Source organism: Harpia harpyja, chromosome 12 (genome assembly GCF_026419915.1).
Source record: "Harpia harpyja isolate bHarHar1 chromosome 12, bHarHar1 primary haplotype, whole genome shotgun sequence".
NCBI lineage: Eukaryota > Metazoa > Chordata > Aves > Accipitriformes > Accipitridae > Harpia > Harpia harpyja.
In genome coordinates this window covers 40,955,696-41,099,874 of record NC_068951.1, presented here as the reverse complement: position 1 = coordinate 41,099,874, position 144,179 = coordinate 40,955,696, and the positions used below count along the sequence as shown (strand labels likewise).

General features: G+C 39.3%; 1 protein-coding gene across 4 annotated transcripts; it reads right to left on the bottom strand.

Moving 5' to 3' along the window:
• Positions 1-30,890: 30,890 nt before the first annotated feature.
• Positions 30,891-76,847, bottom strand: BCHE (butyrylcholinesterase). Of its 4 annotated transcripts, none has more exons than XM_052803890.1 (5): positions 74,366-74,590; positions 69,681-71,202; positions 49,193-49,359; positions 42,227-42,371; positions 30,891-31,981 (listed from the first exon to the last, which is right to left on the bottom strand). In XM_052803890.1, the coding sequence occupies exons 2-4, from the start codon at positions 71,195-71,197 to the stop codon at positions 42,244-42,246; spliced, it is 1,812 nt and encodes a 603-aa protein (XP_052659850.1). In that variant the 5' UTR covers positions 71,198-71,202; positions 74,366-74,590; the 3' UTR covers positions 30,891-31,981; positions 42,227-42,243. The 4 variants fall into 4 exon arrangements, with proteins under 4 accessions (XP_052659850.1, XP_052659849.1, XP_052659853.1 ...); XM_052803893.1 differs by lacking the exon at positions 30,891-31,981 and adding an exon at positions 46,277-46,354 and having other exon boundaries at positions 42,280-42,371; positions 74,366-74,603; XM_052803889.1 differs by lacking the exons at positions 30,891-31,981; positions 74,366-74,590 and adding an exon at positions 76,753-76,847 and having other exon boundaries at positions 42,126-42,371.
• Positions 76,848-144,179: the final 67,332 nt, after the last annotated feature.

Sequence of the window (144,179 nt, the reverse complement as noted above, 5' to 3'; positions counted from 1 at the left end):
AATTGGTGCTTAGATTCCAGGGGAAAATTCCTCAGCAGATTACGGCACTATCAAGAGGGGTCAGAGCCAGAGCCTAATCTATCTGACAGTGTCTTGCTACCGTCTACCTGTCGCTGTTGCGTGGCAGGGGGCAATGCCTCGCTCCTGCCCCTGCCCAAGTGGCGCGGACTGTTTTAATGCTGAAATATTGTGCCAGCCCTCTCCTATAAACATTTTAGTACATTTTTAGTGCTTTTCCTGTATGTGTGGTAGGTAGGGAAAAGAAGTAAAGAGGAATCCTATCACACATGAAGTTGTTTGTGCTGTTCCCACCAGCTATTTGCTATACCACAGGCCAAGACCAATAAAAAGGGAAATAGCTATTTTATCTTGTCTAGGCAAGACGCAAATTGTCAGAGCAGCCATCCTGATGAAAAACAAATCCACCGAGGACATCCAGTCTTGCAACAGATTCACTGGCAAGACCAGGATCTGAAGACTTTTAACTGGCAAAGGGCTCCTACAGATGCTAATGGATAATTTGTGGTATAGTGAGGAATAGAGTGAATTATTGGAAAGCTTGCCTTTGTGGTACATACATCTGGGGCGCTGAGCCAAGATCTGCCTACCCCCTGCCCCATGTGTTCTTTGAAATAGTGCCAGTCCACGCACAACTTTCTGATACAAATGTAAGTAATGAGTTGGCCATCACCAAAAATCTTCCAGACCTTAATCCAAAAAGCATGAGAGATTAAAGAAGGCATGTGGAAATTCATGGATTAAGTGAAGGTATTGCCTGTACCTAGGACAGAGATAGTTGTTTGTCTCTGCTAAAAAAATAAATCTGCCATCAATGAAAACACAAAATGTACTATTGCCAAGTTATAACAGCAAAATTAGACCGCATTTACTTTTATTTCTGTAGAGCAGAGAGCACTGACAGTTGCTATACTTAAGGTATAGTTATCCATGCTATTCAACTTCACTGCAGCAAACAAATAAACAAAACAAACCTAAAACTGAATGCTGGAGAAACTGAGATGATCATGAGATTGGGGCTCCGCTGACGTTGTCTGTCCCATCACTCAACACGGAGAACATCTGCTTTCAGGTGATGTGTGCTCCACAGTGCTCCCAGGGACACAAAAAGTGACTGCTGAGAAAAAAATTGCTCTCAAGGGCAGGGAGAAAACATCTTTTCTTGCAGGGTTTGGAATGTATCATTAAATAAGACATTCCCCAAATTTGTATTTTTTAACCTGTTTGTGATGACTCCCATCTACTTTGATGTGAAACCGCTGTAAGCATGCAACAGAAATTACATGCTGGTTGCAAAGGGAGTTAGCACTGTTGACCACCCTGTTACTGTTAAGTTGTTGTAGACTAATACAGTATCCTTCAGCTGCCCATCTATTTAATCAGATGTACTGTTATTTGCTGTCATTTCTACAGGTCTAAATTAGAGGCTGGATCTCTTCCCCTTGTCATTAAGGAACTATGAAAGAGCAATGGCCATGGTAGATGGTGATTATTTTGACAAGGGGATCATATTAAACCTCTGCACTCTCCCAGAGCAAATCATACTTGATCATTATAATTGAGAGGCACATTTCTTTAGACTGATGACTTCTATCTTTGTAGCATTGCTTTTCAGCCTAGAATATTACTTGTTTCCTTCCTTCGCTGCCACTAAGCACTACATGAGCAGGTGTAGATTTTTATTCTTTGCCATCCCTATAATCTGCTGTTATTTCTGCAAGATAGCCCTTTGAATAAGGTATTTCAATTGCAGTGATTTGATTCCTTTACCAATGTTTACATAAATAAAACAAGGCATAACAATCCAATTTGGAGCTTATGTGATTGCATTCACTTCCTTTGATCCCCAAACATTTGAAATGTGATTCCTTTCCTCAGCACAGATACTGTCAAATAGAAACATCTCTCAGCCGTATTCAGTCCAGGCCTATCACTTTTAACAACCTTCACTTGAAAAAAAAAAAATTAATAACCTTACTCCTAGCAAAGTGATGAGTGGAACCATTTTTTGTGGCTTAAATTATTGATTGCCCTTAAGCATCTCATTTCAAACATTTTCAAAGGGGAAGCAAACAAGAATGTATTTTATAAATAAAAATCAGTTTAATGAAAAAATCCATAAGACAAATTAATTATGATTCTTGCTTGGTTTTGATTAAGAATGTTTTAAAATTATTCTGGAAACTATTTTTCTAGTTACATTCCCGAACTCATTATTTACTGAACTTCGTAACGTACATATGGATGAAAACTAAAAAGAGAAAGTTGATCAGAGAATGACAGAGATTTTCTAAAAGGGGGATTTACTGAAACGGATCCTTACTTGCTAAGACTGCAGAATGTATTTATATAAGTGATTCACCATACGGATGTGGGAAAATGTTCAAATATTTGTGTATCAAGTTTCAGACTTTCATAAATGTTTGCTACAGAAAGTAACACTGACTATAAAATATCTTTTTGCTATAGAAAGTAACACTGACTATAAAATATCTTTTGGCTTCAAATCATACATTTAATTCAGGAAACCCAAACTGACAGAACGAACCAAATGCATAAGCAAGACATTACTACCTGGGTAGTAAGTCCCCATCGTGAAACCGAATCCATGATGTGACCCTTACTGCCATGTCCACATTTACATAGCAATTGCTAAATCCATCTACGCCGTTCTACGTGTTTTTCAGATCTTGGAATTACATATCCTACTAGGACTTGGCCCAAAAGATAGTATCAACAACAGCAGCTTGTGATTGCTAGCATCTGCCACAAGCTATCCCTGTAGGTTCTCTGGCAGTTCCCCATCCCACCCTTCCTGGGTAGAGAAGAAGAAGAATCCCCCCATGGTCCTGTGGGATTAGTGGTGCAGAATCAGTGCAGAGAGTTGCTCCATCACATTACCGGTTAATACAGTCCGGGTTACTGAGGTTGGAGGAGCTCCTAATGAAAAGATAGACCTTAAAAATATGTGTTTTAACAACAGCTGACAAAAAGTGGTCTGTAGGGTGACATACTACAGCTGAAATCTCTCCGGGCAGTTGGAATAGCAATGTAGTGCTACCATTCTTCTCCCCCAAGATAAAAAACCAGAGCTGCCTCCCCAGACCCCAGGTGAAACAGAGCTTGAACGAAGGAAAGACTGACAGACCATGACCAAGATTGTATTTACATTGATGAGCAAATCTTAGCCATGGCAAAAACGTGCATATTTTAGTAAAGTTATTTATTGTGAGATTTACTCTTTTGTTCTGTTTTTATTTCCATTCTCCCTACAATATAATGGATTGTTTTTCTCAGCATAATGAGGTTCAATGAAAAGGAAGAAAATTCATAGCTGTTACTATTTTTTGTATTTTGAAAAACAAGAACTCAAAGAGAAAATACAGTATGACATACCCATTGCTGCAGACGCTGTATGCTAATTCAGATAATTGAAAAATGCAAGACAACATAATTATCTGACATAGTTCATAAAAATTGCTGCTACTGCAGTGTTAACTTAAAAAGTGAGTAAATGCAGGAATACCTTCTTGCCCACAGAGGTCAGGGAAGGGTACTATTAGCTGAAAATACTGTCATTATTCATAGGGCTGCAGTTCAGCTGGTGTAAAATATGATGCACTGTCATTTAACAGGCCCACAAAAAACATAAAAATCTGTTTGAATCATGTAATCACAGGTACCTCTGGGACAGCCTCTTTGTCCTAAAGAAGAACTGAAGATATTTTGGAAAGCACATCCACTTTATGTCTTCATCCAAGGAAACAATCACAAATCAATTAGATTAGAGCAGTGACTGGGTGATACAGGAGTTAAGGTTGTGCATGTCAGCATTTCTATTAGGTTGATAAGTAACCTGCTGTGAAAAATCTAAACAGTAGCATAGATGGCCTCTGCAAATAAGTTGTCTTATTATTTTCTCTAAATTTTAAATCATTGGTCATTTTGATCTCATGTCAGCTTCATTTTGCTGCTGTGTGCCTGCCAACTTCAAGAACATCCTTGTGCAGATATTAATACCTGAAATACCTGTGTGAATTTAATTTATCTGGTAAGGTTTTGAAAATGAATGCTCAGTTAGTCCCTGTTGGTGGTAGTGGAGGAGTTAAGGCTCCCAGCAATTTCGTGGAATGTAGGCTTTAAAAATTTATTAATAAAAAATGATCCAACAAGTTTAGTCGTCTTGGGTTTCTTTAATGAAAAGATGTTTAAATATATAAACACATAAAGTAAATATTCAACTAAAAATTATTCACAGATGCATTTTTAAAGCTTCTGTGACAGATTTTAATATAAAGTTTAAACAAAATTGCTGGAATAAAGCTTGCGGATATTGAATTCTTGGCTTTGTTATTCTTTTAAGAATATATGATATGTTCAGTAACAGAGATCCACCCATAGAGAAGTCTTGCAAAATAGACAAGATCTTAAATAGGCCAAATTAACCTGGAAGGAAGAAAAAGGCAAAGCTACACATACTACCAGTGGAAACCGAGAAAGCTTAAGAAGTCACAATGCCATTGCTTCATTGCAAGGACTATGTGTGATGCCATTAGACATGGAGGTACAAAGTGAAAACGCCACGCCCCAAGGTAGACTTCACACAAAACATTTTTCCAGCCACTCACCTGGAAGTCAGGACACTCAAGGGGTTCGTTTTCTTTGTCACATCAGAGTCCCAGAGGGGCTGAGGTTGGAGGCACCTCTAGAGCCCATCTAACCCAATCCTTGCTTGAGCAAAGGCAGCCAGAGCAGGCTGGGCTTTGAATATCTCCAAGGATGGAGACTCTACAACCTCTCCGGGCAACCTGATCCTGTGCTTGACCACCTTCTCTTATGTTTAAACAGAATCTCCTGTATTTCACTTTGTGCTTGTTGACTCTTGGCCATTCACTGGGCACTACTGAGAAGAACTTTTGTCTGAACAACCCCAGCTCACTCAGCCTCTTGCTCCGATCCCTTAATCATCTTCATGGCCCTTTGCTGGACGCGCTCCAGTGTGTCCTTGTCTTTCTTATGCTGGGGAGATCAGCACCGGACACAACATTCCAGCTGTGTCTCCCGAGTGCTGAGCAGAGGGGAAGGATCACCTCCCTTGACCTGCTGGCAACGCTCTGCTCAGCCCAGGGTACCATTGTCCGCCTTTGCTGCAAAGGCACGTTGCTGCCTTATGGTCAGCTTGAGCTCCACCAGGACCCCCAGGGCTTTCTCTGCCAAGCAGCTTTCCAGCTGTTTGTTCCCAGTATGTACCGGTGCGTGGGGTTGTTCCTCCCCGGGTGCAGGATTTTGCACTTTCCTTTGATGAACTTCATGAGGTTCCTGTCAGCCCATTTCTCCAGCGTGACCAGGTCCCGCTGGATGGCAGCAGGACCATCTGGTGTGTCTGCCACTCCTCCCAGTTTTCTGTCATCCACAGACTTGCTGAAGTTGCACTCTGTCCCATCCGAGGTCATTAGTGAAGAGGTTAAACCGTGTCTGTACCAAGGGAAGTAAATCCTATACCCTCAACAGTAATAAATTAGTTTTCTACATAAGATAAATGCTCATTGAATGAAAAGGGTGCATACAGTTTTTTCCATTTTCCCCCTCACTAGCAGTACGGAATAGAACACAAGCGCACCTTGGGGAACAAAATTAATATCTTCAAATAAGGTTTTTTTGCATCTTGAAAACAATCTGTAAATATCTTTTGTAATACATTCAATCTATTTTTAAACTTTATGGGTGTATCATGAAGGAACATTCAATTTGTTAGCCAACCAACGAAGAAAAAAAGAATTTACATATCAAGTTTTAACAATGTGTTTTGAAATTAAATCTTAGTTGCGTTGACCTCTGTGTGCTAAACCTAGGGACTAGCTCTATTTTTCAATGGGCCTGTAACACATTGAATAGCACTACCAAGAACAAAGGTGTTTTTGACAAACTGTCTTTGGAAATACCTTTCAAAACTGCAGGTTTATGTTAAAAAATAAAAATTTAATTGCTTGGTTTTCAGTTAACCCTGCAAAATATTGATAATAATATTTTATCTAAGATAGTTATAATTGTTTTTTTTCAGGAAGCCACATTATAATCACATTAAGACACTTCAGGGTGTCTACCCTAACAATAGCATGTCCTGCTGTGTCTTATTACTTAAATCTGCTTGCAATTTGCTCTCCCTGCTGACTATTCATTTGTCTTTTCTAGGCATAGATTGATAGCAACTTTTACCAAGTTGTATTTATTTTACTAAGAAGAGTGTTGATCAATACCGTATGAGCTGAGACAACCAAACGCATTTTTCTAATGATACCATTTTTCCAGAAAGCCTGATGAGATGTATTTATTTGTACCATACCTTACAATCAATTACTCTGTACAGATGGTTAGCAAGATAAAAACCAAATGATCAAACAATGATAATTGTTTCCGCATTTAGCAAGACTAGTTACTCTCAGGAAAATTTAAGCAATCATGGGAAGTTAATGCAAATCCAGACTCATGGACCTGTACTGCTCATCCCAGAAAGCCAGACACTTCCAGTTTGGCTGTTTTGAGACTGTTGTAAGACACGTTGACTTGCTGGGAACAAGGTATTTGGGAATACAGCACTAAACACCACGGATAGAGACCAGCTGCTTATTTCTGTGGCAGCCGTATATCATGAGTAGATATGAACGTGTTAATGTGAAAAGGGGCATTAAACACTTTTTTTGTACTGAAATATAGACAGAGTCTATATTCTTCACTGTAAAGGCATGTGGAAAAGTGACCAACAGCCTCAGAAGTGCTCAAGCCAGATTTTTGACATCATTTTAGTACTGAAATGACATTAATTTAGTCAGTTCACTTAAGATTATTCACATGAAGGCAGTGAGTAGCCAAACCTGATAAAGTGTGCAGAAGAGCTTTAAAGTTGCTTTCAGATACTTCAGTTTAAACAAATTCCTCAGTAAACCAAAGCCACTCTGAGTCACGTTCGACATCCCTCCTGAGTGGAAATCTCCCTGGGGGGAAAGCCCAAGGTCTGCAGCAATACCCCAGGGGGGACTGCCACTTAGTTCTGGCCACGGGTGAGCAGCGTGCAGGCTCTGCACATCGCCTCTGCAGGTGTACAAGTGCTGAATTAGCTAAAGCCAGAGATTTATTCCCCTCATTGAATATTAATTTGACTGTAACAAGGTCAGGCTAAAATGTGTACTTCCTGACGTCAGTGAAAAGGGCATGAGGAGCAGCTGAGCTCATGAGGGTGGTTTTTTACACCCATCTGGATTCTCTGATGTCTAATAAAGGATGAACTTTTCTTCATTCTCAGTGCCGGCACTAATATCTTCCCTCCCCTCCAGCTTCTGGTTATTATGAAATCGGAAGGAATTAATATCTCTGTGATCTCCATCTCTTTGTTAAATTTCATTATAAATACTTAATGGTTTAAAAAGACATTAGTACAGGTAGCTGGACAGGTAAACAGACACATGAGTATGCAAGCTTATATATGTAGCCCATACATATCTAAAAATAAATTTCTCCTTGGTCATGTTAGCAATCTTTTCCTACTTCTCCAGTAATATTAGAAAGAAAAAGCCTTACTAGCAGCAAATATAGTTAAAGCTAATTTTGTCTTAGACTCATTCTCCAAAATGACAAAGCATAAAGACTACATTTTATACAGGTGAGCTACCAACAGTTTGGAAATTGCATGTTTAAGTAATGAATGAATTCCCGTTAGGTTTGTTAACTCAGCGTGGCCTAAATTAGTTATATACCTCTCTTGTATCCCAGGCTAGGACCTTATGCATCAAATACACAGTAGTATGTAGAAACCTATAGAAAACTATGCAACAAGCGGTAGAAATTAATTCCTTATGTTACACTGAAGTGGTACCGCTCTTCTGAGGTTGTAATCCAATACAAACTGCATTGCTTTTAAAGCTGAAAAGAGGAAAAAGGCATACTAATACCAGGATAAACAGTATCGCTTCTGAGACTCTTCTACAGAGAAAGTAAAACGGAAGCCACACCTAATTAATGGCACTTTATCCGAGAGTTTTCTTAATATTGCAAGATCCAGAGACCCAAGTTCCACATTAATATCTGGTTTATGGTTCCCCCTGCCCTAGAATGAACCATAATTTCATTATCAATTCCAGACATCTATGTCTGAGATGTATTTTCAGTGTTTACAATGCTTTTCAAAACAGAACTAATGAACTGTGTGTTTTAAAGGATTCTGTGGGTTTTGTAGGCAGGCCTGTTATTAGAGATAGAAAGCAAATGGGAGCAATAAAGTTGAAATGATGCCTGGTGTACAAATAAAAGTCGTAAGCAGCAGGTTCAATATCTTTGCATAATCGTGACTCATCTAGCTGAGTTATCTGCAAGCAGAGATCTCGGGATGTGAAATCATGAAATGCTGTTTCATGAGAGAAAGGAAGAAGTTCTCCATGCTGGGAGCATGCCCATGACAAATTCATGTATATATATATATATAACCTAACATCAGAAGGAGACAAAGAGTCCCACTATGGAAAAGTCAGCATGTTCAGCTTGTGAAGTCACCCAGCAACTATATCCTCAAATTCAAAATGTATATTAAAAACAAAGAAAATGTTACAAGTCTTTGTAACTATTCTAAAGATTTTTTCCTAGAAATTTTACTTTAGTCTGATTTCTTCCATCTCTGGTTGTTTTTTTTCTTTACTCGTCCTCCTTGTTTGGCTGAGCCAGCTCCTGCAGACTTAGCTTCTTGTCTGTTGCTCCTTTGCCCAGACATATTACCCAGATTTGATCACAGCTAATAACAGAGATCCTACTTACGTTTCCACTTCTGATCACTCTCAAGTCTCTATCTACATCAGTTTTTCACATCTCCGCAGTCTGATATCTACATGTGCCTCTCTGATATTTCATGCTTGGAATTATTTTGTTTTCTGGTAATGCAAGAACCTATTCTTTCCTCATCTTCTCCAGAACATCCAAACATATCTTCTCTTAACATTTTACTGATAGATCTTACTGCACTGACATCCTTCTGCATATCTAGTTATTTTTTAGATGGAGAAATATTGTGCACAGCTTCATAATAACCTATTTTCATATTTAACATACACAACAGTGTTTGGGCAGTTTAGATTTTTATGGGAGCAAAATGATCTGTGGCGCCCAGATGCATAATGTAAATGCATATTAGTGAAGACCATGTACATTCAAACCAACCAAATAAAAGAAACCTACAGACAGTCTGGGAAAATCCTGACCTTGAACTGTCTATGATTGGTAAGCCTTGCAACAAGGTTGTAAAGCTGCGGCATGTGGCGTATCACAGCACGTCCTGTTGTAAGCACCTTTGGAGATGACAGAAAGAAACCTATTTTTTGGGATCAATTCAGTCATTCTAAGCCAGACATTTAAAATAGGTCAAAGAATTGTAAGAATGACACTGCTTACTAGCCATTAGCCTCGTTTCAGCTCACCCACTGAATTTGTGCTAATAAGCATTTGTCCTTGGCTTTATGGTAGAAATCCTTACCAAGACAGACAAAGATTGCTATTTCTGCACCCAAATAGGAAGAGAGATTGCAAGTGTAGTGGGATACCACATAGACTTTGGAGAAATAAACCTTCTGTGCATAACCCCTTTTTCTTCTTTCAAGTTTTTTCCTAGGTCCTACACCTGGGCAGAGGGTATATAAGGCTTGTCAAACTACTCTGTGCTTCAGTCAATTTTATCATCTTCAAAGCAGATTTAATTTTGCCTGTACAGTAATACCACTCTCTTCCTGATGGAGATCAGTCTCACATTTTGTTTTAATGTATGGCAGGCTGATTTTTAACTTAGCTAGAAACTGTGAACATGGTCAGAATAATGTTCTGAAACGTGGTGGGTCTATTTTGCCAGTAATGTATTAGCTATTTCCAGAGGAAATAATTCTTCAGGTTCATATGTTTTCCCTACTTGCTTAGCTACATAACTTCTCCCTGGTGGGTAAAGTCTTTAAAGGTCATCGTGTGTGTGTATATAACATAAAATTGCTCCAAGATCTCACTGCTTGTTACTCTGACATCTTTGCAGTGGGGCATTCTCCTCCAGGTGAGGCAAGGTCTCATTATCACTATCATTATTCTAAGTAAGCCAATTTAGCGATGCTTTGCCATCTGGAGCACTCTTTACTAGCTAAAATGCAAAATCAAGTCTGAGGCAGGATCATTTTATCAGATTAGGGAGCAGTCTGGAAGTGTTTGTGGTACTTTTATCCTCAGGGAGAATTTAACATGAGGAATGGATCTTCTAGTGTGGCTGGGATAGATTCTCTAAGATTAAAAGCCTATCTGCTGTCTATTAAATAACTTATATTTTGTATACCTAGGGGTCCATCCAAATAGGAATTCTATAAGAAGTCATGGAGTCTACAGAGGGAACACAAGCAGGAAAAGCTGTGCCTGAAAAGGGTTGGTTACCAATGTCCAGGCCTGAAACACTGCTGAGGGAGAGCTCGTCAGGAGTCCACGCATGGATCGCTCCGCAGAAAGAGGTCTGCTAGAGAGGTATTGACTTGCAAGAAGTATTTTGGAGCTGGTATCTACATATTTTTCTTAATCCTCTTTCTTCAAAGGAGATTGCTAGTGAATTGTATCGCAATGTTCCCAATCCAGCTAGGTCCATGCTGACACCAAACCCAGAGCAAGACTCTCTCCACCTGCGTACACCAGGTACGTTAGAGGTGAGAGGAGAAACAAATAGACAGAGCAGGGTCTGAGCCCATCGGGGTCCTGAATGAATCTGGGATCCAGACAGAATCCAGAATAACTAATTACCCTGTACCGCTCCATTAGTTTCTGTTCACTTTCAGCACTTAAGGCCTTTTAAAATTCTCGCCCAAAGCATGTTTTGAGCATGTTTTCTTAATGCTTTCTTTTTCCTGTTGAAAATATTACCATTCAGTTTGTATTGTGACCTCTGCATTGAATAAAACCTACAGGAGAAAAAAAAAGTTGCTGGCAAAAAATCCCTTCATTTTGAAAGAGCTTACCCTGAATTTAGCAAGGTTTCTGCTCGCAGCTCTGCCTTCCTCTTTTCAGAGGTGATAGGGACTGGCCTCCACTTCACGGGAGACTGTGGAAAGTATTTTCCTTGCAGTGCCTTTAGCTAGGAAAACTCTTGTTGGATATCGCCCTGAGGGCAGACATATGAAATCCTCATAACCACTAATTTATAAACTAAAATAAGCAAACTGGGACAACTAGCTTAAAGAAAGACTTTGAACTTACATGCATATGTGATTGCATATGGTGATACAATTTCTATCACCATTTTTAAACAACAGTCTGAGTGGCTTCAGAAGGCATTTCTGGACTCAGGATATTCTAAGTCCCTCCTGTTTACATCATGATTGGGTTATTTCTTCTGCCAGACATTCAAGAATATGATTTTTATAGAGAGATATTTCATGTATTAAAATTCTCAAAAGGAGGAGTAAATATCTCATTATCTTGCTCCAAAAAAAAAAAAGCCTGAAAACAAAACAAACAAACAAAAATAAACGGCTGGATCCATAGAGATACCTGAAGGAAGGGAGCAGTAATAGAAAAATGAAGATGTCCAGTGTGATAAATAGCATTCTATATTATCCATCTTGTTCTCCATGCACACATGACTTAGAGTGCATTTTGATTTTGATGTTTTATTACAGATGTTTGTTTGTTATTATTGCCAGTTTCTCAGTAAATTCCACTGTCTACACTTGGTCTTTATGTGATATTGCTGGCTTAGGTCATTTACTGTCCTCAATTCAGAAAACAGTCACACACAGTGCTGAAGGGAGGTATATAGCCCTGAGACAGAAGTCTGGCAGAACTAAAAGATAGCTTGTTAGGGTTTTTTCCAAAACAGACGTGTCTGACCTATTGCAGATTACAAAGGGACCCTTAATGGAAGCTGGTTGCTGTGTTTACTTGAGGAATACATCTGATAATGTTGTGATTATAAAAATAGATACTTTAGTTTAGTTGACCTGTCCTAATTTAATTATTTTACTTTCCAGAGTCTTTCCTATGCAGCCAGGCGTCCTTAGCAATCAATGTCAAGGCAGGCAGCTATCGTTGTCCTGGTGGCCTCCCCTGGCATTAAATGTGCCTCCAGGTTGAAGTGACCTCCGTGCCTCCATCCACACCTTCTGCCAAGGATGTGCAGGCAGGAGGGGAGAGTCTGGGATGTTGTGCCTGCTCTCCCCATAGCTGTCCCCAGGACGTGGGACGTGCCAGGGCTGCCCCTGCTCCATGCGCTGCTGAAAATTGCCTAGAAGTTTGTATAAATGGCAGGATAAAGCAAAACTTCATGCTTTTGTGCAAGCTTGGGGCGTGCCTGGGCTGAAACTCGTTTGGAGGAGAGCTGGACGTGATGGGAGGGGTGGACAAGGCCAGCTTTGCTGGGTGCTGCTCTTCGTGGAGCGCTGCATTAACCTGGTCGCATGAGGGAGAGCCAGAGTCAACAGGTCCTCGCTGAGTGCTGGCACCCAAACTCACGCAGAACCGAGGCAAATCAACAGCTGAGTCCCCTCCTGCCCCAGGACTCAAACTCAGCTTCAAGATAGTCAACTCAGCTTCTCTCTTACCACCTTCAAATGTCTGTTAAATAGGGATGGTCATTATTGGTGGCAAAATTTATTGGCACCGTATTTCTATTTGCAAGGTAAAGGTGGCCTTTAAGGGAATGAGTCCCCAGGAGATTTGGAGATATATTTTTTTTCCCCTGCTTGATTTGAAGCTTATGTCATTTCGCATGAGGTCTGAGTGGCATCCCAACATTCTTAATCTACTGACTGCAGGTCCTTTGAAACTGAGGGGCTTAAATCTAGTCATTTAATTTAGTCCAAATTTGAAAGTTTTTGTATGATCTCCTTTTAATTCATTTTTAATTCCTTTATACATTTTTAATTACATTATTAGAGTGCTTGTGTTGAAATTCACCTAGAGTGCTGCGCAGAGATAATTAGTTAATGTATAACGAGAAAGCCTATTGTATTTGGTACAGTTGAGGATTACTGGAATTCAAAATATTCTGGCTTTTTAACTTTAAGATTGTACACTAATATGGTCCAAATGAAAATTTACATACACAATATTAACCTGGCAAATATGAATAGGAAAGAACAAAAACGCAACCAAACACCCACTTTCCCTGGTAGTGATATAATGCTCATTATTAGACCTGAACCAGTAATGACACTGAATCTTGATTAAAAAATTAATTGCTGGCTAACTATAAAAAAAAAAAAAGAAAAGAATACAGCAAACAAGGAAAAGGGCTTTTATAGAGGTGGAATTAATTGTAACACAATGAATTCACAAATCCAGCAGTGTAGTACATATTCTAACAGCCTTAAAATGTCATTTCCCACTCCAACTCCAGAGTACAGGGCAATAAACTCTGGTAATGGCAACAATACCAAGGAGCATTCCTACTTCAAACAGTAAGTGCTAATTTGTTCTTTATTTACATATGCAATTGAAAACAATAGTGTTACATTTATGCTGTGGAACTGTAAATGTTAGCTTTGCTGGTTTGCCTCTTTGCGTTTTAGGTCATCTCTTATTGAGCGGTGGAAGACAAGTTTGGCTTCTTCTGCTTCACCCAAGAATAATTTATTGCTTGGAAAAGTTCAATTCATTTTTAATTCTTTTCTATCCTGATAGCAATGCCTCATAATTACATTTGAGATCATGGTCCTGTTATGCTATGAATTGTGCAGATACATTGAAGAGCCGGCAGTCAAAACAGGCACAGTAGAGAAAGAACAGAAGGGGAAGTGGGCAAAGGGGTGGTGTAACCTGCTCTGTGGCAGAACTAGAAAATAAAAGCCAGTTCCAATTAGTATTAGCTCAGAGCACTGTTCACAAGAGAGGAGTAAAGTACAAATCATATTATAGAACGGACTTCAGAGAAAGGCTGGAGATTATCTTGCTGAAAGGTGATATTGTGCCCAGTTAGAAATTTTAATACCACTTTGCTTCCCTGGGAAAGCAATTGATTTCACTGCAGTGTGGAGCGTGTGCTGCTCCAAACCTGGAAGGATGCAACTCTGCTCAATTCATGGTCAGCTGCATATGTGATAAATTCAAGAAAGTGTATGTCAGAAACTCCCCTGACATCCTGGTCTCCTTAAGAAAAAAAAAAAAAAAAAAAAGAGAGAGAGACAGAGAATTGTATTTGCCTGTATTCTTTACAAACCTCTTCAAATGCTGCAGGGAGGATAGAATTTCCATTTGGGAGCAAACCAGCAATACCTGGAATGGAAGATATGAAAATTTTAAAATCCCATGTAGCTAGTTACTTATTTATACCATAAGACATTTTCACAAAATTAAAAGGAAGCGAAATCCAAACAGCAACTCGAAAGATTTTTGGAAGAGAAGATCTGTACATGTGGAAATTTGGGCTTTTCACAAAAATATAGAAACCTGACATTTTGTAATCAGAATCTAACCACTGCGATTTAAAGATACAGAGATACTGCTTCAGAATTACAGTTGAAGCATTCATTGGACCCTCCATCTGCAGTGAGGCTTCAGTGTAGACCTCGTTTTTGGTACAATATTGGAGATGAGGTGTGTATGAGGAAACTTAGCAACAGAGTGCCTCAGAATTGAATCCAAAATCCTAATTTTCCACTGAAAAAGCAGCTTCACTCATAAATTTGAGACTGCCCATTGCCTTCCTGCATATATTTCACTTGAACCTGGGTTTCTTTTCTCCTGGTCTTATCCAGCCAGGTGAAATGGTTCTGGTGGAGAACTTAAGAGAAAGATATCCCTCCTCTCTGGTACCAAGCACTTGCCAAGGATAAAGATCAAAACTGGCAGAGGAGGAATTTGATTTCTCTTCAGAGGATGTCGCTAGCTGTATCCCACACAAGGATCTCAAAACTGAATCCTCCTTTGGGCAGTAAGGTATCAAGGTATCCTCAGAGAATACCTTTATTCCAGATTCAGTATTTGTTTTATGTAACAGTGAAAAAAAGGCCAAAGGTCCACCTTGAGATGAGCAGTACTCCAAGCCACCATGATTAAACCCATCAGTTTCTAAATCAAAAGCATACTAGGAAATTATGTGGGTAGCATCAAATCTCTTTGTCTTTTGATCACACCACCCATGGGGCTCTTAATCCCATATATTTTTAGATTAAGTGAAGATTTCATTCAGCCCATGGCTGCAACGTGGAATTCACAGAATGAAACTTAAAAGGTACTTCACGGTTCCTCCTGCGTGGGGAGGTTGGCTGGTCTTCATTTTCCAGGCTTTCTGCTGGACCGTCCGGCTATGACTCCAACCACCGTGATGGACTTGCACAAGGAAAAGAAAATTAAGCCACTTTTTCTTTCTTCATTTTTCCTTGAGGTAGTTTGCTTCAGCTGTACAGTAAAATGTCTTTTACAAGGACATTACATATTTGCAGAACGGAAAAAAAACTCCTTCGGGGGGGTGAAGGAACACATCTGAGATGGGGGCAAATCGCCAATTCCTGAAGGAGCTTATTAGTTTCTAATAGGTTCGTCTTTCTGAAGGGAAGGAATAGACGGTGTTACTTCTGTGGCAGCTGAGAAATTTCAGGGACATTTTTCAGCATGAAAAATGCTGAAAGATGGTAAAACCAACCTGTATTTGTTGTTGATGCAGTAATAACTACTAGTAAATTTGAATTGCTGACTTGGGCCTGATTCAGAACCTTTTAATGCCTTTACAAGGCTTGCTCTTACAGATAGCTGGAAAACGGGATTGCTTTTCTTTTTTGCATATGTTCTTTTTGAACATGCTGGGTTTAGTTTTTATATTTGTGGCAAACTGAAATTTCAGAAAGTCTCCATCAGCCAGGGCATCAATAAGTTACAACAATCTAATATGCTCATGGGTATGCTTGTAAAAACTTCTAACCCAAATAACTCATGCACATCGCGTGTTTAAAATATTTTAATCCTTTGGTAGTAAGTGGAAATAATTTCTGTAAAAGTGTGATTATAGCTCAAGTCTCTAAGCAGTCTTTCCTCAAAAGACCTGTGTAAATGAAGCTTCTCTAGGCATTTCTACACGATCAGTCCACTCCTTTTATTTTGCATACAGGTATTTCATTTAAAATATCATTCCCATCTCCTTAGCTGAATACATGGTACTTTCTTAGATCATTCTTCACCTTATTTTGACACTGACCTGCCTGAAGCACTGCTCTAACCTCATGTTAGATGTCTGCCGCGTACGTGTGGATCAGCTACAGAGCATTACAGCTTCCCGAGCCTCAGCTCCCAACTTCAAACAACTTCCAACTCAGAAGTTTGTAGCTTTGGGTGCTGGCCAAAAACGATGCTGTCAAGCTGATATAAACCATCTGCTATTGTATTTACCATTTTTTCGGCTCTATATAACTCTCTGGTTTGGAGGCAAGTCCTTCAGCATAGTCCTTGAATACCAAGTCTTTGATGGAAGGGACAATATGGTCATAAGCCATCAATTTAAATGAGCTCAGAAAAAGTGCCATTAATATAACAAAATACCTCCACAGCCACCTGTGAGATCATGGGCCTGTTACAGACAGAGAAGGTGGCTGCACAATCTTGGTTACCAGGGTCTTGGAACGGAAATTGTTTTTGTGATGACAACAAAGACACAAGCACAGATTTAGAGCTTTATCTTTTCCTTATTGAAATTTATGTCAAAGCTTCCTTAACCAGATAAAAACATTTCAAATGTTTATCCATTTTGTTGAAAACTATTTCCTCAGTGGGAGGATTTAATCAGAATGCTAACATTTCCACCAAAGAGAAGATAGGAAAAAGTTTTATCATAGTATTTTGGCATGATTGTTTCTCTTCTCAAGTGGAATCAGAAAGGACAAACACAAGCAAAACACAATAATGATGCTACTTGCAAAACTAGCTTTCTCAAAGGGAGCCTGTCTCTGCCTAAGTATGCAGGTTTTCAAAAAATGTCTGTGGATAAATGGATTATCATATCTGACCTGCCTCTGAAAGGGCAAATAATACTAGTTTGTAACAACTACTTTTTTTTTTTTTTAATATCCAAGATGACTTGATAAAGAGTAGGAGTCAAGCCATGTTGCAATTTCATTCAGTTCATGAAAATACAGCAAGAAATTATCTCTCCGTTGTGTTGCTGTGCAGTGGTCGCAGAACAGTGTCAATGGCCCAAAGGCATGACCCAAACTCCTCTGGTTTTCATAAGCATGAAGTTGGAGTGAAATGGTAGCCTAGGAAGTGAAAAACTTATTTTATTCAGACAAGTCACCTGGCTATCAGTTTTTGCCAGAGTTGACAGAAGGGAAAGGACAGCAGATGCAAGATGATGATTCTGGAAAATCCAAATAATAATAAAAATCCACTAGAAGTAATAGTGGTTTAAGTAATCTACTTCACCAGACTTTAGAGCATGCCACTCTATAATCTCCACGAAAATAAAACATCAGTATTTATCTGTCAACATTGCTTAATATATAGTCAGCAAAATCAGAAATAGGCCTACATAAAATAAAATCTGGCAAAAGCACAGAGACTGCTTCCCATCCGGCACTTTTCAAAATGTCACCGAATGACATATTATTGTATTTTGCAGCAGAAACCACTGCTGTCCAAGTACTGAGATTTAAACAGGCATATTTATGTGGTATTCCTGATCTTGCCCATCAGCTAATTCATTTTCTTTTTTTTTTTTTTTTTAGAAGTATGTTACAAAACTTTGGAGAATATCGATGAATTTGTTATGGTGTTTTTATCCACAGACTCTACTATGCTTTAAGGAATCTTTTGGCTCAACAAAATTTCTGGCCTGTAATAAAAGCGATGAAAGAGAATACAGGCTTTTGAACTTCCAATCCTCTCCATGTCATGAGATTATGCATGAAGCACAGAAATTATTTCAAAACCAAACATTGTCTCTGTGTGTAATAGATGCAAAGCCAGAGCCCTTTGGCATTTTTAGCACTCATCAGCATTGCGGCCGGAGACTGCAAATCCTTCCACAAAATTCTGACAAACCTGATTACTAAAAAACTGTCAAATCTTCCCATGTCACGTGTAACCCAGCAATCAAATATGAGCCTACAACAGCTTATCTGATAAATCCTATTTCTTAACCTTATTACCAAAGGATAAACTGCTAAAACAAAACCCACCCTTTCTTTTTTTTTCACTATTGCTCTGAGATTTTAGAATATGCAGTTTATCTATATTTATCTGAAAAGAAGTCATAAGCATGACTGGGGAGAAAAAGGCAATGGAGCAATTTTAAATATGAGGTTTAAAGAAACTACTCAGCAAACAAAACCCAATCCCTTAGAACTGGCTAAGTATAAAGTTCAGTGTCTGCTATTTCCACCTTAGGTGCCTGCCTTCTCCTCTCTTTTCAGCCCCACCTGTGGCTCTTCTTGAATCTGTGGATTTGGTTAAGGGCCCATGCTTAAACTAAAGCTTCAACATGATTTAATATCATTAAATCACACATGGTAATGATGAGTCAAGGCAGTGTCATGGAACCAAGACCCTTGAAAACAGTGTTAAATGAATGGCAAATGTTCTGCTAAGTGTTGTATAAGCTTGCTTTCGTATTGCTTATGCCTCAGCACTTGTTTTTTAGGACTGGGCCTATTGGTGTTTGACTAATGTTTTACTAAGACAAATGTCCATGGAAACAATTTTGAAATGATAGGTGTTCAGGAAACCTGCTTGTAGATAAAAAGCGTGAGTCTCCAGGGACTGGAAGTATTTGTATACTCAGGCTAATCAGGGAGAAGAATATAGCTGCTGGAGAAAGGCAGAGATAAAGGTAAACAAACTCAAATAGTAATTTTATTCAGGATCTTCCTTATAAACAGTCCTAGGTAAATTTTTAAAGTTATGAGAAATATTGCATTATTGTACAGTAAAGACACATGATACAGTTGCACTATTTCTTATTGCTAATCATCCATTAATACTTCTACCAAAGCTGAATCTTTGTTCCTTGTACATAGAGCCTCTTGTTTTTTGAAAGAAGGTGAAGGACAATGCTGAAAATCTCATCTCAGGAAAACATTTTCCATTCTCTAATCATGTTAGGTTTATCCCCAAACAGTGTGCTGTATGCATGAATTGGTAAATCATATTCATTGCTTATGCAAGGCACAATATATTCACCACATTACATTTAATAGATCAACGTTACAGTGATTGTTTTATTAACATTAACATCATATTATTAATGTACAATATCAGTAGCTTCTTTATGCTAATAATGATTAATTGTACTTCTGTTTTGGAAAACAGCCTACCTCCAGTGATGTATTAGAATAACATTTGGTGCTAGCATACCTTCTGCAAATCTTACAAATAATTTGGTATAACAGATAAGTATATGACAAAGTTAGCCAGTCTTCTTAATCTCTTATCAGATTTCATAAGACCATTCTTTTATAGAAGTCAATCATTATACATTTTTTTGCTGTTTTTCACTGAACAGTCAAATGTTAAATCAGGGTCTCTCCTAGGTCTACTCCACATTAACTCCACTGGAGTTGCGCCATGGTTTATTTAATCCAAATATTTCTGAAGTTCTGAAGTTCTGTGACTATATCTTGTTTAAAAGGAAGAGTGTGCAGAAATTTGTTGTAAAAATAATATATGTAATATGGAAATATTTTTAATAAGAATTTAATACTTAGTACATAATCAAGCAGGTTTCAGCCCTAGAAGAAGCCCAAACACCAGAAATTTAGTTTGGATTCTGTAAGATATGCAGAGTCAAAATAAGAATTATTAAACGCTCATCATAGAATTGGTCCATGAAATGGTGGGGAAAGGTTCATAAAACCTGTTCCTATTCTCAGAAGAACACTTCCATATTAATTTTATTTCCAAAATAGGTCACTCTTTGTTATTAAATAACTATTGCTCACTTGATTTCTTTTTTTAGAGGAAAACTACAAGGCTGACATGAAACTTTTGACTGGAATGTGCTTTTAAATGAGACCTACTTCTAGCTCTTTTCTACATCTTGTACTAGTTCCTCTTGTTGAATGTTCAAATTCAGGATGAGATTATGCCCTAATTTATTTCATCTAGCTCTGGGTTGGTTGCAGAGCCTTTTTTTTTTCCCCACTATTTTCACTCTCATCACTTTTTCAAAAGGAGGTGGGATGAAAGGGTTGCAGTCCTTTGTGATTTATGTTATATTTTTTAAACTGTGTTGTAAGCTGGACCAGATCCATGGGTCCACACCTACAGACAAATTCAGGAACAAGAGAAGTGAAACGATGTTGGCAAATGGACAACAACTACATTTGGTAGCATCTCAAGGGCAGGGGCTATTGTTTACCTAGGTTATTCACAAGTGATATAATAGAGATGCAAGAAATATTCAAAATACGGAGTAGAATGCAATGAGACCTAAAAACCTCACTGAGTTTATATCTGAAAACATCAAAAGAGACTCGGATGGAGATTATCCAGATTGTGGAAAGAGTCGAGTCAATTCCTAAGGGACCCGCATGAGATGCCCGACCCATCAGTCCCTACGCAGTCCCCACTCCGCAGCTACCCAACTGGCTACAGGCACTGTGACCCACCGGCACTGTCCCTTCACCCCTTTCCCCACCACCTGCACCCCGAGAGGTGAAGATGTGTCTGCTCCGTCATGGGTGCTTGGAGAGAGGCAGCCTCTCGTTAGGTTTCCTGATGAGGAGGGAATTTATTGCAACGGGCAACTTGTCCCTCTTCTGCTTGCCACAGCACAAGAGCATCCACTGTGAAGATGGCAACCATGGTAACTGTGGCTATATAGTTATATAGCTTACATTTCTGACAAATTGGCGGCAAAGTGCTTCCCATATCTCTCTTAAAAGTAGCAATTATGGTATCTCCTGCATTTTATCTTGCAATAAAACACCTGATTTTAGAAGTTTTTAGGAAATATCAATACACAGTAGTTGCCACTTGGTGTTTGTTGGCCTCATAAACCCTGTTATTATTCATTTTTGTTTTGCATAACTGCATGCCAATTAATTTTCTGTTAAACTAACTTACCTATGCAGGAACACACAGTCCCCAACTGAGTAATACATGTTTGCTTCCCCTTCTCATATTCTTCCCCAAATGAGCTGCAGGCATTTAAATACCCACTATAACTGTAAATCTCCAAAGCTGCCTAGGAGAGGTGGTCTGTAGATATGAGGATGCAATCCGAAATTTCTCCTAAATGCACTGGGATTGAGTCATGAAGATGAATTCTTGCAAAGCACTCGTGTTTGAAAGGGAAGCTCAACTATACTGCTTTTAATGTACTGGGTTTAATCCTCCAGGTTTTGTCTTATTTCCTAGTGTTATCAGGTCAACTTTAGAAATAGGTGACATATCAAGATATGAACAAGGACCTATTTTCTTAGACTTCTGCCAGCTAGAGGTGATTGCAGGGTATACATATGGTAGCTCTTCTGTGCTTGGTATAGCCTATACCTAGACCAAAGTATTTATTGTATGCGGTATCTTAGGAAGTATATGGCCCTTGAGACAACTGAACTGGCGTTACTGCTAGAATAAGTTATGTTACAGCTAAATAATGTTACAACCCAAAGAAGATCATTGTGGTACAAGAAGCGGTGGGAAAAGGTTTAAAAGGAACTTTTCTTTCCCAAAGGCTCTATGTTTCTTCACCTTCCATCCTTACAATCTAAAAATGTTATCTCTATTACCTCAACAATCTTTTTTTAAGACTTTACAGGTTATTTCTGTGTGCATGTACATTTTGGTGGCTTTTTTCCTTTTTGCTTTTATGTGTGTGTGAAAAAAGAATAAAAGCTAGGTGATAAAAGAAAAGATATTTCATTAATAAAAGCTTTTCAGATCTTTACTTTATTAACCACTAGTACCACTAGTCAGGGAAAAAAAAATAATCCTTCACAGTCAGAATTCCCAAGTGGATTCTCTTAGACAGCAAAAAAGGGTAAAAAACAGCTGCATTAAAAAAATATGGAAAGTAGCAATCTACTGCCTTCATTGCCTCATGATTATGTTACTTACATTTATCTGACGAAAACAAATACTTGCTATAAATGTAAAACAACATGATCTGAAGCAAAAGTACTGGTAGCCTGGCACACAATCGAACCATTTACATCAAATAGATTGCAGTTATTGCTAACATACCCTGTTTTCCCATCATATTTTGTATCTTTGTGACTAACCATGCACTAAAGAACTGTACACAAATGCTTCATTTAGGAACTTCTGATTTGTCATGAATGCTCTACAGCCATCAAGTGAATTGCTGAATATTAAAAACTTCTGCTGTTTCATCTAAGTATGAAGAAGAATGACATATTTTATAGGATCAAATAATCACGTCCTTCTTCCTATATTCCTCTTTTTGGAACCTAAAAGCCAATTTCACAGTAAGAAATATTCGTCTGTTTCCTACTCTGCATTTGTCAGATAAATTTTTATTATCATCTTCATTTACATATACATGATATTTGGCACTAACACACAGGAAGACAAGAAGCCATCTTTCAACTTGTGAACCCTGCAGTCAATTCTATTTTTGGACAATTCCTGAGCTCACCTGAAGCCCTGTCGAGGCTGTTTAGCAGAACATTCTCATACACACTTGGCAACTCTCCTGCAAAATCAGTCTTCTCTTTGCATCTACAGGGGAGCTCTTTAAGGGTGTAGGGGGAACTCCTAAAAATACTCATTAAGTATTCTTAAAAGGAAGAAAGATCCCAAAGGTTTGATGGTTCCATGAGCCAAAGGATATGTTTCGCAGGAGATGGTTAAAGTGGCAGGGTGACATGGTGTCTATAGTTAATCAAATATAGGCATGAATGGCCATGGTATTTTGGGGATACTGTTTCTGAAGAAAATGACCCCAAGCTGGCTAGGACTCAGACTTGGACTTCAACTGGTGCTCCGTCCTGGAGCATAGGATTTGATTTTAGATGGACTGGGAATGTTATGATGACAGTTCTGGTCATGGTAGTTGGTAATTTCTATTTCTGGTCCAGGCTGGAAGTCTGAAGTGAAGATCCACGGGAAAAATATCATGAGGAAAAGATTTTGGTGCTTCAAAAGTGAAGATTATGTTGAGGCTCAAAAGGATGAAGATAAGTGTTTGCACCAGAATGGATAAATTAGTCTAAATGCTTCAAGTATCCCTGATTTATAAACAATGATTAAATTATAGTAAGGAATTAAAACCAGTACTGTTTGATTTCTCTTGCTAGTTAGTTTTTCTTAATAGAGGACATTAGACATCTATGATGATGCTCTCTGACCCTTTGTACCAAACATAAAGAAAAAAAAACGTTACAATGTTTGCTTCAATAGTGTTACTGAAGTTTAACACGTACATTCTAGACACCTCATTTCGCCAAAAAAAGGAGTTGATTTTCCACTAACTGAGATAATTTTCTAGGTCTCAGTGGAGACACTCCTTATTCATATAGCTGTGAAAAAGGAAGGTCCATAATGTTTGCAATGAACTTTGCTTCTTCCTTGAAGATAAAACAACCAGAATTACATTTGCAGCAGGAATAACCATGGCCTCTATTCTATTGATTTTCTATGCTATTGCAGATCTGGAATATTGTCTGTTCCTGCCCAGCTGGAGGTGTTCTGTGAATTTCTGAGATTTAACTATTCATTGTTTTTTCAGTAATTTCTCAATGTTTCTCTGAGTTTTTCAACTTGCCTAATCCTTAGACAATCTACACCTATGGGAAATAAAATTTTTAAAGCTGCCAAAAGCCAAAGTATTTTTAGAGAGGGCATTATGTATTGATTATTGCCAAATCTCAGTGGACTAAGACACTATGCTATTGTCAGCAATTTTATTGCTGCCATTGCTTTTTCTTTTTTTTTTTCCTTTAATAGTTATGAATGTCTCTAATCTATTTTAGACAAAACTGTTCCACCAGCTAGAAGACACTGAGAACTTTTCATAAGAACCATATCTAGCTTTAAGAGACAGAAAAATGAATATACTTGCTGCATTTCTGTTTCTATCACACATTGTCAGTCCATAAGCAAATAAAAAAGAAATGCTGTTTCTGTTTGTTTTGACGAGCAAAGAGAATAATCTCATTCTTTTCTTGATCTAGCTATCCCTTTGCAGACTATGGATATCTTATATATAATGTAAAAATGTTATAGAAATTGAAATGTGTGAAGGGTAGACAGAAACAAATCTGTTGGGGTGCATAGAAACAGGAATTCATCAGGGGAATTGGGCCCAGAACGCACACGGATAATTTGTGAATGACGAAGATTCTGCCCATCTGGAAAATTTTATAAAAAGTTCAGCTTGATGCATTGTCTGAGAGGCAAAGCCCTCCTTGCTTCTGTTATCCTCTCTCTGCAGCTTGGTAAATATTTACCCTCTTAAAACAACCTTGCACATAGCACAAAGTCGAAAAGAGAGGCTTCGGCTCTTGGACCCAAACTGTTTATGGTCATGTTGGAGCCAACAGGAGTGATGCAGGACTGGTGATAACCACAGACCACAGAATAAATAAATTAAAAATTCTGAGAATAATCTACCTGTTCTGCACATAGTGATGCATCTTAGTGGCTAGCAGAATTTTATTTCTGTATTTGTCTTTGATAAACAGCTTTTTATCTCTCTTGCTTTAGCTTATTCAAAAAAGAAAATAACGTCAAGAGATTTTCCCCTTTTCTCGTGACATAATTTGGCATACTCCCTGACATTAAGCAGACCTTTTTTTCAGATACCGATAGCACATTTCTGTTCCCAAACAGACCCAGATAACCAAGGCCACTGCTGGCGAGAGGCTTATCTGTGGTGTTTCTGTCAGAAAATGGGCAGTGTAACACAGGTCAAGTAAACTGGGGCTTGAGCGAGAGAAAGTGAAAATTATCTGAAAAGCCCAACTTACAAGACCTCAAATAATGAACTTGTGCAACTTTCTGTTCTCTCTGATGTTAATATTCAGGAGGCTCAGGCTAGCCTGAACCTGCTGTATTTAAGCTGTGCATACGGTACTCCTCCCTGCAGGCATGCTAAATAATATTTTTATTTCTTCCGCTCCTCTCTTATGGGTCAGACTGAAGTAGGGGCAGTGTCAGTGGGGATGGTGTGACAGTTCAGACAGGAAGCTCAGGATCCCCAGATTTCCTCCTGCATTTTGAGACGTGCCATTCCTGTGTCTTGATGTCCCTTGTAAAACACTGGGATGGAGGGAGGGCACTGAAGGAGTCCCCGGGAGAGACGGAGCGGAGCAGGAACGCTGCAGCTGCTTTCCATCGGCACGTGGAGGGAGCAGAAACCACTCCAGAAATAAGGTGTGGAGATAACTGATCTCCACTTGAAAGGACTTTAAGAAAACATGCAACTGCTCAAGTTACTGGGATCAGTGGGTGACAGTAGAACAGCCCCTCAGCTCCGCATCTGCACGAAGCAAACTCTCTGGAAAACACGCTGGGCTGTCACCCAGGTACACCCATTATCGACATCAGGGGTCTTTTCTCAGAAAGTGTTTCTTCTTCTCCTCTTCTTTGGTGTTTCCTATTGCTTAAGTAAGAGGAAGCATAGAATGGGAGTTGGAGCTATACAAACTCCAGGGATGTTTTTGCATTTTATCAGCCTGTTTGCTTATCTTCACTTGCTCTGGAGAGCACCTTTTGAATGATCTCTGCAAAGTCAAAACCTAACATTGTCATCATGCTCATCCTTTAAAATAATGCAGATTTTTTTAGCAAACTTCTAAGCAAAATCTAAAGTCTTTCATAAATTCTACATACCCAGAGAGCAGTTATGGAGCAAACAATATGGATCGCACTGTGAGTAACATAGCTAAACTCCTCCTAACATACAGCACAGGTCAGCAGAACAAATCTGCAGTTAATTTAATAAGCAGAATTCTCCTTTCTGCATTTGTTACACAAAAACTCTTCTTTGTACAAATAACATTTTTTTTTTTTTGCCTTTGCTTGTGTTATTCCCAGTGGCTATCTTTTTGGTGTCATTTTGCCATTTCTTACAGGTTTCTTTGTACTGTAATTATGCCAGTCTGTTTCCCAAATATACATTTTTGGTACTGAAATACAAAGGTTCGACTGCATGAAGAAAGGTAGAATAATTTTCACAGAATTATTTCAGTTACTTCAGAGACTGCACATAATGCTTTTACAACTTTCCATAGATTTTCCTTCTCCCTATACTTGCACATATCTGATAGTCACTCAGACAGTAAGACATCCTGACTATCGCAGTGTAGGAAAAGAAACTGCTGCACCTATATCTATTATGAGCACATAGTGCAGTCTACATAGATATTTTACATGAGACAAATGGTTATTGTCAAAGAGACTGGTAATATCTTGCTTGAACATTTTCAAGCTGGCTCTAGGACTGTATATGCAATGCTAGCAGTGATGGAGTGGGTACAATATTCCTACAGTAGCATAGCTCCCTGCAGACGTCAGTAGGTTTTATCAGGCTCAGAGGGAATGTCTGACTGTTTATTGCACTGGTGAAGTTCTCCTGCTTTGAAGAGCTCAGCGCAGATTAGGCTTTTAAAAAGCACTGACTCTTTAATTTTATATTTTAATGCTTTTTGACTAGGAGTGGGTCTGAACTTTTTGCAAATTTTTATCAGAAACAAACAAACATGCAAAATATTTCCCAGAGATTGCTCTACGGTCTATAATCTTGTATAATTTCAGGTTTGGAACATGTAAATAACACGACTAGGCAACATGTCAATTGCCATAGAAGATAAAACTCCAAGAACTAAGTTTCTAAAATTCCAAGCAGGCTTTGGGACGGGGTGGTAATAGTTAAACATACAAACTCCAGCTCTCTTAAGGTAAAAAACAGAAATCCACTGAGGCTGGCTGCATCAAGGTACTGGATGGATATTCAGAGATATCTACTTTAAAATATTTGTTCATCAGTATGGGAGGCCAGCTTTCTTGCATTAGCTCGAAACTCTCCCTCCAGCAAGGTTATAGAGTGGCATTATAATTTCATAATAAGATGTAGTGAGGCATAGGATGAGCACAGTCTTCCTGATGATATGTATAAGACTATTCTGAACTAAAGGCACAAGGAGGTGCCTCACATTAAACGATGGGAAATTACACAGCCCGGTTAAAATATTGACTCAGAACTTTATGCAGCAAAGTGCTTCAGCTTAAGTCTATCCTTTTTCAGCAAAGCACTTATTTTTGTGGGTAGCTTTAAGCACCAACATAAGTCAGTTGATTTTAATAGGGCTTTGCTGCATAGACACAGCTTGTTGAAACTAAACCCAGAAAAACAGTTTAGCAAGGGCCATCCAGTTTTCCTGGCAGAGGCCAGGAGACATTAGCTCTTAGATTAGCTCCCCTCTCTTGACACCCTGAAGCAGAGACGAGATTTTGCTCCCTGCCAGCACAGCACCTTTGCCTTTCTCCGAACCCTCGGCTCATTTGCTGGCCGAGGGACTGCTCTGTCACTGTGCCAGGCTGGGGAGGAGATGCTTCTACCAGAGCAGCTTCGCTCTGGTACGTGACCCAGGGCAATGGCATTTCTGCTATTCCCTTCCGTTTCCCGCTTGCATCTACCCCAGCATAACTCTTCTCACCACTCCTCAGAGCACGACAGAGACAGTAATCAGCTATCTGACTCCATTTCCTTCCAGGCACCTGCTTGCTTGAAAATTATCAAGGGCGGCAAGCACTGCGACAGGATTAGAAGGATAACAAGCTAAAAGCTTACCCTGCCAGATCTGCAAGGATGGTTATGAAGGAACTAGAGGGACTTAAAGTCCAAAAATTCCGTACCACATACGATCCAGGATTGCAGTAATCCTGTTGATGGCAATTTACTTACATACATGCAAAGATAAAAAAGAAGAACGAAATCCATATTCTTAAGTCTACTGTTACGCAACTGTGATTTCCCATCTCTGTATTTATCACAGTGTTGAAGCCATAGCAAAGCAGGTAACGTCCACAGGATCACCAGCTAACACACTGGACTTCGCAGTGTCACACATCGCCATTCGTGAGATTGGAAGAAGTACGGAGGAGAGGGTGTATCATCCTGCGATCAGGTTTTCTACCAAACCGCTGCTCCTAACACAGACCCTGCAGGAGCAAGCTGAAGCTGCTGAGATCTCTCTGGTTTATAAGGCCCTTGTGCAGCAGTTAATCTTGTCTTATAATATATTATTGCTATTTTCCTAAAGGAGGGGGATTCACCATTTCTAATTATAAGAAGCTGCTAGAAAATAAATGAAACCAATAAGTAATAAAAGACAGATCTCAAGAGCATTGAATCCAGATTATCCATCGCAGATGTGAACTGGAGGCAGCTAATGGCAAAAGACTTTGGTCTCTAACTTCTCAATTGAAATACTATGGCTGAGTTGGTGGCTGTATTATAACACTATTTACAGACACTGTGTGAAATCACAGGCATAATAAACCCAGAGAAAGTGCTAGCGAAATTGAGAGGGAAATTTGCACTTCATTGAATTCAGTGTCAACTTCCATTAAATTCAAAGGGACATGAGAGTCTTCACGGGGTTACTGAGCATCTGTAAACATTTCCAAGTATGCCCCAAGTTACAGGTTTATTTTTCGGTTCAAAGAAATTGGCCAGGCAAAGTTACGTTTATTTCTTATTCTAGAAATAGGAGAGCAAAGAAGAATGAGACGAGAGGCTTGATAAGAGAGCAAAGACATTTAAAAAATTGATCCAAATCTTATGATATTTGGGGTGCTACACAGTTTGGGAACCCCACTGGATATGGGGAACCTAATCTGATACGACATGCTCGAGCAGGGCCACCTGGAGCCAGTTGCTGAGGACTGTGTCCAGACAGCTTTTGAATATGTCCAAGGATGGAGACTCCCCAGCCTCCCTGGGCAACCAGTTCCAGTGCTCGGTCACCCTCACAGTAAAAAAGCGTTTCCTGATGTTCCTGTGTTTCAGTTTTTGCCCATCGCTTCTTGTCCTGTCACTGGGCACCACTGGAAAGAGCCTCGCTCCGTACTCTTTGCACCCTCCCTTCAGGTATTTATATACATTAATAAGATCCCACTTCAGCCTTCTCTTCTCCAGTCCAAGCTCTGTTTGGAGAATGCTTCCTCCTTAGCTGTCTTCATCAGAAGGCAAAATATCAGCTAATCTCAAGGTAGGGACAGCAAGATCGCTGGATCTTATATTAATGAATAAGAAGGTTGAAATGAGAAAAAAACCCACAGTGATGAGTTTAGAGAGCTCTTGTTCAAATAAAGCTTCTTGCTTAAATAGCACAGGAAGAAAAGAAGAGCGGAAGGATATCTAAACATTTCAGTGATAAACAATATTTAAAGTCTGTGCCTCTCCCAGCAGTAATAGGAGAGGCAATCCTGTATGCTACAAAAGTGAAGTTGGCATCTCACTCTTTTATAAATCTTCCTGTGCTGAAGGTTACAGTCAACAAAGTATTGCAATTCTTGGGCATGTGTGACGTGCTATTACTTGTGCATTCATCTTAGTTATAAATACATGCTTAATTGTTTTGGAGTTTTTGTGTTTGTGTGTGTCAAAGCATAACCTGTACATTGACTTCTGCTGAAAGGGTCACTGACTTCTGTTGAAAACGTGGGGGCTGGCTCAGTTCCTAAATTAGGGTTCACTTTAAAGCCTGCAAACTTCAACTGAAAGGCTTTTATTGACTTCAATCACCTTTAGATGAGGTTTCTAGTGCAAAAAATTTAACCTATTTGCAGCAAAAAATCTTAGAGAATTAAATCAAAGGATGACTGAAAATCAAATCATAAAGTTTTCTTGAAATCTTGGCTTTTAATTGCTATTCAGAGCTAAAAGGGCAAACACGAAAGCTGGGATAAGATCTACTAGCCTGAAGATTTAATAGTTATAACCAACTTGGAGTGGTAGGAAAGGCAAAATGATATTTGTTAAGAAATGGACTGCAGCTGAATTCTGTGTATGGGAACACCTTAGTTGGCAACCACTATCAAAAATCACCTTGTCTTTTTTTTAATGATAAAGCAAAACAATATAGAGGAATTCTGCAGATTACTTAACGTTCCACAGCACTGAATAACAGTCTAGGCAACATGGAGAGGAAAAGCAAGAAACAGAAAGGAAAGGGGAAAAAATACACGAGTAACTGAAAACTACCTGTTTTTCTATGCAATTTTCTAGAGGGATACAAGAGGAAAATAGAGAGATTACTTAGTTATTAGTGAGAGATATTAATTAACGACAAAGGAAAATGACCTAAGTGTTTTGGTTACGTGAATTTGAATTGAAACTGGAGATTAAAAAGTATCACAATCAGGTGAACTGTGGATTCTGCTGTAGAAAAAAAATGTATGTGTTCATATTATGTAGCTTGCTGGATTTTAATAATCTAAATATTGACTGGGATAAGTATTACACACACACATAAAAAGAGAGGCTATTTGACTAGAGGAAATGGTACTTCTCTTTGAAGACTTTCTTGATTAATGAGTTTCTTCCCTTACTACTGCACATTTCAGGTTAGTCACAAATCCGGGTCTGAAGTTCAGCAGCTGTTTAATCTGGTTGTCGGCGATGTTGCTTCTCTGGTTGGAATACTTGATGAGACTGAGTTCCACCAAAGGAAGCAGCAAAAAGTTTTCCTTCATAATGCAGGTGGTAGTGAAGAAAAACTACATTGTCAGCAGTTCTGAGCACCTTTCTGGCTATGTTTGGCAAATCTGAGATCTACAATCAATCAATGAACTGAGCTTCTCCATATAGTATGGAATTATAGTGTGTCTCAGAAGAAGCTAAGATATCTGGCTAGGGGACTATAAAGTGAAGTCAAGCAGATAAGTCCTGATTCCCAAACAATGAATGAGAACTTCCATAATTCAAACAGAAATACCCTTGGAGCAGTACACGTATTTATTGCAATTCATTTCTTTACATTTTATTTTACAAATCCTCCATTACTTGCTTCAGTTACAGTGAAATGGCCTACTGTATTTCAAGATATTTCAAGCTGATCTTGTACTTCACTTTTCTATGTCAAGAAATATTCAGACAATTGAACAATCAGATTACTGAAAAGCTGTTAAGTGCTTTGTGATGCAAGGAAGTGTGAGCTATTTAAGAACTAATGTGAAAAATGGCAACTTATATGCTATCAGGTAGGTCTGAAAGGGAAAAAAGGAAGAATAAGTCAACATGATTAGACAGGACTGTATTCAATAAGCACACTTTTGTTTTGAAATTGTGAGAGAAGAATGCTATTTCTTAGGAGATTTTCTTTTGGATTGTAGAGGAAGATACTTCTACTCTGTAACATGTATTTTGCCCCTGCAATCCCCATAGTTTGTAAGAGTAATCTGATTGAAAACAATTGGATGCACAGAAATGAGAAATTTCTTTTTACACTGGAGAAGCTAAAATGAATCCCCTATATTAAAAATTGCAAAGATTATTTGTGCAAGAAAAGAGGTGTTCAATCAATCATTTTAAAAGCAGAAGCCAGGTCAAAAAGAAAAATGTTCCATTAATGATAACTATTTGGCAACTCTGCAGAGGTTTCTCTGGAACGAGAAGTTGTGAGTTCATTTGAGTGGACGCACCACAAAACCAATACTTTAAATGACTAGTAACTTTGGCCAAAGGACTAAGTGAGCATTTGCAACTAAGTGCCACATAATTGAATAAAACTTAGAATCATAGAGTCTGTGTTTTGCTGTGCTTTATCGATTGAGATTTCCCAAGCCCTCAGTACTGAACTAAAACTGCTCACTCTGAGGTTAAAAAGCTAGGCAAATATTAACGGATGAATTCCCATACCACCAATAGGCAAACTGAGATGCAGGAGGTTTAAAGGAGCGTGTCCTTCTTTTGCACAAACTTTGAAGAGACCCAGCTTGCACTTGGTTTCTTTCTTGCATGAAGCAGGAAGGAAGAACCACTGCCAACCATTCTGAGTTTGCATGCTTTTATCTGCAAGGTTTGCAAAATGGATAATTTAAGTGGGGGGAGAAAAAAAAGCAACCTCACTGTAAAACCACAGCACTGCACTGCACAAGGTGTATGTGAGTGAGCAGCTTCTAAACTGACCCATGGCATGTCCCAGTGGGAATAGTGGGTCTGGGTCAGCCAGGAGGAGGAGGAAGGACTCTGACATGAGCCCGCTCCTCTTTGCTCCCAGACCCCGGGTTGGCCCAATTGCCTGACCTGCCCAGAGGGAAACCGTCCACCACTGATCCCCAAAGGGCACCCAGCGGCACTGGTTTGTATCCCAAACTGGTGCGTGTTGAGTGTAAATCCCTTTTTCATGCGGCCCCACTTTCCCTTACAAGCAGATACTGCAGTGCTGCCTCAAACACAGTTATATAGCTGCCTTTAGTGCAGTGTCAGAGAATGCCTGGTAGAATAAGTGACTGGTTTTAATTCTTATAGGATATCCTGATCACAGTAAATGAATGAAATCTGGCTTTCGAACACCGAGGCTGTGTTCCAGCTGCCAAACTTTCACTTCCCAGTCTCAGAGATGACCCCCTCCCATAGCACCATCATTTCTGCACTGTACGAGTTAACAGCCTGAGGTTATCTTCCCCAAATTCTACCATTCTAAAACATATTTAGGTTGCACTGAAAGTCTACATCTGTCTTCGAAAGGACTAGGAAATTGGCAATGCAGAAAATTCAGTAATTCATGAGTCATGTGCTCATAAAGCGAGAAAAGCCTTATATCAGAAATACTTTTTTAATAATACATATCAAAACCATAGCAGAAACTGTGTTTTTAATAGAGACTCCAGGATGGAAATACAATCAATGTTTATTGACATTTGAAAAAAATCTAAGAGTTTATGGTAATTGACGATGGAGTGCCAAAGAATTTAGCAGAGATGAGTGCCCATTTCCATCAAAATCTAAGTCAATGACAAACTATTGAGACATTTTCATGAAGTCCAAGGATTGAAAGAAAAGTGTAATGATACTTTTAATTATAGCATTTTCTATCAATATATATATTTACAGAAGTAGATATACCCTACAGAAATATGGTAAGTATTTGTACGAAGAAAGGTGAAGAGGTTCAGAAAAAATGCACATTCTACAGAAAATAGGGAATATGGGCACTGTAATTAATGGATCAAATTGCCAAGGAATTGCAAAGAGGATCAGAGGGTAAAAAGATAATTAGCAGATCAAAGGGTAAGAAGCCAAGTGTTGAAATAAAGTGGTAGTAATACAGAGAGCTAAAGAGGAATTATTGACCAATAATTGTATTGCTTTAGGCAATGTATGCTTTGCTAGAACCGTTATTAACAAGGTTTTTAATGGACTAGTCTATTTTCATAAATGCGGGGTTATGAATGTCAAATGCCATGAATTCATTGTAGAGCCAGAGTGCACTACCAGTAACCTAGATTTTAGGAGTTTGTAACAGTAATACCAACGGGAAATAGAAGGAATTCAGGCTGCAGTGGCTGATTACATGGTCAAGGGAGCTTCCTTTGAATATAGATATAACACAGAGTGTGATTTTCAGAGATTTGGCATAAAGCTTGTTCTTATATCAACATAAATTGCGTAGTTTATTCTGGAGTGGGTGACATCCTGGGCTAAAGCCTCTGTGAATCCTCTCCATTGCTCTGAGTGAGTTTTAATCCCTCGGTTATTCAAAAGGGTTCAAAAGTCTGCCAACAGAAGACCATTTATTTTCATGCTACAGCACACCTGCCTCACCAGTAACGAGGCTAGATTGAATGAGTGAAAAGCTAATGGGGATCCAGGGGGTTCCAATTGTCCCCTGAAGTACTGTCTCACCAAAAAAGCGAGACCTCGGCCTAAGTGGAGATTTCAGTTTTCATCAGCCCCCTGGGCTACAGACATCGGGTCCTGCTATGGCCAACACCATGGAATGTGGTTAGCCAGAGGTTAACTAGGTGGAGAGAGCAGGTAAGACCTTGTTTGTGTTCTGTGTTTACTGACTTCAGCACAAAGCTTTGTAAGAAACCTCATGCATTACCACTGTTTGAGGTAGCTAAAGTCATTAATCTGGCATTTTTGTGCCCAGGGATAGGAAAGAAAATTCAATGAGATTTTCCTTATTGCTTTCTTTGCTCCAAAACGTTGTCAAATTGCATTGCTCAGACCCAATCCAGCTGTTTCTTGGAGTAAGAGTAGAGACCTGAAGGCTGAGTTTTGACTAAGATCCCTCTTTGCAGTTCTAGACCCACAGAGGATAGTCACAGGCTTGGGAGCTCCTGTAGTGGTTAGTTGTCAATACTCCTCTCTAGAAAGGAGTTCTTGGCTATACCGATCTTTGTATTTTTAGTAATACATCACTATCTGAGTGTGGATAAGGACAGGAACTGCTACAGTGGATCCTATTTATGGTACAATTAAAGTAATCTCTTGAGAGCCTTGATGAAGGAGCAGAGGACCCTCAAGTGAGCTGAAAGCACACTGCCAGTTTTGCCAGGGATTGGCAGAGGATAATTTTGGTTTCTGCTTCCATTTTTCAGAGTCCATCCATTAGTAAAATAATAGAAACATGTAAAACATAAAGTAAATGAATTGGTGGCATTTTAGTTAGCATCTAATGGATTTTCCTCTGCAAAGAGGAGTACATAAATACAGTTTGTCCACAGTTTTACTCTCCCATTTAGCTTGTCATTAAGAGAAGAAAAAAAAAAGTATGTTCTGAGGTGTGGAATTTTTTTCTTAAATAGTAAACATCTCCTAGATTACTAAGCGATAGGGAAGATTGAAAATGTCAGTCAAAGGAGCTCTTGTGCTTCTGCTGAAGGCAATGACAAAGCTTTAATTAACTGAAAGTTACCCAATGATCTAAAAGAGTGCTGAGGTCATTCCCAAAGACAGATGCAATATAAAAGTCTTGAATGGAGGCAACCATGTGTACATAAGTATATACTTGCAGTTTTGGTTTGTAATAATCATTCCTGGAACCAGAATTGTACCTGCAGTGAGAGCTACAAGATCAAGCTCTTTTAGAGAGCAGAGGTGGGGAAAACTCGAACTATCCAAATCACTGTAGCACTGAAAACAAAACATGAAATGGGATGAACATCTAGATAAAAAAAAAAAAAAGTTGAAAGATAACAAAGCAATATTTTTCTGCAATTCTAACTCCTAATTTAAAAAAAAGTTAAATATACTTGCTTTAACTCAGCAAAAATGAGGCAGGGTTAATGTTATTTAATGACTGATGTAACTTCAGCTAGCACTATCTATAAAATTTGTAGCTCTGTAATTACCGAGTGGGAAAAGTTTAATATTTCAGAAGTATCACTTTGGATGTGTAATTCCAGCTGGTTCTCACAGTCCTAAATAAGGTCCATGTGAATTACTTTCTAAACAATTGTTGATAAATGATCAGTCACATCTCTTGCTGCTTTTTCTGGGTTAATACCCTAATTGTCTCACACATGAGACAATAAAATAAGATTAATCTAAAACCTCAGTTGAAATGTATCTATTTTATAAGAAATGGTGCTGCATAGCCTGTAATAGGGAGAGGATGATGAGGTACCCTGAAGTGATTAGACATGCTGCAAGAGTGAATTTAATTTGGAAGATTGAGAGGTATGGAGATAACTGCTTTCTGCCTACACACTTTTACCACTGCTCAGTATAACTGAGGACTTATAAATACTTTATAAATTAAAGAAATTAACCACAGCACTCCCAAACCGTGAGAACCACCTACACCATTTGTACGTTGTTCTATTAATAGTGGCTAAAACATTAGCTCCTGCAACCATGGCATATATTAAAATGGAGCAGAATTGAAAAGATCAGAAGCTGGTGTTCTTTTCCAGGCAAATACGTGGATTTGGAGGGCCTAGATAATTTTCAGTTTTAAAAAAATGATAATTTCCTGGCTACCTCCAGATCCCTGACCAGAATGACAGTATTCTTAAAAAGTTGGTGATATATGTAATGACCAGATTCAGTAAATTCCAAAAGACAGACCCCCACAGCCTCTGTACATGTCCTCAAGCTACTGTGGTGCTATCAGGAAGGAAACTTTTTCATTGTTCACTTTTGTGTAACAGATCCTGTGCTGGAATTAAGCTTCATTTTTCCTCCCTAATTCTCCCCCAAATAATTGAAATAATTATGTGTCTAACCCCCCTTCACCCCCCCAGCCCAGCACTTCTGATTGCAACATGCCTAGAAGCCTTATTTAATCTCACCTGCAATCCAATTAAAAGCCTCTCAAAAATTCACACCTGCCCTAATTGTAGATTCACATCACTGCTTTGTAGTCATTAAGTCTATGAGTTAACGTTTTTATGAGTGCAACTAATCTAGTTTATCAACAAAATGCTGGAAGGTTTACGTGCTAAAACAAGATAATCAGTATTCATGCTTCAAGATTTCAGCAGGGGTCAGGAAGGAATTATCTTGTCTTATGAAGCATTTCAAAATGGCTAATTACGTTTGTTCATAAAATTTGGTCCTAAAACAATTGAAATCAGAGTAAAAGCTTTTGAACTTTTAACTGTGAATGACTAATTTGGCTGAGGTGTTGATTTATATCAGAAAGTCCTGTGATCATTTTATTCTTCAGTAAAGACCAAAAAGATACACTTTGAAAGCATACAAAACCAATAACATATAAGCCTCCATCTCCATGTTGCTTGCACAGGTTGGAAATATACTGTTGAGAGGCAATTGCTGATGAAACTATATTTCTATGTATCTATGTGTGCATGGATGCATATTCTCTAAGACACATGATTTTAAAGCAGTGGTCCTCTTGGCTCACAGAACCGGGTCAAGGTTGTTAAATATTAACCATGTGCACACAGTTTCCAAGTACCTCTTATAGATCCCAAATATACAGTATTCAAATAGTCTAAAATTTTCTATTTTGCTAGAGATTTTTTTTTAAAAAAGAAGTTTTTTCACCCTCATACTGCAGCAATCATCTAGCAATAGAAAACCCATCTAGAACCTTAGACAGATGAGGACAAATAAAAACAGAGCAATGAGAAAGAGAGAAATACTTGTAATTCAGCCAGGAACTTTTTTTTTTTCCTAATGGATTCTTGCTCCCAATCCACCCAGAGTAAATCAACAGGCGTGTGGCATGTACTACAGATGGATCAGCCATGGTAAACACATACAGCTGCACAAATCTGTTACACAGGTGCTTGGTTTTAGACCCTGTGGCTAGCCAAGAGCAGTCAGAATTTTTGGCAAATGCCCGTAGTTCCATGGATTGGAAGAGAAAAGACAGTGAGAAAGTAGTCAGCTGGCACTAGCACTTTCCATAGCAGCCCCCAAGCCTGAGCCAAACCTGCCTGTCTCATTCCTCACCCCGTATTCTGAATCACTGTCAAATTCCTAAACCTATTTTGCCAATTCAGTGGGAGGGTTTTTTGGCTGGAGTTACTGGAACAGAGGCACTGGGATACTTAGTACCTCTGTGTACAGTATTAAGCCCTTCAATTGTTGATTATTCTGGGGCAAAAGTGTTTGTGTGGGAGTTTTATGGGGTTTTTAGGGTTTTTTTTGTTTTTTTTCCCCTTTGTCCTTGTCTCTGTTTTTTTTTTTTTTTTCTTTTTTCAACTCCTTCCTCCTTGTCTCTCTGGGGTGTAGTCCCCCCTTCGGCCTTGTCTCTTTGTTTTGTCTTTTTTCTCCCCTTCAGCCTTGTCTCTTTGGTTACCCCCACCCTTCGGCCTAGTCTCCTTGGGGGTGTTTTATTTCCCTTCGGCGTTGTCTCTTTGGTTTTTTTTTTTTTTCCCCCCCTTTTGGCCTTGTGTCTCTGTTTTGTGTGTGGGGGGGGTTGTGTTTTTTTTTTCCCTTTGGCCTTGTCTCCTTGCAGGGGGGCGTCCCCCTTCGGCCTTGTCTCTTTGGGTGGTTTTTCCCCCTTCGGCCTTGTCTCTTTGGGTGGTTTTTCCCCCTTCGGCCTTGTCTCTTTGGATTTTTTCGTTGTTTTTTAGTTCCCTTCGGCCTAGTCTCCTTGGGTTTCTTTCCCCCCCCTTTGGCCTAGTCTCCTTAGGGGTATTTTTTTTTCCCTTCGACCTTGTCTCCTTGGGGTTTTTTTTCCTCTTTGGCCTCATCTCTTCCCCGCCCCCCATTTTATCCCTGCAACTGGAGGGGAAGGACGGGCGAGAGCCCTGCGCGGACAGGCTGGCATTCGGCAGTGGCAGCCCCGGCTGCTCTTTGCTAGCTGGGTACGCTGCAGGTGGAACTGAAGTACAGTGACGTTTTTTATGTCCCTCTAAATAGCTGCTGCTGATGTTGCAGAACTGGTGCTGAGCCAGTAGAAATGCATGAACCATAATCAAGCCTGAGAAGACAACGTTATGATGTTGACAGAGACAAATATATATCTCTCCGCTGTTAACGTTACGTTCAGATTAATCTATGTGATATCTGCATATGGCAATGGGCCAAATCGCTTGCTGATGACCTGTTGTGATAGGAACATTAGAGAGGCCTACAGAGGTCATATTAAGCGTATATATCATGAAATATATATACATTTTCCTGAAAGTTCCATCAGTTTTTCATAATCTAAGATAATTTTCTCTCCAACACTCTACTTAATAATAAAAAAAGGACTTATATTCCTTATGTTGCAAGGATAACTTCCCAGCTATAAGCTGACGGAGATTTGCCTCTGCTCCTTGCTATTAAGAGATGCGTATGAGTTGTCTATTCATGAAGATCTAAACTGGGCATGTATAGCCATGTGTTTATAGAGCAGTAATCTCTGCTCTATAAATAGCCTGAGCCTGTAGTGATCAAAGAGGGCCAAAAAGCCAGGCTTCCACTTAAACAGAAATTTGGCTTTAACAGTCTGATAAACCCAGAGTGATGGCCAGGGCAGAGGACAGCAAGCACCCGTCCCAAAAATCCGAGCTATGAGTGTAAAATCTGCAATTGGGAGGAAGCCTGGAAACCTTGGGGGTGTCTTAGTTCTGCTAGAGACAACTTTTGGGGTCTGAGGGCTCCTGTTCAAAGCCAGAAAGTTTCATCCTTGGTTGGTCCAGCTATGCAGACCAGGGTGCCCTAGACAGGTATTCTGAACATCCCAGCTGCTTCAGTTTTTGATACTCCAGCAGGAGCACAGATAGGATTTCACTTAAATAATGCTTAACTTTACTGAAAGCTTATCTAACCCAAATTCCTTTAGACAAAACATTTTAAATGCAGAAACTGTTGGTTTTAATTAAACAGAGTTTTGCTGGGAAATTTCTGACATCAGTCCTCTTAAGACTATCTCTAAAATATGTGTGAAATGTCTGTAATTTAATCAGTGTGCTGTTAGCTTATAAACCTAATGACAACTGGTTTAATGCCAACATTTTTGTTGGCACTGCAGTTCATTTTATTATAATCTTTCAGCAACTCTGGGACTAAATTCAGAATCCTTGCTTTGGATATCAAGAATGGTAAGAAAGAATCAACACATTTTCTCTGGTTTCACAGAGAAACCTTGGTTTCTTGCCTCTTTTGAGCCAAAAGAAAACATTAATTAACAACATTACATCTTCAGTGAGGTCTGGGCAAGATATCCCTCTAATATGTAATCATCATTCTAAGCAATGACACAGTATCCTCAAACAATTTCCAACATAAGTTTGTTTGACCTTTAGTTTGAAGATACCCGCAATGGGGACTGGTCTTTTTTCACTCTTCATTACCTTAGCCACTTACATCCAAGTACTTAAGGCTTTCCTATTTTTGCATAAGTGAGGGATATGAATATATGACTACATGATATATTGATTTCATATGAATAATAAATGGAGATATTATTTCCCAGCATATGAAAAAATACAAAGCTAGCAATATATTCACACCAAGAAAATCAGAAAAAACATAATTCAAAAAGTGGTTTAAGCTTTATTTTATTCTGCTTTTCCTTCCTTTTCCCTCCATCCTTATTCCTTCTTAAGAACATCATAGGCGTCGTATGCATACTGTGGGAAGGATATTAGTCTTCAAGTAGACCTTATCCAGCCTAGCTCACAGCACATACAAAAGACACCTTCCCACAAAATATTTTATAAACTGCTTTGCAACCTGCCCTTCCCAAAGGTTATTTGTGCATTTTAATTAGCTCAGATTTTTTTTCCCATTGATTAGGCTGATTAGACAGATAGATAGTGAAATATAGCTAAGAGAAGGATATCAAAAGAGACAAATGCTGCTTTTAAACGTGCTTAGGCATTGCTGGTGCTGCCAAGGCTCACCGCAGCAGATCAGCACCCAACACGTCTATGAAGCACACCACATAAATAAAATGGGGAGTGCCAGAACTGGCTTGATGACGAACAGAAAATTCATCCTTCTGTGGTTTTTTTTCAGTAGCTCATCACTGTCATGAGGAGTAGCTGATAAATACCCAATACACTGTAGACTGACACAGCTCTCCATGCAACTATTAATAGCACTAACTATGCTAATGTATGTAATGAGCTAATTACCTGTGGTATAAACATGAAGTGCTGCATAAAGAGGGCTTTTTAATCCCAGATAATTTCAAGTTTTAATCAGCTTGCTCAAAAATGACCAGGTTTTTTGATTGCACAGGTTTGATTGTGGTCTTTGGAAATACTGTGCTAAAAGGTGTTTTCCATAATTTAGTCAGGAAATAATTGTATTCTCTTAGAAATAACTGAAAAGATGATAAGCCATCATCTCTTGCAGAATTTGGCCTTTCTGCAAAAATAAATCCCTTCGGTGTAGGGATCCTGTGTGGTCAAACTGATTGCCAGAAAGAGCACACTCTCTGTTCATTATCTAGATCTCTTCAGCCTACTCAATTCAAGAAGGAATTTTGCAAGAGCTCACAATCACTAAAACAGAAAATAGATGCACTGAAATGCTGTTACATTTACAGAAAGCTTCAGGATAATTTATTTATGAGATGAGTTGTTGCTTTTACGTACTCCTTATGTTTATCAAATTTTTGGCATTTATTCTGCCCAGTTGGGCCAGTGAAAAGCAGCCAATTAAGGTGTTATTCAGGCATACAACTTCCAACCCCATCCAGAAGCAGAGAAGTAGGAAGAAGAATTATCCAAGGGATTTTTAGAAGCTTCTAATACATTCAGCTGAAGTAGGCAGAAAGGGGTACAGGAGATGCCTACTTGCATGGCAACTAGAGCTCGCTTGACCATGTCAAAGACCTGGGTCCTTCCCACCAAGGTCACAATGTCCCTCGGCAGTGATATCCTCTGCAGCCTTCCCCAAGAGGAGCAAGGGCTTTGTGGCCATGTCCCGCTCCCCTGCTGAGAGCTGGCTGGCTGAGCAGGGCTTTCATGGCTGATTTCTGATAAACCTGCTGACACGCAGATCGACGCTCTTCTGCAGGTATAAAAACTTGTCCATCATGTTCCAGTAAATGTGGGGTTGTCCCTCAACTTGGAGGTAACTCATGGACAAAAAAAAAAACCCACCGTAATTGGAGCTTACTTCCATAGCAGGGGTTTTACCAGTTGAAGAGAGTGGGTGCCTGAGCAGGGAAAGCTGTGAGTTCATACCTTTGTGAATCTGTACATCTTTACTCCTTGAGAAATGAGGATAGCAGAAGCAGAGGTGTCAGGTTTTCTGGCTTGTTTCACCATTGCACTTGCACACAGAGTGCTGATGATTTAGGCCTTCAAGACATAGTTTGAATACTCTCCTACTATGGCTTTGTCCTACAGATTTGGCCATAAAGAAGCAATGATTCGGGCTTTAATGGCGGTCTTAAAACTTTTTGGTCTAACAAGCAAATATCATTTGGAGTGTCCAGCAAAGTTGTTATCTCTTTATGTTTATGTCAATTAAATTATGTCTGAAGCAAGGTTTAAGTGCAGTGCCATTGCTGTTAAAGATCAAACCCGACTGTGTATTGCATGGCAATACTGTAAAACAGTGCTATTTCTACTAAAAAAAAATCAATTTTTCTATAACAGATTACATTGTTTCTTTGAAGTGTGAATTTAAACAGCTAGTGTTTATAATAATATGTACATCATTAATCTTCAGACTTTAATCTCTGTAGTCCTATTTAACACAGTGAAGCTTCAAAGGGTATGGATGACATATTGTTTATTGAGATATGAGGTAAAATAGAAATGAAAGATCTGGGGAATCAAAATTATATCCATAACATTTCTTTAATCTGCATAACATATTTAATGCTAGATGTGTTAGAAAGCTACCTGTATATTTGCTTGATGAACAGTAATACGGACATACCGGAAAGGGTAAATATATTAATTGGAGCCTGCACATCTCTCCTTCTTGCTAGTGTAATCATTAAATTGATTTTTCCAGTCTGACATGTAATTGTTCCAGCGATGGAATCCTGCTTTCCACTCTCGTTCTGCTTCATCAATATTTCCTGTAAAACATGAAATGGGTTACATTAATCTAAATTTGAATCTCTTTATATGTTAATTGAAAAATAATTTTGATTATCAATGTCATTTGCTCCAAATACATTATAGGGTGGTCTTTTGTCTCTTTTCTTAAACCTGGAATGACTGAAAATTCAGTTATTAACACTTTATCTTTAAATCAGGAAGAAAGTACTGCAAAGCTATCATTCTGGCACACCGCAGGGTAATAAATATACTTATGTACGGGCTTGTTGCTTCTGGATAATGCTTCTGTCCAAGTTCTTCATTTTAAAGCTACCTTTTTTTTTAAAGCCTCAAAATATTAGTTTGGTTCAGTATACGCTACAGTGAAACTTACACACCCTGAAGACTACGATATGCAAACTGAGATAGGTGCTTGTAAAGATACAGTGAAATCATAGCTTTGTTCAAGGCAACAAGGGTATTGCCATTAGTTTCAATGGATTTCAATGGATGGCCAGGATTTCACCCTACTGAGGAATAAATCCACAGGTTTAATGTGTAAGGGGAACAAGTTTGGAGGAAGATACTGTAAAATGTGCACTATGTCAACATGAAACCATCTCCTCTTTTCTTTTTCATTCTAGCCTATAAAGAATTTGCCGACTAATCCTGTGTCCCAAGGCAATATTTATAGCCAAATTTGTTATAGACATCAGAGCAGAGGGTGAGGATGACACTAGTAATAAAAATGTATCATTTTACAAGGTTCCCAGAGTATTTTACGGACAGGGATTACTTCCTCCAGTCCCAAAAGGTAATTAACACTAGGGAGAAATGCAGTGACCTTGCAGGAACAACCCATACAACAACTAAAGGAAAGATAATGTATGTAGGCTGTATCGCATACTGTGGCTTATTATTTTGGATCCGTTGTAGACTTCTTCTTAAAGTTTAGAAACCATTTGTGATCTATGGATGCCTTTATTCATTCTGGACCTAATTATCTCAGTGTCCCATATTGACGTAGCTTGCTTCCAAAAAAATTTGGTAACTGTGTTCATGAGATAACAGTTCCATGGTTTCTTTATGCTCTTTTGGCTTTATGTTCTTCTGCTGCAGTAGAGCATAGGCCCTTTCCCTCCATAAATACACCCTTTTCCCCTTTTTTATGATCTGTCAGCACTGCAAGTTTAACTGGTTATGTGAAAATGAAATACTTTTGTGTTTTACACATCAGTAGAGAAAATATTCTGGAAAGAGAGTTAACAGATTCGGAGATTTACTTTGGAGAAGCATCCAGTAATTTGGTTGCTTATCTGCAGTTTAGCTCAACGTTTCCAAACCTTTTTGGTCTGGAAATCCAGATGGCAATTTAATGATACTTTGAAATGAGATTTACATTACTTCTTGGTTTCAGTGACACCAGAAATAAAACCAAGATACTTTTTTCTTGAGGAGATTCTGTACTTCTGCTTGTAGTCAAAAGGGAAATTGTGAAGAACAAATATAGGAAAAAATATTACAAAAAATTAACCATACTCCTCTCCCTCAGTTAAAGATGCAAATAAGCTTGGTTACACTGAGATCAAGAAAAGTTCAGATCATTTTAAAATTTTATTTTGCAGGCCGCAATTGTCATTAACTCAAAGAGGATTTGTAAATACTGGTAACAATAAAACCATGTTTTGATTACAAAGCTATGCAGATATGTCTCACAGAACTATGGGGAGAAAACATGCACAACACTTTACTTTCCTGACTTGCCTTTGCGTGTTTCTTAATTTAAAGATGTAGCCAGGGTCTCGGGTAAAGCCAAATTTTCCACATATGTCAAATGGATTGGTAATTTAGTGTATGAACCAGTACTAGTATTATTTGGAGAAAAATGTCTTAACTGTATTTCTTGTCTTATTCTTGATTATGAGTATCCAGTTTTATTTATCCAAGCAAAGCCTCCACTTATGAATTAAAAAACCCCCGTTCCTTCATTAATTATTCAGGTTTAGATGTGTTTGAAGTCTGCCCAAAGACTTTAGAAAATGGAATACCTCTACCATACACACAACTTCAATTAAAAGTCACTGTTCTAGAGTATAAATTATGAGGCATTTCAGTGCTTCTTCAAGATTACGGTGAAGTGAGTCAGCTAGAGAAAGCAGACAACAAGAAATTCAGAATAGCCACCATTATGAATCTAAAAGACAAAAGGGGGAAGGAAAACACTGAAATAAGAACTTGGATTCCCATTTGTTTGCTTTTTTCAGTGATAAGATCCAAATTGAAGTCACAAGTCAATGCATCCCATTATCAGCAACATCATCAATCTCTTTGAAGCAACCACCCATGACTTAGATGAGCTGACAGCTAGAAGGCAAAAAAAAAAAAGAAGATTAGAGAATTCCACTTGACCGATAATTACAGCTCAGAGCGCTGGGTTACTACAACGTGCTGCAATACTATGGAAGTCAGCTAATAATACAGTGAGGTTATTTTGCTGTATGCAGTCATTTAGGCAATCCCAAACTTTACCAGTTAACCTAATGCAAAGCCCAGTGATGTTTACAAGGAGAAAAGGGGAGATTTCAGTAGGCAATGCATCATACCTCAGTGATCAGAAAGGTGCCCAGTTTAACAGAGAAAAAAAAAAAAGTTTTTTTTTTTATTTCTTTTTCAGCAGTTTCAACACAGGCAGCTGGCATTTCTTTCCTTTCCATACAGGCATACAGCCCTTACATTAATAGCATTACAGCAAAGTTAAATTTATCTCCATACCATCTTTTGTTGAACTTCTAGATGTGCCAATAAAGTGCTAATTTTAAATGTATTTTTGTGGTATTAACATTAAGATTAGGACAAACGCCATATAGCTGTTATGATATAGTATAATTAATAAGGGATGACAAGTTGGAATTAGTTTTTCTGTCCTCAACAGCTTATAAATGCAAGTACCCGCAAACTTCTTGATTCATTAGTCTGATAAATGCTACAAGTTATCTATGCTGTAGATTCTCATGGTGATAGCTTCTACACAAATGTTCAGAAAGGAGAAAACAAATAGTATCTATACTTCAGTATCTCTAATGTTCTTTAATCACACGCTCTGAATATCAGTGCTTTTTCTACCCACAACAGTATATTTGGTTTTGTATGTGTTTTTAAGGACTTCAGATTTTTAATTTTTTTTTTTTTTTTTAAATGTTCTTCTTCCAAAAGTCAATAGAGCTCTCTGAGAGATGAAATATTGTAAGGGCTGTTATCTCTCCTGTGACCTGGGATTCAAGGTACTGGAGTTAGAATGAAATCAGGTTGTTAAGGCACATAACTTATTGCCTATAGGTACACTAAGTACCATCTTACTCTGTCAGTAGGTGCAGTGGTATTGGTGAGGTTACTTTTGACTCGCTCACTTTTCTGCATGCATAATGAGTGCAGCATCTAACTCTATGGAAATTGAAAACTAATTCTGATGATAAATTTTCTAATTGGTCACATTTTTAATAGTCTTACTACCCTGAGTATTTAGCTCTATAGAATCCAGAAACTGTTTGGAGGATCACAGAAAATACAATTATTTTGGTTATTCACTGGTCAAGAGGTTGGCTGAGCTTCTCTCTGTCTCCACATTCAAAATCTTTTTAGGGTTGTTTTAAAATGGAATGTATTTATATTAGCTACTTTGATGTTTGATTTCTCTATAGATAATACATGATGCAGTGATATTAAATAAAATAGAAAAATATGTATCAGGCACACTAAAATAGTAATGGAACGATAAATGGAAAGGTTGACTGCTTGCAGCTTTCTATAACCAAGAGGAAATAGGCATATATATATAGTTAGGGCTCTAGATGCCTTAAAGGTTGTGTTAAGGAGGTGGAGTCTAACATAGATGCTTTTATAATTAACATACGATTGCTCTAAAAGCTACTTAAGAGTCATTTACTGTTTACTGTCCCTCTGGTGTGTTTCTTTTAGAAGCAGTCATCAGAAAAAGTTCTGGTGATTGTCCCAGTGCTCATGCCTTCAAATAAAATATGAAATGCTGAATGCTCCCAGCTTGTCTTGGGGTAAGTGGGAATGGAGGGTATTCTTGGTGCCTTTGCAATAGAGTTGAGATCTGTACAGAAATTGTGTCTAGTTGGAACTGAGACCCCACGTAAGGCATGTCTAGGTCTAGTTTACCTGGCTAGTGATTATTACCAAGCTAGACACAAAATTACATATTTTGACTCATGTCTTCAATTATACTTTTGTATATTGAAATTGAAAGGGAAGACATGAGAAATCTTCCAAAATCATACAAACTTATGCTTATTTTTTTTCTTATTAGTTTTCTCCATCCATAACCATGATTTATTTTTTTTTGGAACATATCAGATTTTGTTGCTTGAGGAAAATGGAAAATATCTAACCATAATTATGACAGGGACTAAATATTTCCCTCTTGTATATTTAACTGCCTCAGGGAACCTGTATTACCCAGCCTGTTGTGGGAACAGGCTTGCTCAGATGCTGAACACATTTGGAGCTGGCCATTACATACTGAGAAGACCTCAAGGGGGTAGCAAGGCTTGTGCTAGCAGTGGATCAGTAACTAAATAAGTGGTTCGTTACCAAGCACATCCATGCCAAATTCTGACCACTTGGCACAATGAGAAATCCCCTTGCAATTTCTGCAAAATAAATCGGTTTGATTGTGCTCTTCAGGTTCTAAGTGATGTAATTCCACTTTGTCTATCTGAATCCTACTTGAACTATAACTTGCAATAATGATAACATAAAATTTCTTTCTTGTTCTCTGTCATCTTATATCATATCATATTAAAGCAACCTTCTTTTTATAAGAATATTTCAGTGGAAGAAATAATAGAAAAGATACAGCCTCAGAAAATGAGGAAATACATGTATTTATGGCGTGCACTGTCCTTTGAGCCTAAAAGGAGATAGGAATGCAAAATAATATTTTCAGTGAAGAGAGTTATTACAATATAAAGTATTATATCATGTTTATAAGCAGAATCTTAAAGGTTTCTTTGTCGGAATTGTATGAGACTGTATAGGGAACATAAATATAAACCCATAGTATTCCTGTTACAATATTTCAAGGACTGATAGATGTAGATGCATGACAAAGCAATACTCTAGATGTGGATGCATGACAAAGCAGCACTCCTTGACAGTATTCTTGTCTCATTTCTATATTAGGATCCAGGCACAATGATTCTTTCTTTTTTGCTAAGGATATGCTCAGGAATTTCTTTTAATTAAATTATGTAAATTTATGTTTTAAATTACTGAATATGGCAGAGTGGTGTATTTATGTCTCCTGGCAGATCCAGAGTGTTGCTTTGTCATCCCTCACACCACAGGACCGTGCAAAGCAACTCTGCTGTCCTGCCAAGATATGTTGAACTCTGTCTGGTGATGTGCTCTCTTCTGCTCCGCCACAGATCATTTGGTTATGCGCAGTCCAATTGTAAGATGCACGGTACTCAATGGGGGTTCACAGCCAGGTTAAAGAAATATGTAAAATAGTTCAGTTCTTCTGGCACAGCATAAAGGACTTGCCAGAATTTGAGAAACCTCCCTAAAATCTATCCATAATTTGGTATACTATGATTTTAAAAACAGAGTATGCTTTATAAATTATTCATTTTACCTACTGATTTTTTCTTGTCTTGATTTAATTGAAAAACATCTATTGAATTGAGAGGGGATGAAAGTTGAGCCATAATACACTTATAGGCTCAAATGAGGAAGGAATAAATTATTTCAGAAAGAATCATCTGTGCACCATGAAGGTTTACGTATTTTTAAGACTAACATTCAAACTGAATCTTACAGAAAGCTGGTAAATTACTAATTAACATTTAAAAAGTGTATCTTATTTTTGAAATGTGACTTCCCCCCCATCAAACTGCAGAATGCTGTTCCAGAGCTGCAAAATCACTTCATAAAACCAATTCCTTTCAAACTCCAGAAGCACAGAGGCTTGGTTTGTTTGGTGGGCTTTGCAAAAACAGTGGCATCGGGCTTCTAAAGGAAATCTGAGTCCTTTGTGTTCAACTGAGCCTGTTATACTTTTCTAGGTAGTGAAATCTCATAAACTTATTGTATACAGGGTCAGGCACAAATCAGTTCTAATTTGCATAGGCAAATCCTGAAGTCTCTGGCTTGTCATCAATGACTGGCACTCTAGAAATAAAACAGAAGGTGCTCTCATGTGAGATGTAGAACAGAATCCCCTCTTGGCAGCAGCGATGCACTTACTTAATATCCTCTGTGGATTAGTTGCATAATAATATAAATCCCATAAATAATAGATAATATAATCCCAATATAACATCCCACAATGCACCTTAGGTACATAAAGTTTAGACAGAACATCTAAAGCCTCCAGAAACCCCAGCGCAAGCTTCCCCTTTAGCAATGTCTTTCCTGCTCTCGCCGGTACCCCAGGAACGCAGAGCCAGGCAGTGCCGAGACCCTCGCCGGGGGTAGCTCGAGAGCAGAGATTTGCAGCACTCTAAAACGTCTCGTGTTGTGGCTGCATCTGCGCTTTGGGGCAGAGAAGCTCCGTATTGCGTAAATCCTGAGCCTTGGCCTGTCCCCGGGCTTTTGTCCTCGTACATAACAGGGTGCTACAGGGTGGTGAGCCCATGGCCAGAAGCACAGGGCACGTTACAGGGTACAGCCTCACCACAGCATGGACGGTCTTGTCCAACATCTGAACATCTCATGGAAATTCAAATAAGAATGTAAGATAAATGTAAAGATTTAAACTCAAGTATTACGTTAATATCAAAGAAATGGTCCTTGTATAAAAGTTACATAAAAGCCTCTATAAAAGCATTTTTACCTGTCATTTCCAGGACTTTGGGAAAAAAAATATTCCAGAATCGACACTGCTGAGCACGTAATTTTGTCAGTATCTCTGATGTGTTGGTATTTAATGTCAAATATTTTTGTTCAGTACTAGTGAAGACTGGCCATCTTGTTCCATTAATCAGGGTCCCATTTGGAGTTCTAAATGAGAAAAGAAACATTTCATTTGGAATGAGAAATTACCTCAGCACATCAGTAAAGCTTTATTTGTTTTTTATTTAACGGTTATTTCAGCTTAAGCATGTTAGTTTGGAATTACTGAAGTATACTTTTGTAAGTAATGGGAAAAAAGGAAGGTAAATTTGATTTAACTTCATTTGAAAAAAAAGGAAATTATTTATATTCCCCTTTTGGGGTGTTGTGCGTTCAGCTAAGAGAAAAAAGTTAATAAACAACCATACACAAACTACACTTGTTGAATTTGGAGATTCTCACAGCTGTAAATTATTATGGATGACTTAAGAACAAACCAACCAGCTTGGGAGGTTGCGTCGTTTATGTTTTAGTTTGAATATTGCTGATCCCTTCAGAGACACAAATAGATTGGACTAAATAGCTCAGATAAAAATGCAATTGGAGGTACAAATAATGTCTAAACTTTGGTTGAGAGCTGTATTGGGAAAGAAAACAACTATTCCTCATTAGGAAGGAACCGTTCTTCCATGAAGTATGTTGAGCCCTGTTAGCAGAGTGCCAAACAGGAACAATCTCAAATCTTTTGGAAACTGGGAAGAGGTACAGAGCGCTTGGCTCTTTATAAAATAAGCTCTGCACATTAAAGGATCACAGCTGTTAGTATTAAAATAGTAGCGGTAAATATTTATAATACAACAGAATTCATAAGGTTCTAGGGACAGGCATCCAGGTTTTTGCCTCCGAAAAGGACAATATGTAGTATCTATATGACTAGAGAAAAAAATAATTGGTTTAAGAGTGTAGAAAAACAACAAAATGCGGAGCATTGCATTAAGGAACAAATGAGACTGAATATGATTCTTAGAAAAAAAAGTAGATTTATACTTTAAACAGTCACAAATCACCATTCGCTCAGAAGAGGTTAAGCATACAAATTAAACATCTTATTGCAGTGCAAGCAGAAGGACTCATTTTCTTTTCTAGAAGCTGATATCAAGGAATCCGGGGTTTAGGGGCAGAACAACAGTATTTGATGATACTTGATGGGATAAATTAAGAACACTATTAGCTGACTTAATTTGGTTATCTCTACTTTTCGCCAGGACTCTTCCCAGAAAGCAGCGGTTAGAGAGGAGTCTGGGGTGTGTGAAGCCCACCTGAGTTCTGCTTGCCAAGAGTGGGAACAAGGTACCGGGTGTAGGTGGGAGCAGTCAGACCGCAAGATTCAGCTGCTGAAATAATACCGATATCTTTTAGTTCGTTCAGAATGAATCAAGTTTTCGGCCCATGTTTTAGTATTCTGGAGTCTTTGGCATTGGCTGCCTACAGAAACGGTGTTAGAGTAAGAGATTCAGCATGTCATTTCCTGAATTGCTCACTTCTTTACTAATTTTTCTTTACTAATTCAGCTCTGATTAACCTATGGCACCCTTTTTAACTGCACGTTTATTTGTGGCTCATGAGAATGATGACTTAAGCAGAGCTGACTTGCACTTCAGTTCAAGATCAGAAAGCTAATGGTGCTGTCAGTATTCATTTAACAGCTTTTATGCTATGAAATAAATCATGACATTCCACATTATAATTTACAGGTGTGTGGGGGGGATTACACAATGGCTACAGATGTATTTTACTAAAAATGATTGAAAGAACTGTCAGACGAGCACAGCATTTTGAAATACATGAACCTGCTGATTATGACATTCTCTCTGCATTTCTAGGAAGCTTACTGTTCAAAGAAATGTCCAGTAATTTCCTTCTTAGCTCCATTATTGAAAATTTCCCAAATTAAAAAGTAGCTCCCAGTTACAGCAAAACAGGGAGATTACAGGAGTATAACTTTTAACTGGGAAGAACAAGTTATGAATATAACCTCGTTGTTCTGTCACAATTACTGTTCATTCCTTCTTGCTAATAACTTCATGATGAGAATTGCAGTGCCCAGAATAAGCTGTAAAATTCCTTGTTCTTTGCACCAAACTCAAAGTTCAATAATATTCATACAGAAAATTAAAAGCATTGTGAGAATATATTTACTGAACAGAAAGGAATCCAATACACTGCACAACCTTGTCTCTGTCCATCTATGTTTGGATGGACAATCTTTGCTGATAGATTGTAGGAACTTGCTTCTACTGAAACAAAGCTCAAAATTTCCATGGAAACCTCCATCCTATCATCTTTTATCAATTCCTCAAACGTCTGTTCTTTCATCTTCTAGTATTACTCAGTCGTGTCTTCTTCAGCAGATTCCAGTTTTGCCCACCTCGGTGCTGTCAGTGGGGCCCAAAGGCATGTCCTGAAAGGGCTTGGGCCACACATCTTCAGGATGGACCTTTATCTTGTGCATCTACCTTGTCAAACTCTAATCACCCTTCTTAGACCTCTCTCCATATCTATAAGCTCTAGTCAGGGAAGACCTTCATTTTGTTTGGAGAAAAAGTGAGCTACTTCACTGAATATTTTAGAAAGAAGCTAGCTCCTTTTCTACACACTTTTTAATGTTTGCAGGAACAAGTCCTGTGGCGATTAAGAAATACAATTATTTGAATTGGTCCCAGAGGAGAAATGCAAGAAGGGGAAAAAAAAAAACCAAACCAGAAAACCAAACAAACCACCTGTGTTTAAACTTTGGTGTAAACAGAATTTTATTTCATTATTTCAGCTATTTTTTAAATTGCATATGCCCTGAAGTTATAGGCTGGACTCTTGCTGCACCCTGATAGTGGTACAGCAGCTCATTTATAGTTAATTATTTCATTAAGGCATGTCTTTAAGGCAGCCAAACTTATTTTCTCATTAACTCGAAAAGAGAGTATCTTTGTGGGCTCAATCTCCAGTAAAGCTGCTCTCTTGTTCTACCTCTATACATATATGTGCTCTCATTGAAGTTTGTGAGCCTTATTTAATCTTGTGCTCAGTGGAAGTTGCTTGGTATTACTCATTGTTACTAAGATCAGGTTCTTCCCCCTTTGGGTATTGTATGTCCAAAACCAGCAATAACATTTAATTCTCAAGTCTCATTTATAGTAAACATACTAGGTTTGACATAGGAGTGAAGACGGTTTTGGAGGAGCTTCTTCACTAATCATTTCTGTATATTTAATATTCATCTTCAACAACTTTAGAAAGAAAGTTAATTTGGTTAAGATGGAAAATGCAACAACCTGAACACAGTTCTGTTAAATATAATAAACATACATACATTACCATTCTCATTAATATGATCAATATAGCCTGAGGTACTATACTAGTTCACCGCATATTTATTAATATTCACATAGCATTACTTTTACAGATAGTTTATCATAGACATACACAAAAAAGTCATTCATCTCCTAACTGGTTTTTGTGGTAAGCATTCATGATATAAAGTACCTGTAAAATATTCACTTTATTTTTGTGAGTGAGCTCTGAATAGTTTTCACTCTGCTGTGGTATCACCATTTAACAGGGAGGTTCTTTTGTAGTGTTAAGTCATATTTTGATATAGTCCACAAAGAAAAACTTTCTCTGCTATGTCTCCTGAAAATGGTTTTAGGCATCATTTACTTTCCTAATGAGTGTTGTAAACACTAACTGTACCACATGCCAGCTTAGATTGTCCCAAGCTTTCACTATGTTCCTATTTAGCTGCTCTATTTGTAAATGGATCAGGTTAACATGTTGTGTGTTTCTCTAGAGGAAAAGAAAAACAAAAGCCACATCATTTTAGCTGTCTAACACAGATGGATTGTACCAACCCAAACTCACTGAGAGATTCACAGGCTGAAACACAATTTTACCTCCAGTCCCTGGTAGCCCCTTCCTCCAGACAGACAAACATTTGTTCTGCCTGGCTGAAGCTGTTCATAGAGATATTGCTCCCTGAGAGGAAGCATACACTAATTCCACCTGAGCAGTGTGTTATTGCTCTTGATTGTCTCTTTAGTTGCAGCTGGCTTCCCTCCGACCTGCTCCGAGAAGAGCTCGGCAAGCTCATTTGCCTACGGTTCACCCCGTAGAGGGTTTCCCGTTGCTCCCAGTTGTGCGGAGCAGCGGGAAGGTGGCCTCTCCGTGCACAGCCTTCCTCCCTCCTGCTCTCATCAGGGTAGCAGCAACCCCACCAGTGGCAGACACTAAGTACGCAGTAAGGCAATTTCTTCCTCGGTGCCTCCTGCAGGTTATCGCCAGACTGGCGTTCTGCTGGCATGGGTCTCGTTAGCTGAACGGGTTGCCCACTGAGATTAATGAAAAGTTATGATAATGCCGCTGCACCCTCTGCTTCCCCTGTGCAGTAAGAATTGAAATCAAATGGAGAGCTGTTCCTCCTAGGTGCGACTTTATTGACTTCACCCGGGGTTGTAACCGCCGATGCTCATTTTCAATTTGGCCCTCTTTTCCTTTAAACAGCTGGTTTAAAGGGAGGAGAGACTGAATGTGAATCATTTTTATTAGCTTTCGTGATTTCTTGTAGCTGTCAGGCAGTACTGGCAATCAGCTGTTTTTCATGGGATGGCATTTTACAGTGTGTTACCATGGGCACAAGATAAGGAGAGGGGGAATGGCCTCAGAGCGAATGCAACAGCAACAATAACCCGTCTCTTGCACATTTTCTACAGTTGCGTTACAAAGCCTTTAAGAATTATGGAAATAGTCAGCTCGGCATCAAATAAGAAGCATGCTGTAAATGTTTCACCCCAGGGGTAGCTCTGGCAGCGAGGGACGGTTCTGCAATTGTCCCCGAGGTGGCTTCGGAGCAGCCACGCGAAGGCTACCAGCAGCACGGTGTGGTTTGCAGCCCTGCAAACACTTTTGCAGCAGCCCAGCACAGGTATAAGACCCGATAGGAGTGAATGTAGTTATCAACGTGCTTTGAGTTTGTGATTGTAGAAATACGTAATGAACTGCTTTTTCTGTGGCGTTGTAAATTTTGGTTGTGTTGTATCCTATCTACGTTTTCTGCCAGGTGAAAGGGAGTAAGATAGCACGGGGCAGAGAAATCCAAGATTAAGGAAAAATGAACAAAAGGATGAGAAGGCATCAACTGGGCTATAGTATCAACAGTTGATCTTGGCGAATAAGGGGTTGGAAGCAGAGTTATGTAGTTTACAACAGAAACAAAGATGCCAAACTAATAACCGATAGCACAGACTAAGCTGTCACTGCACCACAAGTAAACATGCCTGCTTGCTTTAATGAAACTACAGGTAGGTTTAAAAAATGACAGGATGGTAAAGGCTCCTGAGTAACATCATCATGTGAAGGGTCCCCATCAAAGCTCTGCCCTCCAACTCTTTGCTCCTCCAAGGGATGGGCTATGTCAGCCTTTTGTGCTTCTTTCTGCAGTTCGGCCGAAGCCTGAGTCCCTCTTGCTGATGCCTCAACCTACGAGCGATCCCGTTGACTTCAGAGGAGGCACAACAGGGATAGCGTATGTTTTGAGGAAAGGCCACAAGATTTGTATCTTAAAAATTTATCTCAATTTTACAATTGCTTTATTAGTGGTTGTGTCGTGTAGAACACCATTAATCATGCTGGCACTGAACAACATGCCCAATCAAAATATATTTATTTATCTAATCCAAATGGATGAACTTTTTTTTTTTTTTCCCCTCCCTCCCCCCCCCGGAAGAAAACATTTTGTTTTCTCTCTTTTCCACTTGGACAGAAGGGCGCTCCTAATTAGCAGGAGAGCTGATGAGGAGCATCAGCCCTCTGGAGCACCACTCGCTGCAGAGGGGCGGGAAGTGTTTGCGGCATTAGTCAGGCAAACGTATCCAGATGTCTCACATAATTTCTAAAGGCCACGATGCATGATATTTATACCTATGTTCGTTTTCTCGTCACAACACAACAACTGCCAGGTTAATATCAATTTTGGGCGGTGGCATGGTCCCCAGGGGGATGACGGTGTGGTGACAGTGCATGTTTGTGTAAGGCTTTGCTTGGATGGTACGACTGGGAGCTTAACAGATACTTTCCAGCCCAGTCCTATTAAAAAGAAGAGCAGATTTTACTGTTAACTACTGGTTGAATCTTCTCAAACCCTCAAACAATTTGGCTTAATGCCAGTTTCTTCATACCAGGCTATTAGTTTCAGATGACTCACTGTTAAGTAGACACCGGAGAGGGCTGTGAGGTTGAAGACTCAAAGTCCTTAACCTGAGGAGCAGTCCTAGCTATTGGAACAACGAAAATGAACCTGTTCTGGAAACTTTCCTTAGAAAAGTTAGCAAGGGAAAGATCGAAGAAATACCTGTAATACCTGTAAAAAAAAATGTTAACTGTAAAAACATCCCCAGAAGCTATAATTACTGTATAATCTTTCCGTTCAGAGACTGAGAGCTGTATAAATCTGAAAGGCTCTTGCTGCGTAGATTGCATCTGATGCAATATCACCATTAATTGGGTCCACCTATGTAAGATTCAGTATAAAGAACTTATTTATTTATTTATTTTTAATTCAGACAGTTAACCAGAACACTTTTGCAAGTCAACTAATTGTCTACCGCCTACTAAAATGATTTGATGTACTTCCTGGATAAAATCTTTACATTATGGCAAAATGTTTTACATTAAACTGCACACTCTGAGGTTTTTTGTTATTAGAAACTGCAAAAGCAAAGACAGGATGACAAGGGCACTTTTCTGTCCATTATCCAAAGTTTATGAGTTGGTCCATTTGGAATAACAAGCAAGGGGGGGAAGTGCCACCCCTAAATAAGTGAATTGGAAAGCTGACACGCTATCACTTCACAAATACATGTATTACTTTTGATATCACTACTGCTACCGGTTGGTGCTCTTTATACGTGATACTGCATAACAAGTTACCTTACTAGTGTTTATTTAATTGATAGAGCTCTTCGGAGTATTCCTTACTATCAGCTGATCACTAACCATCAATATCTATTGAACTGATGGGCCCTCCGTACAAATGCACTGCCACACTTAATATTTTATTTTAAAATATTCTCTTAAGGTTTTCATCTTCTTAGCCTAATGGGAAAAACAGCAGCTATCTAATCTATTAGCTGAAAAGGGTGAATGGTGCCATTTATAATACCCAAGCTCTAAAAACTGCCATACTGAAAGGTGACAACACAGACAGGGGTATTGTCAGCCTGTGCAATACTGGGTGACTGGAAAGCACCCATGATTATCTGTTTCACACACTAAGCTTCCTTGCAGCCTTGTGGCATCAGCATTCTCGAGGTATCAGGCCTGTGCTTCTGTGGCACTATGAAGAACTGGTGAACTTAGAAAAAAAAAATTGGTTGTGTTTGAAAACATTGTTTTATTTATTAGAATTTAATTCTCGCAAGAAAATAGTAACCAGTTTCTGAAAATCTGTTGTAATTAAACCTTTCTTATTTACTTGTTCTTTAATAAGATGCAAAAATAGTTGGTCCTGATTCTGTGACATTTGAGCCTTACTCAGATTCCCACTGTAATAAATGAAAGGACTCATATGATTGAGTACTACAAGTCTGAGAGAGGTTGCAGATTTGAATCCTTCAAATCACTTTTCTTAAGCAGCTGTTTACGGGAAGTTCATTGTATTCTGTGGTGCTCAGTTCTCACAGATCACACGTGCGACTTTAGTGACTATAAAGTGCCCCTGAGCCACAGCAAAAGGAAACTGCTTTGCAAGTTATATCGTAGGTAAATATTATTTCTTCTGCTGATCCTTGAAGAAACCTGTAGGATCCAGCTGGCATACTTTTTAACTGACAGAAACTGGAGAAGGACCTTTGCAGCTAGGCTTTCTTACACCTTCACAGGCTAAATATAGCTCAGGATATTCCTTCCAGATTCCAGCTCGGTGACAGCAATTGCGTGTTTAAATGTCTTAAACTATAAATTATCATGGTATGCACTATTACAACCGATATCAGTTTCAGGAAATGAAACAACAAGCTGTTGCTTCTTTTTTGGTCTTATTGTGTTCTGCTCAAAACAGCCTCATGAAGCACCGATCAATTTGAAATGATTCTTGCTTGTGCATGTTTTGGTACTTATTTGTGAATTCCTGCTATATATAAGGTACTGACAAGGTAGATCTTAAGGTATTGGCCATAAATAATAGAGTATTTGAGAAATTTAGATCCAGGATGTTCTGCCTTAGCTCTTTCGGCATGCTTGCAATGCATTTAGGAACTCAGTGCCTCAAATCCCTGGCTCATGGATTGGAGTTTGCTCTGGTATCAGGAGTAATAAGGAACCAGGTCAGCCGAGCCAGAGCTAATGAGCCCTTCAGACCCTGGCTGTGTATTTCTAACCTCCTGGGCCCACGCTGGCACTCCTGCACGTAGGTCTCTTCTACTGTGAAAATGTTCCAGCAAAGCTTGGTGCTATTTCAGGAACCCCTGCCCCAAACTCCACTATCTTTATAGGATATGAGGAGATGCGATCATCATACAAGGTCTGGAACAGCAGTCCCACCATTCTGTCTAAGAGTCACTAGCCCTAGAAACTTGAAAGTGAGTTAAAATGTCCTTTCCTGAGCAACTGGTAAAGTTAGACATGACCAGACCTTTCTCTAAATTTAGCTCTAATTAATAAAGAAGATCCACATTGATTTAAATGAGAACAGCGTTGTCCCAATATCCTCTGGGTCCCTCTGACTGAGGACTATCAGACCTGTGTCTCCTGTTGTCTCAGCAAGTCTATACTACAGTCCTAAAGTCCTGACAGTCACAGAACCCTCAGTATCTCAGACAGTACATCCCAAATACATGCATGATCTGCACAGTTTTGAAGAAAGTGTAAAGAAGAGACTGAGACCATGCTGAATCTCACAGCTTTCTCATTACACACCATTATTTCTGGCCAAAGAAAAGAAAGCAGGCTCTGAAAATGAATAGAACCTGTGATGGTGGAGGCTGCCACAGTGAGAAGAGTGATTGGCAAGAGGAAAAGAAAAAAAAAAACAAAACCAAACAACCCCAAACCAGTGAATAATCTTTAGCTTAATGGTATGATTTCAAGACGACAAAAGATTTGAAGTTAAATTGAGTTCAGGGAAATGGGTGACACTTTGACATTTATCTGGAGATAATTTTAAACCACCAAAAATATGTTTTATCCTGTCTTAAGAAATACTCATCACTCAGTGTGATGCTCAGTCACACTAAGCTGAATGTGACAAGTGTCTAATATAACATACCTACAACATATAATTGTAGTCATTTACATGTTTGGATTATGTATTGTGATAAAGCAGTAAAGAATTTTCAAACGTATTACATTCCTTCTGCTTAACATGCCTTGCATCTGATGCGTTATTTTGCATGGTGTTTCAAGACCAGTCCAGCACTTTTTGAGGTGAATCACATTACTAGTTAGGGGCTGATCCAAACCCAAACAAATGGAACAGATTGGTTGACTTCAAAAGCTTTGGATCAGGTCCCAGCTGGAGAAATACCTGTAGCTGTTTACAAAAGAAGCTTCTCTCCTGTGGACAGCATTCACAATGATGATTTCACACCTTCTCCAGGACTCCAGGTTCTGGTGTGAATATTCACAGTTTGTATTTACATCACTTTTGAATAGACATGAGAGAGGCAACACTATGGCTTAGTCCTTCTTTATTCTAAAGGAATATTTTTGCCTTTTTTTTTTTTTTTTAATGTTCCTGTAAAGTATTTTGTAAGATCCTTATGCCCTTTCATATGGCATCAATTTTAGCTTTCAAGGACCACTTTTCAAAGCTGTTATTCTTTTTACACTCTTGGCTGCAGCAAGAAATCAAATGAAACTATAGTTTTTAGTCTTACTTGTAGAGGTTGAAGAGGGCTATTTGGAAATGGAAGGAGGTGCTGAACTCTATTGAGACCTTGGAGGAGGAAGTAACTTCCATAGAAGGTAAGTAAAAGAATAAGTAGACAGGAAGGCACATGGCACTTGCCCTTTTACTCATCCTCTGAAACTGTCTTATCTCCTCTACAACCTCACTTCTCCTTCTCATGACCTGGAAAAACACAAACTTACATAGTACCTTAACCAGAATTGCTCCCTGGGACAAACCTAAAGAGAGTGTGTAAAGGGAGAGAAAAATGTTTTCATTGCCATGGAACTATTAATACCATGATTTAAATTCTCAGTGGCTTTGGTAAAATTTGTCAGCCCAGTTGGTTGTGAGAAAGAGTGAATACTGTACTCATGTTTATATGACTGCTGTTTCCATCTCTTGCTTTCTCTTCCATTAATAGAGTTCATCCCAGACACTCAGAAATTGTTAGATAAATGGATTCAATGCTTTCCTTATCTCTAGAGACCGAATTTTCAATACAGACTGTGTAGTAGATACTATACTAGGATATAGTATTTAAGAATTGTTTTCAATTGTAGTTGCCCTAATCATGATTTCTTTTCAAGATGGATTCTCTACATAGCCCTGCACCAAATAAAATCATCTAGATTCATTGTGTCCTGATGGACTTCATCACAGTAGCATTTTTCTTGATGTTTTCCATTACTGCTACTGTTTTATTTCTGTGAATGGTAGGAAGAGCATGAGTCACAAACTTCACCTACCAGGTAATCTAGGTCAATTTGAGCAGTCCTATAAATGAAACCGTTAGGTAGCTTTCAGTAGCATGTATATGTGTTATTACTTCATCTGAAACCGCTGATACTTCATTATGGGAATTGTAAATGAGAAGCTATAGTGTTCATAACGCCCCCAAAAGATATTTAAAAATAGATAATAATAAAAAAGATTCTTTTCTTATCTCTGTTATAAATTCATTGTAGGTTTGACATTTACAAGTGGAAGTTACATGTAACTTTCTTTGATAAACACATTCAAATATGTCCCAGCATTATAACGTCCTCTGAGTCTGATTTGAAGTACACCAAGAGGGAGATCTCCAAATACCAACATTTGGACTGAGAGTCATGAAAGGCATGCTCTCGAGAAGAAATAGTATGTAAAAAGGAGAGGATATCTGAGCCTATTCAAAGTCCTTCTCTTTCAAAACTGAGAGGGCTTTTGTGGAAATTATAGTATTCAGACTACTTCATAACTAGGAAAAAACAACTGTTAAACCTCTAAGCATACCCGGTTGTACAGAAAATTCACTTGGAGGTTACTCCTTGAGAACACCATGGTGAATAACATTCATGAGAGGCAGATATTTAAAACTTCATTAGTTAAAATAAAAACCACAGTATTTGAACAGCAGTTCCAGTAGAAAAAGGATCTCTCTGGTGTAAATTTGAGGCAACACTCTAGAGTTTGTATTTTATGAAATTAGGAAGTTGTCTTATGTTCCCTCAAGGAAAGGTAGAGAACACAGATGGCGGCCAGAGATGTCTGAGAAAGCAGACGATGGCAGCTTTTAATTTTACATCTGCGCTAGCATATAATTGTGTAACATCACTAACTGTAAGCATGAAATGCCTGATTTCTACTTATGCAGCTTCTACGTTTGTGGGGGCAGAATCTCACAAATCCTGTGACTAAATTGCTAACTACATTTACCCACAACTGACTTCTCTTGCAGCTGATTGAAAAAAAAATTAAACACCATATTGAGCTACCTTCAAAAATATGGTGTTAGGTAACCTCTGCTGCTCCTCATTTCCTCTTTTCTCCCCTTTGCCACCTCCCTGAAACAAGCCAATCGCTTGCATTGGGGAGTAAATTAAAATGCGTACCGAAAGGTTTCCGTTCCTCGTGTGAAATTTCTCAGTAGGACTTCAGATTAGTGTTCCAGAACCACCCAGAAAAAATGGGGTTTGCAGACCTTTTAAACTTCAATTTCTGCCTTTTGATGATGAAACAAGGACTAAGCTGCAGAAAAGCAGCACAGAAGAAGAGTGTCCCTAAAAAGAGAATTAACTGTGGGTGAACAGTAACTAGAATTTCACAGTGACTTTTGCAACCGTGTGTTTACATGCCTGTGAAAGTTATGATATAGGGAAAGCAACCCCGATCCTAGATTGTCTCTGAAGTGTTTTGCTCTTATACTTGAACCTGCCTTACACATAACTCATAATAAGTTCACGGATGCATTTCCTTCATTTCACTGTTCACAGACTCTTTCACTCCACAAAATGGTTAGCAAGCCTCTCAGACATTTTCTTCTTTTATCTTTCCATTTCTTTTTGTTCTTTCTCTCTTCTTTATGTCTTTTCTTGTTCACCTAGCATCGTGCATCAGTTAGCATTTCCCTGTCTTGTTTTCCCATCTTTCTTACTCATGTACTTTCCATCAAACCCTAGACTATTTCCATCCAAGCTTCTTATTCCCACTCCCAAATTTGAGGTAGCAATCATACCACGATTTTATTTCAACTCTTGGAACAGCTGTATCTCTTTATTTCTCTCCTTTCCCCAAAATGTATCAGTGTAGGCTCTTTGCTGGGTTCTTGGCACAGCAGGGAACTGTGTCCAGTACAGGCTCTGTCATGAGAATAGGTAGAGCCACATCCCAGATATTTCCCTCTCTTCTTTTACAGGGTCAGCCAAAGACAGCATAGCTCTACAAAAGCCCTCCTCAAAGAGAGCCACTTTACCATTTCTTTTCTTGTGCCTGTGCGTGCGTGTTTTTGTGTGTCTCTGTCTCCGACTGCAGACACGCGGAGTTCACCTCGCTCAGTCGCAGGACAGTGCGTTATCACTGGTGGTTTTAATCCCGCAGCCTTTGACGACTGTATTAGAGCTTACCCTTTTCTAGAAAGCATTCCCACTGTTATATTCAAGGTAAAACTTTGCATTACAGTTAGGTTTTAGTTTTATGTCTCACTCAATTAATCTTAAAATATTTAGACATTTCCTTAATAGATGTTCTCAGCTCATGTTTGAAAATAATAGTTTGACTCATCTGTTGTAGAGAATAAAATCTGTATGGATGGAATTGCATTTGCTGTACATAGGGAAAGTAACAAGAAGACTTCTTGTAATTTTGCAATATTTGTAATAATATTAAACCAATCTAAACAATTTGTAACCCAGACCTATTTTCAAAAGATGACTGAATCAAATACTCCTGTTTTCAATTTTGAAATTCAATGACAGCTTATCGGCTTGCAAGCCAGAAAGAGAGAGATGACTGCCAAATGCACGTCTCTAGTTACTGATTTTTTCCATGATGCACTATTTCCAAGTAGATTACTAAAAAGATGTTTCCATTACTGCTTCTGAGTATAACAATATGTGTGGATCCTGGAAAGATGACGAGTCATTTTTAAGAACCTAAAAACCAAAAGTAAAGGTGGAGAAATAGGAGTAAGTTTCCTAAAATTTGACCTTATTTTTGTTCATGGCTATGATTTCCACAATATCGTTCATGGCTCAGAGGTGATTCCAATGAAAGACAGTGAGTGTGAGAATGCATGTGCCCTTTTGGGTCAAAATTAAAGCTTTGTTTTTCCCTAACATGGGAAGGGAAGACCTTCCTTTCCATATATGTGTTTGTATTTTTAGAAACCTCTCATGCTTCATTTATACTCCTTCAGTTTTTACCTCACACCCAGAAATCTGTTCTGGATTCTTGACCTGCTCCAGTCAAATCACTAGTTAAGATGACAAACAACTTATTCTAGATAAATGTGAGGTGCCAGAAGCAGCAGCCTCAGGGAAAGCCTCCCTTGGTCCCGCTGAGCGACAGCTCTGGTGTGTTTGAAGACCCACTGGGGACCAGCACCACGTCTCGGCTGAGTGGCTCCAACCCAGGCACCTGCCTCTGTCCCTGTGAACATGGGCTCATCTCAGGAAGAAATACAACCCACAGGAAATTTCTTACCATGAAATGGCTTAGTGGTACGTAAAACTTCCTAGTTTCTGAAGTATTAGAAAATTAAAAGTGGTTGGAGTTTTTTACTTTCTTTTTTTTTCCCCGGTATAGTCATTCCTTTCCATACATAGAGTATATAGGTCCCCAGTTCAATCTGCTGTCTGGACTCTATATGAGGCTGTTGTTTTTGTTCTCACAGTTCTGAAACGACTCTCTATAAACATGTTGTGATAAGTTGGTAACAAAAGCACTGAAATTTATTATATGTCTACCAGTGGAACATCAGGGAAAGGCAATAATAACCAGGCAAAGTGCTTCAGAGCTTTAGTGGGACAATCAAAGCCTCACAAATTCCCCTAAAACATAGGAGGAAATATTTCAAAGACTTCACTTTATAGAAAAAGCTGCAAAGATTTGTTTCAGCGGTTGTAAAACTGGCAGCGAGACAAGTTTTGCCAGTTTCCTTTTATCCGAAACATTTTTCACAAAGCCTTAAAAATATTATCTTTGTATGTTCCACTACATTCTTGTTTGAGTTTTCATCTCATCTGATTTGTCTGTCTCCTTGTCACTTTACGTCACTCATGTCTAAAGAATACAGTTACCAAATCTGATGAATAAAGTAATGCAAAAGGCATAACCTAGCAACCACTTATTTGGGATGCCATATATTTTTTCATGATAAATAAAACTTCCTTTTACTAGAGTTAGCAGAGCATTCTGCTGCTTATGATTGATAGTACCTGTTAGTGTCACTTGCTTACTTTCAAAAGCTTTCTGAAGAATAACAAAAGTGCAGCAGAGAAATGAATTTTAAAAGTGTTTAGAAAGAGAAATTTAAATTCTTCCACCATGGACATCACTTAAAATAAAGTGTGCCAGAAAGCATTCAGGAGAAGGCCACTGAAACCTAACTTAATATTGTTAAAAAGAACTTTACCTATAGACAAACATAACCATACTGAGCCTGATTCAGCCCCTTCCATATGGTATCACACCATGGTTTTCTGCTGAATGCAGTTTGGCCACTTCTCTTTGCTTGCCTAATTTTGATGATGTCTGGCATTTTATTAAATGATTTTAAGGCTACTAATTGATATTCAGCTGCTGATATTCTTAAATATAAGAATCAGCTGAGGAGACCCTGGGTCAGGGTAAATGGAAGAATTTTAAATCAAAATATAAATCAAGGAGATTGATTTTGGTATCTGTTCTTTCCTATAACCCCAATATTTTATTATACTTGATTTATTCAGGCAGCACCAGTAATAACCTTTTTTCTTCCCTGGCTGGTAGAACAGAGACTTTTGAGGGTGTGATGACAATGTTGTTCTTTCAAGGCTCAAATACATGCAAAAAGAAAGTATTTTATGGAATTATGCTAATAGCACTAGGAAAGGCTGGGATACTTGGTCAACCTTATTTGATACTGAAAGTTCAGTCATTAAAAATTGTAGTGATAATGACACAGCAGAGAAGTTCAGGTGATGGAAAAGGAATTGGTGCACCTGGAAGCTTTTGTCTTCCAATCCTAGGAATTTATTGGCAGTTTAGTAATAGTTATCTTTCTTTGCACCTTAACGGACATGAGTATCCACCTCAAGACTGACTTCACGCTGTTCAGCCAGGACATTCCTACCTATGCACTTTCTCCCTCAGTACATTGAATCCAATTTTAACGTGAAAAGGTCATTGGAAGATACAAGTGTTCAGCTGCCAGTAGACTTCAGCTACCAGTACACCGGGGAGACTGGGAATGCCCAGGACTGGAGGCCAGAGGCACTTCAGCCATGCCGGGAAGGGTAAGAACTGGCTCCATGTCTCACAGAAGACAAGACTAATTACTGGAGTGATGCTCTTCTAAACACTGTGAATCAGAGCATGGTATTTTTCTCCATGTGTAGCACATCTTTGCAAGAGTTTAACAGATAATGTGTACCACTCATTACTTAGATCTGCTCTTAAAATAAATCATAAGCATATTTTTGAGGGGAAGAGATGCTGTGAGAGTATAACTGGAGGGTATGTTACCCACACTGTCAGTCTGCTTAGCCACAGCTCCATGGTGGGTGCTTACCTGTGTCCTGTAGTCTATCTATGAGCATCAGGACTAGCATTAGCTAGAAATAATCCAAAGGGCTGATCCTAAACATCACTACCAGGAATCTTATGGGCCACCCAGTCTGTCCTTTCTTCAAGCTACTCCACGTTAACTGCTTGAACAGTCAGACCCACAAGGTAATTTGCTTTATTTTTTTTTTCATTCTTCTGAGACTATGTGATATGAAGTAACATTATTTATGGGTAAATACTGCAGACAGTGGTTAGCAGCCTGTCCCTACGTGCAGTAACAGAGGTAGAGACAGTATCCGTAGTTCGCAGGGGTTCCCATGCCACCGAATCCTGTTCTGGATAATGAATCTGCAGGGAATCTCATGACTGAAAAGCAGTGGCTTATTGTCAAAGATGACTGTTTCAGCAGGGTCTTCACAGATGTTACAGCCATGTAAATATATGGCACATTCCTAAAAATGACACTATTCCCTTGGGTACTGAAGAGAGATATTGGTGTATAACACCAGCATCTAACTTCAAGCCTCACAGGTGAAACGTCTGTTCCCATGTCCTACTGAATCATCTACACTACCCATTCCCTATTCATATTCAAAAATAGAAAATCTTTTTCCCTGTTAATCTTCCAGCAAAAATGGTCAGTTATCACTGATATTTATTTTTAGCAAGGATGTGAAATAAGAAGTGCCTAGAGACTTGGAAAATTGCATCAGCTATTGATGGGGGTGGTGGTTGAGTGGGAAACTCTTGGGCTGGCTGATAGTCTCCTTTTGTTTATTGAGAAATGTAGAAATCAAGAATTTCAACATACACTCTTGGCATCCTTTGAAGGAGTCACTTCTCTTTTTCTCCCTAACATCTTTTCTTTTGTTCTTACATGACATTAGATATTTCTAAGAAACAGAAAATGCTCCTACAGGGCATACCTTTGATTTTTCATATCACCATTTTTATTCCTAGCGCTCACGTGAGAATGAAAACCAGAGATCATTAGGGTCAAAGTATGGGCTTGAATACCCCTTGTGAGAAACAGCTCTGCATGTGGTGAGCTGAGCTGCCTCTCGGTCCCTCCCAACCAGCAAGTACCAGGAGAAACCTGATTTCTTTTGTTGACTTTTGTTGACTCTACCTTATCTCCTTTCCTCTGCAGGCTGCTTTTCCCTCCCTTGTGCTTTTGTACTTCTGCACATTAGAATATTAGGTCAAACGCCCTCACTAAATGTTGTGCTGTACAATATTTCTGATTTTCATCTTTTTGCTTGATTTTCTCCTCATCTACTGGAGACATCAATGGTAAAGTAATTTTCCCCTCAGATGTTTGCCCTTTCGTTATGCCAGAGTTTACTATAAACATCATGTCAAACGGGGCTTTCCCAGTTCTTTATAAAAGTTTACTGTGTGCTCAAAGGTGCCAGGAAAACAAGAATCACCTATGGCTTTTGGAATTATTAACAACTTTAATTATTTCCCCACCCATTGTACACTATGAATAATGTGTTACAGAGCCTTAGGGGTCTGTGTTGTGGACGATGAGAAAGTGTCACATAATGGGTTAATACTGATCTGATCTTTTACTGGTACATAAATTGCATGATTGTATTGCTTACAATAATAGTGATGGTTTTGATACTTGCGGTGGAAGCAGAGGGAGGGATTATTTGCTGTTTGCTGTGGAAACCACCTGAAATTCAATCTGTAGGCTAATCTAATTATAGTGCAAATGATAATAAGACTAGATGACAGGACTGTCTTCTATAAACTTAAACCTGAACGTACCTTATGTTGTCTAATTTTAGCTAGCTACAGTGACAGGGACAGTATACTCTATTTTGCACAGCAGGTTATTGAGATTTTTCAATATATATACACACATAAAAATTATATACATATATACATAAAAATTAAATATACATATATAATCCAGTGGAAACCAATAGTTCACAGAAATGTAAATATTGTTCTGCAAAATCTAATATAGACCTGAATTTCTCTTTTCCTACTGAGAAATAGTTCTGTTTAATGGAAAGATCCGTTATCTCTGGTATAAGATCCTGATTGCAAACTCCTGTAGGGCAGGTTGTAAAGCTGTAGTGCCTAATAAGGAGCCTTCACTCAGTTTGCTCTCCACTAAGGGCCTAACGACACCAGCTTCAAAGCAATGTTGTCATAGCATGTCTTCATGATGCAGGAATTGTTACCAAGCTTTACCTGGCCTCATTGTGCAGCCTTCATCTTGGGAATCTATCAATCAATCAGATGCATTTTTGGCATTGATAAATCAACCGCACAGCTCAATTCCAGAACGTACACCCCTGTGGAATGCTTTTCTCAGTGCTACAGTCTTTCCCACCAAATTCATGTGGAGTGGTTTCATCAGCCTCCAAGTAAAGAGGGAAGCAGGAAGAGCTCATAGATTAAATTTTAGATTAAATTTTACAAGAATAAAACCTGTATTAAAACATTATGCAGTGATGAGTATAGCTATCTGTATAGTCATTTTCTGAGTTTTAATATACTCATCAGTTATGGTAAAAAAAAAAATACTACAGGCTCCAACGTATAAAGGGGATAGAACTTGTTAATTAATATTCCTACGTATCAAGGCAAACAATCAATCACACCTATGGATAAGCAAATCTGGTAAAAAAAGGATGCACATAAAAATAAGCTGTTGGTTCACCTTGGAGCGTAACGTGAAGGGATGACGCAGGGCGCGGGCAGCAGCCGGGCTGCCCGCAGGTTGGTGCCAGCCACCAAGTGCAGCATCTTTCCGAGCCGAAGCAGAACCACTGCACGAAACTGGGACCGTGGGATTGGGGCAGGTTACAGAGCCGCTGCCCACAGGCAGGCACACAGCAGCTCCTACCCGAACACCACGGGCAAGGCAAATAGTACTTTCCTTGGATGAGTAAACAGGGGAATATCAGGTTGAACTAGAGGGGATGGATGAGAGTTGTAATTAGGACTCTTTGGGGATGACAGTCTTTAATTCCAACAAGGAAAGTTCCAACAAGGTGTTGATGAATCACAGTTTTAAAGAAGATGCATAGTTATTATTTAAAGACTTGAAAAAAAGCATTATAGTGAAAACCTCAAGAGTATAACCTGTTTTATTTAGCCAAAAAAAGGATTAAGGGTTGTTTGAATAGAGCCTAGAATTATCTCTATATGGAACACAAATCATAATATAAAGCTTAGAAATTGTCAAACAAAATATAGCACCTGGAAAATGTAGAAGTAGAATAGGCAAATTCAGACCAGACACAAAACTTCCTTTTATAACTGTAACCGTTTTAAGCGGAATTAAGCTTTAGAACAACCTACCAACGTTTGTTCTGGATTTTTCATCACTGGAAATGTTTAAGTCCTAACCTCGTTTTGGTTTATGTACAACTTATATGGACTGAATGATCACAGTGGTCTCCTCTGATTTCTGATCTATTAAGAAAAATAATTAGATCCTGTTCCAAAGTTGATTTCAGCCTTTACAAATCAAAATATCCTTAACAAATCAAAGGAGAAGTCCACCATGGAAGTAAAATTAATGCAGGATTTTAAAATTTAAGTTAATTAAACTTTTTTAAAGTGTGAATTAAGTGTTTGGTTGTACGTTCTCACAGGCACAGATTTTTATGTATATAATTTTCTCAGGAGAGAGCACAAACCAAGCTTCTGAGAAGACAAGACGCCTCCCTATCCCATCAGGCTTGCAGCCTTGAGAGTAATCGTACATGACTGTAGTAGTGGCTGTTTTTCTTACCACACTGAAATGTTTTCATTTCAAACAGAAAATTGCATTGAGCGCCCCATAGCCCTGCCGAGCAGAGCAAGGGCTCTATCACTTCTCTTGGACACCAGCTAAATAGACTGAATGAGGGGTTGTATTTAATCCATTTCAAACATCCAAATGAAATATGCTTATTTGCTTCTTATACAGGCTAGGACATATTTCACTTAAAGATGAGTCTAATGGAAATAGCAAGGGATTTGTCATCGGCTTCAGTGAAACCCAGGATTACGCTTACAGTACACATGGAAGGATAGGCTTTCTGAAAAGAACATCCTGCAATCCCAATCACTTCATCATGTGAACATAATATACCTCCATATTACACACCTGCATGTTCTGAGCAAATTACATCTTAAAGGAAATTGGGCTTTTTGCTCCTACGTCTACTGGTGGAAGTCTTTCCCAGAATTTGAAATATTTTGTTTCTAAAACTTGAAACCATTACCTGCCTTTGTAACAACTGCTGCCATGGCAAAAAAATGTTTTGCATTTGCTTTTATGGGTGGATGTACATCGTTTTCTTAAGCTCATCCTATACAGTGAGCTATTCATCAACAGTTTATTTGACAAAGACTGTGTTTTTATCAGAACTAAAATAGGAATTCTGGATAGCTGAACAATTAATCCTTCCTCATCATTCTCATCACGCTTCAAATCACCAACAAAACAGTTAAGCTTTTTCTGCCTGTGAAACAACAAGCATCTGACCAATCAAACGAACTTCCACCGTAAACTTACCCAGTTTTCGCAAAAGTTGCCCAGTATCTCAACATGGACCGGCTTAAGAGTTCTTCAGCTTTGGTGTAATTCACTCTTCTTTCTAGGGGCAATCCGAACACAAATTCAATCTCATAACCGTGCATTACTCCCATCCACTCTGGCCAAGGCAGCTTTGAGGATCGATGTTCAAAGAAATAAAAGAACGCGTTGTGTCCCAGTTGTGCAAATTTTTTGGTGAACTCCATTGCAGGACATATTATATTGTAGTCACCAACAACGTCATCCATGGCATCACGGTAATGTTCTGGCTTTTGCTCATTTTCCCAATCTGTGTACTGAAAAATGATCGATTCTATTGCAAGTTGGCTTGCTGCTGGGAAGGACTGAGTTAAAGCTGCTTCAAATGCTGTTTTATTGATCAAGCCATCACTATCCTTGCTGAAGCCAGGGACTCCATATGCTAGAAATGCTGATCCTTCATCTTTATTAACACCAACTAAGATCTGCGTGTGTTTGAAAAGGCCATTCTCAATCAACTTTTCTGGCATGTCTGCGAGAAAATCTCCATCCACAGTTGGACAGAAATATATTTGTAAAAGAGAGTCATATGTTACAACAAATTTTTCATTCTCCAGTATATCCTTTGGGTCCTTGTCTTGGAGGCAGAGAATTAGCTCTGTCTCATTGCTGGTGGGACACTGGAGTTGTTTAGCTAAAGCCACTGTTCTGTTTCTGGCTTCAGATGCTGTTATTGCAGCCCAAGGGGTATTTGCAGATCCACTTTGCATGATGGCTCTTGTGAATAAAGGATGGCTTTTAGGAGAAAGGATATGGTAGCTGACAGAAGCCGAGCCAGCACTCTCTCCAAATATAGTCACACTTTTTGGATTGCCTCCAAATGCTGCTATGTTCTCCTGGATCCACTGAAGTGCCAATCTTTGATCAAATAAACCTGCATTTCCAGGAGCTTCCTGGTTTCCTGGCAAAGCCAAAAATCCCAATGCACCAGTCCGGTAGTTCATGGAAACTACAATGACTCTTTCCACCCTGGCCAGAAACTTGCCATCATAGACCGGTAAGGAAGTTGACCCGCTCTCAAAGCCACCACCATATATCCACACCATGACAGTTGCATTCTTGGGTTTGGGAGAAGGGATCCACACATTAAGGTATAAACAGTCTTCACTTAGGTTAGTTTTTGGATTCCACATCTCTGATCCAGGAAATCCCGGGTAAGTCGTATCTATAAGCTGGTAGCAAGAGTTTGCATGTTTTGTGGCATCCCAAACATCTGACCACTTCTCACGAGGTTCTGGTTTTTGAAATCTCAGTCTACCAATGGGTGGCTGTCCATAAGGTATTCCAAGGAAGGCTGTCACAGTTCCCCCCAGTACCTGTAGGTTCGTCCCTCTGACTCTGCCTTTCTTGGTTGTAATGATGTTATCTTCAGGCATTACCTTCCTGATGAACATATACAGGAGAAGAAGCCACATAAGAAATCTGGTATAGAGACTTGTGCCATTTGTCCAAGTCATGATACCTGAAACACAGGAAAAAAGAAATTCGGAATTAGTATTGCAACGTATTAGTACCAGAGCCAAAACAGTTTATTCAAAAAGGGTGTAGGTCATCCCAAGGGCATTGCAAATAAGATGGTGCTGCTGCACAAAGCTCCGCAGTCTTTAACCATAAGTTCTTGTTAGTTAGTTGTGTTGCAAAGACTGTGTTTAGTACTTAGTATTTGGTACAGTGCTTCAGAAAAACTCTGTCACTAAAAAAAACATAGAACTGAAGAAGCCAGACCAGGGGAGGTAAAGTCATATGAGCAGACTCGGACTACTTCAGTTAGCAGATGACTTAACCACCTGCATTTCCACTGGCACGATGAACAGGACGTTTTATGATCTGTGATGGAAAATGCCATGCCCGACTAGCCGTTATTCTGTTAGAGGTTACTTTGGCAATTCATGTTCTCAAATCAATAAAGAGTGATAACAAACATCACTAGGCACAGATTTTTCCACACATAAACATGCATCCCGTGAACACTGGAGCTTGAAGGCAAGTTTTAATCCAAGGATTGCCAGGTCTACAGAAGTTTTGAACTGTATGCTTTTGTTACAATAGATGCCTGGGCTGAAGCAAACCATTGAGATGGCATTGGTATGAACTCAAAGCATTGGGTGATTTCATTGTCCTGCTCGTATGTCTTAAGATCTGAAGGTGTTTTAGCAAGTGAAGTACATGAAGGGCCTCTGAACTGACTGTCCATTCGGCGATTGCATACAGAGGTACACCAAGACCTAAATGAAGCATTTCTTTCAAGATCATTTTTCTCTAAAGCAACTTAACCAAGTTTACAACCATCATAGTCATGAGAAGTAGTCATACTTCTACTACTTAGAATGAACATTAAAATGCTAAAAAGCCAAGGATTTTTTAATAGATGTAGGTGGTGCCTAATAATTTAAGTATGGCCTGGTCTTTGTTTCCTGAGAACTTTTCAAAGTGATAGTTAATATGATCTTAAAACTAAGGCTATACATGCTAATTATGTACCACATTTAAGCATACTAGTAGTCCTATTTACCCCAACCTTTTCAAATGCTATAAAACCCCCAGTATCTTCCCCTGGAAAGTGAAAAGTCAGAAGAAGACTATTTGCATAAACCCATTTCTATGGCTTAAATATTTGAAAATGCTCAACAAAGCTTCCTTCTATTTTTGTTCTTTGCCCTGCCGTACATAGTGTACTCTGTCCTGCCACTTTAAACAGGCCATTCTTTGTTAATGAGGAGCACTTGTGTCCTTGAAAGGAATGAAGCTAATTTCTGTGGAAAGTACAGCTGTGGCCTAATCTGAGCTCCTCCTGCTTGTTTGCGTATTCTTGGAAATCAATTAATAAAATGGAGGGGGGGCGGGGAAGGAAGATTTTGCGCAAAGAGGTTCCTAACTTGGAGATAGCATCAAGGGAGCAAGGAAGAATCTTCAGAGACAATATTTTTAGCATTCATCTAAACAGATAGAAAATAGATAAATTTTAGAAAACATAAGCATTTATGCTTTTGTCTTTTTTTAAAAAAAAAAGTGAATGGGGGCAATAGACTTCAGAGTTGGTCTAACACTCCACCTAGCCTCCAGCTTGACTTACAGAAACCTGCAAATGCCCCCATGTATGCTAAACTTTAGAGGTGTGAGTAGTCACTCTGGATGACACACGCGGTTCAGCAACTCCCGAGGAGTTTGGGTAAGCAGATGCTTGCTCCAGCAGCCTGCGGTACCCACACAGAAGGCTCACATCCTTTAGTGCCATTTAACTCCCCTCTCTATGTGCAAGCCATTTTGTTTTTTTTTTTTTTCCCCATTCATTCCTGTAATAAAATCTTTTAAGAACTGGGTGAGAAAAGGGTTGTGAAGATTAACTTAGGGCTAAACTCTTTCACCCTATCTCACAGTCAACCAAGGCAACTGGGGTGGCTGTGAGAAATGTGAATAGTAGGGATCTAGTTGGGTATGTGTGTACCCAATGCACAGCACTGTGAGATGGGAGGAGCGCTTTCTGTAAGTCTGTTGTTTCACTGACACTCTCTTTTTTTACACATTCACTTCTAACGTGCCACACAGGACCGAACCACAACAACAAGCTGGAAATAGTAAGAGATTTCAAACATTGTCACTATGAAGAAGAGAAAATGACACTAAGAAAAGCAAGAGATGTTAATGTTCCTAAAGCTTTTATTATCTAAACAGTAATTAAAATTAATTCCCCTCTGCACTTTCCTCTTAATTAAAAAGGAATGGGACGGGAGGAAATACTGTAGTATTGTAAAACACAGAGGCAGAATATTTGACCCTAAGAACTTTCAGACAAGAATTCTAGGAAGAAAAAAACTAACAAGAAATTCAAATCTGTACCTTTTTAATCGGCTCTGCAAAAGAGCAGGTGGCATTTTAAAGAAAAAGTCTGAAATAGATCAAGCTTGAAAAACACAGAAATTTTGTACTACTGAATGAGAGAACACGTCTAGTCTCAAGTTACTCTGCTAATATTAACAAAAGTAGCAAGTGATAGAGGATTATTATTACACCTTGAATGTATGGCAAATATTGCATTTAATAAGGTTCTTAATGCTGCATTAAAACAAACTCAACAACATAAAGCATACTGAGCAAAACAAACATTACTTGATTATTGCCATGAGAGTAAAAGGGTCAGAAGATTGCTTTAGCTCATCAACCTTAACGGAGCAGAGATGTATCGTAAAGTGTATTTGCATACTTTAAAAAGCTTCTTCTGTAGTAGTTTCCTCCAGCAAAAGTTAAACAGACTATACTCTTGTATTCTTATTCAGCAAGGGAACACAATTTATTTCAATGATTATTTCCTCTCCTTGCAAATCTTTACCCAGCCAAAAAATCTATACACAAGACTATATAATCACTATTTAAATAGAAAAGATGGTTGAATTAATAAGTGATTTCTAGCTCAGCTTAATTTACTTAGCCCAGGTTCCCTTGAATAATACCAAGGTCTGATACACACGCTTGCTTACTCGTTCCATTTGCAGAGCAGAGTGAGTTTTCCCAAGAGAGCAACAAATGGGCAGAGCGTAACATTTTAAAAGATCACAATCCCCGTGCAAATCAAGCAGAACTGTAAATTATCCTGGCAGACAGAGACGTGTAAATAGAGAAGCACTTACCCCACTTCTATTACAAGAACTACAAAGTTTTTAAGAGTCAGGATCTTTGAATACTTCAGGGAAAATGCAGTATGCAGCTGCTGCTTTAAGCCCGTAAATTGGACAGTACTGACATTATAATCAACTGTTTCTGACACAAAGCTCGCGAGAGTTGGCAGCAGCAACTTGATCTGCAGGCAGCCGTTCCTTACGATCTGACATCTGCTCAAAGGCTAATGGTCTAGTTGTAGAAATGCTAGAGAGATAAACCCGTTTTGGAGAAAAAACAGGCATGAGCTTCTACAGGGAAGGAAGGTGCGGTGATTTGTTCTTAGCACAGGGCAACAATTTTGTAATCTAGAAAGATAAACAGAATTAGAAATATAATAAAATCCTGCCTCTCTTTCCTTCGTCTGTCTTAAGACCACTGGTCTCACCTGTACTTTTTTGCTGTTGTACAACTCAAGATTAGCACCATTTTAAAGTACCTCAAACTTTTCTTTTCACTGTAAGATAAGTAGTTATTTTTGGGGTTAAGCAACTGTGGCAGATAAAAAAGGAGTGTCCTCTGCACAGAAATGTCAACAACTGGCAAGCATCAGTTGTGTTACTTGACTCATGGCCATCTGTAGGCTACGGCAGAAACCTGCGTTGTCCTCTACTGATGTTAGGGTTAAAAATGGTACCCCTATGGTGTCACATGCTGTTTTCTCTCTCTTCTTAGGCTTCAAATAGGAAATCACCCATGCTGCTTAGTCCACCTGATACCCTTCTTTCGCCTGAACCTCTCAAGCTTTGTTTCCACAAGAATTCAGCACTGCAGGTGCAAAGCCTGTCTAAACCGCAGGGCAGAGTTGTCAGGGTTGCAGCACAGCTGAGGACATATCCCACAAAGCAGGGCTGATATTTAAATTGCAAATATTTCAAGGTACAAATGAAGGCAGAAGAGAGAAGAGGGGTGGAGAAGGCAAATAAGTACATACACCCCCCTTACAAAATGTCTTGTCAAACCCACATCCCTGAGCCACCACGTGAAACGAGAAGGCCACCCCTTGGCAGTGGGGCTGCTGGCCCCCAGCAGCATCTGCTCCCTAGCTCTGCTCTGAAAAAGGCAACTTTTCCATAATTTAAGGTTTTCTTCTACGGAGAGCCTTTGCTTCCCCTGTTAGAGCTGAACACAATTACTTTCCCTCTGTTTAATAATCAAACTACAGCTCTGTTTCAATTACACAAAAGCAATATTTGGCAATGCATAGAACAGGAATAAAGCCGAAATAAAAAGTTAAGTATGAAGTTTATAGACCTTAACATGGAGACTACAAATGATTTTTAAAAGCTAGCATATGAAATAGTGTTTTAATAGGGAAAAGCCCAAGAAAGCATGGTCATTTGGTTTCTCCCAGTAATTTTACAGTCTACCTTTAGGTTCAGACATTCAATAGGTATATTGCAGGGACATGTCCGCTGGAGAAAATATGTCCCAGCCTAAACCTAAGCCAGGTTATAAATCCGTAAGCTGTCAGCATGGAAGTGTCCAATATAGTTGCTAGTTGGCAATTCAGAATTCTTAGCCGAGATTGTTATCTCAGTAATGTAAATAGAAATACTTAATAACAAAATACGATTAATTCGGGATCAACTCTAATGGCAACTCTTGTTGATCAAATCTTTTCAAGTGCAGTTTCCTGCAGGAAACACTAAGTTGTGCTCTTTAAATTGAGGCAGTTTTCAATGTTCTCTGATGTGCACATTCACTGACTTTCTCCAGTGCCTCTTCAACCCATTTGGAAACATGGCCAAGTGACACACATTTGCTGTGACACCAGAGGAATGAATCATAACCCCCAAATCTTGTTATAGGCCACTTTTAAATAAGGTATTTCTGAAGCTTATGATAAACCATTTTATTCTCAAGCCTCATCACTGCTTTGAGCAGTAGAGAAACAGCAGGAGACTCAAAACACTAAAAATGCTCTTTCTGGCTTCATCTATTTTCCAGCATTGGCCACGTTGTCCCACCTCTGCTGTCACCACCGCTCCCTTCCCTTCTCCTCGCCCCTCTCTGCTCCCCTTTACAGTGCCCAAGGCACCTCAAACAGCATTCTGCTCTGAGGCTGTCGGGGCCCGAAAGGAGTTGTTTAGGATGACCTCCCTCCCCTTGGGACCAACGACCAAGTTCGTGATCCCTCTGGACTGAATTAAGGTGAAACAACACCAGCCAACCAGTTTAACAATTTATTAGTACAAAATACGAGGCGTGAGGTTAGGTGCAATAACTCGATGGCAACTACCTAACTGGACAACTCAGCTAGACAAACAAGTCCCATGCCACATGTCTTTCACAATTTGATAAAGAGAGGAGTAGAGAGGCAGAGAGAGACAGAGACAGACAAAGAAGATATCACCACCTGTGGCTCCAGCAGCGTCCCGTTGGTCCTCTTGTTTATTGGTGTCTTGGTGGTGGGGCGTCCCCCCCTCGCAACTGATGGCACCATTTTATACAGTCCGAGTCCCCAGATCTCTGCCCAGTTCCAAGAAATTTCGTGCATACTTAAGTAGTCAAGGCAACGGCACGTTTGCCACGTAAACTTTGGTACCCACGCGACGATGGTGTGGTGTCTCCAGTCCACTGCGCATGCGGATGTGTTCTTAGGGGTTGTCGGTTGTCCCCAGTAAGCGCCATGACCACCAGTAGACCTTTCGTTGCGCCAGCGCCGTAGAGATTGCGCCAGGCTGTGGGCGTCGTCGTTATGGCGCAAGTAAACCGCAGGACTCTGAAACCGGTGTCTTGTGGTTTCCTCTGTACCAAGAAATGTTTAAGACAAATGTCCCCGTGATCTGTCCCCTACAGAGGCAGACACGGTTACTAAATGCAAAATGTGGAGCATTTCTATGGACTCTGACAAGGTGACCCTGGGATACGTGAATCAACTGTCTCGGGTGGTTTCTCAGGCGGTAGGAAACACTGAGTTGGGCCTTGGCGTTACTTGGATGTCTTCAGGGAAGGGGGGCATTCGGACAGGCTGTTTAGATTGTTATACTTCTCGACTATTGTACTTTGGTCTAATGTTAGACTATTATGCTGTACTTTTTAAGAAAACTAAGCCCTCGTCTATAATTTTTTCCTTTAATTAAAAAATTAACATATAAATTAAAGTTTCACAACTGTGTGCTGTGAGAGGAAACACTTATTTTAGTTATTACTTAGCTTACTAAAAATACCTGCACGAAAATTAGAGATTAAATACATTTAATGCTTTTTGTAATTCTGTGTAGAGTGGTCATTTTCTCAGTTTTCCTTTGGGAGCTTGAAAGGAAAGGAGGTACAAGGCAGCAGATAGAACACCATATATATGTGTAGGTATATATATAAGAGCTGTTTTACATACATACATATATCTATTTATGTACACATAGTGGTACTTTTAACTATCTCTATCCATCTCTCTACCTATCTATAATGCTAATTTTTTTTTGACGTTATGTAAATTTTTATTTAAGGCAAGGTTCTTAAAAATCACCACCAAAGATAAAAGTGTCTTTTCATTATTTAATGTGTACATGAAATAGATGTCACACTGACATGGGAAATTTGATAGCAAAGATGTCCAAGTCTCTTAAGGAATGAAAGCAAAGGCCAGCTCTAGGAAAGATTGACATTTAGTAGGCTAAGAAGCTTAGAGAATTTAAACAATATGTATTATAGAAATATCAAACCTTTTTGTTATGATTCAGTTCATTATTAAACTGCCCTTCAGGATATTACCTAAGCATATAGAGATGTTTACACTTCTGAATATCCTAAATTATGCACATTCTGGGTTATCTTCAGGACTTACCTAATAGAGCTGAGAAATCTGAGAGAGATAAAACTGCTTGGAAAAAGACGTATCTCAGATATTTCTAGTGGAAAACACGTGCTTCTCTCCCAAGGTGTCCTCTAAGCGTTCAAGGTCTCCTCGCACGTGAAGCGTCCCATTCACCAGGTTTGATCCTGCCCTTCCAAGCCATCTACAGCCCCAGAAAGAGCACCTGGGCTCCTGTAAGGATAACTGGCCTGAAAAGCTTTGCAAATGTCACTTCAAAGTAAAGGTTATCACATTTAAAGTGTGTGCATGTGTGAGGAAATATTTACGTGCTAATAATATGTAAAAGTAGGAAACATGCTTGTTTTTTTAATTGCTGAGAGGAAAATCAAAAGGCAAATTACAGCTAAACCATATGAAATGTCATTTGTATGAAAATGTGGGGAGGTTTCGTTTAAACTCCAGCCTTGGTGAGGTCCCTCAGGGAGGGCTCAGCCGTCTCTGATCCCCGGCTGAGTTTTCATGCTGAGCATCTGTGTGACCTTGGCTCGAACCTCTGAGAAAACCGCTATGTTGTGAGAAAAAGGTGTGAGGAAAACAAGTAAACTCAAGCTGTACAAGATACGAAAGGTGAAATTGCAGGCAGGGGTAAGATTGCTGAGATGGGGACAGCAGCTCAAGGACTCAAAGGGAAAAATATCAAAGCTGCAAGCTGTGAAATCTTCAGGTAAAAAACACAGAAGACGGGAGCTCAGCAGCAGCAAGGAATTACTGATGCTCAGCTTTTGGGCTTGCATTCACATTATTCTGCTGTGCATATTAGGAAATAAATCATTGCCTTTACTTTTGAGTATACCATTTGCAGAGGATCTTTCCATGCCTAAATACAGTGACCCCGAAAGGTTACACCTTTCTCCTCTTTCTGTATTTCTTTTGCAAATTTTATACTTGGTACTGCACACGACACCTGTGTATACCTGTGAATGTAAAAGAGGGACACCCTAAATAAACCTGGAGAGAGCTGAAATGTTGCTACAGGTGATTGTAGCTGTTGGTCAGACCAGTCTGAAATTCTGTTGTTATTCTGGTTATTCAAAGAAGCCTCACTCCAGAGCAGCTTCCAGGACTAGCAGAAGTTGCCAACAATAGATCTGGAGGGTAATTTGATAATATTAGGAAAGGTGTCTTAGATATATACCATGAAAATGGATACCAATTTATTAAGTATACAGAAGACACTAACACTCATGTAAGCCATTAAACATGATTATCTTTTCCTCTTATTGGTTCAATTATGATCCGCTGTACATTTTTCCTTATTACTCTAATTATAGGTTGGTATAATTTCCTCTTTATTAGCACAGTTATGGTCTGTACTTTTATAAAATTCTTGAAGAAATCAAAGCGAATGAGAAAATATAGCCAGTTAAAAGATAAAGGTATTATTATTATTTTTTTTGTTTTTATTTTTATTTTTTTTTCTTTTGAATGTTCACTTACTCTTAATTCCTTATGGTATTCTTACATAACTCAATATTTTGTCTCATATAGGGATCAGATTCAATAAAAAAAATAAAAAATGATTAATGGATACACAATATGTCTTGCATGATGTTATTATAGCCTGGTGTTTAGCTTACAATAAAACAGGCAAAATTGGAGTGTCAGCAAAGAGCTGAAATCTTGTGTGAGCACGATAAAGCTAATTAAATTATAAGTTAGGTTTCACAGATTTCTGCAGAAAATTAATTGACAATATAAATGTTTGCTATTTCTGTTTCCTTTTTCTTTCCTAGGGATAGTAAATCTCTAATTGTTTAAAATTATGTAAAGATATCTGAATAACCAAGCTTGGTTGCTAGTAGTCACCTACCGACAGCAGTGTGAAGTTCACAACGATAGTATGTCCTCTCATACCCAAACTCTGTGAATAACTAAGAAGTTTGATGGATAAGTGAGCTCATTTGAATCTGTTAAGGAGAATTTGTATCTGGGAGGTGGGAACTCTTCCCAATTCCCAATTCTCCCAATTCTTCCTCTTTATGTTAGGCCTTATCACTAATATGATCCTCCATCTTTTGGTTTCTGCATCCACAAGAGAGATACACATCTCTAATGAAAATGCCATAGAGACGTTCGAAGCTTTAGCTTAAGCCACTGCAGTTTTCAAATTTCAATTTAATCTAGCATGTTGAAATAGGAATGAAAGAATTGAGGCTCACATCAGGACCTGCTGGGACCTGCAGGTGGGAAGTTATAGAGGAAACAAGTTCAGCGTGCCTCAGTCCACTCTCCAATAAATGGGTCACTGCACCCGAATATGTCACAACTACGGATTTTAATGGAAATAATTAGGCGTTTGTCATGAGATAAAACTTCAGATCCACTGGTGCCCTGCTGTTGCTCTGCATCGGTCTGAAGCTTGTGGGAGAGGAGACTTGAGAGGTTATTGCAGCCCATGTGCAATGAAGGCAGCCGGGATGCAGCTTTCTAACAGCTTTGCTCATGTAGGAGGAAGGCAGAGTCGATGTTGGTCAACATCAGGTCACATGTTTTATTTTTCCTCACTATGACTGCATCAGGGCGTGTTGGGTTTGCATGGCAAGGTTTTGGTAGCGGAGGGGTTACAGGGGTGGCTTCTGTGAGAAGCTGCTAGAAGCTTCCCCCATGTCCGACAGAGCCAATGCCAGCCGGCTCTGAGACGGACCCGCCGCTGGCCAAGGCTGAGTCCATCAGCGACGGTGGTAGCGCCTCTGGGAGAACGTATTTGAAAAGGAAAAAAAGTTGCTGGGACACAGAAACTGCAGCTGGAGTGAGGAGTGAGAAGATGTGAGAGCCCCAGCCCCGCAGAGCCCCAGGTCAGTGCAGAAGGAGGGGAGCAGATGCTCCAGGCGCCGGAGCAGAGATTCCCCCGCAGCCCGTGGGGAAGACCCCGGTGAGGCAGGCTGTCCCCCTGCAGCCCAGGGAGGTCCACGGGGGAGCAGATCTCCACCTGCAGCCCGGGGAGGAGCCCACGCCGGAGCAGGTTTGCTGGCAGGACTTGTGGCCCCGCGGGGGACCCACGCTGGAGCAGGCTGTGCCTGAAGGACTGCAGCCCGGGGGAGGGACCCACGCTGGAGCAGTTCGGGAAGAACTGCAGCCCGTGGGAAGGACCCACGTTGGAGAAGTTGGTGGAGGACTGTCTCCCGTGGGAGGGACCCCACGTTGGAGCAGGGGACGAGTGATGAGTCCTGCCCCTGAGGAGGAAGGAGCGGCAGAGACAAGGTGGGATGAACTGACCCCAACCCCCATTCCCCATCCCCCTGCACCACCGGGGGGGAGGAGGGAGACAAAATCAGGAGTGAAGCTGTGCCTGGGAAGAAGGGAGGGGTGGGGGGAAGGTGTTTTTAAAATTTGGGTTTATTTCTCATTAACCTACTCTGGTTTGATTGGAAATAAATTAATTTTCCCCAGGTTGAGCCTGGTTTGCCAGTGCTGGTAACTGGTGAGTGATCTCTCCCTGCCCTTATCTCAACCCACGAGCCCTTTGTTATATTTTCTCTCCCCTGTCCAGCTGAGGAGGGGAGCGATAAAGCGGCTTTGCTGGGCCCCTGGCCTCCAGCCAGGGTCAACCCACCACCCAGGGAAAAACTAAAAAAATATTCCAGAGCCATTTTTCCTTTATTTTCTATCATTCACAGCGGATTTGATCTCTTTGCCTATGTGTTTCATGAAAGAAATATAACTTTGGGAAAAACAGATGACCCTGGAAGAGGTTGTGCTTATTTTGTTACCACTGTGACACAACACACGTAGACGCACACTGACCTCTGCCATACGGTCATGCCCAGATACCATTACGCTTATGAAAGCTCAGGCACTGCTCAGCCCTGTTGTAGTCTCAACAAAGCAGCAAATTTCTCAAGCCGAGTGACTTTTTAACAGAAGGCCCCTCCGTTCTGTGGATGTGCAAGCATTGTGTGATCATGAAAATCTCATTATAAACATCTGTGCAAATTTTTCAGGAAGATGCCATGGTTGGTGAATATTGGGTAGGACATCACCGTGCCATCTGCTTGAAAAACAGAGTTGTCGGAACAGGTGGCTTAGTGGTAAAGTACAGTAGACTCCCTCAGGTCTTGCTATATGTCTGTATATTAAGTACATAACATTAACTTAAAGGTAATATGATGTTCAAACTATGATGTTCAATATGAAGTTCAGGGATACCAGTCAAAATACTAAGGGCATTTTGAATCCAACAGTGTCCTTAAAACATTAATCATCTATAACCATTAGAAAACTTAATTTTATAAAAGACTTCGAAGAATTCTTCATCGGTAACCTTCATTAGTTTATTAACAGTACATTCTGGTCATGATTATTCTGCCCTGTGCAGATTCCTGATGCATTAACCCACCTAATAAACCTACTTTTCCTTCCTCTCACCTTTGTTTGCACCAAGGAGATCATACAAGCCCGAAACAACACTGACTTTTCCCAGTCCCTTTCCCCCTATCATGCAGTAACATTTTAACACCGAAAACAATCCGTAAATATATTTGCCCTTAGCAAGGGTTGCAGCAGGTTGAAACAGGAAAGGAGAACTTCAGTGCACTGGTAGAGAACGTGGCACCACGGGCAGACCTTGCGGACCTCGGCTGGGGAGAAGAGGCATTTTTAGCATTTGCAGGAACGTTATGATTCTCTGCTCATTCTCTCACTTTTGCCTGAAGGCAGGTTCAGTACAAAATGCACAAAGACAGTCCGCAACCTGAAAGATTTTCTATTTAAGTTATCAGACCAAGGATATTGGAAAATTGAAAGATGTGCCCAAGATCATAAGAAAGACTGAATTGTATTCAGAAACCCAGAACTTTAAAACACCATCTTTCTTGGTTTGTTTTAAATCCCCCAGTTTTATAGCTGCAGTGTGCTAGGTTTTCTCTCAGTATATTACTAAAAACTGAAGACGTTTTTGATGGTAATCTTGAATAAAAGCAGCATTTCCATCCATTTTCCACAGTAAACAGAAGTCAGCCCTTGGGATTCAGAGGTTGCATTTTCTAAAAGTCACCACAGGCAATAATCAAAAGAAGTTACTGCAGAATACTCCTGGGCTCCTGAGCTGCTAGACATACCATGGGGAAGGAAAGCCACTTCGGAGCAGTCTGCCCAGGAGCTGCCAGTGCCTCTTGGTGGAGCCACCACCACAGCCGTGAATCTTTTGTGCGCAATAATTAATCATAATAAAGGTTGTAGCGAGGATTTGGTCTGGAAATGGATTCAGAAGGCACAGATGGAATATCATGGCACAAACGCGTGTGCCTTCGTTTTTGCCAAAGCAACGACTCACTCGCATTGAAGAAAACCCACAGGTAGGCAGGCAGGCGCTGCTAAGTGACTTTTACACGGTTTGCCTTTCAGTGCCTATCCTGCAGGAACACAGCTTTAATAAAATGTCAGTGTATTTCCCAGTGCCGCCGGAGGAATAAAGCGCAATGGCTAAGACTCGCTCAGTGAAAAGATTCAAGTGATTTTAATTTTTGTGTTCATGCAAAAAAATTCCATCACCAGCTGATGAAAACATCGAAGATTTTGAATGTCGCACAAAGAAATGCAAGTGCCTGTGGTGTTGCCTTTCTGATTAAGCACGCTTGTACTTATATCAAATATGAACTGTCCTCCCCAGTGAAAGGGCATTTACCAGTGTTTAGGATTTAACCATGTGAAAAGTGAAAAGCAATTTGCTAACTCTCGTATGCTGCCTTTTCTCTCCTCCTCCTTTTATTCCATCCCCCCAATTTTCAGTCAGCTATTCTCAGTGTTGCCAAAAAATGTGCAGCAATGTTCTTGCACGCAGAGTATAAAAAATAGTTTTTCTAATAAATGTTAACAGCAGCCGTAAAACAGCAAAGTAAAATAACACTAAGAAAAACAATCAATAAAAATGTGTACAAGAATTAAGTATTGGTGCATGAAATGGGAAAAGGGGCTGAATCAGAGTGCTTTGTAGAGAAACCTGGAAGCTATTTCGAGAGATGGGCAAGGAGTAAAATTTATCAAATGTTGCTGAGATAATTATACCAGAACTGACAGGAAACAAGATGTTTGACCAAAGGGAATGTAAGTGAACGGTTCCAGCTCTTTTCTATGCTTCCCAAATCATTGTCCTTTGGGGCTTAAGTGATCCCAGTGTGTCACCATGCAAATGATTTTAAGCTAATGCTGAGACAGATGTTTCAGCGATGGGTGCCTGGACAGCAGGAATTTAGTTTGTGCTAGGCACCTGATGCATGGGCAATGGGGATTCAGTCTATGGGATCAGTCTAGAGCTTCTCGAAACTAGGGGGAAAAAAAAAAGAAAAAAAAAAAAGAAGAATAAAAGAAAAAAAAGAAATAAGAAACCCTGCAATGCGTACACCATCAGATCCTCAGAACTGGCTCTTTTGTTGCTCTTACCAAGCTGCCCTACCTGCTATTGCAGCCACGGTGCGTCCACGGGTACCTCCCTATCCCAATATGCGCACCCAGACATTTCCAAGTCATCTCTGCAAACAAACCCAAAGACCATCTGGTCGGCAAGCAGAAAATGGGACCGTGCAGAGCCAGCACCTAGCGGCCTTCAGAACTGAGCCAGGGTAAAGATAAGCATTTATTTTGGGTGATCAAATAAAGAGTCAATAGGATTAATATAGATAAGCAGCTCCAAGTTCTGGTTATGTGGGCTTTGGTGTCTGGTCTGCGGACTAAGAGCTTTTTACCCCTGAGCAACGTGAGGTTAAGCATGGGAAGACAGCCCCTGCCTTAAGCAGCTGGAGGGATTTTCAAGCTTTTCCTTTGGTATCTCCGGTGTCCTGGATATGGGATTGCTATGGGATGAGCTATCAAAGGGCTGTTCAACAGGTGTGTTACTGTCTGTCTAGTATGCTATGCTTGAGCCAAAATATGAGGCAGGAGCCCAAGAGTTTATGGGTATTAAGCAGAGATTTTCCAGCTTAGCCATTTCCATTACACACGCAGATTCAACAGCAGAGGCTACAGAAGTGCTTCCTGTGCCTCAGTGGATATTTATTCAATAAAGTGGCTGAAGGACAGACCTATTGCCTCCTCCTCCTCAGTCAAAGATCCTGAGAGGGGAAAACACAGTCTGCTGAAGCCAACAACCTCGCTTAAATAATGGGCGTGAGATTCTCCAACCACAGTAACACCCTAAATACCTGCCGGAGGTGGTAGTGACACCGCAGTGAATGCCCAATCCAGTGATGATAATCAGAATTTGGCATAGCAAACATCCAAACAGCAACCTTCATTTACTGATTTGTGGCACTTCAGAAAGCGTCCCCTCTGACCCGTTACTGGGTTAAAGATCTTTACTAAGACCCCTTCGAATTTATTGTAGGGAAGTTTTATCATACGTTCATAGAGAGCAAACCTTTCTCTCAGAAAGCTGTGCTGGGTCTTCATGACTAGAATTTCAGTCATGATCAGGACTTTTCATGTAATGGGGTGTGCAAGGAGATCAGCTATGAGCAGTCTCAGTGAAAAAAAGCTTTCAATTTAAGGTAAGTGGCATCTGGTGGAAGCAGAAAGATGGCACGTGCTCTGCAAACCACAAAGCAACATTTGTCAGCACATACAGCATATACCCACGTGAATGTAAGGCAACAGAAGGTGACAAAGTTGTGTGGAAATGGTTTTGGGAAGCTGCTTCCCATGCACTGAAGAACAGAGAGGTGTTTGTCTGAGACAGGGTCAGCCAGAAACGAAGTCTGGAGTTTTTGGCAGGAGCTGGCATCTCAACAGCAGTGAAAATAAGAGGTAAGTTGAGGGCAGGCAGTGAAGACAATTTGTTCAGACTGGGAGTTCAAGCATCTGCCTGCTAGCTCCTGTTGTCCTCATGGTGCCTCAAAGTCGTATGAAATAAGCCTGATCTTGGCTCACGTTAACTCATATACTATAAATCTTTGGCATGGCATACAAGAGAATGTCGGTAAAAATGGAGCTGTTAACGCATGGATTTTTAGCACTATATACAATATGTCTGACATGACTGTAGTGCTGTTAGCAGGAAGGACCCTGGCGCCGTCACGATGCAATATGCCAGTGCCTACCGCAGTTATTAGCATGTCTACCTTTGACAGGATGCCTTAAGAGTTTCTCCGCAGGACAGCTGCTATATTACATCATGTCAGTGCACAGGATCGAGCTATTAATGACTTTTAATGTGATACTCCGTATCCTGACAATTCATGCTATTAGGCAGTCCTTAATCACCGGATCGCGGATATTGATATACCAGCCCTAACAGCTCTAAAGGTGTACCCTGCCGAAGTGTGCTACCCGCGTCTGCAACAGTATACAGTAAAACCATTAGGCAAAGACTCAAAATGTTATTTAGTTCAAAGGAAAATCATGAAATTTCAAACCTGAGCCTCCACAGATCCAGTGTGTGCTGAAAGTAATCTGAATTTTCATTTTCCAGGTGTCCACCTATTCTTGGGTTAATGACTGACTGTTACAACCAGCTTTTCAAAAATATAACAAAAAATGTTGCTGCTGTTTTTCCTGGCAGACTGCTTGCATCACTTTAATTTAGGAAGCAAACCATTTTACAATAATCACAGACATGTAAATGAGCCAAAAATGCTGTTTATTTTGTTGCTTCCCAAATTTAAGCTGACCTAATAATTTAATACAAAATTTGTAGCAATGAGAAGACAATTTGGTGGACACATGTGGGAACACATTGAATTTGTACTACAGAATTGTTACTCTTCAGAGTAAAAGATGATTCACCCTCTAAATGCACTGTAAATGCTGATACAGCATTCACTTTGGTGGCACGAATGGCACTGTGAAAACAATACAGACTCTTTCTATGGTCCCTCCATTTAACATGGCAAAAGGAGAGCTTTCTCTTACCCAGCGTGAAAATTGGGTACACGCTTATTCTCTGAGTGGGTGTTTGATACTCAATTGTCAAGACTGGCAGATGTCCCCAAGTAGTATATTAAGTTGTTGCTGACAAATTCTTTCTGCTAACATGAAAACACGGAATAACTTTAGCAAGCCGTAGGGGAAGCAGAGCGGAGGACTGATCCCATCAGCGGTGGTGTGTGTCCATGCTGCCCCAGACACGACACAGCAGTTCCAGCAGCGGGGGCTGATGGACATGTGTCAGCTCAACCCAGTTGATTTGAGGCTCTCCGTCCAGTAATCAACAGTCACCTACTTTGTGAGCAAAGTAAAAAACAAGGTCTGAACTGAACTTTGTGAGCAAAGTAAAAAACAAGGTCTGAACTGATGGGTTATAATTAGCGTGTGATGAAAAGAAATATTAAGTGGGTAGACCTGATGTCACTGTGCTCACCAATAATTTTTAGCAAGATGAAAAAAAACTCTGGAGTTTCTCCACTGTGAAGCAGGCTGTGTGGGAAGCTTGCACAAAGGCATTTCATCTCAGATGTGTTTGATTTCTGTTCTTAGTTATGGTTACCTGCGGCAGAACGAAACGTGCTTCTGGCATCTGCTCCAGCAGGATGCAGGGATGCGGGAACCACATCACCTCCCCGTGCTTCAGTGGACTTTAGGGAAAGGTTGTGAATAACAGGAATTCATCTTTAACCATTTTGTCCTCCAATTCAGCACTCAAGGAAAAGAAAACAATTATTGCTCTTCTTTTTTTTTTTTTTCATTCTAGCCTTTTCCAAAACTCTGTACAGTTTCTCAAAAATATCTTCACTGGACTTCAGAGTATTTTGTCCTGTTTATGTAACAACATATTTCCTCTATAATAAACTAAAGCAGAATAATAAGCATTTTCAAAAATTTCAGCACACTTTACATTTCATACATATTCAATCACAATAAAATAAATGAAACCTAAGTGTAAGTTTAAATGCATTAATCATACTTCCACATGGACTAAAGTGCTTTCTTGGACCAAGATTTAAAATCATACTTCAGCCACCAACAGGACTAAAGTAAAAATATGAAGCAATGAGAAACCTTAGCATTTACTTGTGGTGACAGTCCTATAGGAATCTTCACTGCATAAAAATACTGCTACATTTTGACTCAATCGCTTCAGTTTTTCAGTGCCTTGGTAAGCGTCTCTTAAGATACCTTTTCCCTAAGGTCCAACCCCACACAAGCTGAAATCAAAGATTCTTTCTATCGAGTTAAGTAGGAGTGAGGAATCTGTGTTTTGGACACAGCCTGAAGGTGAAAAACGCTTGCACGGTCTCAGGGCCAGCCCCAGCATTGGACTGGCACCGCCTTTCTCGTTGCAGCTTGCGGCTTTTGTCCCATTCTATATGATCAGTAAATGAACTGAATACGTAGTTTGCAAGAATTTTCTTCAGCAACCACACCAGTGCCAGCTGCATTGCTAGTAATAACATAGCCCATTCTTCAGAATCATGCAAAATAGAAAATGTAATTAATTTTATTTGAAAATTCTGTCTGAGCACATTTGGCACCCACTTCATTTCACTGCCACATCAGAAGATACACTCTGACCAATGTCACACACCCTGAAGACACAGAAGAAAGAGAATAAATATTATTATTGGTGTTTGAATATTCAGTCTATGCAAATGTATTATATACTTTGCTTAGCTTCGTCATAATGGAAAAAGCAAGCAAGACAAACTTGTAATTTTTTCTGCACACACTTTCCTTTTGTCTTTTTTTTTCAAATTTTGCATAGTGCATATTGCAAGCTTTTCTTTTTAGTTATACGCCTCTAGCTATTATCTTGGAACAAAAATTCAGACATATCCAGCACAAAACCACATGAAATGGCTCATCACAACTGCGCCTCGAGGTTTCAGAATCATAGATGTTGGAAAGGACCTATTAATTTATCTTTCTGCATATGCCCTTGCAGTCTAGTCTTTTCTATTTATTCTGAAAACCTCAGGTAAAATGGTATCTTACAAACGAATTAATGAAAAACAGCTTCAGTTCTGTACAGACAATGAGCTGGTTTCTGGGGAAGGGAAAGTCCTGTGTTTTCTTGTGCAGATACCTGATCTGATGCATTAGAATAACCATAAACCACCAGGTTGTGCTGTTGCCCTTAAGCAACATGCATCACCACAGAGCTACGCTACTGTGCTCATCTGATGCCTGCTACTCGTCTGGGAAGACCCTAAAATCCCAGAAAACCAGAAAGAAAACCAGTCCCTCAGACTCATTTTCCTTTTGATTATACAGCTCAGTATTTCTCATAGGACTTCGGCTCGTTTTGTAAACTACTGGCAGCATTTGCTGGCCATGAAATTCAGGTACAAAAATAAATAATCCATCTGCACAGGCTTAGGATGCAAACACTCCAAAGCTGACCCGAGAATTGATGTTACCCTCAGTGCAATTTCCAACAAACCATCCATTAATGTTCATCACCGCAGCTTACTTTCACTACTGCATTCCCCCCCCCATGCATAACCCGTTTCAGTTTTTCAAAACTATATACTATTTCAAAAATCAGGAGTGTACTGAGGAGAGAGCTCGGAGGATGCCTTGAATAAGCAGAGGTTGGTGAAGATGTTGGACACGATGTCCGTTTGCAGTTGGAACCTCAATGTTGCTTGCACTAGACGAACCCTCTGAATCTTATGAGTGCCTCTGGCATGCTGGACTAACCCATAACTTTTTCAGATCTTTCAGATTACTCTTTTTGATAGTTCATACCTGAGCTACTTCTTTTTCTTTTCTGATTTCTAAATAGATTTAATTTTTTCAGGTTCCCCATTACACAGTTTCTAAGTAAATCACTGAACTGAGCAGATTTTTTTTTTCTACAGGACTGATCACCTCAGACAGGGGTGTGACTCAAAATTACTTTTCCACTATGTATGACTAAAGAGATATGTTAACTGCAGAGAAGTAATAACATCTTCCATTAAATAACAGAAATTTTACGTAAGAAGAATGTGTAAGAACAGCCATGCTGAGTCTGACCAAAGGTAAATCAACAAATTCCAGGGAAGTTTGCAAAAGTAAAGTAGAAGAGCAGGCTAAACATAATGATACATGTAAAACTTTACAGCCAGCAAAAAACTGAGTCTCAATAAGCGGTGATATTTTTTTATCTTATTGCCACCCAGAGGCTTTTCTTCCTTGAATTTGCCCGAGCACTTTTTGCGACCTTGCAACCATTTGGCATTCAGAACATCGGGCGACCGGATCCATTGCGTAAGTACACGAGACGTGAAAAACTGTTCCTTTCAGTTTGCTTTTGAACCCACCACCTGCTAGTTGTACGTGAGACAGTATAAAGAAAACTGGGCTAAGATTCAGGGCTGGATCCTGATACTTTCCCTCATAAAACTAAATAATTAGATAAGACCAGTTTTAGGGGTTTGTGACACAAGAGACTAGACCATCCCACAACACAAACCCCAAACCAGGACCCCGAATCTTTAAACCTAGACAAAATAACTCAGAGTCACATTTGGAGATGATTTAGTTTAACTTCCACATCACTAAGCATTTGGCTGTGTATTCTCTTCTAAATATTCCCAAACCTTTTAGGATAACTCCCCAGCTACCCTTCAACTTTTTGCCTGGTGCTGGAGTAGGTTTTCCTCGCTGTGGGCTTTCCTCCTTAATTGATGCAACACATACTGTCTTCTATCTTCCCTCAAAGTACGCCAAGAAAAACAGCTTTTAGCTCTGCTTAAAAAGAAGAGGAGGAAAGGCTCCTCTTCTTTCTCGCACCTCAGTGGGAATATACTGGATCAGGAGTCGCTCTAACACAAGAAACACAACTCAGGTTATTCAGCTCCCAGTGGGGAGCTGGTACCGTCCTGGCCTGTGGATCATACTTTAGTTGTGGATGACATGCAGCACGGTTGCTTTGTCTCCTAAAATAGTTTCTCAAAGAATACAATCAGATTTTTAGCTACTGAAAATCACAGTAACACTATTAGAGCCCGCTTCTGTACATCTGTTTAGCTGAGATAGGAATCTGTCCGTTCAGAAAGAAGGTAAGAGTATGTTGGACATTTTCAAATTTCCTTCTGTCTGAATTATTGAGAAGCAGCTACTACTATGTCAAGTCCAGTGTCTTAGATGGGGTGATAAATGGGAATATAAAACTCCAGAACATTTACAGTGTCGTGAAATAGGGACACACCCCCACCCCCCACCACCCCCCCCGCTTTGGAAAGGTTAAAAATCTTGCCCCACAGATCTGTTCAATGCCAGCAAAAAAAGTTAACAGACAGTGAAAGCAAACCTAAGGAGATCATTCAGTTGTGGTTTTAGAAGGCTTATGACACAATCTGTCACCAAAGCCTATTAAGAAATTTGAAAACTACAGGGTAAAAGGTAAATTTCTGTCATGGATTAAAAACTATTCATGAAATAGAGAAAACAAAGGAGAAGAAAAAGATCTAATTTTTGACATACAGAGAGGTTAATATGGAGTGCCCCAAGACTTGCTGCTGATTTTTGTCACTTTAAATCGTTGGCATAATGCAAAAAGTATTCGCTTACGCAGCAAATATTCTGCACTTTTCTATTGCAATAAATACTTGTGCTTGCTTGCTTTAGATCTGGCTCCCAAGTCTGTATGCTTTAACTTGTAATAGCACCCACAAGACTATCAGGGCACACAAAAAGGAAGCTTAATCTCGATGTGGTTACACTTCAGTAGAGATGTCCCAAGGGGAGAATCTCTGTTACTTGTGATTGCTCATAAATCAGAACAAAGACAATTCTTCTTTTAAACCATTCAGTGAGTCTGAAGCTCTGCAAGGGAGATAAAACATATTTTTCCCTTGTATATTGAAAAAATGTGGGAATCGTGCTGCTGCTGTGGAAAACTGCTATTATGTCTGAATGAATGGCATGCAGCATCAAAAAGATTCTTTAAATCCCAAGTAAACTCCGTCTTAAAGGTTTAAGTCATACCATGCATGTATGCAGATGTTCAGCGCGGAAGCAAATGGTATACAACTCATTTTCCAGTAAAGGTAGCCAACTGGAAAAAATGGTAGAGGAAGTTTCATGCAAATGAAGACTCATGAATCTACCAATACAGACAATAATGGATTCAGAGATGGTTATTTAACTCTCAAAAAAAAAAAAAAAATTCTAAACAACAGCTCAGTAAAAATGTCTGCTTATTCTTCAAAAGCAGCCAAAAATGGTTAATGTGTTGCAAGCGACTGCTAGCAAAAAGATAAAGTCCAATTAAAAAGTTTGCTGTTATTTCACATCCTCTTGATTTTGCATTCAGTTCCAATCACATCACAGAAAACATGGAAAACATTCAGAAGAAGAAACAGAAATGTTTTCTAGGCAACAAGAGCTTTGAAAAGTGTAAAAGCAGTTTTACACACAGTCCTGCTCCTTTTTTGACCGGCAAAACCAGAAAAAGTCTTTCAACTGTGCAGTGTCTCAAAAGCTGAAAAGCTGCCATGCTCACACTGATTAGAGAAATCTGGCTCAATTATCCTGTGCACATATATCAAGATAAAAATACTAAGTACAATGAATACTCATGATTCAGAACATAAATTGATTAACAGTCGGTTCAGCCAAAAAGTTGTCTTCGTGGTGTATTTCATAGTTAGGCATCGTGGCAGGAGGAATTGGCAGAAAACAAAGTTGAACATTTAATTTCCATTGTCAGTTGATGAAGCAATGATCTCAGAAAATCAGTTGCCTTATGCCAACGCATATTGATATATATGACTATGTAATATTTTCATTTGCATTATGAATAATGTTGCCTAGTGTAGGCCACCTAAAATATTTCATTTTTCTAAAAATGTGATTGGAAGCCTTCCCAGCTTACACAGTACATTTGCCCTTTTGAGAATAATGTAGAACTGAAGTCAATAATTGTATTTTATTTCAGGTTGTGTGTAGCACATGCAAAGCATTCGCCCTCTATTTGTAATGCAAGATTAGCAGTCATGAAGTCTTGATAGTCCCTGTAGGGGAACTGATGGAAATCAAGAGTTGATATCCACCTAGAAAGGAATTCTGAAAGTATCCCTGATCTACCTACAAATTTTAAAAAAATATGTTCACAATTTTTAAAATATGCATTTTTCAGTGTCTCTTTTTCCTTTCTCTTGTTCTCAAATACATAGATTGAGGTAAAGCTGAGGATACTAGTTTATTTTGTTAGCAATGTAGCATCTCGGTTTCCGTAGATTCCTCAGTGTTACTTAGCTGATAAGAACACAGTTTAATTAAGCTAGAAGGCCTACTAACCTTAAAAATCCCAAAAGCATCTGTTTGCCAGAGCAGGCTGATAGCTTCTGCCGACTTTTTTCTTTCTGAACGCGTTGTTTAACAAAAATCAATTTTGTTCACAGCAAAATTCCTTAAGACTTCCTGCTCATCATGTCCAGACCTCTACTGTTATAAGAAATCATTATATATTATTTCACTCATTGCCTGATTAAGAATAATCTTGGACTTTCATCCCCACTTTGCCTCTAATGGGAGAGCATTTGACAATCTCAATCACTTGTGATTAGAAACCTTACTCCCTCTTCCAGAATAAATGTGTACAAAACTATTTTTATCATGAATGTTACCATTTCCTCTTATGTTTTCCCCTCCTGGTGTGATGGGTTAACCCTGGCTGGATGCCAGGTGCCCACCAGAGCTGTTCTATCACTCCCCCTCTTTCTCAACTGGACAGGGGAGAGAAAATATAACAAAGAGCTTGTGGGTCGAGATAAGGATAGGAGAGATCACTCACCAATTACCGTCACGGGCAAAACAGACTCAGTTTGGGGAAAAATTAACTTGATTTATTACAAATCAACCGGAGTAGGGTAATGAGAAATAAAACCAAATCTCAGAACACCTTCCCTCCACCCCTCCCTTCTTCCCGGGCACAACTTCACTCCCGGATTCTCTACCACCCCCCCCCCAGCGGCACAGGGGGACGGGGATGGGGTTTACGGTCAGTTCATCACACGTTATTTTCTGCCGCTTCATCCTCCTCAGGGGGAGGACTCATCACACTCTTCCCCTGCTCCAGCGTGGGGTCCCACCCACGGGAGACAGTCCTCCACGAACTTCTCCAACGTGGGTCCTTCCCACGGGCTGCAGTTCTTCACGAACTGCTCCAGCATGGGTCCTTTCCACGGTGTGCAGTCCTTCAGGCACAGACTGCTCCAGCGTGAGCCCCCCACGGGGTCGCAAGTCCTGCCAGAAAACCTGCTCCGTGGGCTCCTCTCTCCACAGATCCGCAGGTCCTGCCAGGAGCCTGCTCCAGCGCGGGGTTCCCACGGGGTCACAGCCTCCTTCAGGAACCCACCTGCTCCGGCGTGGGCTCCTCCCCGGGCTGCAGGTGGAGATCTGCTCCCCCGTGGACCTCCCTGGGCTGCAGGGGGACAGCCTGCCTCACCGGGATCTTCCCCACGGGCTGCAGGGGAATCTCTGCTCCGGCGCCTGGAGCATCTCCTCCCCCTCCTTCTGCACTGACCTTGGTGTCCGCAGGGTTGTTTCTCTTACATGTTCTCACTCCTCTCTCCGGCTGCCGAATACCGCCGTCCCAACTTTTTTCCTTCTTAAAAATGTTATCACAGAGGCGTTACCACTATCGCTGATTGGCTCGGCCTTGGCCGGCGGCGGGTCCGTCTTAGAGCCGGCTGGTATGGGCTCTGTCGAACACAGGGGAAGCTTCCAGCAGCTTCTTACAGAAGCCACCCCTGTAACCCCACCCGCTACCAAAACCTTGCCACACAAAACCAATACATTCCACCCCTCGCCTCTGTGCATCACATTTTTAAGAACTATCATTAAAATCTACATTCATCACACAAAATCTTCACTCACATCAACAAAAAAGAATTCCCCACACCAAAATCAAAATAATATCATCACAAAACCGACAAAAAGTGGACAATTTACACACAATCCACCCCTCGTCCCTTCACCACAATTACAACAATAAAAATTCCCCGCTCGTCATGCAGCTCTTAACTCTCTAGCTGCGTTCAGTCCATGTTTTGCCCGTTACCTCTCTCACCTGGATATTTCTTTATGGTTAAATTTATAAGAAGGAAACATCTGCATTAGCTGCATCATTTTTCTAAGCTAAGCTGTCCTGTTTCAGACTATCAGGCTTTCTGGGGATAGGAAAGAATTTACTTTCTCCTCACCATCCAGGTAAACCTTGTCCACCCTGTCCTGATTTGAAAACATCACTCTTGACACGGAGGGATCAGAAATATATGCATCGTTATTGGAAAGTACATCAATATCTTACACTTCATGTCTTATTTCTATACAGATATTCCAATGAAACTATCCTAGATTACCGAGAGCTGTCAAATTCTAGTGTTTGTCCCTGAGTGCATGACTTGGTTTGATATGACATTACAAAACCAAATAAGCTTGCATGATAGTTTGAGATGAACACAAATGCAGGAATACCGGCAAGTTGTCTGAGATGTAAATTCTGCTTTCTGACTACTCTGCCACGTTTCTTCAACTGCTCTCAACCAGTACAGGGTTCGCTGTATCAGGTCTAAAAGCCATTAACAACAGCAGCAAGCTGCGTGCTGGTAAATGTGTTATTATAGTCTTATTTGAAAAAGAAAATGAATCTACAATGTTTTCAGCATTGCAGAACGATGACCCTGGCTGGAGGCCAGGTGCCCACCAAAGCTGCTCTATCACTCCCCTCCTCAGCTGGGCAGGGGAGAGAAAATATAACGAAAGGCTCGTGGGTCGAGATAAGGGCAGGGAGAGATCACTCACCAGTTACCAGCACTGGCAAACCAGGCTCGACTTGGGGAAGGAATTAACTTAATTTATTACCAATCAAACCAGAGTAGGGTAATGAGAAATAAACCCAAATTTTAAAAACACCTTCCCCCCACCCCTCCCTCCTTCCCGGGCACAGCTTCACTCCCGATTTTCTCTCCCTCCTCCCCCTCAGCAGCGCAGGGGTTGGGGTCAGTTCATCCCACCTTGTCTCTGCCGCTCCTTCCTCCTCAGGGGCAGGACTCATCACTCGTCCCCTGCTCCAGCGTGGGGTCCCTCCCACGGGAGACAGTCCTCCACCAACTTCTCCAACGTGGGTCCTTCCCACGGGCTGCAGTTCTTCCCAAACTGCTCCAGCGTGGGTCCCTCCCCCGGGCTGCAGTCCTTCAGGCACAGCCTGCTCCAGCGTGGGTCCCCCGCGGGGTCACAAGTCCTGCCAGCAAACCTGCTCTGGCTCAGGCTTCCCACGGGGTCCCAGCCTCCTTCGGGCATCCCCCTGCTCCGGCGTGGGCTCCTCCCCGGGCTGCAGGTGGAGATCTGCTCCCCCGTGGACCTCCGCTCCCCCGTGGACCTCCCTGGGCTGCAGGGGGACAGCCTGCCTCACCGGGGTCTTCCCCACGGGCTGCAGGGGAATCTCTGCTCCGGCGCCTGGAGCATCTCCTCCCCTCCTTCTGCACTGACCTGGGGCTCTGCGGGGCTGGGGCTCTCACATCTTCTCACTCCTCTCTCCAGCTGCAGTTTCTGTGTCCCAGCAACTTTTTCCCCTTCTTAAATCTGTTCTCCCAGAGGCGCTACCACCGTCGCTGATGGGCTCGGCCTTGGCCAGCGGCGGGTCCGTCTCGGAGCCGGCTGGCATTGGCTCTGTCGGACATGGGGGCAGCTTCTAGCAGCTTCTCACAGAAGCCACTCCTGTAACCCCCCCACTACCAACACCTTGCCATGCAAACCCAATACAACTTATTTGACAATAGAAACTATACTTTTTGTTCCCCGGTGTAGGTTCTAAAACTTCATCTTGTTTCTTTGAAGTCAGGCTGGTGGAGAGCTGGCCATCAAAAGTGATAGAGCCAAGACATAAAAAAGAAAAAGAAATACTTTTTGAAAAGTAATTATTCTACGCAGGAATGAACGGCCACTGGCCTGTCCAGACTCATTCCTTCTGCCTTCCTTGCTTGGTTTACCAGACCCTCGGTGCCCATTCTTCCCTCTGGGTTCATCATTTCCATCTATTCTGCAGCTTTTTTTGGGTGAGAGAAATGAGGGAAGACCATTTCTTGAATCAGAGAAACTCCGGGAACAGGGATAAAGCAGCAAAGGAAATAAAAGCAGGGCAGGTGGTGCAAAGTGGGGCTGAGATGACCTGGAGTGAGTATCAAGACCTAATTTGTCCATTATTTGTAATGTGAGGTGGTAATTCAGTACCATCACTAGATGGTCTACTAATGCAGCCTCTTTGCGTGGCACTGAGACAGGAGGAGTTGGGTATCCAAACTCTTTTTTTCTACACTTCTGTCTGATTTTCTTCTCACTGCAGCTTTGCACCAGTATTCCCCTCTGCCAGGTACGAAGTAAACTGCTTTGGCTCAAAGAGGGAGGCAACCGTGTTCCCTGTCCACAGCACGTACCCACGCACACAAATACACACACCCCTCTCAGTGGAAACTTCTTCAGATATTTTTTTCTCTTCAGAAAGCTGCTTTGTTTAATTCCATATTGACTGAAAGGATTTTCAGGGGAAAATACATCCAAATAAAAAGCAGTCACTTTAAAAGCGTGGAAGGAAAATTGCTGTATAACAGTCACACTTCTGCCAGAGAAAAACAGGCGCAGAAAGGGAAGAAAAGCCTTTCTAAGGGTTTTACAACTGGGAAAGTCTGGGAACTTTATTTTTCAGAATTCTTAGAAATGCAATGATTTACTGCTACTGCTCACTAAAACAAGTATGCTAGTTATGGTAGGAGTGCAGAAATGTTTATGCAAAGATTGAAAAGAGGAGGAGCTCAGGGAGCCCGGAGCAGTCTGACAGACCCGTCTGACTTCTCCAGCATCCAAAGACCTGAACACAAATCCTGTCCATCCAGAAGCAAATCTATAAAATGAGATTAATGCCAGAGAGGAAGAATGCAAAGATTTAACTGACCACTCCTGCAGAATCACATGTGTTAATCAGCTTAGTTACCTATAGCATCGACCTCACCACTATATCAGCTAATGATTAACTTCATCTGTGCCACAGCCCGTCTACTTGTTGCTGCAGATGGCCTTGGGGTCAGCTAGAAGAGAAAAGGGAGAGGAGAAGGGAAGAAGCTGAGCACAACTCATGAGTCACGAGGAAGCCAAAGAAGAAGGAATAGCTACTCCTCAGTGCTCGGCTTCAAGCAGCGAGCGGTCAGGCACGTTACGTTAATAACTGTAATTTGTAAGTGCGAAACCTCCAGGATATCAGCAGTGCCTTGATGAGCTGTGACCAAGGATTAGCTGCAAAGAGCCTCCTCGTGCGGGAGGAGCTTCCCCAGCCCGCAAAGCACACAACCTCCCCAGCAGAAGTGAACGGCGCTTTGGAAGCGCACCATCAAGTGATGGTAAACTTCAGTGTCTGAGTTTTGCTAATCTCGTGGCACGACTGCAGCGCAAAGGAAAATACATTTGAAGTATCAACCTTATTGCCAACGGTTTTGTGCTAGTGGAGTAGCAGGAAATCAACTCGGAAGTGTTTGCTCTATTTCTTCTGTTTATAAGATGCTTTGCACAAAAGACATCTGACAGCATTATCAGCTAGAGAGAAATAGCTGCAAACTGCAGTGTAAGTTTAAGCGCCGTTTATTAGGGCTGGATTTTTGATGATTGCAAAATTCCCAGTGGGCTCTACGAGGTGCAAGCAACTGACATTTAAAACATTTTAATTCCACCTTGATGTCCCACTAACACTTTAAAGAGAAAAGAGCACATGCAGTTTCATTCCACACCGATGCATAATTTTACCTCCTTCAGTTTACTCAACATAATGCTAATTCTCACTCCAATATTACTGAGCGATTTTAAGGCTGACATTTATTTCTTTGACCATGGCAGATTTAGATGATGTCTTTTCCTCCTCTGCAGCACTGCTAATTCCTACACCAGTCCCCTTTGCACAGGGGTGACCCCACATTAGCTGGGTACAAACCATCTCCTTGCATTTGCCTTTCCGTATGTCTGTATGTATTGTAGAATCATTTGGCATCCCCCCAGTGTGACACAGAGGTGTCTATATGCCCTTTTTGTGCTTGTCTAAAACGAGATTACTTAGTAGTAAAATATAATAGTAAAGTATTGCAATACATTTAACTGCCTATTCATTCCCCTAGAGCACATTTGGTATTTTCAACAATAAAGAGTATAGAAAGGACCCACAACATGCCGTTTTTAGCCATCAGCAATTAATTAATTCTCTTTCGGGGCTCCCACAGAGGAAGACCCCCAGTTTCCTGCTTAACACCTTTCATCCGTGCTCTGCGCGCCGCTCAAATCAAAGGGCAAGATAGGTCTAGCGGTCTCTTCCAGGCTTTGGGTGCAATTCCGTTCATTTTCCCAGAACCGCGCTTCGGGATTTGCATGGCTGACTGCGGTTTGGAACACCCTGCGGCTGTTTTGGTCCGGTGCCAGTGACAATCTCGACAGGACCGGCAGCCGCCGAGGGGACAGTCCGGAGTTTGGGTACCAAAGCACCCAGAGCCCCTCCGCCGCAGAGCCGAGGGGTCCAGCCGACGCCGGTCTCATCATCCGCTCATTAAAATATCAGACCCGTTACGTTGGCAACAAATTAACATGGCAATGGGGGGGGGAAGCAGCACCTATTTATTTATTTACTTGATCCTCCCTGCCTGATCAAATCAGTACTTCCAGCTCTCCCGCTTTTAACACTCTTACCTGAAAAGGAAGCGGAAAAGACCAACCTCAAAAGCTGATTTTCCCGTCTTGCTGCTTCTTTCTTTGAATAAAAGTGCTTTCTCAGGCCAAGAACCAGCTACTAAGTAGCCAAACAACTTATATGTGCAATTGCTGGTTTACCTGCTGTCAGATAAGCATCAGTTAAGGAGCCAGGAACATCATATGACTCAAAAGATATGCTATCTTTTATATGTAAATAAGTACTGAAGTAATGCCACTTTGGCAAACAACTGAAGGAAACGCACGCATTTCTGCTCAGCTTTCTTTACACATCCGTGCATTTCCTACTTTGCTGAGACCTTTGCCTATTATAGTGTATTTTTATAGTTGCTGATAGGTCTGGAGTTGTTTGTTTTGAAATTCTTTCCAAGATCCAAAACAAGTACATGTAGATTTAATTTTTTTCTTTAATTTTTTGCAGTTTTAATTCACAGTGTCGATTTGTCATTTGAGCAGGATTTGCTAGATTCCACGTTGCTTTTATTAGAAATAAAGAAACATTAAAATCTGGTGTAACACTGGGGTAGCCATCCAACCCATTTATTCAATTTTCGTATCTGGTATTCCTTGGCCATATGAGTGTGGGTTGTCAATTCGGCATTCGGGACTGAGAAAAGGCTCTGCCTTCTGGTCAGCTAGCTGCTGTGGCATTGAACTACTTTCTTTTCCACTTCCAATTTTCTGATGAAAAAGAAAACAGTTGGTTTTGTTGGGTTTTTTTAAAGTAGTATTTTCTGTGGGTATTTTAATTGAATAAAACCCCCCAAATTTTACTCCAGAAATAAAATGTCTGAAAGATAATTCAAGTTGAAGAGACTCTAGTGTTCAGTTCGCAGCGAATCTGCAACGTCGTGACTCTCATGTTGTCATTTGACTGTACCCTCAGTTGTGTACGTATTTGCCATCAGCATTATAAACTCTTACGTCCGAGCCACTTATGTCCTGAGTTTTGGCCGTCTAAAACAACACAAGGAAGTTAAGCTGGAGATAACGTTTGACTTGCTCCAGCTGCTCACATGGTCATTCCCAGGTTAAAGAGCATGTCATCGTTATGCTTTTCAATCCACAAAGTGAAACATTAAACTTCTTAAAAGGTTCAAACGGGACCACATCCTAAGCTGCAGAGAGAGACTGGAGCCACTCTTTAGTCAGTGGTTAACTACAAAGGGGTGGAGACACAGCCATACCAGCACCATATTTAGCTAATTAGGCTAATGCTAATGATTAACTGGTAACACCAGAAATTGTGGTGGGAACAGGTGGTGTGGGTGACACAGACTCTGAGCCTTTTGCAGGAGGGGGGTGCTGGGACTTAGCTGGGTCTTCCAGGTACCACCAACTGGTTTTCCAGTTTTAGATCTGTGCTGCCAGGTCTTCATTGACACCCGTTGTTCTGGGACCCTTCCTGCAGCCTCCTTAAAGCAGACAGGTCTTTCCCTTCGTTGTAAGCTCACATCTTGCTGTAGAAAGCAGAGCTGCGCCCTAAACCTGGTGTTTCTCTGCTCAGACTCTGACCATACCCACCCGCGACTTCTGCTCAAGAACGATCCTGTTCAGTACCAGCACATCCAATCAGAATTTTTTATTTAAAGGTATGTATATTTAAGATGTAAAAGTACAGATGCATTTTTAGCTTTCGGTGATACTGTGCTGAAGAGAGCTAAGGGACACCAAAGAGGTCTCCCATGAGCAGAGTCCTGGCTGAAGCTGATAAATGCAGCTGGCAGGGGATTGCTGAGCAAAGATTTGAGCATGGTCTTGGAGGAGAGCTGGACTAGCAAAATGGTTTTTAGGTGGAGAAACTCATTAAGAAACCAGACTGGAGTTGCTGAGTTGGGGCTTCTGTTTATTTCTACAATCTTTAAGAAAACAAGGGTTGGTTTATGTATTCTGGAAATAAATATTATCGCATCCAAGAAATACTTCACTAATGCTAACAGTGTATTATTTTATAGAAGCAGACTGCTGGGGTTACTTATTCTGATTATTACTCTGTGAACAATGTTCACCGAGACCATGATAATTCACCTATGGATATTAGATTTATTCTATATACATTAAGACAGCTCTAGCTTTGAGTATTGTGTTTTGAAAATATAATCTACACGCACTTCACAAGACTTTACTGGTACTTGATCCTTGACCTGTTTATATAGTAATTATTAACTAGCTTAATTCTGAGAACTTTGTTCACATTATGTTTTCACACAAGATATTTTGGCATGATAAAACAATGCTTATTACAAGTCAAGGTTGTTTTTGCTCAACCAAAACAACCACATTAATTCTAAATTCAGTGTAAACAAGAAACAGAATAAATGTTTTCCAAGTAGAACAACAAGCCTGGCAAGGAATAAAACATATTCATGCTTTTAAGTGCATAATACAAGTGTGCAGAAATACAGAATTTCAGTTTTGAAGAATGTCAGAACATTTTACAGTCTATGGTTTATGTATTTTTTTCCCTTTCATTTTGAGTTAATTCTTCATCTTAACCAGCCTTAATCCTTAATCCATTTCAGTTCAGGTATTTATAATTTGTGTATATATCCAAGCCTGAATTTTATTTGAGTTTGAATTGGGACTGATTCTGAATGTCTTTTCAGACAAGTGCAAATCAGAGCAGTCATGGACTGAATTTACCTGAGGCTAAACTACAAGCACAGAAACCCCCAGTACTAATTTAATCTGACTCATATAATAGCAAGACTCTACTGATGTCGATGATACTATCATAGTTTGTATAAGGATCAGAAGATTTATTGGTTTTAATAACTTACTATTAGATGATTTTTCACATTGATGCTTCCTTGACATCAAGAAAGTGATCTCTTAAACTGTACTTGGATAAACCAAATACATTGTTTCATAACTTTCTCCCTATAAAATAGGTTATCCAGACATCATACCATCCTTTTTCTGAAGATTTCCAATTTTCATTATCAGTTAGGAATTAGGCTGCAGAATTAAACAATCATTCCAATAATTGTCTCACCAATGCTGCATGGACGTACGCCACCACTTCCCTGCTTTTTCTTCTCCCTATCCTGCTTATGCCTTCATGTGTTGTGTCCGTGCTCTTATTTGCAGCATTGTACTAATACTTTATATTTGGCTTGTTATCTATGATCCTTGTTTCTGCAGTGCAGGATATGTCGATTTTCTAAGCATAGATATATGATATCGCAGATGTACAAAATGTGTTTGTCTATATTAAAATAAATGTGATTTACACTTAGACGTGGCAAGCCTTCCCTAGTATTTCTTTAATCCATGATTAATTTTAAATTATTATCAAATCAGGACAGACTCCTGTCAGAAACCGCCAGAAACTATTTTTCAATATGTTTTACCATACACTGTAGTAGTGTATAAAGTCTAAAAATAGTGCCAAAGTCTACTGCTGCTCATTAAAACCAGTACTAATGTGAGTGAAGTCCTCTACTTTAACACATACTGAAATATGACACGGTATAGATCCTCCACTGGTGTAAATAGTCATGCTGAAGTTGAAATGAATGAATGTGTGATCATTTATACCAAGAACTGGTATTTCCTGGGTTTACAAATATTTATCTGTATTTTAGATTGCCTCTTCCATATTAGAGGAAAAAACTTCCTTATTTGTCATCTGAAATTTGTCTTTGCTTCCCACATTTGGTAGAGAACTGGGAAACAAAATACAGAGGGTGGAAAATGGCAGAAATTGCTGAATAGAAATAGCTACTTCCCCTATCATGAACTGTGTTATGGAATAAAAGTCAGCTTTTTACATTTTCTCTTTGTTTAATACTTTTGAGTTGAACTCTTTGCTATGTGAATGAGTGGACACATGCAAATAAACAAATTTACTAATGGTCTTTAGTGTTATCAATAACTTTAGAAACTAAGGACCTAAGAAAAGAATGTGGCCAGAGAAGAAAAACCTCTGAAAAAAGTCTTGCATCGCCTATAGACGTTGTTTCTAGCAGAAGACAGAGTAACCTAAGACAAATCGTGGTAAAAGATTTCCTCACCTAACAAATCCTTGGGTTACTGCTACAAATATCCCCATTTCTTATCACAGTAAAGCCTTGTTTGCCTCTAAGTAGAGCAAAAAAGTTTAAATATATTGACATGAATACTAGATTTGAGAAAAGACTATGATCTTAATCAGAGACGGGTGAATGTAGAGAGAAGATTACGTGATCAAAAGATACGAAGAGTGTTTATTCATTACTAAGAACAATTTATCCTATGCTATTTCTGCATCTCCTGATGTAGGCTTTAAAACATATGGAACTTGCACAGGAAGAGGCTGGAATAAGATACTAGTCTTTTTAAGATAGATATATTTCATAGTGTCGTGGGGAATAGAAAAGATTACTCTCTGCATTTCAATAGCTGGCATTCAATCTGATTTTAAAAATCCCAAACCATACAACTTCCATCTCTTCTATTATTCAACAGTTTAATATGCTGCATTTCCTGATATTTATATCAAATGTCTTTCATCCATTATAATATATTCCCCTTACCTGTTAAAAACGTACTTCCATATAATGAAGTGAATAATTATTATCCTTTCTAGAAGCTTATGTCCTCAGACACTTGAAAGCTGTTATTGTGTTCCTGCTTATTCCTTATTTGGCCAAATTATAACCACTTAATTCTCCTCATTTTTCTTCCCACTTCAGTTCTCACGAAAAAACCTTCATTTGTTATTCTGTCTTTTCTCTGATTTCCTTCCAATTTAACATCTTTTCTGGGAGAGCATTTTTCACAGTTGCATGCAATGGCCACGTCAAGGTTGCAGAAAATCCTTGCTTTGTGACTGCCATCCATGTCCAAAACCCTTTGAAGTCCATGGCTGAACTTCCATTGGATGCAAAGGGCACTGGATCCTAAACTTGCATTTTATTTTTTTTATCATTCTTGTAACATACTCCAACTCTTTTATCCATTACTGCTGTTCCATTGCCTACATTGCTTGTTCTAATGGTTCATCTTCTGATTGGCCATATGCTTTATGTTGTTTTTTTGTTTGCAGTAAAATATTTTTACTCTCTTGATGAGTCTATTTTGACCACTTCATCCATGTTTCTTATCAGTCCCTTTCTATTTCATGCTCCTTCTTGACATTTCAAATCTTCTAGAATGAGGATAATCTGTGCATTTCATTAAGAATTTATTTATGTCTTTTTTCTAAATCATTAATGAAGATATAAAGTAAACCCAGTCTTACAATCAGTATACGTTACCCCACTGGACATCTCCAACCCTCTTGTTACACAGCTGTTTATTGTAATTTTTTTTCTTTTGTCTTTTAGCCAATATTCAATTCACACACAATTGTCTCCAGCCAAACTGACTTGAATTAATTTTTCAATTAAGATTTCATGGGACGGTGTCAAATGCTTTACTAAATTCCAAATATCTGTCAACTCCTATACTGATTTCTTTCTTTTTTTCTTTTTCTTTACTGTTTTTTTCCCTGCTCCCTCTGTTGAAAGCTCATTCCTTCAAGTGCTTCACACAAAGGCATCAACAACTGTTCCATGTGTGGAGCACTTCAAAATTGAGCTTGCCGACAGGTAGACTTGAATTGCCGATTTGTCCAAGGACCATTTAGCTCGGGGTTTGCAAACCCTGGAAGAGACATCTCTCTCCTTGACTCTTTGCAGAGTGACTGGTGTAAGCTGAAGGAGTTACAGGGTTGTTCTAATGAAATCCACTCTCAGACTCATAAGTGTCTCCGTTATTTTAGTTTACGCAGCTTGAAAATACCTTCTGTCCATTCTTTATCATCATACAAAAAGCAGCAGATGAATTTGTAATTGCATTCACTGATTTTTATGCCGATGAGGGACATTTCTTTCTACCTACAGCCATCATCTGGTGTCCGTGGTATGCCCAAGCCAGCAAATGCAGGCTTCTTAAATCCAGGGTGCTGTTCCCCAAAGGGTCTAAGGATTTGAATTTTGACAATCTCATTCCTGTACATTAATCCTCTGGTATTTCTATTGCCTTCAGAAGGACTAATCACGCAGTGAAGAGCTGCTTATTGTGAATTAAAAAAGTCTAGCCTGGACATCTTAGAGCTACTCTGTGTTTCTCTCATTGAGGGGAGGTAAGGAAAAGATGGTAGCCTGTTTTATTTACATATTATTTAACATTTAGTTAATTCCTGTCGTTCACTGAAAACAGTCATGAAAGTAATTGTTCTTGGCTATATTAACAGAGTGTATCTGGGATCCTCACTCATTACAAAGGAAGTTTTATGCGATGAAAGAGACAGTAGCTTTCTACGAACTGGAACGTATCGCTCACGTCTAAGCCAACAGTAAACCTCCAGCCACTAGGACTGATTTTAAACGAATTCATGGTGACTAATTATAAGGTGTTTCTTCCTTGATTTCAGAATAATATTACTAGAAAAACGTTTTACAATTATTCAAACTTCTGCCAATGTAAGGGAACCAATAAGCAAGTTTTTGAAGGATTAAAATGCCGCCTCCTCCCATGAGAAAAATACAGAAGGACCATCAATGCCCACTTTAGCAGTAGCCAGAGACTTAGATTAATTGCTGAAGGATTATGTGTGTCTTTTAAAAAACCACATCTGAATCTATGAAAGATTTAAAGAGGCCTTTGAATAATGAAGAAAACCATTGAAATTAAGGAAGCCCAATGGCTTTTATTTTATTGCAAACATTTTAAGACTTGACAACAGTTGCAGTGTTCCCCTAATTTTTGCTATAAAAGGGAAGTAAAACAACAGTTTATTGTGGTAATACTTCATACTGCCCTACTTCTGTAAATTGTCTTTAAGCTCTAGGGTAAGGATGGAACATTCATGTTTTTAAATTGGATACAAAAGCAGTTTCTATGCTGCGGCTGCTGTGGCATAAATTGCTACACAGAGACTACCAGATATATCTAAACATACTGATGCTCAGCAAATTGTGAATGTTTTTTTGCCTTGCTTTACCTGCAATGCTTATCTTTTGTGCTCCTTTTAAATGCTTTCTAATGTTTGAAAGGTATAACGCAGATCTTGAAGATGTTTCCTGCTTGCAGGAGGTTGCATAATTCTCCTTGAAACAGACCCCAAACTATCTGAGCTGTCCTAAACTTTAAAAATGTTTTAGCATAACTAATTTATAATATAAATTGGCTGACCAGTGTGAACCTGGATCTTACGCTGCAATTTTTTATGAGGACATAATGTTCTACCCGCAATAATGGAGAGAAAAGAGCACTTATTAAACTTTCATTTGAGGGCAGCAGCGGGTCGCGCGCCGTGTCGCGGAGGTGATGCGCTCTCCAGACCCCACAGAGGAGGGACCAAAGGGTGGCCCTGCCTCGTACGGTCTCGGACAGGTAATAACAGGTTGATATATTTGGCACGCCGGCTAGGCGGTGTGATGGCCTCGCAGTCACCCAGCGGGAGCAGCCCCAGTGTCTGGAAAAAGGTCCTGGGACTGCTCGGCAAGCGGCTGAACGTTTTGCAGGTGGTAGGAGGCTGCTCATAGCTGTTCGATATTCCAGATGGCATCTGTAATAATTACATTTAGTGAGACGGCTAGGAAGGGAGCTGTGCCATTAAGAAGCCCTTGCAAAAGCCATTTGAACTGACTGCTGTATTTCGCAGACAAGTACATAATGGGATACTGAGCAATTAGACATTGAATTAGCAATTAAATATTGAATCGCGTAGATCTCTGATGTAGATACCAACTGTCTCTGGAAACTCCTTCCTTGCTTGTTCCTTCATTACACTTCCTTTGTTGTTCATTACAGAATAGGCTTTTACATTCTCTGTAGGAAGGAAAATACATTTTAAGGCTATTAAGTGTTAATGATCAGATTGTAAGGTCCTATTACTTCATTTGTTTATTTATTTTAAGATATTCAGTACACGAGAGCAAAACGAGCAGCACAACTTCTACAGCAGTATCCTTGAGAAGTTTGAATGAGATTAGCGGGAGGCTATTTTCAGGAATAGAAATGTAGCTTTTGCATTCACAAAGGGTAGGAAGGCCAGTTGTTAACCGCAAGATTAACGATGCAATCATCTGATATTTTAAATAATATGGGAGATCTGAAACATGAAAACAAATTAAGCCTTGCTACGGATGAGAAAACATTACCTGAAAATATGTATGTATTTAGAGCAGAGCTACAGCAACAGATGCTGCGTCTGAAAAAAAGGTATTTACAAAGATGTACAAAGCTGCCTCTGCTTCTTACCTCCAAATTGCTATAAAACTCACAATAATTACAAATTAACTTTTAAGAGAAGAAATGTGTACACGCACAAGTAAGCAATGTGAAACAATTTATTCTCGTTTCTGAAATTAACAAATACATTGAGGTTTAATTGGCAATGGTTTATACGGAGAATAATTTTGAAAGTAATATAGCATGTTCTTATTTGTTTTTAGTGCTTGGGTACTAGATTTCTTTCTTTTTTTTTTTTTTATTTCAAACTGATGTTATGAAACCTTGAATTTATTATAAAAGGAAAAATGGCAGTTTTCTTTATTGCTGTTTTCTTGCCTTAAAAAAAAAAAACCCAACCCTGACAAACATGTCTATCATCCTGTTCAGTTCAGAAGACACAGCAAAATCTGGATGCAGTGGAAACTCATTATATTTTTTGAGGTAGCAAACATAGTTTCCATATCTCCAGACTAGTACCTAGTTTAAAAGTAAATGTTATATTTACAGCAAAATGTTCAGATTACTGTCTGGATTTCAAGAAACTGCACTTGTTGAGTCCTTTGAAGTCAACTACAATTTCAGCCCAGTGGGTGGAGTTAGGTATGTACATTATTCATAGTATTATGTACCATTTTGCTTGCTTTCCAAGCCATCTCCAGCCATTCTTTCTGGGTATTAACCTTTGTTTTTGTCAGCTCCAACATTTGTCATTTTCCTAACTGGCCTATAAAATGGAAATGAGAAGCAGTCAAGGTTGATGATAAATGCAATCAGCTGTCTTCTAAGCAGGACCTGATTTTTTTTTTTTTTTAACCTACATTTTTAAAATCATACTTTGCTCTGCATAGAAAACTTGGTCGTCCCTGATATTAATACTGTTAAAAACATTCTTTCCATCAAGACTGAAAGTCTTCAGATATAAGTACACAGTCATGATATACTGTTAGTAAGTGGATTGTCTCTTGGACTCTCTTTTAGAAAAGACAGAGGAAGAACACTTATTCTGGACTAGACCTACAATACATTGATCCTCTAGGCTGGGTCTGAAGAGGAGGTTGCTGTGACAGGTGCATCCTCACAAAAGATGAGGGCATACAGGAGAGAAAGGGTGAGGAAGGTGAGATACCTACAAATCAGGCTCTAAAATTACCACCTTTAAAAAAATAATAAATCCTATTTCTTAAACTAAGGAAAGAAATGGGTCTTATCAAGTGATTTTTCTCTGTATTTAAATATCTTATGATGTTCTTTATAAAATAATTTTCTTAAGCCTCCAATACTATATTTTTGTAAGTCCTAAAACTCCTTACAGAGTCCACTTATTTCTAATGCTATCAAAAAATATGAATTATGGGTGGCACCATCAGTACATTAATCTTTCCTAAAAGAGTCAGAGTGGAACTGCAAACATCAGTACCTTATGCCTTCTTTGTGTTAAGAAAGTTTGGTCCAAAGTAATATATAAATGGTGTCCTGCAGGAGGTTTTGGTTTGGTTTGGGTTTTTTACACTAGTAGAATGATTTCCCCTTGATATTGGATGCATTGTAGAAAAACAAGTTCACACAGAACAGACTGCATACCCCACTCACCTTGAAGATGATAACAATAGGGTAGAAGATACTGTTAGTTTGACCCTTTATCTTTGTTGGGAATTTCACTAACTAGATGTCCTGATATCTTTGTGATGATCAGGTATCAAATACATGCTGTTATCTAATCTTGGCTGCTTTTGGTGGATAAAATGGACAGAATGCAGAGAAGTAAGGCTTCATTTGCAGAAAAAAACAGGCTAGGCGATGCTATATCATCCCACGCTTATCACAAGACAGGCATTTTTCACAAAGGTGGTTATTGTGAAGAAGAAGTTTTATACTTATAAATTTTATTCAGATGCAGATTCCATGAGAGATTAAGTGAATGTAACAAATGTGGGAATTTCTGTTCATAAAATGATGATTCTTATCTATTTGTCCCTAACATAACAGAAATTCCCAGAGATTCAGATGATATATTAAGGCTCGTTCTTGAGCTATCAAAAGTTAGTTTCCAAGTTCTGGATGACACCCGGATTGTAAGGTGTCCCACGAAACCAAGGTAAAATCAGAATTGTCTCTCTCTCTCTCTCGACTTCAGGTGGAGGCAAAATATTTTCTGATCTCTCTGCAGAATGGGAACCAAATACTGAAGTAGATTTGGCCTCCATAGTGCACGGGAAGATGAATTTTGCATTTTTATGATAGCAGAAGGCACACCGATAGTGCTCAGACCATACCTGGGTATTAATCAGCTGGGAGTGCAGAGGTGGTGAATCTCCGTGAAGTTTGTCTCCTTCGTTCACATGTTGTAGGCAGCTATAAAATTCCTATGCTGATTTATTTAATGCTTTCTAAATAATATCTAAGAAGAAGTTAGCTCATAAAGAGGTAACTTTGTTTTACTTTGTGTGCATCATTTTATCTTTCTGTTGTGACATTGGTTTATATATTATGCCAAAAATAGAAAATCTGTATTGAAAAAACAGCAACATTGCACACAAAAGCACTCAGTTCAAGTGTTCCTTAGCTTGTAAGGTTACCCATGGGATTTTAAATTGCCTCACATGGTTTTTTGCTCTTTGACACTACCTTTCATTCCAATATAATATACTTTTTTTTTTTCACTGTATCCTGGCACCTTCAATTGATACGATTCTCACTACTCTCTAACAAATATAACCATTAAATATTACATCCAATCCTTGCTTTTTATTGTATGAATTTCCATTATCTATTGTATATTCTTCAAAATGAGGTGGTTATTCCTACACTGATGGGGGGAAAAAACATCTTATTACATGAGCTAATTCTAGGTGCTGCCCTTGAGGTGTCGCGGCCCATCCTTTGTCCAAAGAAGAGCTCTGTTGTCTTTCAGCATGCCTGTTTGAGCACCTGCAGTGCAAATTGAGGTTTGTCCTTCCAAGTGAAAAAGGAACATCTTTGAGAGCTTTTTTTTGTCAACATAAAATACATGCTCTTTCACACACACACAGAGAACAGTTTCCTAACCTGGGGCACTTGCATGTCTCCTTAGTGGTACGTGCAGAGTTGCCCAAACACACCCAGCTTGAGGTGGCTGGACACACGAGGAACTATAAATTGGATGTTTCTGTCTCTCTGCCTGCAAGCAATATAACCTGACAAGCAGGCACAGGGTCTCTACTGGATAAGGCTCTGTGCACAACACGGACACGGAAAGAGGGAGTCCGGTCTCTCCTTTACAAGTTAAAGAAGCATCTGGGATATGGAAAAAAGTTTAATCCCTCCCTTTATCTTGTTTACAACCAGGTCCCTGCTTCCCCATTTAATACTCAAGCTACCAGCCTATAACTTGCAGGAGGGGGGGAAAAAAAGAACAAAGTAATGCATGACTCGACAGGAGGCTGGAAAGAGGGAAGGATGTGTGCTTTGCTGACAGTTTAACATTAGGAAACCTAAGTGGAAAGCTGTTATCTTGTCTGTGAACCTGCAGTGAAGGGTGATGTGAATTGGCAGACAGATCACAGCTATTTGCTAAACAAATAAGAACACTAAAACTCAGGAATAAGTTGCCCGGTTCTTGTAGAGGTGTGTGTTGCAGTGGCTAAATATCTTTTACTTCTCTATTCCAGTTGCCTCTAATTAGTCCTTTCTGTAATTTTGTGAAAGTTTGTTTTATCTTGTATCTCTACAGATACTTTCCTTATGCTTTTCTTGAAAGTGTCTTTGAAGTTTCGGTAATTATACCTCTGCAAAGCACAGTGTTGCTGCCTCCCTTCTCCCTCTCTCCTTTCTGTCTTTACTTCCGCTACCTCTCCCTCTTTTCATGAGCTGCAAATTTCCATTCCATTTTTCTCCGGGGAGACCTTACAGCAGCCTGCCAGTACCTAAAGGGGTCTACAGGAAAGATGGAGAGGGACTTTTTACAAGGGCAGGCAGGGATAGGACAAGGGGTAATGGCTCTAAACTGAAAGGGGGTAGATTTAGAGCAGATGGAAGGAAGAAATTCTTCACAATGAGGGTGGTGAGACACTGGGACGGGTTGCCCAGAGGAGTTGGGGATGCCCCATCCCTGGCAGTGTTCCAGACCAGGTGGGACGGGGCTTTGAGCAACCTGGTCTGGTGGAAGGTGTCCCTGCCCATGGCAGGGGGGTTGGAACTAGGTGATCTTTAAGGTCCCTTCCAACCCAAACCATTCTATGATTCTACGGTCGTGAGCAGTGTAATTAGTAAATAGGAGGTGAGAGAGGGAACAGCATGGAGAGTGGAAATGAACTGTCAGATGTGTTAGCATCTTGTCTAGGTTTCTAACAAGTATCTATGTGCACGCTGGGATTTTAGAAGCTTGTTATAGAGCCAAATTTGGATCTGGGACATTTTTGGGGGGGTTTCCCTACATTAAAAAGAACTGTATTACATTAAACAATCCCATGCTAGTTTCCCATGCCCAGGAATGCTAACTTAAAAGGTCCTAGATTTTGCAATTAGCACCGTTCCTGACTAATGTTATGTTAATGCAACACGACTAATTTCATTCCCTGTGCTGTAGTGCTACATGGCTTCTGGTCGGGAACACAGTTCAGCTGAAATTGGCTCTAAGAAGTACTGAATTGTTCAGTGCGGGTATCTTTTTATCTATATATTTAAATCTGTATTCACACCTATATTTACAATTAATTCCAACGCATGGAAGTAGTGTTTCTTCACAAAACAGCACTGAAAACAGTTTTCCCTTTAACTCACAAATGTTTGTGGCACTTTAGAAACCATATGCTTCCCCTGACCCCCAAGTTTCAGCCTGATGTAGAAAATACCCCCTAATAATTTGGTTTGCAATGTTAAAACCAGGTGAAAGTGAGTCCTTCCAGTAAAAAATTCCAGGCAACCACAACTGCAAGTGACCCAAAAGAGAAAATGATAAAGTGTTATTGAACTCTGTGCTACTGTCCGGTGTTTTATTACTACATGTCGTCTTAGGTATTTTTCCTGTACTTAGTGTTGCAATTAATAAAAATCCTTATATAAAGGTAACTGTCATCTTCATTTCCAGTTAAGACTGTCTGTTGATTAAAAACTACTTTACAATGACATTAAGCTGCAAAGAAGTAGTCAAAAAAAGCATAAGCCCAAGACACATATTGTCAGTCCCCATAGATTTAAATTTAATTAAATGAGAAAACTGCAGGACTTTTTTGTCCACACTGAAGATTCCCAGAGCTATCCCACGAATGGTATTTAGTTATTGCAAGTCATGAGCTCAGCTTGGAATCTTGTTTTATCATTAATGCTGCCAGTCATTCCCCATTAGGTCTAGTATCTAAAATGTCATGCTGCCATAATGAAAATCAAAGGCCTTGGCCTCATACTAAATGTGTCCTGAGGATGCAGCCTATGTAATCACACCAGTTTATCCATTTATTAGCACAGTAAGCCAGTTGTTTCGGACGTGAAATTCAACACTGAAGCGGTGCTATTTTGAGAGGTGTTGACCACCTGCTCCTGGATGCAACTGAGCCTTTTTATTTCGTAACACCTAAAGTGTGGTGTTACCTCTCTTTAAAACCAGACCTCCACGGCATGCCCTGGACCCATGGCCACGTAAAGCAATGCCCTGTGGTCAGCCCCATCTTCCCCCTAGGCTGGTGTCTGCGTTCCCCAGGCAACATGGAAAAATGCTACGTGTACTCCCAGTAAATCTGGTATTTTTACCACAAAGTATGAGAAAGAACCGGACGTTGCTTCCTAACCCCTGCAAATAATTTGCTGTCCTTTGAAGTATGGAATCATTCATCTGATGTTTTATCTTGTCTATCTACCAGCACCATCAAGTCAAAGATAACATCTTCAAGCCAGTTTTCATTTTTTTTGAATTTTAGCTTTAATATTTGTAGGTTTTCTGTTCTCAGAGACAAATTAGGAAATAAATGAGCCTGCAGACAAAGCTGAGAATATACATTATGATAGCAGTAATGTACAAAGATGAACATGAAAATGTCATCAACACCATTGCCAGATATGTTCTTGTTAATATTGTTTCGGAAAAACTGGCTTATCGTGTTGGGGAGAGAAATAAAAAGCAGCTAAGGAGATGAGAAAAGATAGGGGACTCAGAGCTGTACAAACATACCTCCCCAGTGCCTCTTACTTGCTCAAAAAAAGGCCATTGTTGCCTTCGTAATTGCTAAATTTTTTAAACTGGCCTGGTCTGTGTGTGAGGAGCTGTCCTTTCAAGCAAACACTGTGACTTTTTGAGATTAAAGGCCAAACCGTGTGTTCATGAATTTTAATGTAAACAAAATCAGCTTTTTTCCAGTTTTTAAGATCTCTCTTTACTTTGCTGTGTGGGGTGAGGGGCGAAGGAGCAAAATGGCCAAAGGGTAAGCTGCAGCATGCCGGTACATATGTTTTCATCTCCAGCTGAATCTTATCCTCCATGCTCTAAAGAGATCACATTTACAACAAAGAGACCTGAGAGACTGCGACCAAATAAGTACCTGGAGCACAGCTTTTCCAAAACACCACCAACAGAAAAAGAATATGAAATGAGATTAACCCTTCTGTCTCTTCACAGGTTTCTCTGAATTTGCTGAAGCATATGCTTCTACTGCAACAATAATCATTAATAACATTATTCATTTTCAAAGCGTTTTACACATATTCTTCTTAATTCCACTGAAGTAGCTAAACATTTCTGTCTCTGTTTTGTTATTGGGAAGAAGCACAGAGAAGGCAGAGCTCGCTCCTTGCTCTGCAGCAATGTATTGACAGACCTTTGGCTAAAGCGTGGTAGCTCCAACTCCATACCAATTAGCCTCAGCAAATACTCAGACCAAGGTGACCTGTCAGAGGAGTTCAAACAGCAGTCTTGCAAAGTAGCATCTGCAGAAGGTAACAATTGTATTTTCTTACATCTTTTCTGTCCTGTGGATCCCTCAGTTGCAGAAGTGAATGTGTTCCTAGCACCGTTATTCTGAAGGAGAGCCGATTTTACAGGGTGGCTCCCATCCCCACATTTTTACTTTTGAAGCTCTTCTGCTAACTACTGATGCTGATGCACCAAAACTGCCATCTGCCATTTCTGAACTGACACCTGCCCCGCACATAATTTTGAGCATCTCATATGGTAACGCCAAAGAGACATTCAGGCTTTTAATCTCCGCCATCCATCTCTCTCAATCCTACTCAAACATGGCATCTCTTCTAGTTAGATATTCCTGTACATACATCTCTATATGGCTACAGCAACATCCAGAGATGTGCTCTGGGACTTAAAAATGCAGACTCTATGAATATTTTTGGGAAGGAGCATAACTTCTATTACTTCATAACTTCACTTTGAAATCTGCAAGACAAGAAGTACCTTCAATTTATTTTATCACTGTAATTTAAGGGTACATATATTTTTCTTATTTAAAACCCAAAGTCTGGATGAATAACTACACTTTAAGGTATATTTTCTCTAAAATAAAAGGAATCTTGCGACTGGTTTTGATGCGTGCAATATAATGGTACTGAAACACCTAAATCGTAATAAACATTATACTTTCTTGTAATGCAATGAAATAACGTTACAATTATGAAAAACTCTTTTCATGTCACCCAAAAGTGACTGAATTGATGTTTAACCCCTTTGAGCTGAAAATGCTCATTCCAGCTTGAAGTTCTCCAACAAATGCCAGTACTGTGACAACAGCTTTAAGTCCTGTAGAATCTACTAATCTCTTCAGCTATTATTATTACGGTCCAAATTCCACTTGACACAATCCACCAACTGAAATATGCCTAACTCCAGAAGAACGCTACCTTGGCTCAGCTTCCCACCGAAATGAAGTTTTTGTTTACAGCCGCGCGCTACCTTGTACAGCACTTGCTCTCTCTGCTGCATCTACCGTGGATGAGCTGGAAAAGCCACTCGAATGATTTGTAACAAGTTCAGCTGAATGCGTCTCTGCCAAGGATCAAGTTCTACCACACAGCACTGCAGGACGAGTTCAGGCTCTTAGCAAAGCAGAATGCAGCAGCACCGTTTGATTACTCTTCTGCAAAAGGACCACTCGAGAGCACAAAACTCTCCACTGCCATGACTCAGTACCGGCACAGCAGGACTATTTCTTATGGTTTCTTTTTCAGTCACCACTTGAAATTTCTGCGCTGTATCTCAATAGCTAAAAGTTAAGATTATCCACACACGCTCCTAACTTCTGTCCATCATCTTTCTTTCAACACAGTAATATGTATTTTTGTTACCAAATCTAATACAGACAAAAATTATTCTTGTGTCTCCATTCTCCACTGTTTTTTGACGATGCTCAGCCAGGTTTGCTCGCAGGGAAATGCCGGGCACACACACACGAGAAGGAGGAGGTAGAGTCCAAAATATTCAGGCCATATGGGGACACCGGGGTGAGGATGTACAAGAGCCCTGGTGCAGTTGGGATGCAGCATCTGCATCCTACAGCCCTTCTTGAGGAATGGTTTTTGTTGTGTGGCTGCTCAGACTTGAAAGCTCAGCCTGGGATGAACCCAGCTTTGCGGTATTACTTTTAGACCTTGCTAGATACTTAAAATTTTCAGACCTGACATATCAAAGTGACTTCAATTTTATTTTTTTTTCTAAACAGGCTTAAAAGAGTGAATTTCAATTCCCATCCGCCCTTGCCAATCCCATGGTGGCGATTATTTTAGTTCCGTGAAGCTGATATGTTTAAAGTTGTGTGTGTTATCTGTTGTATTGCACTTTTATGTTCCATTCATCAGAAACGTTATACAGGATATAAATAAGTCTAATGATAAAAAGACATTGTAAAACAAACACACACAGAGAGCACCTGCTTTTAAATTACTTTTGCTCTTCGTTCCTGACACAAATAGTGGTCAAAACGCAAAGCTCTTGCATAAATCATTTCCATTTCAATGAATCAGCGGTTGCCAACGGGAAAATATTTACATCTTTGCTTGTTCCATCAGCTTCTAGATTGCAAATATTGTCTCAAAACAACAACTAAGCAAAAATCTTTTGGGAGGCTACAAACTGATAAAGATTTTCTTGGCCAAGAGAGAAAACTGGAGGGATGAGATACTTGAACTCTAACATCTCTCAGTTAGCGTGGAAGCACGGCAGCAGTGTAATGCTGAATTGACAAAAATTACTCCCATTCAGTTCAGCAATCCAAACTATTTTGGTTCCAATTAAGCAAAAGAGAAAATGTAGAAAACTGGACAAAAAAACATTGACAAAAAATACTGATTAGCTCAACTAAAAAGGTCAGGATGAAAAGGCTCAACAACACAAGGACAGAATAGAAAGTTGAACCCATATTTGGAAATGACAAGAACTATGGAATAAATAAGAGGTGGTTACATTTATTTATTTTGGTTTTCACTGTTCTATCTTAACTTAGAATGTTTTGATTGCAAAGTCTAGGAAAGATTGCTAGCTAGAGGTTCCATTTTCCTTGCCAATTATTTAGTTCCTTTAAAGGGAAAAGCAAAAAAACTCCACCCAAAACCCCTGGCCTTTGATCTCTCATTTGCTCTATTGAGAAACTGTATAATCATTTTATAAAATGGAGCGACTGTTCTTTTATCCCTATATTATATCAGCTGATTCACTGTGCCGAGAGCACGATGGAGCCACAAGTTGAAATGCAGTGTAAATTAGGAAATTGGTCTATATTACAAATCCTTTTGAGTATCTTGCTGAAGCAGTCTGGCAATACTCACCCAAGATATTCTGTCGTGTTAGAACAGTCTAATTCGCTTCAGTATTGAATGCTTTTTCTCTTTGCTCTTCTCTTCATTGATGCGCTTATACCCAACGGAAAGTGGCATGAGGCCTCCGGATGAGATGATGTGATTCAAGATGTGGTCTCAGTGCTCCTTTAGCTTCAATAGTCCTTTTGAAGGAAGAAGGGAAAGAAAAATTAAGAAACATCTAGCTGGATCTATCAATCAATCTATCTATAGCACATCTAAAAAAACCCACATTTTGTAGAAATTAGCTAGTGGGCTTTCAAGGTGATCCTCATCCAGCTGCCATTAATATTACATTCCTGTTATCTACTATGGAAATTGGATTTAATGCAAATATACTGCTTCAAAATAAGTGTAAGGAACTAAAAGAAGACTGCCATTGAAAGTACTGATACCCTCTCTGCACCTGCTTTTTGCCGTGTGTTTTTGTATTGATCTGGGTTTTTTCTTGTTGACATTTTGGGAATATGGGTTAGTGTTCAGCCACAGTATGTTGTGTCACAGTGTGCGCAATGAATAAAATCCAGGCATAAAAATAAGAGTTAGGAGCAGATGCATATACTGTCATAACAGCAATATCTAGCTCCTTTCTGGCACTGTTTACCTGTTGAACAAAGTGTTCTTTATGGAGAAACCTATAATTATTTTCAATTTTACTGTAAGGCCTTGACCAAATCTTGTTCTTGGTCTTATACTTTTGTGGATTAGACGTTCCCAAGTACCAAACTCTGACCAGCTTTACTGAAAAGTGTCTACTGCATATAGAAGTTCAAATGATGTTAAGGGTATTTCTTTATTAAGTTTACTAGAATCCAATGAGAAAAGTTTTTAATAGGACTAGTTAGGAAATAGGTTGTCCTGTTTTCAATTAAAATCTCAAAACAGTGGCCTCACATTAACTTTTTGGTTAAAAAATGCTGGGGTTTATACTAAAGCATTCCAACCAATGGTCTTAATCAGTTGCATTGATTGCTAATTTTGTGTTCCCCTTTCAAATGTTTCACAGCCTCGGAGCTTCAAAGCAGGATGCAGATCCTGGTCTTCTGAAGCATGTGGTTAAAGGAACACAGAAGTAAAAGTTTAGTCTTGTTTTATTCGCAAGCATCTATGTTTCTATTGTTGTTTAAATTTGATTTTCCACACTTTTTTACTGTATGTTATTGATTTTGTTTCATACCATAATCTTTCATTTCTGCAGCATTTCTGGCTGATGTGATGCAGGACATTTGATGTATCTAGCCTGCAAATATTTATTGGCACCTGCATTGGAAATGAAAGTTCGGACTGGTTTCTGTGGCAGGAGTAGCATTTTTATTAGTTTATTTAATCTGCCAAAGCAGTAGGTGCACTCTGTTTGCTGCCATTCTGCCACCCTTATTCCCTGAGTACATTTCAACAGAGGTGAGATATGGCAAGGGGTCTAAGGGGATTGATAACCGCACACCCACAGACTTTCATCTCTAGATCATTGTTCAAAAGCTGGCTTTTGACCAAACCCATGACAGTTTGACAGCTGTTTGGTCATTTATACAAGCTGAATTGGTGGCCTCCATCCAGATGTTTGTGCAAGTAGGCAACTGCATCCAAATATTTAGATTAAATTAGTACCTTTATCGGGAAATCTCGGCAGAGCTGTCAGGTTTGAATGTCACGGAGATTTGTCTCAGGAACCACACCAGTGCCCTGCTCGTGCTTACCCAGGTCTTGCTGGGCTTCACGGATAACTTCTCCAAGTATTTCTAAGATGTGGGCTGCACGTCTTCCAAAAATCTTTCCACCTGTCTTTTTTGCAGAGAAACGTATGATAGCGATCACAGCCCTCACGCTTGACGAGGGACCAAAAGATCAGCTTCCCTGCTTTACAACCCATTTACCTTTTTTGAGCCTTAATCTCCTAGCTCTAAAAATCAGAAGAGATAGCAGCACTGAGGATAACGTCAGTATCCCACTACGCTGACACTATATACGGTGTTTCTCATTTCAGTAACTTTTGCACCCTGAAAATCCCCTCTGGTTTCCCAGGCTGGGGAATTGAACAGGAGAACGTTTTACCTGACAGCATCACAGGGCATGCCTCAAAAGCAGTCACCCCACAAATGTCTCGTTGGCGCTTTCTCTTAATGCTCAAACGACGACGCTATTTTCCATACCATGTGCGAGAATCCACACCAAATTTTTTTTAATTAAACATTTATAGCATACTAATTTAACGATGCTGTTGTAGCAACGCTCTTGGCAATGATCCAGTTCCCTCATTGGAATAAGCTGTGCAGCCTTCGGCTTCATAGTTTATTCACTTGAGGACTGTGTTACTGCCTCATAAAACAGTGCGATAGTACTATTATCACTTAATTATACAGCAAGCTTTTTCAGACTTCGGTGTCTGCCTTCCTACATCAGCCACAGCATATTTCTCTGAACCCCAGAATGTGCAGGAAATATAAATTGGTCTGTTCGAACATACATAAATATGTCTCAGAAAGCCGTTTTGTCAGTACTTGGAGAATTATCGATATATTATACTCAAATGTGATAAATTACTACTTTAGAACAAACCAACACATATATTCCTAATGGAATTATTTCTAACAGGTAATTCTGAGTCATCACCTGTAATTCCTTACCTAAAAAATCCCAGCAACAGAAATGGGCTACTTAACTGGGTGATGAGTATTCACTGAGGAAAAAAGAAGAGAGAAAGAAATGCTGAAATTTAAACCACATAATCATTATCACTAATTGTTGGTATCTGCAATATGTATTTTTGGAGGTAATTTCAATAATAAAAATATCTAAATGTCACGCGTAGCCACAACTTATTCCAGGAGACCAAGGTTCCTAGTATTTTTTCTGTTTGATGACTAACGGACTTTTTTCTGTGTTGAAATGTTGCTAAAAAAGAAGCAAATAGAAAAGCTAAATCAAAATAATATTAACATTTCCTAAATCCTGGTTATTTTAGGTAAGTTTAAGCCACAATTTCAGACAAATTAAACAAGTGTAAAGCATAGAGTTACTTATTTTATACCTTATTTCTATAGTAGTTGCCATTTATTAAATATAATCACACTTTTAAAAAAAATATTCATACTGATTTAATTAATGCGCAGAATGAAATTTGAGCTAGGTTTATATTCAAATGAAAGGCTATTTTCAAAGGCTATTACAATGTAAGGATAATGAAATCCATATCTGTCTCCAGATTGACAAAATTGTTAGAAATGCTGAATGCTTAATTTCCCTTGGAACAGGTTTGGAAATGAGAACATTTGACTTGTGTGACTAAACAAAGATTCGCACACTTACGTTTAAAAGTTTTAGATGAAGTGACTTGTCCAACCGTCTCAGTTTAATGACCTCATTCAACCCATCAGTTCTTTCGGGTCACTCCTTTTTTGATCACTCTTCACCATTTAAAACAATCAGCCCCAGACAGTCATCTCCCATCTCCCAGTGTGGCACGACCAGCTGTCTACAGCCGGCCCAAAGGCTCTCCTCCTTACAAAAGTTTTTCTTAGAAATAGTATATAGAGGGTGACATTGGAACAACTCTTCAATGCGGCGCCTTGCTCTTTTTGGAGGTTTGCTGAACGTCAACATCCCAAATATGAAAGATCGCATATGTAAGAAATGGAAATATTGTGCTGAAGCTGTAAGTCAAAGCTTTGCAATTCTTCCTGTTGATATTAATATGTTTATATTAAAATAAATATCCAATGGTAAACCCGAGTGGTTTAGATTCTATCATTTTTCATATGAAAAGGAACAAGGCTGAACTTCATTGTCTTTTCTAGAATTAAGCTATATGGCTACATTTTATAGGCTTTTTCTTCTATAACTACTTATTCAAAACCTCAAAACATAAAATAAATTTAATTTTTTTATGTAAAAGGGGAGAATAAAATTGTATACATTCCTTGGTATAGCTAAAATGACTTCAGTTCATGACCAATATCTTTTATAATGATTATAGCAGTAAATTAAAGTGATTTAAGCATACCATACCATGAGAATGTCTATAGCACAGCAATAATAGTTCTCAATAATAGTCAGTTCATAAATACTTTTGAAAGGTTTGGATGATTTTACTTAGTTCTTTTCTCAGACAGTGGAGCACATGGGGATAAATTTCCATTTTGTGTTTAATTAGCTCTTATAATGTCACCTACATATGTGACAGTGAGGCAAAATGGGACGTCCACTCCAGATATGACTGTTGTTTGGCAAAGAAATATTTATTTGAATATATGGTCCTTTATTTTTTTAATTTGATAGTAAAGTATTTACTTGTATATCCCACACAAAAACCATGACAAAAACTTTACCAATTTCAACATTGTAATTATGAATGACAATGGCTTAAAAGTCACCTTGAAGAAAATGTAAAAAAAAAAGTATTTAATATGTTTTTGTTATCCAGAATACATAGAAAGCTCTTGGTGCAACTTAACTCATACTTTTGGTTCTCTCAACCACTTACCAAATAATTGCATTATTTATGTTGTATTAACTTCTCTAATGAAGTGCACACCAGTTAAAAGTAACGTTTAGAATGTAAAATAATGCTGTTTATGTGCCATCAGGTGTCTACTTAGCATTTAAATGCTGTCTTCAAGGGGATTTTTTAAAAAATGAACACTGATTTTTTTTTTTTTTTTACATTAGAAATGCAGATGTTTTCTTGGCTAGTAGGAGAGAGATGAAGTGGTGGCATCACACCAAAGACAATGAAAATGAAGTTCTCTTGCCCCTACTGATAGGAAAGGGATGTGAAGTTTGCGTGATTTGTATCTCCGTGAATAGAAACACGCTCCTGAGATAGCGTAAGAACTGGATTTCAGTAAACCTTGAACAATTAATACCCTCTAAATCATGATCTTTCTCTCCCATCAATTTCTGTCAATCAGATCCCGGTTTTCTTATTCACGCACAGGTGAGAAATGAAGAGAAAATACTGGCACTCTTTGCAGGAATGTGTAACTTAGCCGGGAATAACTGCAAAGCAAAGCCCCCATCTGTTCCCATCACAGTCGATGGCAGAGTCCCCATCCCTGCACCAGGACTGGGTGGAAGCTGTCAGGCTCCTGACGACTCCGGTTGCAGCTCCTGAAAAACTCATCGAAAGGAAATCCCCAAAGTAAATCCATAGCTACGGATGTCTCGGAGCATGTCTCATTTCCTAATTTGTTTTACTTCTGCTTTTCTTTGTATGACCATGCAATATAACCATCCTTTTTATATAGAGGGTAGTAACGAGTGGCTATTTTGTGTAGAATGAAATATTTATGACCCCTGCTGCATGACGCAGGGTAGAGGAGTACAGGCAGCTGTGCCAGCAGGGACAGTAAAAGAAGGGACTATAAAATGCTTCCCATAAAGTAAATTCTGGCGTACGGAGAAGCTGCAGGCCACTGACGGAGGAGCGCGGTGCACAGCATGTCACACATGCAGCGCTGTGATACACCAACATCTCTCAGCCCCGGTCTGTTAAGTAGGGAAAAGAGCCAGCCTCATCTGTGCCCTGCCATGAAATCTAGGGCAAGAGGCTTTGAAGGTAACTGCTGATACTGTAGCCAGCTGCTTTTTCACAACAGAAAATGTAAAAATAAAAATAAAAATGCTGAACTACAAACTTCAGTAAAAGAGTAAAGTTCAGCTGCTGCATATTCATAGCCCATCTCTGAGTAAGCCTCCTTCCATTGACACGTACCCTTCCTGCATACCAAATGCTAATACATATTTATATATTCATAAACCATACCCAATATTTCAGTATTCACGATTATTTACTACGCACAGGTATGCAGTCAAAATTCAGGTGGCATCTAATTTCCCATATTGTAAATTCATCTCCAGACCATATTATTATACTCTGTGCACCTGCAGAATCATAAGGTATTTCACCGCTGAGGATTTTATCTTCAATTATTCCTCAGCCTCCATATTGCGGTTCTTACAGTATTGTGCAATACACAGCCAAATTTACCTCCAGGTACGTATTATCTAAGCTTATATGCCTATAAGCATAAATAGTCTATCATAATGCTAATTCTAGTATTAGGATATAGGCAGGAAACACAGCTCAAAAGATACAAGGAGGCTTGTGTTGATTTTGGTTTTGTTTTAAACCGGAAAACCGTACTGGTTCTTTCAGTTTTTCCAAAGAACTTAGGAGGTGAGTTACTGGGCCTCAGACAAGCCGATGCCAATAGCACACTTGGCAGAAATTATGAAATATTTCCTAAATTAACCTTTCTAGGAAAGTGGCCATTCAGCTGGGAGGGAAAGAACCCACTGCTCACCACCCTGATATTTTTTTCTTTTCTTCTCTTCTATTTTACCCTTTCCAACACTAAATGTAGAAACATAATTGCATGAAGTGCTGAATTTTCATACTTTATTTAAAGAAACCAAGAGGTATAAAAATAACTAGGGATGACTAAAATTTACTCCCTTGTGCACTCCTGACAATTGAGTTCTCGTCGCACATCGCTCACAGTACTAGTCTAATTTAAAAAATCAAAGCTGTAGAAATAACCATTTTCCTATTCTTTGAATGTTAACCTGCAAGCCTGAATCCATATCTAACAAACTACCATAAATAAATATGGCTTTTTTTCAGCAGTGGGATGAATATGCCATGTTTCCTAGATTGAATTAATATCCTAGGCAAATTCTAATTTGATTATTTGTTCTCACAATGGAAACATTTTAAGGCATTTGTTGCCATCTACAACAGGAGGATCTTGTCTCCCTTCCATAGCTGAGAACTTATGTAAAAAGAGAAATTCAGGCTGTAAAACAAGATCTCCAGTGGCAAAGAAGTAAACCAAACCATTTCAGGTTACAGCTAAGACTGGCAATGAATTTGGTGTACTGTAGAAAAGCTCTTGCGTCTTTTAGAGGGGTATGCACATTTCTGATGAGAGAATTCAGCAATTACTTTTAGACAAAAAGTCACAAAGGCAAAAAAGAAAATGCTCAAGAAGAAAATATGTAGATAAATGTGTAGACGGAGGAACCTAATCTCAACAGAATCATTTCTGGAAGAAATACATGCTGTTAAGGCTGAATACTCCATATACTACTTGCCATTGAAGAGAATACATTAAAAAGATGTGTGGAAGATACATACATACCCAGATACATTTGAACATATCTTCCTTTAAGATTAAAGTGAAAATACAGATACATTCCATTGTACTTGCTGAAGTTTTGTGACAAATATGAGACTGAAAGAAAATATAATGCTAAATTACAGTTTTACAGTTTGAATATATAATCTTCTCTTCTTATCCACTGATAGTCTAAATAACTCCTTGCTATTAATCCTATCCAGACAACAGTTAAGACCTTGTCCTGCAAGCAGTCGTAAGATGCTTGTATTATTTATTTCACAGTTATATATCAGATTTAATCTTCAATTCCTTGAGATAAAACCGTTTGTTTATTATAAGCATCGGCAAACCCGTTGCTGTAGAGATTCGAAGGGATGCATGCCTTCCCTTTTATCTGTAACTGGAATACTTATTTGTTTTAGCTGGGAAATAAACATTTAATGCTGTCTCTAAGGAATAAAATACATGCTTAATAACACGTTACCATTTAGCACTACTTTTTAAGCTCTTATCGCATAGGAATTAGTTATCATTTTGGTGGTATCTTATTTCCGTAGCTCACCAGGATACTTTATTCATGAGTTAGCATTACTTTGTCAGGTAGCAAATGACAGTATATTTTAATAATAAATGTCCTAATATTTAAATCATGATTGTAGCACTGGATCACATAAAATGTATATTACAAAATTGTTACAATGCAAGCCAGCAAAATGGTCTATCTCCCAAGAAGAGTGTTTAGAAGTCAACTTCACTGAAGAAAAACAGTTTATGATCTAAGGCCATCTCTAAAATATTCACATTATGGTCCATTTATATAAAGACCTCACTCATGCGCTTAGTTCAAATATCATCAGACTTTTTTCCTACCCACATTTCTGTAATTCTAAAGTTTTCTCTGTCCACTATCAGGTATTACAGCTGCTATTTTTGCTCTTTGAGCAAAGGCTGTTCAAAACGAAGACAGTTGGGTGAAAGAGATCTACAAATCAAATAGAAGCCAGACCGCTGCTATAAATGTGTACTGAAGAAAATGGAGCTCCTTTCATTTGCACCATGTAAGGACCTAGCATTTTGTATTCTGGCAAGACATCAAAAAATTTCCTTCCTGTGAATCATCTGCAACCTGCAAGAGAAATGTCTCAGAACCATGTGCCTTCTTCCAAATATTCATGTCTCACTCTTATATAAATAAAACTTCCAATAAAAGAAAAGTTATATCTTGGGAAGTAATGCATATTCAAAGTAAATATATCTCTGGAAATTGCTTTAGAAAAGCAAAACAAGCCAAACAGCCACTCTATATTTTGTTGCAAGAGTTAACCTTTTATTTAGGATTATGGACTTAGACCTACTGCCATTACTCACAGGAATAACTTCTCCTTAAGTGACTAGTACAACTGCATTGCAAGGGGTTTTCACTAAGTAAAAGCAGCTGGGCTGAAACCTAACTGTAAGAAACATGTTCTTTTAAATTAAAAAGTGTTTGTAGGAGTAGGAGAAGAATGGCCAATAAATTCCAGTTAAAGTCAATTCCGTTAAAACCTTGAATGTCTGCTATAATAAAGATTTCAGTGAAAATGAATAGTACAAATGCTTCACAGGAGGGTTCAAGTGCTAGGTATATTTCCAGATAACTAGACAATCCATACCAGGATTTGTTTGAGGCAAAATGTGTTTTTTCTAATCTTTTCAGAAACCCTTTCCAAAATGGGTGAGACACACGAATTCAGGCTGGTTTGCCAGGCATCCAAGCAAATTATCCTGAGCTCGATTATGCAGATTTTCCTGGACTCCAAGCAAATATTTATTCTTGCAAAAAAGTTGTATATTATATCAGGTTTCAGCCTTGGCTACAGATTTCATAGGAGTTTGGAAATGCAAAGGACAGGGGAACATTATTTGCATGCCATCACCTAATGGTTCAGTTTCAGAACTTGTCCGATTTGCTGAAGGTTTCAGATGACGAGTTATTCTTCTCTTCAAGAAAACTTGTTTTAAAGGACTTTCACCCTATAGAATCTTTTAGCTGATTTTGATAATCCTCGGGTTAGATTAGCGCATGGCATGCGACTCAGTCCTTGCTAGAAGTTTGCTCACCCTATATAGAAAATACCCGATGGCACGAGAGTGGTCTGAAAGGGAAATACTCCTCCTCTCTGTGGGTGATGACATTCAAAACCTGTTGTTTGTCCTGGGAAATCAGAGTGTTTTTCCTTTGCAAACAGTGGCGCAGCCCTTGTTTCTGCAGTTTTGTTTTCTGCAATTTCTTTCCCCTATGCAGATGGTGGAGTTTGCAGATGGATGCGGGAGAGTCAGGCTGAGCAGGACAGATGTTCCTTCGCATCGCTCTTGCTATGATCCTGAGCGCTTGTCATTTTTATGTCAATGCCTCTTCCCTTTGTTTGGTTTGGGATTTTTAAACACTTTGTTCATTGGAAAAACAAGGAGGAAGGGAGGGCTGGCCAGCTGGCAAATAAGGCTGAGCTCGAGAGAGAGAATCAGGGCAATCACATCTCTACTGACTTTTAATACGGGGTTGGAGATTTTGTGGTTATGTACGTAGGTAGTCAGCAGTAAATCCGAGTAGGGTGATGTATGTAATGCGAAATTTAAGATAGCATTTTACATTTATACTCCTCCTTTTCATCTTTTGAACTGTTTACCTGTTCTCCAAGTACAGACTGAAGCAATCACTGAAACAATTACAGAGAACATGAGATCCATGAAATCCAGGCAATATCCTTATTTCGTGGCGGAGGGAGGGCACATATTTTTTACCGAGGAGGCTTTGGTGTTCGGAAGTCTTACAGCTGCAGTATGGTTTGGTTTTGAAAATAAAGAAGGGCAACCCTATATGACTAATATCTTTATGGGGAGTTTTTAACTAAAATTCCTAAGTGCTAAAGTATAACTTAATGCCAATAGAGTGTACTTGACTAAAATAACTACGTCTCAAAACTTGCTAAAACTGTTACACTTTATCTTGATTTTTCAGTTCCCCCGACAAGACAGTTTGTCTGATACAGATAAGCTGGAATTGATTCCGGGCTTGTGCAAAACAAGTGAAAGTCAATGGGAAGACTTCACTCTGTGGTATAGCGAAAATCAAAGTACGACATAACACCAAATTCAAGGTCTGATTTTGAAACATTTAGCAAGTATGTAATTAACACAAATAAACAATCCTCTTCAGTTAGTAATGAATAGGTGCAAATAGGAAGCATATTTTCTGCTCTATTCTTTCAAGGCTGATTTAGACCAGTAGCCCATTTATTAACCATGATGATAGCTGTGCTATGTCTGTTCTGTATGAAATTTAGATTTGCTAGTGTTCTCCCTGACTCATGTCAGTAGAGAAGTTTTTAGGACTGAAAATTATTCTTTTAAGGCCAGATTTCTCTTATGTTTACTCTTGTGAAAAAAGTAAAGCAATTTTACTCTGGACTCTGTTACGTCAGCTTCCCACCCAGGCTTACTACTTTCTTGGAGTGCCTAAAAACATGAGTCCTGATTTTTAAATGCAGCTTCTCATTTGCATTCACAATTAACTACAAGCACAAATATTCAGCTAGCTACCTGCCTGCCTTTAACAATCAGGCACAGTAAATAGATATCTAACACCTGGTTTTCTCTGCTCACATTTAATAGTGGTTAAAAAAAATAGTTCACTGCAATAATAAACCCATATGTACAGATCAGAATCAGGTTCTGCCTCCTTTTCATGGTCAATAACAGGTTTTTTGTTGGGTTTTTTTTGGCAATCAGTACCACTGATCTCAATGGGACCGGCTGCTAAAGAAAGTGCTAATAGTGGTAAAGGAGTAAGATTCAAGAAGGCAACCCTGTGTGAATAATAACCTAAGCACCCATTTAACTTTAAGCACTTCTTTATGGTCCTAGAATTTAATAGCTTTACGCATTTGGTCAAAGTTAAGCATATGCTTAATGCCTTCCTGAATTAGAAATTAGATCTTTGAACTTCAGTTTTGCTTACACTGTGTACTATTTCGTCGGTAGATTCATTTTAGGAAGATAGGAAAATAGCAGTCATTCAACATGATATCTTTTTGCAATTAAATGTTACCCGTACAGTATATTCAGCACATCAGCAATTAACATTTTTCTTCTTAATGTATATTTGACTGTATAACAGCCATTAAATGGAACTAACCATACAATTGTTTCGATTAGATTTTCTAGTTCTCTAATCCGAGCAAACCCACTCAAACTGAAGAGAAAAAAATAACACATTACTCACCTTAGTTTTCTATTAATAATATCAGTGTTTATTGCTCAGGCTTAGTTTTTACTTCCTATAACCTGACAACTCATCCTATTTTTCTGATTTGACTTAAACTTGCTGAGTCCTATGTAGCATGCATGTGGCACCAGATCTTACACCCGTATAAACCACAGCCTATTAGAAGAACTGTGGAAAAGCACAGTTTTACCTCATATACAGTTTTTATTTACCATTCGAACACCCTCACCTGTATTGTACTTACTGGGAATTGAGGAGATCAATGCCCTTTTCAATAATAAAAGGCCATTCCACTTGCTTATAGTCTTATTCACAGCCAGTTATGCCAGTCTTCAATATACACATCATTCTAAAAATCTTCTCTATATATGCGGTGCATTTTTAGAGCCCAAATCCTGCTATAAAGCCAGGTTTATACTCATCAAATAAACCAGAAAATCATGTGTCGCTGGACAGAAAACACAAGGTATCTGAAATTGTACAGGGTCAGCTGCATTACAAGCCTTCAATTCATCCAAACTTTCACTTGAGGATTGCTGTACACCTATTTTGTGGTAGCACTAGGTGTGCTGATGAGTTAGGACTGAATTTTGGTGGCAGGATCCTGTTCAGAGATCTGACATTAGTGGCTCTCTACAGCCCTGCCAGCACAGGCAAGTGGAAAATGGCATGCAGAAGCTACCAGTTGTCATAGGTAGCAAGATACAGATGATTCATCCTCATTAATTTCAGTTAATTAAAGCAAAATAAGCAAATAAACCTCATAACCCTTCTATTGGTTTCAATGGAAGTTAGATCAAGCCCAGAATACTTCAGTATTAGCAGTGCTTTTAAGACTGTATGAAAGATAACTATGGAAATAGGAGATCGGTTTCATAATATAGAGCGCTGTAATATGGAGACCTCACTGAGGCCAGTTTCTGCTTTAAAACCTGGTAAATCAGAATTATGTCTACAAAATCAGAATTTATCTTCACAAGAGTCTTGCAAGTCAAACCTAGATATTAGCAGGAAGTCAGACTTCAATTATCCTTAACGACAACCTTTCCAAGTTTCTTTTCTTCTTCTGTCCCTATAATAACGCTTGTGTTATCTCATATTAATATTAGATATGCATTGTTATTCTAATAACTAATTATAGGACTCATAATGCTAATGATGGCAATTTAGTTTGTAATCCCATCTGTTCATTTTACCAGAGTTGTTTATTTTCTTTCCTGCTTTCAAAATACTCTTGATTTGTAATTAATCATGCATTTTGACTTTTTTAATTAGAGATTTGCAGGTTTTTTTGAAAATAAAATATCAGAAGGAATAAACAGGAACTGGCATGGCACTGCAAAGACAAAATATTTCTATGTTTTCAGTGACCAAAGAATTGAAAAAAATGGGGCTATAAATGACCGATGGAACGGTTGAGTAACTTCTGTCATAAAGAACAAGTTGATCCTTTGCTGTTATAAAGTATTCCTGGAGAAGCCTGAACAAATGTTTCTGCTCTCAACGCACTCAGTCCTAAAGTAGTCTTTGCATATGGTGTATGTTGCATTTCCATTTCAGCAAAATTGGCAGTCGTACTTATTCACACCGCCTGATGACTTGGCCCATTCCTTCAGAGAATTGACCTGTTGAAACACTGCACAGAGAGTTATCTAGGAAAGGGAAAATGTGGTGCATTGAAGATCCTAAAATGCTGCAATGTGCTCATATAAGTGCTCATGTATTTTCTTGTCTATATTGTTTGTATTGTTCTCTATAATTCTGTACTCGATGACTCTCATTCATGATAGACCAGGAAGTATTTGCTCATGTGAATTTATTTCTTAGTCTTATGGGACATCTGGATGTGAGACTCTGAAGACAACACTGATATAAAAATAATTGTGCTCATTTTGTAAGACAATCAGAGCCTAACTTTCGCCCACTCTTTTTGCTTCCTATTCATTGGCTGTACGCTGAGGTAGAGAATAACAGAGTGAAGCCCTTTTCAGAAAACTGGAGGTGCACAAGAGTGTAAAAGGAGAAGGGAAGCTGAAGAGCTTCCCCAGGTCCCATCTGAGTGAACTGAAGGTTTTGCTCATTTTTGTATGAATTTGCATCCACAGTCCCAGACCTTCCTGAAGAAAATTCAGCATTTGGTTCAGCATTGTGTGATGCTCATGTACGAACACTTTCCTCTGCCATTAATCTTGAAATAAACTTTTGAATAACTGTAATCTTCATTTGTATGATATTGTCCTGAATATGGTAATTGTTGTAATAGTTAAAATGTCATATTTTCACATATATAAGTAGTCCAGCCAAGAAAAAATATTATCGTTTCACTATATTGATCCTTCCTGCTTCTTCAGGTAATACGAAGTATACTTTCTTAGGAATGGAGGAAGAAAAAAAGAAGCTAAAATAGGATAAATTGAAATCTTGGTACAAGACATTCATGACACGCCTCCGTAGGAGTCAGGTTTCCAGCCGTTATAACTAGCAGTCTCCTTTGAACTTAAAGATTGATTCAAGGTCTGTTGTTAATTTATTTAAAACTTTCTCCCTTTCACTAGGGATCTTTAAATTCAAAAATATCTACTTTGGTGGTATATTTCTTGGGCTTAATTTGACTATCCAGAAGGCAAAGGTGGCTAAAACAATTAGTGCTCTGATGGAGAAGGTTTCCATTGACCTCCCAGAATAATTAGGATATTCTATTTTGGGTGTATTTTGGTATCTTATATGAATACTGAAATAAATTGAAGATAATTAAAACATTCATTCTCTAATTGCTTTATACATTTCACTTAGATATTACTTCTAAAACTATAATATAGTCTAGCAATCTTTTTCTGATACCCTTTTTGCTCTTTAGCGTATGTTTTCCTAATTCTCAATAAGTGACAATTTAAGCACTCTCAAGCTTAATCCTGTTTTCATTGGAAGAAAAAAGTAACAGGATTTGGGGGTTTGTTTGGGTTTTTTTTTCTATCTATGCTCTTCCAATCTGCTGAAGTTTCTACACTTTTTATAAACTGATTTTTGTTACAGACTCTGCTTTCTAAGGTGTGCAGCTATTACTGTAAAGACCAAGAATTCCATCCAAATGGTTAATAAAACCTCAATCTGTATTTTTGTTCTGTTGAATTTTAAACGTATCAGTGTTTATCTGATTAACTGCAACACACTACTGCGATTAATTACAATACTCTATCTGCAATAGAGGACAGGAGAGGATGGTTTTTTTCTAGCCTCTACATGCAGCAGCCACTGTGTTACATTATTCTGAGTTTGAGTTTTGTGCGGCTGTTTTATAGTCGCTTTCTCGACAGCAGAATGTGCACTGCTGATCATGATGCAAGAAAGTATTAAGAGAAGAAAAAATGGATTCTTCTCAGTCTTTTTTTTTTTTAAATTAAATAACCAAGAGATATACCCTTCCTTCAGCTAGTGCTATGATCAGAAATGTTTTCTTGTGTCTGAGAATTGGATTGAGACCTTAGTCTACATTCCTGTGTTTCGACACAGGATCAAAGCAATAGGTTTGCTGTTTGCTACAGATCTTTTATCCATGGTGCAGTGTGAAACATCAAACAAATCTCATTTGTCTTCAGTTAACACATACATAAAGAGAGCAAGCCATTTTAATTACATTCATGTGTGAGAGAGTGAAGGAGTTAATGTCTCAAACGTCGTGGTGGGGCAAGTTCTGCTTAAGGACGAACTCCGCATAACAAGGAACTCTGCCTAGCAAGGAACCCCAGGTGAGAAGAAGCCCATCAGCACCCACCAGCACCAGGAGGGGAGGGTGCGCAGCTCCCTGCTCTGATGGTAATGCTGCTCTGCTGTGCTGAGCAGGGCAGCTCACCGTGGATGGCCAAAGATCACATCTGCAGGGAAGGGGAAGTTACTCCCCAAACGACCCCCAGGCCCACGGCCCAAAGGCTACCTAATTAGCCTAATGAGTTTGAGTGCCCGCCTGAAGAAGGGGCCAGGGTGGTAAAAGGACACAAACTGAAGCCCTAGGAGTGTGATCCCACTGGAGTTAGACCTCTTGGCTGACTGACCCAGCGCTGGACCCAGGACTGGTGAAATCTTTCTCTTCTCTTTGCTCTCTTTCCCTTTTCTGTAATCCCCACACCTCATCCCTTTAGACATAAACTGTTGACCAAGTCTGGGACTAGGAGAAGTTCCAGCCGCCCCTGGGCTCCTCTCTGAGAAGGAGTCTAGAAAGCAAGGGGGTCTGCCCTGAACCTCGGGACTCAACGGGAGGGCTCTCCTTACTGTCTTCCCTGCACTGATTCCCAGGTAAGCAAGGCTTGTAGTATATGTTTGGTGATGCATGGTTAGCACATGTTACACAGGTTACTGATGTGGTTTCATGTCAATTTTTGCTGTGAGCATACCGATTTTGGTGGTGACTATGCCAATTCTTGTTGTGAGCAAGTAAAAAATTAGTCTTGTGAGTTAAAGGATCCCTGGTGTCATTTTGCCTTAATCCTGACCTGGGAATCAGCAAACCTGAGTCATAGTCCTGAGAAATTGGGATGTGGCAGCATGTAACCCAAACTGAATTCATTTGGAGTCTTGTCTGCACAAGTAAAGCATATTCATACCTTCAATGTTCTCGGCTAATGCCAATCCTGTATACTGATGAGTGTTGGCTGTGAGATGTTAAACACCTTTAGGACAGATATTTTTATTTCATAAGCATTTTTCAGTACCAAATACTCAGCCCAAGTGGCTGCAGTAAGAGTGGCAAAGAAGCATGTTTTATTTATTTAGCTGTCTTCGCTACAAACAGCTTTCCACAAGCCTTGTCTATTGTTTGGTTCTGCCCCTCCAACTGTCTGTGTTGCTAATCAGGATTTCCAAATGCTAAGTGTTAACACATAAAGCTTAAAGCTGAGAAATTCTGACTGTCATCACCAAGGGATTAAACAGAGATTTATTCAGGTAAGTCAGAACAAATATTACTCTATGAGGTTTAAAACAAGTCATGCATCTAAATTATTGAACTTTCCCTGCATAACAAAACACCCTGCTTGTGTACTGCCATACGTACTGCCCTTTTGGCCAAAGGACTTTGTTATATTGTACACTCATTTTTTTTAATCTTTTAAAAAAGTGCATGGAAACGGTGTTACTGATAAATTAGAAATATTATTTTAGCAGAGCACCTAGAACACCAGTAATCACAGAGAGACCCCCCTTTCCGAGATGCCTTCGTAGCAGTCAGCCCTTGAAAAGTGTTTGGTGTCTCCTGGGCCACGCGAGCACCATACAGCTACTTGGAACTCATCACCACATCGGCCTTGGCTCTAAGCTCTGCTCAGTGATGGACTAGCAGCTGGGAAGTGAGAGCAAGGGGAAAAATATTTGCTTACTGATAAATTTGAGGTTTCCACAAGTACCAGCACATGTGACAGTGGTCCCAGTGTGTGTGATGGTGAATGACTGAGTGAGCATCAGAACCACCTGGACACATATTCACCAAAACCAGTGACTTTTGGCTTCCAAGCAAATGGGGGGGGGGGGGGGGGGGGGGAAGTATAAGCACCATACTGCTGACAGATAAGCTGTCCATATTGCATCCCATACAGTCTGTCCTTGCCTGGGTGACTTTCCTAATTTTGAAGCCTCAATGCAAGAGGTCAGTGAATGCTTTAATTGCATGTAAGAGATGATCAGCTTTTGGCACAATTTATAACTAAGGTAACTAGTTCAGAAATACATGGCTCATTTAATTTTTAAAAAGAGGGTCTAGTTTAATTATTTATACTGTATAAATAATGAGATTCCAACAATCTGAGAAGCCGCTGAAACATTATGGTATTAAATCTTTGCAAAGAGACAGGAGGTGAAGGGAGAGACTCTTTTGTGTGAGTTATAAAGTGTGAGGATTAGCAAAATGTGGATTAGTAAGGGTCTGCTGCATTCAATACAGAATTCAGGGTGAATTATTTACTGTTAGTATTACTTGCTTTCAGCTTATTAAAATTAACTCTATGAGTAGGTAAATAATAGAAAATGTGTTTGATGAAAAAAATGCTAATTTTGTTCTAAGAATGTTACTTAAAGGTATTTAACAAATTCCATTTACTATTATCAATTAATAAACGGTAGGAAACATTTAATAGCTCATGTTCAAACCTTGAAGCATTGGAAGCAGGTGGATCATATTTTGGGTTTCATCATTAAATTTTTCTATATCTCTATTGAGATTTCTTTGAAAGAAAACTCATGCAAGACAAAGGGTGTGGAGGAGAAGACTTTTTGCCTTGGGCTCCTGAGCTGAGAACTCAGCACTTGGTTGACAGTGTTGACTGCGCTAAAATAAACCAGAGCGCGCTCTCCTAAAATAATGTGTGGTCCATTAAACTGAAAATTAGGCTGGAGCCTGACAGCCAGGGGAAAAGGTCATATCTATTCCTAGTGACAATCAGAGAAAGTCCAGGAAAGCACTCCCGGAGGTGAACCTGCAGTGGGAATTGTGGGATCTGTTGTGTTATGTTAAGAAAAGCACTACCAAGGTCTCTCACAATTACCAAGAGGCTATAAAGCTCTGTGCGATGTGACACAGTAAGGAGAAAAATGTGGGCGAAATAGGAATTGACTGCTTTGTTTTACAGGAGGCACACAAATCTGGCACCAGAGACAACCAGCCGACTATTATTGTTATGCCTAAATCTTGGACTCTTTCAGCAGAATTACTGAGTCAACATTTGTTCATATTTCATAGGTCCTGTTCCACGTTTTGTTACCTTGATCCTTTATTGCTTCCATTTAATTATGGGGTAATCACTGCTGAAGTTCATGTTCCTGTCAGTTGTTTTTCTTCTGTAGGAATATCCATCAGCAGCACAGAAGTCTCAGACACTCCACACGTCAGCTTACACCTATTTTTCATTTTGACATGGTTTATAGCAAATGTCATTATGGGATTGCATTTAAGCTGCTGGTGACAGCATGTCATTGTTCAATTAAGTTTTTAGACACCTCTTCTAATTGTATATTTCAGCACTTCATACTCCTATGATTGCTGCTGTTTCTCACCTTCCCCAGTTGTTTAAAAGGCAGTAAAATATCTCTCCTTACCTCAAAATGTGAAGATTGCATCGACTATTTTGTAAATGTAACATTAGAATTGCACTCTCAAAATCTGCAGGTTGACAAGCCTGCACAATGCAAACCTTTCTCATGAATCTGAGGGACAGGGTAATTCACCCGTTGCTGGAAAATTGCAGAAGTTTCTTGAAATTTCCCCATAAAATGCTGGTTTGGGGAAATTCCGATATGGATAAGGGCACATTTCAAACTCTGTTATAATGATGTCCCTGACTGCTCTGCTGAAGTACTTGTAGACCATCCCAATTTCAAGGCGCTTATTTTCTTTTCAAATAGATGTCAATTTTTAAACATTTGTAAATGGATAGATAAGTGAAATAGATGCAGAATCCAAAATCTGATTGAATTATCTTCCTGAATAGAGGTAGCTGACTGTTTTCAACATAACCATAAAAGAAAAATAGAATTTTTTTTTTACTAAAAAAAAAAAAAGAGTGGTTTGGGTTTTTGTGTGTATGTGGTTTTGCGGTTGGATTTTTTCTTTTTTTTTTTTTTTTTTTTAAGAAAAAGCTCAGATCTCCACAGTCTCTCTTGGAATGCACCAGAACAAAACATTTTGGAGTCCTAGAGAGGGAAATCTTTTATTGCTGAACCTTCATGTCTTTGAATTACAGTGATTGTGAGTCAGCTGGGAAACTAAGCAAACACTTTTAATCACATGAAGTTAGTTTCTGGGTGTCCTTGTAGGGTCCTTGACTTTGAAACCTATCTTCTAGACTGGTTAGTCAGGACTCGGGTACTATTTTGGGGAGAACGATGAAAATACTGATCTTCTCTTTTAAGTTTTTGCTAGATGAATAGAAGCAGTTGGACTCTCGGAACTGAAACAGATTGTGCTTCCTTGAATAAAAGAAATAAAACTAGCTGTGTATAAGAAAGGTAAACCCATTATATTTAGGAATGTATATTTTTCACAGCCCCCACGGAAAATGTTTTTCAAACAAATGGAAAACATCTAGGTTGTTTGTTTTGGTTTTTTTTTTCCATAAGCCAGAACTCCATTTGATACTTAAGAGAGCATGTGTAGGTAGGATGCCACACCGGGGAACAGGTTTTGAATCTTGGATCTCTGTTTAGGACAACTTGGTCTGTCAGCAGAAGGATCATGAGTTCCCTTTTTAAAGTTGATCTGTAATACTCAGCAGTTTGATTTTCCTTACACTTTCACAAGTGAGATAGACTTTGTAGTGTCTTCCCAGTCCTTGCAGTATCCCTTTACAACAGACTATTTTTCCATGCAGTGTGAAAATACATGTTCATGACACCCTATTTATTTTACAGGGAGAAAAAACACTTGTTCAGCACCTCTGTGAGAACCAGAATCATAGAACCATAGAATCATTTAGGCTGGAAAAGACCTTTAAGATCATAGAGTCCAACTGTCAACTATGAATTAATGCTTCAGAGGAATGAGTTTAGATAATATGCAACTTCAAGACATTCTACTGTCATAAGATTTCTTGAGGCAGCAACATAAATGAAGGGATTTTTGTAGTGTCTTCAAAATACTTTCTCACCTGGTATGATCTTTGACACGGCGGCAAACACCCCTTGAAAAAATAATTTTGCATGTGAAATATTAAAAAACTTAATGGAAAAAACCTGCTTCCAACAATATTGCAAACTGATTTAAATGCACATGTAAAACAACATCTTTTTAGAAGGTAACTTTTTAATAGAAGAATTATTTAATTACATTTCTGGAGATTTGGAAATATTTCTAGTACTAATGGAGGAGGTAAGAACATATGATAAATCTGTGTACATCAGCATAGAATACATCTTCTAGATATTTATTCTCATCCTTTCTCACATTTTCTTCTTGCTGTTCTTCCAACTGCTGTCTCCTCCTAATTGTATTCATATCCTTTCCTTGTACTAGATAAATTTTATTTCTTTTAAAAGTATCATCTATTTGAATATTGTGAAGTCCATATCTCCCTTCTTTTTTTGATGTTTCGTTAACATGAGTTATTTCTCGTCTAGTACAAATCACTATATCTTCAGAGCTTTTCTTGTCTCTGAGCTCATATTCACCAAGATAAGATTTGAGATCCTTTCCTCTGTGTGTTTTTTTTTTCTGTTACTGATTGCTTCTTTTTTTTTTACTGTGGTCTTTGGGTTAGCAAAAGAAGTCTTCCTGTGTGGTGGAGTCTGACTCATGCTACTGCTTCTTAATAGATAATAATATTGCCTGTGGCCAGGATTTTCAAGATGGGTAAATTACACACCCAGTTCCCATCAACTTTTCTTGGATCCTTCATGACCTTTGAAGAAAATTTAGCATACATGAATTTTTATTTACTTGCATTTAGAGTGTGTATTACTCTTACAACAGCCATCTCGGACACCAATGAAAGAAGATGTGATAAGCAAATGTTTATTTAAAGAAAGGTGAGTGAGCAAGGGAGCAACAGGCCAGCGAACAAGCATGTTTCCTCCTGAGAGAGAGCATAGGAACAGAAAAGATTAAAAAAGTCAGCAGCAGAAACTCTCATAACAGTAGAAATTATTACAGGAAGAAATCTAGAAAGAGAAAAATTGTTCACCTTAACACAAACTTTGTGGAAAAATCTAAGCCAATATTTCTACAAAGCTCTACAAGAAGCTGAAAGCATTTTAGAGGAGGGGAATTTAAAGGTATGCAATCTCAACAGCAGCATTTGTTAGTTGTGAATTTGTTGGGGGTGGTTAAAGTTTTTTCATTACTTGAATTCTCTAAGTCACCATCAGGCACTCTCATGAAAGATCAGGTGTAGCTCAACAGCGTGATGGACATAGTGGTGGAACTGGTGAAAACTTTTGGCTGTGCTATTTAGAGGTCAGACTGGAAAGTCACAAAATAATTTTATTCAATCCTTATAAAGTTACATGTATATTTAAGAAAAATAGCTTCCTTTAAGGGGGGGGGGGGAAGTGAGAGATTTATACCTGCTTTGGCCAAACCTATGCAACTCTAGCAAGCAGATTAAACAAATCTAAACAAATGTGAGAAATGTTCTGCACTCTCCTCATGCTTATCTTCTTCCTCAAGGCAAGACAAAGGAAGAAATAAATAAGGTGACAGCTTGGGGGGAAGTGTCTCTGGAAAAGATGTCATTGTCATTGGGAGAATAAATGAGGAAGGATGACATGTAGGAGAAGAATTAGCAAAACAGCTCTTGACACTTGTTAGGAAGAAAAGAGCTACCAGCAGCTGGAGACAATGCAATACTTATCGTGTGTAGGAACACCACAAAAACTGAAGATCTAATAACCCCCACTGGCAAAGAAGATGGGGAGTTAAAAAAAACCAAAAAACTTTCAAATTTCACCCAGCTACATTGTGCAATTTGTTGTTACTTAAAACTGTGTCTTAGGATAAAAAGAAGGAAAGCCTCCAGTTGTAAACCAGAACAAGCTGAATATAGCTTACGGACATTGTATTTGACAAATTGCAAAATCAGCTTTGCAATACTACTTAGTTTCAAAACTCTACAACCTTTTGCTAGATATAAGATGCTGTTTCTGTGAATCCCTCTCCCTGAATTCATGTTTGCTTTTCAGGACTGCAGCGCGATTGGATTTGGAGAGACATGGATTTGACAGATGGACCATTCGGTGAATAAGAAATTGGCTGGATGGTCACACTCAAAGAGTTGCAGTCATCGGTGTGATGTCTAAGTAAGTGGAGAAGAGGCCTTGGGGCTGTTGGTAGACGAGAAGCTCAACATGACGCAGCGATGTGTGTTTGCAGCTCAGAAAGCCAATCGTATCCTGGACTGCATCAAAAGCAGCGTGACCAGCAGGTCGAGGGAGGGGATTCTCCCCCTCTACTCCGCTCTCGTGAGACCCCACCTGCAGTACTGCGTTCAGCTCTGGGGCCCCCAACAGGAGAAGGACATGGACCTGTTGGAGCGAGTCCAGAGCAGGGCCACAAAAATTATCAGAGGGCTGGAGCACCTCTCCTAAGAAGACATGCTGAGACAGTTGGGGTTGTTCAGCCTGGAGAAGAGAAGGCTCCGGGGAGACCTTACAGCAGCCTGCCAGTACCTAAAAGGGATCTACAAGAAAGCTGGAGAGGAGCTTTTTATAAGACCAGGTAGGGATAGGAGAAGGGGTAATGGCTTTAAACTGAAAGGGGGTAGATTTAGATTAGAGGTAAGGAAGAAGTTCTTCCCTGTGAGGGTGGTGAGGCACTGGGACGGGTTGCCCAGAGGAGTTGGGGATGCCCCATCCCTGGCAGTGTTCCAGGCCAGGTTGGACGGGGCTTTGAGCAACCTGGTCTGGTGGAAGGTGTCCCTGCCCGTGGCAGGGGGGTTGGGACTAAGTGATCTTTAAGGTCCCTTCCAACCCAAACCATTCTGTGATTCTACAATGCAGAATAAAAAGTATGGTGGTGTGATCAGTTATCTTGCTGCTCTTGAATCTGAGACTTATGTTTCTGCTCATGCTCAGAGCAGCTGTAGCAGATGTTTCTGGATGATACTGGGCAGTCAGAGCATGAAAAAAAAATCCGATGCAGGAGCACAGACAGGAGAAAGGTATGGTCCTTGACTGAAGCAAAATAAGCCCTGAATTTGTCAGATTGAGGTGTGACTTCTGACAAGTCACTAGTCCAAATATTCATGGAAAAAATGAGTATTTATTTGGTTACTTTTAGACAGAGTCCTTAATCTCTGTAGACCTTTTACATTCTTTTCCTTACAGAAAGGGGTTTAGGAAGTATAAAAATCACATATTCTTTTAAGTACTTAAAACTCTTTAGAGAAAACATTTTCTCTTATACCTAAGGATAAAAGTTTAGAAATATGTACTGGTTTAATTTAAAGCAAAATGAGAGAATGTTGGAAGCTGCAATTCATTTCATTCATGGAGGATTTGTTGAGATTTATATCAGACCTCATAAAAGCTGGAACTAGCATTCCAGCTTTCTAACAGTCAGAGAGCAGTAGTGACTTTTCAGTTTGGGATTTGCTTTAACTGCCTAAAGTCTCACAAAGGAAATTAAGTGCAGTCAGCCAGATAGTGTGTTGCATTGGTCACCACTTCTGCATTTGTATTTCAGTTGGATTTACTTCCTGACCAGCTTTAATTTGCAAATATAAATGTTTATGACTACAAAATTCTGCAGACAAGTTACATTTGTGTATACTGATGGCAGAGTTGGAAATTCAAGTCTCCTTTTATGCAAGTACTTGTTTCTGCATATCAAATGGTTATATATGAAATGCCATTACCAAAAGCCTTGCAAATATGTATTTTGTAAATAACTATTTGAACACCAGGATAAATATTTAGCCCTTCCTTTACCAAAGTCTACCACAATAACAGGCATTGCCTCCTTTTTGTTATGGACCTATCGATATTTCCAGAATTCAAGAGACAATCACTTATTGTTTATCCCACCTTGTGTTTCCTAGGAAGCCAATATCAATGTTAAGTATAGATTGTGGGTTTCCTTTCCTCCCAAATTGCTATGTGGGTTGGATTTTAGGGGAAGGAAGAAGAGATTCTAGATTTTGGCATTTCTTTTTCAGGTCTTCTATACTTTCCAGCTATTCAATGCAAACTCATGGGTTAAGACACTTTTATGAAGGCTTTTCCTCTGTGAAGAGAAGAATGTTAGATGCCTTGGGAAGTGGAACGCATGGGTAAGTAATGTTTGGAAGCAGAAAATTCCAGTTGTCATGTCCTATCAGAGCTGCGGTGGAGAGCAGAAGGGAACCCCTCCTGGACAGCACGAGTGGTCCTGGCAGCAGGCTGCTCCCAGCTGCCCTATTTCCCAGGCAGGCATATGAAGAGCAAATGGAACTTGTAAATATTTGTTTCCAAAATCAGTTAGTTAATGACAGTATAAAAAGCTCATGAAATTATCATTTGATGAAACAGTATTTTGAGATCTCCAGAAAGCACAGACATAAACTGCCTACTTAACTGAAGTCCAATATACATGACCTCTACTTCTCAGGGGGATGTGGAGGAAAAGCTGTATATATTGGACAAAATAGCTAATTTATGGGAAACAGCATATACAGTAAAAACCTTTGCTTTGTTTGATGATATTACCAGAGCACCAGTGTGTAAGTAAAGTAGACTCTGATCCATTATGTTGTACACTTATATAATTTATCAGACTTGAACTGTGATCTTTATTCATGCAAAGCTCTCTTCTGAATTTATGGTAGTTTTGCAATCATTACTCAGCCTGTATGGAATTGTATATTTCTATGAATTAAACAAAGAAGCAATTTTCTAATTAGCATTACAACTGTTAATGAAATATTGCAGGAGTTGCAGTGAACAGAGACACATAATACTATCAGGCATTCAAGTCAGACATATTTAAAAATATACACTTCCTGTTTTCTGAAATTCCTACTTCCAGCAGTCTCCAGAGTTTAGCAAGATCATAAAACTGGAGCAGCATTTCATGGAGTTCCTTTTAGTTAATATCACATTATTAAATAAGATCTTTCCTGCAAGGGAAAGAAAATGATTGTTCTCTCTCCTCAGCTGACTGTGTAAAATGTTCTTCAATAAAATCCAAGAAATTAATATTCAATGATTTACAGTAAATCTCCTGAGCACAGGAGGTTTGCTCTAGACAGGAAAAGCAAACACTTATGGGGTACATTATTACGATGGCTTATGCTAATTAAATTGAAGCAGAAATGCTTAATTTATGCTTTACCATCAAGTGCAAAGGGGAATATTCTTTCTTGGTTCAAGCTTTATCTTGTTAAGAAGATTTACCTCCTTATTTCCTATAATAAAGAGCTATTTTTGAGACTATACTGAGAAAGCAGAGGCTTGCAGAGCTTTTCTGCTAGTTGCCATGACACTTTGGATCAACCTACAGTTCAATACAGTAGCTGCAATTAGGTTAATTAGAACATTATCTCAAAGTACACAGCTATTATACAAAAGAAGAAACATTCTCACTGAATATGCTGCTTAGTCACCAATAAATGATTTTTTAAAAATTACATTTTCTAATTATAAGGAATAATTTATTTCTCCTGTTACAATATTTAAACTGTAACAAATAAATAAATACAGGATCCATCCAATATCATCTCAGGACATTTGAAATTTTTCTGACCTTTTAGTTATTTTCTTCTGTAAAATAATGAGAGAAAAAGAATCCTTATAATAAAGGATTATACCATTTTAGCTCATTAGTTAAGACTTTTGAATTTAGAAATAAAATCATACACATACATATAAATGTTAATCTTGTTAAAGGAATTTATTATATTATTCCCTACTTCTGTTCTCAAAAGGTGACTAAGATTTATTATTTTTTTTTACATCTCACAGCTTCTAGAAGCTCTTCTCTAGGGAATGGAATCAATTGTGCCAGGTGCTGTACAAACAGAATAAACAAAGCTTTCAGTCTACAGAAAAAAATAACAGGCAGGTGTAGACAGACAAATAAGTACAGGAACTAATGAATGAAAACTATTAGCATCACAAGTTGGGGTGTGAGTCCAGCAGTGGCCAACTTATTTTCATATTGCTGTTCTCTTGTAATGTTTTCCTTTTCAAAATTTACAATAAAAGCAATATGTGTTTTATGCATTTTCTGATAGCTCAGCTCGAGCATAGAAAGGAATGGTAAGGTACCAGGAACATGTGGATGAAATGCAGCTCCACTGAAATCAACAGGACTTTTGTCACTGATGTCAAGAGAGGCAGATCCAATTTTTGAGAGTGCCCTACGTAAATTGTCAACTTTAAGCCATTGACCTCCTGAGATAAATGTTCAACTACCTAAAACTATTTTGTCCAGCTGTACCAGAGTCACACAGCTGGCCCTCAGATGTTACAAAAAAGGTACCTCTGTGCTACATGATGTGACCACCCAAGATTTCAGACTGTGCTAGGAAACAGACTGGACTGTAGGTGTATTCTGTAGT

Bases quoted from the DNA above. Each gene is read 5' to 3' on its own strand.
- BCHE (XM_052803889.1), bottom strand. From the start codon at position 71,197: ATGACTTGGACAAATGGCACAAGTCTCTATACCAGATTTCTTATGTGG. The intron at 49,360-69,680 runs GTAAGTTTACGG...TTTCTCATTTAG, and splicing joins GCAACTTTTGCGAAAACTGG to AACTCCAAATGGGACCCTGA. The intron at 42,372-49,192 runs GTAAAAATGCTT...CATGTTTTACAG, and splicing joins CAAAGTCCTGGAAATGACAG to GAAATATTGATGAAGCAGAA.